This window comes from Glandiceps talaboti, chromosome 7 (assembly GCF_964340395.1).
Source record: "Glandiceps talaboti chromosome 7, keGlaTala1.1, whole genome shotgun sequence".
In the NCBI taxonomy this organism is placed as follows: Eukaryota; Metazoa; Hemichordata; class Enteropneusta; family Spengelidae; genus Glandiceps; species Glandiceps talaboti.
In genome coordinates, this window is record NC_135555.1 from 6863850 (window position 1) to 6981430 (window position 117581).

The 117581-nt window shown below is 35.8% G+C and overlaps 7 protein-coding genes and 1 long non-coding RNA gene across 8 annotated transcripts; 3 read left to right on the forward strand and 5 right to left on the reverse strand.

Moving 5' to 3' along the window:
* Positions 1–2026: 2026 nt before the first annotated feature.
* Positions 2027–4180, reverse strand: LOC144437457 (acid-sensing ion channel 1A-like). Its single transcript, XM_078126400.1, has 6 exons — positions 4105–4180; positions 3754–3826; positions 3252–3309; positions 2851–2921; positions 2434–2509; positions 2027–2149 (listed from the first exon to the last, which is right to left on the reverse strand). Exons 1-6 carry the CDS (start codon positions 4178–4180, stop codon positions 2027–2029), a joined length of 477 nt encoding a protein of 158 aa, XP_077982526.1.
* A 3423-nt stretch (positions 4181–7603) lies between these two features.
* On the reverse strand, positions 7604–22044 carry LOC144437458 (uncharacterized). The gene is made up of 11 exons (XM_078126401.1): positions 21921–22044; positions 16840–17188; positions 16468–16609; positions 15682–15801; positions 15279–15401; positions 14773–14886; positions 13800–13925; positions 12037–12186; positions 10487–10603; positions 8697–8816; positions 7604–8013 (listed from the first exon to the last, which is right to left on the reverse strand). Exons 1-11 carry the CDS (start codon positions 22025–22027, stop codon positions 7604–7606), a joined length of 1878 nt encoding a protein of 625 aa, XP_077982527.1. The 5' UTR covers positions 22028–22044.
* A 10065-nt stretch (positions 22045–32109) lies between these two features.
* Positions 32110–45571, reverse strand: LOC144437843 (cilia- and flagella-associated protein 418-like). Its single transcript, XM_078126871.1, has 4 exons — positions 45388–45571; positions 35401–35598; positions 33010–33158; positions 32110–32238 (listed from the first exon to the last, which is right to left on the reverse strand). The coding sequence occupies exons 1-4, from the start codon at positions 45507–45509 to the stop codon at positions 32129–32131; spliced, it is 579 nt and encodes a 192-aa protein (XP_077982997.1). The 5' UTR covers positions 45510–45571; the 3' UTR covers positions 32110–32128.
* Positions 45572–46886: 1315 nt separating this feature from the next.
* LOC144437845 (uncharacterized) lies at positions 46887–51206 on the reverse strand. Its single transcript, XR_013481020.1, has 3 exons — positions 51114–51206; positions 48618–48725; positions 46887–47262 (listed from the first exon to the last, which is right to left on the reverse strand). It is a non-coding gene; the product is annotated as an uncharacterized LOC144437845 (long non-coding RNA).
* On the forward strand, positions 50801–64881 carry LOC144437841 (ras-related protein Rab-22A-like). The gene is made up of 6 exons (XM_078126870.1): positions 50801–50952; positions 52465–52544; positions 54709–54790; positions 55747–55818; positions 56484–56700; positions 58126–64881. Exons 1-6 carry the CDS (start codon positions 50917–50919, stop codon positions 58218–58220), a joined length of 582 nt encoding a protein of 193 aa, XP_077982996.1. The 5' UTR covers positions 50801–50916; the 3' UTR covers positions 58221–64881.
* An 8960-nt stretch (positions 64882–73841) lies between these two features.
* LOC144437840 (putative aldolase class 2 protein CC_1201) lies at positions 73842–80389 on the reverse strand. The gene is made up of 4 exons (XM_078126869.1): positions 80039–80389; positions 77629–77794; positions 75370–75614; positions 73842–75104 (listed from the first exon to the last, which is right to left on the reverse strand). Exons 1-4 carry the CDS (start codon positions 80357–80359, stop codon positions 74943–74945), a joined length of 894 nt encoding a protein of 297 aa, XP_077982995.1. The 5' UTR covers positions 80360–80389; the 3' UTR covers positions 73842–74942.
* A 3544-nt stretch (positions 80390–83933) lies between these two features.
* On the forward strand, positions 83934–105361 carry LOC144437839 (nose resistant to fluoxetine protein 6-like). Its single transcript, XM_078126868.1, has 16 exons — positions 83934–84192; positions 86060–86208; positions 86839–86908; positions 88914–88988; positions 93703–93766; positions 94493–94710; positions 95253–95423; positions 96319–96415; positions 96947–97039; positions 97821–97989; positions 98712–98791; positions 99733–99861; positions 100591–100738; positions 101849–102035; positions 102689–102831; positions 103519–105361. Exons 1-16 carry the CDS (start codon positions 83988–83990, stop codon positions 103696–103698), a joined length of 2178 nt encoding a protein of 725 aa, XP_077982994.1. The 5' UTR covers positions 83934–83987; the 3' UTR covers positions 103699–105361.
* A 1379-nt stretch (positions 105362–106740) lies between these two features.
* Positions 106741–110585, forward strand: LOC144437844 (uncharacterized). The gene is made up of 5 exons (XM_078126872.1): positions 106741–107203; positions 107497–107589; positions 108160–108288; positions 109001–109053; positions 109826–110585. The coding sequence occupies exons 1-5, from the start codon at positions 107008–107010 to the stop codon at positions 109907–109909; spliced, it is 555 nt and encodes a 184-aa protein (XP_077982998.1). The 5' UTR covers positions 106741–107007; the 3' UTR covers positions 109910–110585.
* Positions 110586–117581: the final 6996 nt, after the last annotated feature.

Consider the following 117581-nt stretch of genomic DNA (forward strand, 5'->3'; position numbering starts at 1 on the left):
TTGGAACACTTGGTGAGTAAGCACTCCACCAAACGTAAGACAATACATACAAGTTAACTCGGATATTAGGGTCGGGTGTGTCAAAGGAATTTAGGGTCCTCCAAAACACACAAGGGGGTCAATGGAAAATAAGGAAAGGAAGGGACAGCCATGCAAAAATATATTGACTAAATTTGTTGTTTCTGTTACTGTACAATAGCTTCTCTACGAGAGATTAATATATTGGCAAGTATATTGGTAAATGTGACAGTTCTGGAGGAGGGGGATTACTCAAATCTTGTGAGCGGTAGAGGTCTTATTCCTCCAACCTCCTAGGCCACAAATAATGACGACTACCTCATGTAGCGTTAACCACGCCACGTGATCTATTGTATCATACACAAGAAATGGATTAATGGAATGATGATTATTATTTTCAGAAACATGCCAAATACGCATTTGGACATTAAAATCCTCCAATAATGTGTACATTTGTATCTAAAAAAAGAAACGTCTTTTCCATGATTGTAATGATGTTCGCCATGCTCTGTAAACAGCAAAGTGTGTTAATATGTACAAGTGCTGTGGGAAATAAAAGAAAAAGTTATGTTGGGTTTTCACGAAACAATAACTCCTGGCAAATCAGAACAGAATAGACTGAAACATGTGCTTTGCACAATTCACGGTCTAAGAATATGTGAAAATCAAGAACAAATTGTAAGTTAATCAATCCAATAACTACGAATGTACATAAAGATGGATTGTCATGACTACATGATTATCATTCCAAACTACAGGCACTTATGACATTTTTGAATTGCTACAGACACCCTCGCCTTCCTTTTTATAGCGTTATCGTCAGCGCCAACAGCACCGCCTGATTGAAGGGGTGAGGACGGGATCTAGGAATTGGTTGTACATGCCCGTCCATACGTACGTGCATGCGTGTGTGCGTGCACAAATGCGAACCTTAGTCGGTATTCAACTCCTTTCTCAGTTGTTCACTAATCGATTGCCTTCAATCCTTGTACGAGGCAGAGATTAGTATATTTAATTGGCATAAACTAATAACTTTGCCTCGCTTTTCAAGCACAGCCAAGTGCCGATGTTCTTTTGTCATCTTTCGAAACGTTTCAACTAAGTGATGATGATATGGCGTAAGCAAATGCTATACTCAGTAGCTTTAACAGTAAATCTAGAAGCAGACGTTGAAATATTTATTCTTTTATGGATTTTACCCTTTTGAGTTTACGAAATTCTCGAAATATTTTCTTGGAAAAAAAACGATCATACTAAATTTTTGTCTTGGAATACCACAAGTTCGTATCAAAACTGTCAATAATGAAATAAAAAAGAAAACAAAAAATGTTGATATACCCATTGTCAGATTAATATGATTTTGAAATGAAAAAGCAGCCTTGCCTCCTTGAGCATGCACTTTTAATGAGATTAGAATATCAAGTTATGTCAGACTAGCCGCATGGTTTCATATTAAGACCATAAACATAGTAGAGATTAAGCTCTTACTGTGATAGTGTTCATTTGTTGGGTCTATGTGGTCAACGTATGGCTGCATATTTAAAAATGTTTAAACATGTACGATCGTAAAAGTTTGCCATGGGTCTATTGTAGCAGTGTACATGCTCTAACTGCTCATTTCAAGACTACAATCATGTAAGTACTGAGCAGACACCTCGGAAGCAATGGTTGTGTGTTATCAGCATTGCGTTTATCCGATCATACAACCTTGTGGTCAGTCTCCCATAACTTGATACCCCATCTATTAGCAAAGTGTTTGCTGATGGTGATGAACGTCTAAACTGAAACTTATTGTAAATATCGAATTCCTATGAAAATACGACTGTTAACGATACAGTTAATCAATAACCGTTACTGTAACATCTGTAAGCAACGTCATCTTCAAGAAAACCTTATGCTTTAGGTGTATTTCCAACCGTCAAGGTGTTTGTCCACTTAATCTGACTATTACATTACTCGTCTGGTTTTCTTTACAACGAAGATGAATCACCGTCTTCTAGTTTGATCTTCATTTCTTGAATGCTGCTTTGGCTAGCTGGTATAAAAACTCTATACCCTCACATATTGTTATCATAGATAGACCAACATACAATCCTAAGGTACCACCAATATCACTCACCAATTTCAATATCTACAATTAAAAACATATTCAAGAAAACAATCTATATGCGTATGCGGAGCAATGTCTTCAAAGGTTGTTACTTTATCAACATAATTTCTATACAGCTAAGGGTACAGACATAAGTTCGTTTTCAAATATTTTGTTAGGTAATAATTTTATTTGAACAGCAATTCAAGTACTACCGGCATAGTATTATAATTACCTTGTTATCTATTACTCTGAACCAGCTCCTGCTTCAAGAAGATGTAACAATATGTATATTATTAGAGAGAAAATTCAAGAACAATCCTAACCTCATAAGCGGGATATTCTTCGATCTTTCCATAATTGATTTCTTCATAGAAAACCTCCAGGCTAAGTAGATTCTCACTGAAAGTAATTTGGGACGTTAGGTGCATGTGTTTTCTAGATATTTTTCATGGGGAGGGGGGGGGGTGTACTTTCTCTAACTTCGAACTACTTTTGACCGACATCTTAATAGGTAAAGTCGTTTAAACTTTCCGTCAATTATTAGTTTTGTTTACTATTCGTGTGAATGCATTTGAAAACATGTTTCAACTCCATGTTAATAATAAAAGCAATAAAAGCGATAGGTTTTAAAATAGCAGGACGATATAGAACATGAATATTTGGTTGACATGTATCAGAATAATATACAATATATAGACAATCGTTATGTATCTTTCATGTGTTTATAATGTAATACATACCTTATAGTTACTTTGTCATTGATGTCTATCGTTTTTGGATTTATAGCTCTGATAGCCCTCAGTAGCTTGGTCTGTGAAGAATTAGATATTTGTAATCAGATGACTTGTGGAATGCACTACAAAGAAACTGTGGAATGTAGAATGTATCCTGCACTCAAAATCATTGTCATCCATTTCTGCCACGTTTCCTTTACCTTCGCCTGACACAAACTCTGTAAGTACAAATGGGTGGAGGGGGGGGGTCGAAGCTCTAAATACAGTGGGCATTTTAACTTGTCTGACAGCCTTTGACAGTGACGTATGACCATTATTGAAATCGTTGACAAACACATGGGGATTACTTAAAAACTGTCAAGTCGATTCACTGTGGTAATTACTAAGTAACCTTAAGTAACACTCACCATGTATCTGTCTGATGGCCATAGTGCTGTAGATAATCTTTCTGTGTATTGCGTGTCTCTATGAAGCAAATGAATATGAAAAATGAGAGTAATAGAAAAAAAGAAATTTGTGATAATACAACCAAATATTTTGCATAATCATTATCATTGGATTTAAATCATTTTTAAATAGTATACAAGAGTAATAATTATATATACAATTAAAAAGTCATGTTCGACTTGGGTAAAACGGCAACACGTACCTATATACAGGTTCAGAAATACGTAGGTCAAATCGGCATTTGTTTACAAGGTCTTTATGTTTCTCCCAAAATATAGCATTTAAATTTATCAACAAAATTAAATTTTTGTTTGTGAACTGTTACTATCTAATGATATCCTTTCGTATATTCAATTTATTTTACTAATTTGTAATTAAGGGGTCAGATGCAATTTACATATTTGCACCATATTGGTAAATTTCATTTAATATGACAGTGATCTGAGTCATAAACTAACTTACGTGCAAGGTTGTGGGCAATTGCAGGGTAGTAAGTCTTCCCGGTGTAAATAGTACACAAGCTGTTTGCACATATCTGTAGAATAAAAGTTTAAAAAAAATTCAAAACTCATGATATGAGAATCCTTACTCAGTTGCTGGTAATGCTCTCAGACAATCCAAAACGATAACAATGTAACAATGGTAATCATTATGGTCATATTCGAATCATGACAAAAAGGGTTAATTTTTTTGCGAGATTGAGTAAACGTGGCCAGGGCTTCAAAAAGGCACATACTGTTCTCCTTATGTTCTCCTTCCAAAAGTTATGTTGGATTACTGAATAATGTACTTCACTTAATTTATTTACCATACCTTCAGTTTTGTTTAACAGTCGACAGCGTGGACTATCCATTTCAAAGGTATCCACACAGCCACAGTATTCAAGCATATGACGCTGGACACAGGCTGTTTGACACCCCTTTGAATTAAAAGTACATGTGTTTAATGTACTGAAACGATTTAATTAAAAAATGGGAGAAAAAGAAACAATAACCATCTCGTGACACAAGGTGTCGACTTTTATCCTTAACCTTCGCAATGTGTTTTACTTGGTTATTGACTGGACAAAACGATATGTATATGTCTCCAGATAATTGCAGGCAATTCAGTGACCAGTTTTGTATTCATGGAAAGTATATAAGTAAGAAGGTACATTCGTGCGAGGAATATATAAAGCCATTTTTACCACATTGCTTTGCTTCATCTTCCTAAATTTACATGTTACCCTTTGAAATACACACACACACACACACACACACACACACACACACATATATATATATATATATATATATATATATATATATATATATATATATATGTGTGTGTGTGTTACATCCAATCCGTGAAACTGCCCAATTCATGAAATGTGCATGTAACTTTGCCCATTTCTTGGAATGGTTAACCTTATGCAAATGAGGGTATACATTACGATTTAAAGGGCCAAATCAAATTTTTGGGGCAAGAGTTTTGAACTGGGGTGTTGATTATCGACCTCTATTAAAAACACAAGCTACACTGATATAATAAAATAAGAATTGTGAAGTGATGAGTTTGTAAATACATAATAATAAAGTTGTTTGATTCGTATTCTTTTTTGTGTGTGTCCTATAAAAGATGCCCATTTCATGTACTGGGCATATCTTACAATACCCACTTCATAACCTGGGCAACTCGACTACCTATTACATGAACTGGGCAAAGTTACCTACCCATTTCATGAATTGGGCAATTTCACAGATTGGTTGTAACATATATATATATATATATATATATATATATATATATATATATATATATATATATATATATATATATATATATATATATATATATATATATATATATATATATATATATATATATATATATATATATTACTCACCAAAACGGTATACTTATGTCCACCTAAAATTTTGTCATGGTCTGATTTGGATGTTCCTTTAGTGCAATTACCATAAGGGAATGACTTTCTAACCACCATAGACTGTAATGTAAACACAGTTGCAATTTAACTTGGTTAAGTGTATGTACTACATGATTAGTAAATCAGGTTCGACCATTGCTACGCACGAAGACGTCCAAGCTTAAACACATATGAAATCGTATGAAATGGGAATGTTATTCACAATATAGTCCATATTTTGATTGTACTAATACTAGTAGCTAACGTGGAGAGTTTCCCTATGAAATAATTGTTTTACTTTGAAGAATTGAATTTGACAATATTGTTAAAGAAATAACTAAAACAACAAACAACGTCTACCTCCTGCAAGCCAATTGATGTAGCTGATCCCGGTCGGATTGTTATACCTTCCTCCATGGGATGAATGATGTTAGATGAGTCGGGAGGTGTTATGGTTACACGTACACCTGCTTGGTGGCCATATATACTAATGTATTCATTTTGTTCAACAAAGAGAGTCAACTTCAAACCATACTTGGCTCCAATGCGACTGATATCCAGTTGTTTGTCCTTTGGAAACGTGTAGCAATTACCATAACGGTCATCTTGAAATACTTCAAAATCACTGGAATTGGGGAAGAAAATGGAAGTCCTTACTATCAAATTATGAAACCCCATTTAAATTTACATTTGAAAATCTAGGTTATTACAACATTAACTGACCTGGTGGTACATTCACGTTCATCAAAAGAGCATTGGAGTATGAGATCCTCGGCTTGATGTCCCAAGTACGCAATCTCGTCCTTTTGGAGTTTCAATACCTCATCTAAATCACTGTTATCTGGTTGGCTGCTGTACGCCACAAAACCATACCAATCAGGCGGATCTTCACCTTTGACCCTATCAAATCCTCTACCCTTGTAGATATACTCTTTGAATTCATTATATTTACTCTCATTTTTCGTGATTTCAAGGAAAGGTTCAAACCAATTCCCAACAAATATGTCTTCTGGGGATTTCACTGTTGTAAAGGAAACACCATCCAAAAATTAATCCCATTTTCAAAATATCAATAATTTTACAGATGACATGATTATATCATGCAATCTAAATTATTGTTTAAGGAAAAGACTGATGCACATCTAAACTTTACATAGTCGAAATTAATATCTAATGAAGAGCAATCACATGAGATCATTTAGTTTGAATGATGAATCACAATTTTGTAATCTCAAGGAAACGTTGAACATTGAAAGAAAGTTGAATATAAACTGCAAAGATGACATACCCTTAGACTGGCAGTTAAATTCGTCACTACCATCCAAGCAATCACGCTTAGTATTACACTCCGAGTACAAATCAACACATTGATTATTATCACATTGGAACCCTTCACAGCTGGGCGCTGGTGTTACACTGCCATTACCAGTATGACCTTAAAGAAGAAAGCAGCGATATAAATCATATATCTAGACCATCTATTTTGACAGTACAACGCGGATAAAATACGAAACACTTTATTGGTCCATCTTGATGATCTTATATATCTGAAACTTCTTAATGCAAAATAATTAATATAGATATACTGATGTTATAACCTACATTTTAAGGAAAATATAAGGTAGCTTATACCAGTCACAAGCAGAAATTCTCAACTCAAAACCCAAATCATCTAATACATGGTATAATATAGATTGTTATTTGTTTTCAGTATAGCAATCAAGACTACAGTTTTAAAGTTACCGTCAGTGCTCTGTTTGATACAACCACACAGAAACCAGAAAGGGCCTGCAAATGCTACACTTCAAGATAGCATGATTGAATGAATAATTTTGTCTAAATGAAATAAACTAAAGTGCCACCATGGAGACATCAAATACAGTCGTCAAAACATCGGCACACGTGTGTCTGCCTATAGTTTTGGGACGTTAAAATGTTGTTGTTTTTTCATTTAGAGAAAATGTAGCAAGACATTGCGATCTTGCTATCTAAAAGTGAAGAACTTGTAGTTTCGTATTGATTTTGCATGGTTATATCAAACAGAGCCGCGACCGAAGGATAACTTGAAACGTACTGTTACAGTAACAATCCATATACATGTGCCTTCATATAAGGGACATTTACTATTAGTATGCAATTGTCATTTAATGTGGTGTCAAGTTTAGTTAAACTGGCTGCAAAGTTTTATGCTTACATAAATAAAATAAAGGTAACACACAGCTATCGCTTACACAGTGTGTACCCTTCTTTTGGTTAATTTGATGGTGTAAACAGTAGCGGCCTTCATACTACAGTTATTACAACACACGCATAATTGTCTCAGTAGATTGTACATTTTTTAAACATTCAGACAGTGAAATATACTTTTATTCTAACAGTGAGTGCTATCTTATTTAAATGCTGTGTTCAGTCTCGCTGAACTAGGTGTCTTGACTGTTTATTTCCACTACATGCTCTTAGTATATGCCCCGTATGGTTGTCAAAAGCAACAAAAGAAGTATTCAGACGTGTTGATTCGTTCTGGAGAAGTTTAAGATATGGTGATGATTTATTACCAGTCTGTAGCTGTGACTCTTTCCACGATGCACACCTTCCTTCGTCTTCGTCATCACCATCTGGACAGTCACTAACAGAATTACATAAGTCTGTCCCATTAATGCACATATCACCATTTAAACAGCAATATATGGCAGTATTGTCTGGATCAAAATTACAAATATATGGGTCTTCATCTTCACCTCCTTCGCAGTCATTTATATTATTGCACATGGCACTTTCATTCAGACACGTCATACCATCCATACAGCAAAATATTACTGTAAGAGTTAAAAGAGATTAAACGTTGACAACTTTAGAATATATTAATTTGTTTCTTATATTTAATACAACCATTCACTTAAAAGGAAAAGTGTGCCAATAACGCCCATGCACCCTAAATTAGTACAATATGTTGGCATGAAAAGAAAAGAAATCACAAAAAGGGGAGAAGCATGTCTAGTATAGTTTGAAATCAATTTAGGGGGTTATATTCCTTGAACCCACGCAAGCTGTAATTGAAGTATTACTGTCTCGATCAAATAACCAACAATTTAATCACTGAAAATTGTTAAAATGCTCATTCCTTAGGCATTGTGATTGCTAATTAGAAGAGTGTATCCGTAATAGTTCTGAAGTACAAGGTTGAAATCATGATCGCGTTGGGGCCGCTGATTTTATGGTACAGGCCCAAACCCAATTTGATTACATGTGTTATACCACACTATGCATGCATACAGCTACCAACATATATGTTTGCCCACAAGTGATTCAATGTTTTTAGGGTGTATGAAATTACAAGTATGTCAATTATGTATAACAATACAGTTTCAAGAATTGTTCAAGTTGCAGCTACAAAGAATCCTCATTTGAAGAATTACTTTATTCATGATTAATATCCTGCACATTAAACCTATAAGATGTAAGATAATGTCTTCATAAAACGACACAAAATAATACATACTCTCATTTGGTATACATCCATCGAGTTCATCCGTTTCGTCAGCACAGTCCGTGACGTTATCACATATCCACAATTTTGGAAGACAAATCGTTCCATTATCACACGAGAATTGATCACACACTGACAAGAGTTTAAAAAAAATACCAATATATTATTCCCAAATATTTTTCTTCATTCTGCTATGGAAAACACAAAAGACCTATTAACGGTGGCGCGCCCTCACTGTACACTAATTATATACAGGTCAATGTATAGGTCACCAGTATGTATGTATACATACATTGTTGCGAACGCACACAATTGATTGCTGAATAGAAATATTGATGTTTACGTAGGTAGTGAACCAACAGTGTTGAAGACAATTTTCTTCGTAGGCTTATGCCATGTTTTGAATTGACCACATACATTTCGGTATAAATGATAGATTATTTCACTTGATAAATATGTGAGAGTGTATTTATTTCCTGAGATACCGAGCTAGGTAAACGATTAAAGACTTCCAACAAACAGCTGTAGTTTGTTATCGGGAGAAATCGGAAAAGAATATGGTAAAAAGGAGACGGTTCGAGGTCAATATAATACTTCCTAAACTTCTATAAATCAAACATTAAAATTATACGATTGCTCTTTATTCATGTGTACATTAGTGTGTGAAATGTCAAAACAATATGTCCATATTTGACGAAATTGAAACGATGATAAATATTTCACCTGCTGTGAACTCAACGTCCATTGTATACCTATTTTAAGGCCAAAAAAAAAGAATTGTTCTGGTGAGTTTGCATTACTTAAATACCCTGCCTCGATCTTTCGTTTTTGTCCAGCCAATGCAGACTACAGATCCAAGGGAAAACACAAAATAACTCTCCCTACATTAAATGCTACTTTAGGGAAGACAACTGAAGAACTAATTAATCATTTTTAACAATTAACAAAAAATGCGCGTCATTACACCACTTTTGGCAACGTTTCCTGCCCAGAAACAACAACTTTCTTTTGTGTGGCCATGGCGTCTTATTACCGAAAATATGCCAAAAACGTATTAAAACTAAATTGATAATATTTGCATTGGACAGATGCGCTTTGGTATCACAAATGTATGAACCAAGTTATAATGAAGGGTGCATTCTTGAGATATAGCCTAATTATCAAAAACCATTAATTACGTAAATTGCTCATCAATATTCCTGAGATGTTTACCAAAACCTCAGCAGTTCTTGCCATTAAAGTACAGAACACGTGTGCCGAATTTTGAATTGAACCGGCCGTTTTGGACAAAACGATGACACAGACAGACACACAGACACACAGACACACAGACCTTTCTCCCCCTAAATTATCTCCTTCCTTACGGAAGGCGGAAGGAAAAAAAACGAAAAATGAAGCAGTATATATGAATGAATATTGTGATTTTGTAAAAGTTTATGAAATCTTTTGTAATTTGGCAAATATAGGTAGATGAATTAAATGCGATTTACAAATACAAAACTGATTCATAGAATGAAAATATTTAAAAAATTGAATTTTGACCACCGATATATAACCAAGCGAGGAATAAATCTTCATATAAATAGAAATAAATTCATGGATACAAACATTGATTTGCACCATGCAAGGCTGAAGTGTAATTATTAAAATCTAAAATGTATCAATGAAGTGTATTGAAGGAAACAAGATTAAGCACATACCAAAGTTGTGTCATTATTATTAAGATATTACAGTATAGCCTGCCATAATCTCAATCGTGTAATAATAGTTTTTTTTTAATTTTCTATATGAATTTCACATACCACATCCTACTTCATCGGAACCATCAACACAATCTGGAAAGAAGTCACATTTGTAAAAGCCAGGAAAACAGTTGACACCATTATCGCACGAAAACATATCGTCGGAATTACAGAGATCTGATCACAAACAAAAAGGGAAATTCTTGTTTGAGTTTAAAGTTTCCTGTTATTATATATATATATATATATATATATATATATATATAATATATATATATATATATATATATATATATATATATATATTATATATACCGCATATATATACATATATATAATGACACACACACTATATATATATATATATATATATATATATATATATATATATATATATATATATATATATATATATATATATATATATATATATATATATGACAACTGTCTGATGATCGCGCAATGCGTGAAACTCCGAGTTACAACCAAGAAAGAGTTCCAGTACTACCAAAACTATTGCACTCTGCCACTGCGGTATAGAGCACTGTCTTAGCAGATTGATACTCACCGAGGTGTATATATATATATATATATATTACCCAATCTGTGAAATTGCCCAATTCATGAAAAGGGTAATCGTATTTCCCAGGTTATGAAGTGGGTATGGTAAGATATGCCCAGTACATGAAATGGGCATCTTTTATGGGACACACACAAAAAAAGAATAAAAATCAAACAACTTTATTATCATGTATTCACAAACTCATCACTTCACAATTCTTATTTTATCATAATTCAGTGTAGCTCGTGTTTTTAATAAAGTTCGATAATCAACACCTCAGTTCAAAACTCTTGCCCCAAAAGTTTAATTTCGCCCCTTTTAGATCGTAATATATAATCTCAATTGCATAAGGTTGACCATTCCATGAACTGGGCAAAGTTACCTACCTATTTCATGAATTGGGCAATTTCACAGATTGGGTGTAACATATATATATATATATATATATATATATCAGATTGATACTCACCGAGTTTTATATATATATATATATATATATATATATATATATATATATATATATATATATATATATATATATATATATATATATATTCAGTATTGGTAAAATATCTATGCTTGAGTAAACTGCTCAATACATTTTTGTGTAGAGCGATATAAATAACACAGTATCAAGCAAGATACTGATATACTCAGTTCCTTGCTTTATATATATATATATATATATATATATATATATATATATATATATATATATATATATATATATATATTTATATTTATATTTTTATTGTTGAAATAAAGAAATACATATTAATATATTTTAAACACTGTATTAAGAAGGATGTAATGGATTGAATAATATTGAACAAGGAGATTCAAGTTGTTGTCGGTTTTCTTATTGTTCAGATTGCTTAACTATATTGATTGTATACATCTTTAAATACAAGTCATAGTACACCCCCCTCCCCACACACACACAGCCAATACAGCAAATGAATATTGTTGTAGGAAACCCCTAGAAGTACCTGGTCAAATTCAAGTGTGCTAGCCCTTAAAGCAGTGAACAAATGCTACAGTTCTTTACCTGTTCCTCCAGTCGTGTCTGCTGGATTGTGTGTTCCACAGTTTTGTTGTTCATCGTATCCATTGAAACAGTCTTGGTAACCATCACATACCTTAACGGAGGGGACACACCCTGTCTGACCGCATGAAAATTCGTCTTGTCCACATATCTCTGCATAAATAAAGTCCAGTCTTTCAAGATCAATATATCTGTTGCGCCATACTAAACAATACTTGCTGTGGTTTTCGGAGAATATTATCAATTACTCAAGAAAGGTGTCCGATCATGATATAAAACTTATCGAAAATGCATAGGTGGAGACAATTGCTATATAACTAGCTTAAATATGTACGAAGAGTGCAGGTTAAAGGTAACCATTTACTGGTTAACATATATTTGCGTAAGTGTAAATTTCCTTGGCAATTGTAGCTAATCCGACAGTTTTCCGGGATGCTAAGTCTTTTAAAGTCTCTACCTAATATGTACATTCGTACGCACACGTTTGTCTGCAAGATTGTGAGTACCTAAAATCGAAATCGTTTTACATTGTTCTCTTCAAAATTGTTATTTTTATATAGTTTATATTTAGGATTTAAAGTTTCTGGGGAAATGTTCAACTCTTTCTAAAACAGGATTTTTTCTTTTATAGTTATTCGTTTGGAAAGTGTATAAAATAAGGCGCTTGACCTTCTTAAATAACAACAGCATCTCTTGGCATTCATATCACATTTTGTGGTACAGGGTCAGGAGACTTTCTGTGAGTTGTTTCTTGTTTGTCTCATGTGTTCCGTTCTCTTGTAATAATAATAATAATAATAATAATGTTGGTTTCTTATATAGCGCTTTCCCACTCCGTGCTCAAAGCGCTTTACAATTATTACCCCTGGCTCGGAATGGCACAACGGCCCTTTAGTCTTCCTCAACTCCCCGGGGAGCATACAATCCATTGCAGGTCCCCAGTTATACAGCTGGGTTGACTGAGGCACAGTCGTGGTTCAAATCTTGCCCAAGGACTTTAGCCATTCAGAAACAAACAGCAGGCAGCGACGGGACTCGAACCTGCAACCTGTAGATTCCAAGCCGGTCACGCTAACCATTCACCCATCATGACTCCACAATAATAATAATGTTGGTTTCTTATATAGCGCTTTCCCACTCTGTGCTCAAAGCGCTTTACAATTATTACCCCTGGCTCGGATCAGAACAGCACAACGGCCCTTTAGTCTTCCTCAACTCCCCGGGGAGCATACAATCCATTGCAGCCATTTAAGCGCATAGGATTAAAGCCTTCACATTGCAACCTACATCCTACCAGGTCCCCAGTTATACAGCTGGGTTGTAGGGGTTGTATTATCTGTTGAAGGCGGAACATGCATGGTTAACATAAACGAAGAAGAATTCCCAGCCCGTCAACGCTTTGGCACAATGGAGAGTGTTGTATAATCGCGACGGCGACATCGTTACCTTTGTATTTTAAGCGAGTATATCGATCATAATTTGAAGAATTCGTGTGGTTAAAAAAAATGTTTATTTAAACATTATGTCTACAATGTTGACGACATTTGTCGAGAATGATGACGAGAAACTATATAAAATAAATTATTTTTCGTCATATTTGGAATTGGCAGGGTCTAAAACCTTCAGAGAATAAAACGAATAAGCATTTGCCTAATGATGCAATTTCAATAAAAAGAAATGCAAAGAAAAGGTTACATAGCAGTCAAATTATTTTCTCTCATATTTTTCTGCTGTAGAACAACATTGCTTGTAAGTTACTAGCTTACCTATGGTACAGTCGTTTTCATCCGATTGGTCAACACAGTCAGGAATCCCGTCGCATTGAAAACTCGCTCGAATACATGATCTTCCTGAGTCACAAGAAAATCCATTGCATGGTTGACCAGGTATATCTAGGATTAAAACACAACAAATTTATCACTGTTATCCTTTCCTAATATAAAATAATATACAATAAATGTATTATTATCTTTCAAAAGGAAATTAAAATGAACTCTTATAAGAGGGAACTGGGAACTCTTATCCAAGTATGTCTGATAAATGCACAGTTTGGGTGATTTGTATATTTTCTTCTTATTAAAATAAAGGGAAGTAAATGCTCTGTAAATTTGACAAGAATTAATTTTGCATATCTTGCCCAGTTTAACTTCATTAGAATATATTTTTGTTTATACTTTGTTAGATCTTGATATAAACACAATGCACTGAATGTTGTCTGTTGAAATTCAAATGAAAAACCGTGCTAGGCATGAAAGCAAAAGCAACGTTTTAAGCAAGTTTAACTGTAATGTATGTATAAGCCTTCAAAAAAACCTTTTAATTGTTTTATTGAGTTGGTTGTATACAAACACGACTTCCTGCATAATTTACAACAATAGGATAGTGATACATACATACATACATACATACATACATACATACATACATACATACATACATACATATACACACACACACACACATACATACATATAACATATATTGATTCGAAACGCCAGGATTGAGTTTATTTATCGGGCCTGTTGTACTCATTACTTTTGCACTTGATTTAAATGGTTCCCATAAGTTATTTACTCAAACAAAACCAGTATGCAATGTACGTGCAGTTAACTATATTTGTTCCCAGATCATTGTAGTGGTCTTGGTGTTTTCATCATATTTTATATATCATATTGCCTTGGGAAAAACTCCTTGTATAGTACGCGATAGTCATAATAATAGTATAGACGCGATACTCACAAACACAATATAATTCATCACTTTCATCGGTACACTGACTCAAACCATCACAGTTCATCTTTTTATCAATACATCTGCCGTCGCTTTCACATTTGAATTCACGCGATGTACATTCTGGATAAGGGACATAGAAACCAACAATTAATTTCAATCATTTGATTTTCCTCATTCCAATCATAGCATTCTTCTTACTAAAAACAATATCATGTGTTCTAACTAAATCTTAGATAATATAATTACACAATCATTGAAGTTGGTACCGGGTACATTGGAACTGGTGATGTTAGAATTTCATATTGTGAACTTGATACAAATGGTAACAGTTTACTAAGCAACGAACTACTCCCTGGAATGGTATACTCCGAGTTGTTGACCAGTTAAGACACAGAGGAAGAGAGTGAGTTGTTTTTTTTCTGTATACATTCTCAAAATATGTTTACTTTATATGATCAAATTAAGTTGTATGTACAGAGAGAGAGATCTTTAGGACATATAGTTAAACTTACGGCATTCGTGTTCATCAGCATTATCATAACAGTGTAAAACACGATCACAGCGATACTTGGCATTTATGCAATACCCCAAATCACTACCATTGATGCATTTAAACTGATTGTCACCACAGTCACCTGTTTAAAAAAATATATATAATATGTGTGTATAGTATCATATACATGGCATAAACCGTTACTTGTATGGCTTATATTACAACAAAACAAATTCCAAAACTCACTTACCTATTCAGAACTAGAAGTATATAATAAATATCAACACGTTTTATTGGATGAATCAATGCATGGAAACATGGGTGCATGGACACACACACACGCACACACGCACGCACGCACGCGCGCGCACACACACACACACACATACACACACACACACACATATTATATTATCACATACCATATACGCAGTCTTCCTCGTCGCTGAGGTCTTGACAATGATTGATCCCATCACAACGTAAAAACTGCTTGATACACAAGAAGCCATTGGAACATGCAAAATCACCATCGAGGCATGGAGCTACACAGAGAGAAAACAGGTGGAATTTAGTCATGCACGATCGTAATCGATTTCAATTTCAGTTTTCCATCTTTATTCATATCCAATTCATTTGTGATATTAACAAATTTAAATTTTGACTACAGGTGAGCTCCATTTTATTAAATGAGTGTTTTCCAAAATGTATTGTCTAGGACAATAAGGTATTGATTTTACCATATAGAGAAAAGATATGTGTAGGAGAATATCAAAAGCAAATATGTGACAAAATGAAATCCCTTTGATGGGAGCAGGCTTTGTTGACTTCTTGAGACAAATGTACATGTATTCATATTATGTGGATTATGGGTCGCTTTTGAAACTCAATTGGCATTTGTAGAGACGGCTCTCTTTCTAATTATCTATTGGAAGTCGTGGATCATTTCTTGGGATTAATTCCTTTGGACATCACCTAGGATAATTTCTATTTGTAGGGATGGGCTTCGCTTCGGACATCATCTGTTCATTCTTGGGTTCTTTGTAGGCAGAGGACAGGGTCACTTTGGGAGTCGTCTTTTGAAGCCAGTTGGTTATTTGTGCCAAGTATGATCATGTTTTCTTCCTATACACCGGTAGCTATTCTTGATTCTAGACGCAAGCCTACAAATAAAACTATACATATCCGTATACATCATGGCATAAACTTACCGTAATATGGTAGGACTATTTGGTCATCAACCGCTAGTAAATCACTATGCTTAGACTCAGCAATAGCACTTCGGCGTAGTTTATTGACATTACATACCGTCACCTTAGGGAAGATAAGTCTTTTTGCCGTTACTACTTCGATCTGAAAAATAACATGTAACATATTCTTGTTGTACTTAGCGTGATACAACTACCAAGACTGGGTATTTGAAAGCAATTTGCCATATTATAGTAACAGCAGAGTGTGTATGCTGCCCAGGGAGTTGGGAAAGCACAGCAATGTTAGAGACCTGTTGTGTTATTATTGGTATAATGGAAAGCATATAGATATATTTTGGCAGTCATGGAAGAATACAAATTCTTCGTCATTACCTTCGTCATCACTGGATAATCCAAAAAATCCGAGACTAAAGTAGAAGCTTGCCATAAAAATGCTCCAAATGCAGCCATAGTCACAATCAACCAACAAAACCGAATGATCCTATTGGTTGCCGAAAATATCCGCGGGATACCATGAGACGTTGTGTTGAGTCCACAGTCTTTGAAAACTTTCCACATTGCCATCGTTGTTGTTCCTCTCTTGTTCCATTTGCCGCCATTGTTGAGATGTGTACCTTCATCCTGTAATATCTTATCATTAAATTTTACAACCTTTGAAGGTTGGTCTCGAACAGGATGAGTTGTGAGTTGAATTCCGTCTTGACTAGTTATATCTTGTTCCCTGTCAGAGTACACGAGTGACAACAATTAATCATAGACTAATAAATCATTTTTATAACAGATAGATCTAGAGGCACCATGCCCATCGCATCTGTGGTTACTAGTCACGAGAATGCAACACGCATTCGGCGTTTCAAGCTAAAAAACCAGATCTGTATTTTTCGGCAGGCGCGCGCTCTCGGCCCTCTTGACCTTTAGATCTTTACTTGGGTGGTGCCGTAAAACAAGTTGGGATTTACGATGATGGCAGCGTTGAAACTGGCATCGTCTATACCTAGATTTTAATTTAACTTAGTTATTTTATCCCGTTCAATGGGCCATGCTTATATCAAGCGACGCTCAGAATTCCACTCAGTATTTACACAACATACTAGTAAAAGGAAGTTCGGTTATAAATTCCGGACAATGTTTGCAATATGAATCTGACTGTTAGGGATATGTTAGGGGAATAGCCTGAGAAAATTATCTAATTAAAAGAGGGTTGTGCTAGGCTGTTGACTTTAATTGAACAACCCCGCCCCATCTGTCAAAACAGTTAAATATAATATCAATAGATTAATATTTGTATGAGTATTGTAATAGTTAATATTTATTGTGAATAAATTACATAATTCGGTTTTAACTAGTCAGTTCAGATTATTATTGGTATTATGTCAATAGTTAATTAGGATTTGATGAAAATTCTATAATTATTGTTTCAGGATGGGGCAAAAAATAATTCTTGAATCAAAGGGGAACATTATCCTGAATAGGACGGCTAGGTGATTTAACATAATTTCCAAATACGTATACATGCATGTAATTTTACTGTTTTTTCAGGGTCCAGAATGAGGTGGGGTACTTGAAATTTCTTACGATCAATGGGTTGGGTATTTAATAAAGTATGAGTGTTTTGACGAATTATTTCAAAAAACGAAAGAGTCACAACAACAAAAAACACGACACCCCCCCCCCCCCCATCCTCAGTCGGTGTCTTTAAATGCAATACCTTGCAAAAATCACCCTTTACAACATCGGGAATATGATATTATGTATGTTGTTCAGGTGATAAATGTAGATGTTAGGTCAGTGTAAAGAACAGCTAGATGGAATATAGCTTGTACATGTAACACTTGGGCACATCCATTCATATCTAACAACATTTACTGGGTTCAGTATCAAAAATAGACCCACAGTTAAAGATGTTACATTCTTTTCAATATGCATCAATAACATAACGTATGCGGCTTTGTTTGACAATACGACTTTCAATTATATGTTCATATTTTTTCCCAGTTTACTTAATACGTTGTGTGTGCCAGGTGTTTTATCAGCAGCACATGAATGGCTGTTATTTTTGTTCAAAATCTATATTTTGACCCTCTCGTTGTGACCTATCATTTGTTTTATTTGGTTGGATTATTTAGTCTAATTTCTTTGTTCTCTCCACATTTATTCATCTACTAACCAAATCTATTCATCTATTAACCAATATATTTAAAGGATTATCGTATATGGTCCTATAGATATTGTGAATATGCATTAGAAGGTTTCCCGAATAGTTCGCATTATTTGATAAATATGTGATTGTACGTTCACCATCGTATATATGGGTAACAAGCGATAATGATCGCATGACCGTCGACACTACTTGTCGATGGGCAGTGACAAAAACCTTGGTCACGACCATTTCCTGGATGGCTATATTTAAATATGTTTGGGGATAATATAACTATATCTCCTATTGCATAAGTTATCAATGAAAAATATACAAAACAGTAGCGGTTTAGAACTTTTACCCATATTTCAAGCACCGCAGAACCAGTGACGTAGACACTGTCATTGTCGTGATGTAGAACAACGTTAACCAGGGTAGATAACCTACAGGTATTAATAACAGTGTTGGTTTTATTTTGGTATTGTTAACACAATGCTGGCTTGTGTGTTGTAGAATGGACTCGTCCCCATGAGTTCAAGGTTATCCTCTTTACGATATCTGTCCTACCATAACCTTGCATGAATTCATTTCACACACACACACACACACACACACACACACACACACACACACACACACACACACACACACCCTTAATAATTCAAGTTTCAAATTCGCACCTCTGCATGTAAGCTGATAAAACATCAAGAGATTACAAATTGTTAATTTGTAAATCACCTTTTTTGTCGAGTTATTTTCACTTACAAAGTCCTTTTTTAGCCCATATATATCACAAGTAAACAAGAGTCCCGTTAATTGTGATATCTTATCGGACCATAAAAATGTACTGACGACGACAAAAATAATCTTAGACTTGTATGTACATGCATGTATGTATGTATGTATGTATGTATGTATGTATGTATGTATGTAATTATGTATTTATGTATGTATGTATGTATGTATGTATGTATGTATGTATGTATGGGGGGGAATGGGTGGATGGGTGGGTGGGTGAGTGAATGGATGAAAGCATGGGTGGATGGATGGATTATGTATGAATTACGTACACGTACGTACGTACGAATGTTTCAGCGGTGTGTCTGTCTCTATAGTACGTATTTTTGTGACTGTCGATGTACCAGTACGATATACTAAAATGTAGTTGTTTTTCATTGAAAGTATATAGAACGAAAGAACATGTTTACGAAGTACGCTGGTTATTATTTGGTCTATTATCCTCATTCGTTTGAATGGCGTCTGTATATTTAGTAATTATTGTTACTGGTATAAAAGGAGTTCTAAATAATGATGTCTGGCACCCCTCGCGATTCAATTCATACACCAACTACTTTCTGCTTCATGACTTCTCTCGACGAGTTCGAATACTGCAACCGATAACGAATGACATATGATGCTATTTATCATTACAATATGTGTATCGATCGCTATTTGGCCTTGTCAATTTTGAGGACAAGAGTTGCCATGTGAAGGATTTTAAACTACGCTCGAACATAACGCCCCCGCCCCCAGCAGGTAGAATGTCAAAGATACCATTGTGCAATATTTGGTCTGTGTCAAAGTGCAAAAAAGTGAGTACAACACGGGAAAGCGCTTTGTACCAATTTGTTTTCTTGTTATTGCATAACAATCACGCTAATACTTATCTAGGAATACATTGTAGTCGGCACAGCGTAAAAGTTGCAGTTGGGTTTGTGGTAAAAAAAAAGAAAAAAAAGAGAAGATGTTTGATAACCGAGATTGCGTGATGCACACATCTTTCGAATTATTGATAACCTGTACATTATGCCATCGAATCGTATCTATCACACCTTTCATTGAGAGTGAAAACTCTCCCACTATCACGCAATAACATGCATTGTTTTATTGGGTGAAGTAAAAATAAATACCATTAAATTGCACATATTTAAGTGCACATCAATTCGTTGCTGGTTAAAACCTCTACAACAACATACAAGTGTTTGATGGCTTGTGTATCAAAACAGAGTCAATGGTCAGGGGATCCACACGGACATTGGCTAGACAAATTTGTTTTCACGGAAGCAGGTTACCTGCTTGTGTGTTTGTCTGTCCGACATCGTCGTCTATTTCAGATAGTGTGATCCTGTGTAAATTGATTGATAACTAACTCAATGTTGTCATTATCTTTAACTTTATGGATGAATGCAATGGGGGGTAGTTAGATAGGAATTCGCAGCATTCAAGGTTAATGAGAAAAGAAAATTGTTGCGATTTATGAATAATTATAAGGACATTATTTTGACATGTTGGTATTTCCTGAATGCATATGAGTGGTTATATAAATTGTTATTTGATGTCGGTATTAATTTCTAAAATTGTTTAAACGATTTTTCAGCCAGATACGTGACAAAAATAATATGACATTCAGAAAATGATTAATGTAAGCCTAATGACGTTTGTAATTTGTGAATACAATTAAAACTTATCAGAGTCCCATGTATATGAGATGTCAAAAATCCTACTATCAGCTTAAAGCTCTCCGGGACCTTAAGTAGATGCTGTCAGATCTAGAGTTCTATATCAGGTCCCTAGGAAAAAAGTACAATACGCCTTTAGAGACTACAACACTATACACACTGTTCGGGAGAAACACGGTCTGTATTGATGCATTTAATTCATTATGTAATGTGATATAGAAGAATGTACATTATCATGATTTGCTATTCTAGCATTTAAGGTGACTCGAGATTGTTCTAAGTCATAGGCGGTAAGATAATAACTGTAATCCAAATATATGAATAGAATATCCTCGCCCTAGAATTCATCCAACATTTTGCAGCTCGAAACAATACAATATCTAGCTAATTATACGTAGCTCATTGTTTTTAATGTTAATTTGTTGTGATGACGAATTTCTAACATGTCTCACCCCACCATATCCTTTAGTATAGTCGTTAATGTTTGTCATGTATATGTATCTAGATTTAATTTCTTCTGATGTAAAGAATACCTAGGGCACTTTATGATCAATCAAAATAAGATTAATATTTGCTTTTTTTCATGCCAACGAAATTCAATGCGACGCTAACTGTTTTTCATTAACCCTTATATTTCACGATTGTAATTTTATATCATTAATGGAATTAAATGATAAAATGTTATGATTTGGAATGCACCATCCGTTAACCTCTACCCCCCCCCCCACTTCAAACACAAGTCATGTCTGTATCCCCTGCTACTCCATCGATGCAATACGTGTGCTGTGAAAATCCTGACACTGACAAGTGAGAGTTTGTATCGTAGTTCACATTTGTTGCTGCGTCAACGTACTTACCTTTCGTCCACAACTGTGTCACCCCGTAACCACTGAGACTGAAACGGCGCGTGTGTGTTCAAGTAGGGGTATTCCTGTGCCATATAGCTGGACCCACTGTTTGCCATTACGCACCCTGTTGTTTCTTGAACTGGTCGGTTAGACTATACGGTCATCCCATCACTTGTTTAAAATGAACTGTGATGTACCAGTGTATTTGATGATCACGTAAATAATTATTCCATTCAGTCCGTCCTATATGTAAATACACATGGTGAATATATGAATACATTAATGTATCATAAATATTGTCGCTTGTATAGCTCAAGAATTGGTGACAGCTGAATAATAAGCAAAGTGTATAATTTATATTTTTATTTCTGGTGTCTTATTTCTCAATAGATAAATACCAGCAGTTCTAAAATATCTCGTTTTGTCTTCATGAGGCGCTAGGCTAGTCCGTTGTCACAATTGTGGGCTGACTGTGTTGACAATCTATTTACTATAAACTCTTGTTTTGATGGATTTTAGATGTATTCATATTTTGTTACTATTTATACTCTATTAAATGGGTTGTCAACTAACCAAAGTTGTAACAAATTGTTTGATTGATCGATGAATGTCAGTAAATTATATTTGTCCTCAACGCGAGAACGAACGTTCACTATCATATAGCAGTCAGTGTTCATTGAAAAGAGTTAAAAACTTTTATTTTTTGACTTTTCATATTTCATATCAAACGTCACACAAAACTCTTCCTCATCCAAATCAGGGATCTTCTCCATTCGGGGCTGTCGACTGCCCATCGAACCAGCCACTTGAAGTCGTAAGTTGTATAAGTTGGACTGCTTGTTTTCGAAGACTCTCTGTTATATCTTGAGACGACTCGATTTGCTCAGGAGATCTTTAAACATTGACCCACTCACTTGCTACACCGATAAACAAAAAGACTTTCGGCTAACTTTAGGTTATGTTAGTGACTTGCCACAATACAAACACTCAAATTCAAATACTATGTCTGTAAATATTTCCCCAGACTTGTCCTATTGAGACAAACTATGACGCAATTTCTAACCTCTGACCCTTTAATTGGTAAATCAACATGACGATCAAAATACTTGGACGAACAAAAGTAAAATTGATATTTTGATAAAGAATTGCTTGACTTATTTATGAGATTACATCTTCAGAGGAATTTAGAAATTGTCAGGACAGTATTACCTTCACTGTATCAGGGAAGTAGAAAGTTTAAAAATATCTCCCATATTTTAATGTAATCAAATCAAAACGCACATGACTTAACGTCGAAATGTTCTAACTTATCTTATCCCAGAATGTAAAACATTAGCACAACCATATACACCTGTCTTGAGTTTTCCTTCATACCACAGTTTGGTCGTACGATGTAACCTTTGGCGCCTTTACCCTTATCAAGAAATGATTAATGGAAAATACCTTGGGAAGATGAAACAATATACAATATGTAACAGTTTACTCTCTTCAAATCTGCTTGCCTGTGCCGTACAACCCAGAATGATATGGCGTACCTATGCACATACGTGTAACTGGATAACCTGATCTAAAGTGCGCCACCCACGACTGTGATTTTACAGTCTACAAATTACATACATTCCACATTTACACAGTTCAGTGTCACACCCACAACGTTTTAGTTGTTTTAGTGACTAAATAAAGAACAGGAGCCATCTAAAACACTCATTTATACATTTTGTCGAAAATGTCTACTCGAGTATGTGCTATACTCATTGTATGGAAATGCATAAGCTTACAATGACACAACTAACCTTTGATGAAGCATTGAATGTAAATGTAATACAGACTAGAGTTTGGCTAGATACTATGTAGACCTATTTACCCCAAAAATAAGAAAGTTTTCTAGTACATGTATATCTATTCGATAATACATGTTTTTTCTCGATTCCAGACAAAAATGGGGGTTAACTGATAATGCATGTGAAAATGTCATAAGTATGAAATGTCCGGACCCCCTATCAATTGTGTGCTACACAAGGATGATAAAATGGTGACATTTGATGATTACATAGATAGATCTAGAATTATCATAACTACTAACTTATAACATTTTGATTTTCAATCGTTTAATTTCTTTCATAGATGTACACCCCTTGATTTAATTTTTACCGTTTTGGGGAATTTCCATGATTTTGATATATAAATTGTGAATAGGTTGTTATATTCCTTCATCTTGTTTTGTATTTCCCTGGATAAACCATCACCACTACGATGATCGATATGATTGAAAGATTATATTCTAACACGCTTGCACACCTTGCCAAGATTACAAAGAATCAAAGGGTGTATGCTACCTTGAACTGTCTTTTGTCGATGTTATCTTCCCGGGTGAAATCATTAAGTCACTAAATAAAGAAATTAAATATTGATTCTGTAAGACCAAACTAATAAAATCCTCAATGTGGCCCGGTCAAATATCTTTTCTTTAATGTTGTCATGTTTTATTTTTTTTAAATGTAGTTTTCAAGATGAACTTGGTTTAATATACATTTCACATTGAAGATGTCCTTCTGTGAAGTTTTTTTTAAATGTAAATCAGTGGCATGTAAAGCAAAATGGGGATAAATGTATAATTTTATACTGATACGAGCAAGTTAAGCTCGACGCACACAGATGATTATTGTCGGAAAACATTGTTGCTAACATTGTTTTCAGCCGTGTGCAATCCTCAGTTAGACGATTGCACCTATTTTGGAAAGCGCCCTCATTGGCAAATGTTGAGAGTGTGTTATTTTAATAATGATTTTATCGTTTTTGTCAAAATTATGACCATTGATTGTTTATTCTGTAGCTTAAGCCTCAGACCATTCAGGCCGCTTACCTAAGACAACCATATGGTATGCCACGTTGTATTTTTGAGCGAAATGTATGTTTATCAACTAATTAGCATTTACTATAATTTTGCAGCCTTCGTCTTAAACTAACCTTCGGGTGCACTTTCAGTTCATACCTAAGTGTGTAGGTGATTTCAATGTACAAGTGAGTATTAACACATGTATAATTCAACGTTTTCTTTCCATGCATATATTTAAATTCATCATTCTTTCAAATAACACACGAAATCGTTGCTAACACAGTATACACGATATCATTTCTTAGTCCCTTTTGCGACAGAGTCACTATCAGTATCACGGTCAAATGGTTATGTAAGACTTTGGAATCCCAGAGATCAAAGAAGCATGGGAGATCGTGATATATCTTGGTTGGCACGAAAAGTCCCTATAGTTAACGTCAGCTTATCGTAAAGATATGTATGTATACTCCAGGTGTTACTAAAACCGAAGGCAAGATAGTAGGCCTACCGTACTAATTAATTAAATAACCTGATGGGAAGAATAAATTGCATACAACAGTTCATAAATTCTATGAGCTGTGGGGGCCATTAGTGCTACTGGCCAGGTTCCCGAACTGCTAAATTGGATCGAGAGTCTAGAGTGCTTTTCATAGTCCATCCAACACAGAAGGATCGCGTTTCACAAAATGTTGATAAAATGGCAATGTAATTCTGAGCCTCAAACCCTCTACTATGTGTATAAGAAAATATTATAATATCATAAAGGGACTGGTTCGTTGCACAATTGTGCAATTTCAGATACTTGTTTGCGACTTTTTTAACCGATACATGTAGATCTTCTCTTAGCCATGCATAATTTCAAAACTCCTATTTCGTTATTCTTATAATCAATGTACATTCGATTTTCATTTCGGAAGAATCACATATATTTCTGGTCGTTACTGAAATTGCTAGATTTGGCGCGTGTTCTAGCTAGAATAGGGTAATCGTTACTATACATAATTTATAGTGGTCTGAAATTCAGTACCGTAGCCTGTGGGGGGGGGGCAAGGGGGGCAGCTGCCCCCCCCCCCCGAGATTTTGGAAAAAAGAAAGAAAAAAAGCCACTTTTTGAATACATAGCGATGCTATTAAAATCGTTATTTACGTGACGATTCCTAGCATGCGCGATTTCAATGGATAGTTCACTAAAGTGACTGTACACTGACTCCTCGCTAATATGTATCTTATATCGCTATTGTACGCTGGCTTAACTTTGAATTAAAATGTATCCAGTTAAAAATTGTAACATTTTGCAGCAAATTAATTTTATTTTGCGCGGGAAAGTACAAAAGAAGTGCGCACATGCACTGTGCATTTTCTGCGAGTAACAGTAGTCTTGAAAGTCTCCTTCATTTGAAGATAGCAAGTCGCAATTATAACGTCAGCGAGTGAAACTCAAAAAAAGACGGAAAAAGTCGTTCAACGTGAGGTTGCCTGCTATGCTGCATGCAGTGACTCGTGACTCCGAAACTGCGCTCGATCTCATTTACATCTTGTTCCTTATATTAAAACATTTCATGCTGATAAAACGGCAGATCTCTTTTTGGAATATTTGGTGGCCCTGAAAAACTATTAAACTAGATACGCAGTTTAAGATCCACTATTTGAAGATATTTCTTTCAATAATTGTGTTCGACGTTGTCTTTTGTTAAAATGTCGTTTGATATAATTATCTCACTGCACACTGACACTAGCGTTATTCCGCAATTCATTTTGAAGCGACAATTTGCTATGGAAAGAATGGCCCTGAATTTGTAAACAGAGCTGTACCTTCGACATCAAAATCCAAACTTCAATTTCCATTATAATGATAATGACAAGGAGAATTCACTGAGTTCACCTTGGGTTCCAACATAAAAGAGGCCATAACAGTTTTGGGAGTTGGGTAAAGAAAATGATTATTTTGTTGTGTTACTTATTTGAGAAAGCACCATCCATTTTTTTTACTTTGAATGTGATCTTTTCGGCAACTACTTTGAAAGATACGACATTATGCCAGAAAAAATGAAAAAGCTGTTCAACCTACCCATATATTTTTTTTCTGGTGATTGGCAATATATCCTCATGCGGGCTTCACATTTTTTTCAAAATTAAGGATTTTTCTTTATATTTTCTGAATAGTACATGTAACAATATACATTTGAGTCTATTCCAAATTATATAATATCTTATACAGTGGTTTTCTTGGCTCTGATGTTGCATACAAGCATGAATTGAGATTAAATATCCAATGTGCACTGAAAAGAATTGAACAAAAGTTTACGACTAATGGGCCATCAAAAGTCTGAAAGTCTTGAAATGTTTTGCTCTTTATTCGGGATTTTTTGGAACGAAATTAAACTTCAAGAGAAGTCATTTACCATGTGCACATCCGCATAATATCTTTCAGCTTTGCCACAACAAAATACACTTCCAGATAACATGTAATACATAGCATAATTGTTTCAATTCTGGTATTTTATTATGTCTATGGTTTGATATTTTATGCCTCTAAATGGCCTCCTACACTGTCTTATTTTCAATTGTTTTCACCTTTGGAGTTGTCTCCTTCCAACGCATCATTGTATCATATGATTTTATATTTTCACTGTAGTGTAGGTGACAGAAGCCTGAGAAGGGGTGGCTGAAATAATGCTTGAGTTTCAATTGGCTGGGCTTAACATTTTTTGAGAAGAGAGGGTGCGAGGAACTACACCATTTGTTTAACCGTAAATTGTGTACATTTCCTAACTGTAGCTATGCAGACAAATTACATGAGATAGTATCAAGATGATATGTTGGAACCCAAGGTGAACTCAGTGAATTCTCCTTGTCATTATCATTATAATGGAAATTGAAGTTTGGATTTTGATGTCGAAGGTACAGCTCTGTTTACAAATTCAGGGCCATTCTTTCCATAGCAAATTGTCGCTTCAAAATGAATTGTGGAATAACGTTAGTGTCAGTGTTCAATGAGATAATTATATCAAACGACATTTTAACAAAAGACATCATCGAACACAATTATTGAAAGAAATATCTTCAAATAATGGATCTTAAACTACGTACCTAGTTTAATAGTTTTTCAGGGCCACCAAATATTCCAAAAAGAGATCTGCGGGTTTATCAGCATGAAATGTTTTAATATAAGGAACAAGATGTAAATGAGATCGAGCGCATCTTCGGAGTCACGAGTCACTGCATGCAGCATAGCAGGCAACCTCACGTTGAACGACTTTTTCCGTCTTTTTTTTTTTTGAGTTTCACTCGCTGACATTATAATTGCGACTTGCTATCTTCAAATGAAGGAGACTTTCAAGACTACTGTTACTCGCAGAAAATGCACAGTGCATGTGCGCACTTCTTTTGTACGTTCCCGCGCAAAAAAAATTAATTTGCTGCAAAATGTTACAACTTTTAATTGGACACATTTTAATTCAAAGTTAAGCCAGCGTACAATAGCGATATAGGATACATATTAATAGCCATGAGTCAGTGTACAGTCACTAAATAGTGAACTAGCCATTGAAATCGCGCATGCTAGGAATCGTCACGTAAATAACGATTTCAATAGCATCGCTATGTATTCAAAAAGTACCTTTTTCCCCCAAAAAAATCTCAGGGGGGCAGCTAGCTGCCCCTCTTGCCCCCCCCCCCCCCACAGGCTACGGTACTGCATACATACATACATACATACATACATACATACACACACACACACACATACATACATACATACATACATACATACATACATACATAAATACACACACACACACACACACACACACACACACACCAGACAAATAGACAATACAGATTGCTAAATAACTGTGTTCCAACAGCTTAATTTATTTCTGAACTATCGGTACTTCAGAGAATTCTAATTTATACAAGGCACAAGACATTAGGTTGTTTCTGTAATACAAGTCCCCAAAATAACTTCAATCCTTACTGGTATATATTTGTACACAGGTTAGAAGTTTTAATTTGATATAAATCTAATAGCTATCAATTGTATATCACATAGCAAAGCCTCACTCTAAATTGATTGACAAGAGCCCTAGTGCTTAAGTACAAGTGTAGATATTGGGCGGATCATTGACACTAAATGCGATGACTGATACCTCAGTTAGTGGTCGGAGCTGATACTGAGCAAATTAACATGTGTCTTGTCATTACCGGGATTGATCAAATGAAAATCGGAAGGTTTTCCTTAATCTTAACTTTGTAATAAAATGGTGAAATTTACTAGACAACAATACATATCGTTTGAAACCTTCAAAAACATATTTTGATGTACATATTGATGCCATTGAAATTGTCCGTGAGGTATAGTGTGTCGTGCCAACCTATCAAATACCACTTCTTGTGAAAGGGGAACCTCATTAGAACTGAATGATGCGACCTATCTTATGGTCTACTTATTTACGTAACTGGGCAAGCGGAATTACTACCAAAAGTAACAACACTACTCTTTAGTACACTCATAATTATGCAACTTTTTACCTTGGATACATTTGTAGGTGAACATCATTTGGTCAACTTCAATAATGAAAAATTGGCATACAGTTTATTGTGACTGTGACTGAAAAAAGAGACAACCATTTTCATTTTCAAATCACTGAATAACACTAGTAAACTAATTATATGTACAAGGATATTTATCTGGTGACAAATGTATAGTGTAGGGTAAAATTTGCATATTGTACGACTAACTGAAAACATAAGTGTTTTTTTTCCAATTGACATAAACCATAGACACTCCACTTACGTGGATGGTCTATGAATAAACGTAAACAGTTGAATTAACTGGGTCCTGACAACAATATCCGAGAGACAATATATATCATGCTTCAATTTGAATAGTGGTATGGCATGGAATGGCGTTCCAATTGTACAGTACTAGCTCTGGGGATTTGCATATTAGATACCCTGTTCTGTGAGAAGATATATGTAACCAGAAGTTGCTGTGATTTATTGTACACATTCTTGGAAATTCATTGTTAATGGAGATGCATGCATAGCAGATGAAACACAGTGCAGTCTGCTGGCAACTCAGTAAAATCAATATTTTGATATGTATTAAATCACGGGAAGGAATTTCAAATGATATTATTATGGCAGTGATAAAATGATTCATCAGATCTGAAACACCCTCCTACTCATTGCAACAATTGCAGAAGAAACAGGATCAGGGCTGGAAATGAAAATATGATGAAGATATCAATGTTGATGATGAAGGGGAAAGGGGGTGGGGGACATTTTTAATGACATTTCTACTAAAATGTAAGTATACCTAATATTCAACTTCTCTCTACATTGATGGATTTGGATGACCGTCAGTGTGTACATGTGATGGTTTACTACTGGCATGTGCTGTTCACCCATTCCCAGCAGAAGATTTCGCTTGATTTTCAGTAGAATTTGTTCATCTGACTATAAGTGGAGAAAGCAATTGTGAAAAACAATGAAATGTATCGTTACTAGACTAAATCCTACTCAATTAGCTGCTAAAGGCAGGCATGACAAAAATATATAGATCTAACACTTTGGGGCAAAACAATACAAGCATGTGGAAGTCGATGTTTACAAGTATAATACAGCAAATAACATGACACTTATCTTGATTAAAAAGGTTATTGTGTCTGACAGGTTTCTATCATTGGTAGGGATGATCAATTGGCTGGATGAATTAACCAGAGTGATTCATTTCAATACAGGTAAGTACTGGCATTTATGCGAAATAAAAATAACTCAATTTAAACTCTATAAAAGCGCAAATTAGTAGAAATAATCTGTTATTAATTATATACTATCACATTTACAAATACCTTGAATATTATGATTATTATTATAACTTGCTAAAATGTATTGAGGGATGTAAATATTCTTGAATCTGATAAATGTGAATTTACACTGTAGGTGTGTGTTTAATAATTCATTGGTTGCTTCTTAAGACCTGGAGGGAATGAAATATGGGAATGAAATATATTTCATATTGATAAATTGCAACAATCAGGCTTATGACGTCCAGTGCTATGTTTGAGAGGCTTAAATTTGGTTGAACATTGCATAAAGTGTAAGTCTGTAACTAATATGTCCCAAGCAGATACTTATTGCAGATACCATGATAGTGAGAAGTTTTCAACCTCCACAAAGACATACATTTCAAATGAAGTTCAATGGTGATAAACAATCTTTGAAGATTCTATGAAATGTAGAGACCAAATCAAAGGTTTCTATCAATACAGTTAGCGATTTAAAAAGAAAGGACAATGCTTTGTACATAACTCTAGTGTAGAACTTTCAAGGTGACAGAGTGGTATATATTGTAGAGCTACCCATGTCATACAGAAATGTTATGATATATAACTTCCCATACGAGGACAGTCTTATAATATACATTTTTTCTCAAGTGACAAGATTAACAAATGAAGTATCACAGTATGTTATGCACTCTCCTTAAACATCTTGATGTATCAAGGGTGCCAAACGTCTCCATTATTGGCAAAGCAGTTAGAAGTTATCAGTCACAAAACTCCAGATGCTCCCTTTCTAGACCCTAACAGAAACTACAGAAGGCATTACTGCATTTTGAGCCCTCTCATGATAAAAAATCTGAGGAAGAAAATGGTTCTATAGACCTCCCCCTGGGTGACAAGATATCCGAAATAAGTTATGAATGTTAACTTCTCAGGAGAGAGAGAATCTAGATTAACATGAATTTGCTTGGTAATGGAGGTAAGAATGGAACATGATAAAATTGCAATACCACTCCAAACATGGATAGAAGGGATTCTTAAGGACGAAGAATTAATATATGAGTCAGGGTATCAGCTATGGTATCAAAATTCTACCAGAAGCAATGGTAAGAGAAACACTTTGTTCCAGATATGGGTCCATTGATTGGTGGTGAGCGAGATAATCTATGCTACAGGTGTCATTGTAGTGTACTGTGTATCATTGTTGTAAACCACTAGACTCTTTACAGCAGTTAACAGACACCACATTTTTCATAGCTTCAGTAGAAAAATGTGTTCTGGTTTGCAAGAATGAGTGTGTATCAAAACACATTTTACAATCCATAAAGAAACAAGGGCATGAAAAAGAAACAGCTTGATGTATCAATAGATAAAAAAAAATAAAGCACAGACTAGGGGATTTCTACAATTATTAAATCTGCTAACAACAGCCTCTCATCGGAACACAGATTAACAACATGTAAAAACAATAACTTTTGTGACCATATTTCATTTCTAAATCAAAAGACATATGCAACAAATTGTTCAATTTGACAAGAAGATTGCGATTTGAAAGCATTTTAAAGGTAAGTTTATGTGAAGTGAGGCATTGATTATCATCGGGTGGTGTGTTTACCACATACCCACTTTAACTCCGCATCTTTTTGTAAATCTATCCAATCTCGAATTGAACGCCATTTACATTGACATGCATACGCACGGCAACCTGTGGAAGAAATCAAACAAATATAGCACATCAGGAAATATTTTACTTCTGGAAGTAATTTCTCAATACGCTTAATTTTTTTACAATGAAGAATTCTATCTGCCATCATTTTACTTGGATTTGTATGCAGATCTTAGCAGGGAAGTACCCTTTGTAGTTATTAATAAACAGAAGAAAATGTAGACCACTTGACTATACATGTACCTATAAGAGATCAAATGCAAAAGCCCTTGGAAGGGCCCCAGTGAATGGCAGACTCCACAACTACTGTACTCTCTTATAATCAAAAGAAAACAGGTGACAGATGTCATCATTTCCCTTGTTTTTCAGTTTGACCCTTATAAATGGATTCACACTATACTCTTCCAGGATTTCCGCAGATCAGGATAATTATCTCAATCTGGATACATTGTTGAATCCCACACTGGTTCAATATTGAACACTCTAGCACAAGTAACTATGACATGGGGCAGATGGAAATGGATATGTATGCTTTTTCCTCTTAAAGACCTACAAGAAACCTAGGCATTTGACACAGGTTGTCAAAGGCAATTTTTTTCAATATATGTTTTGAAGAATATTTTATTTGAAATGACTTTATCCATTTATCCTGATTGGGATGATTATAAAACAATCTTATCTATCCTAATAGGGATACATAAAGAAAGCACAGTATGTTTTTTTGGATAACCTGCCAGGATAATAAATGCTATTGATTCCTGAGTAATTATGGACGGCAATAGATTTGTAATACATGTAGATCAGACTTACCTTTCTTTTTGTTTAGCTTGGCACTCAATTTATTAAAGTCTGGAACATTATTTCTAAAGAAAAGATAATCACAACTTGACTGCCATTCATAATTATCATACATAACAACTCTAAAATCACAGTCTGTACATCTTAGTCTGTCACAGGCCCTGCAACCAAGCAAAAGCATAGATGTATCAATTTCATGTTCAATCAAAAGCAGAGTTTCCTTGATCTGAAATCCTATTTAGCAGGATTTTTGAATCTCACCATAGATAACTTACCAAATCTATTTCAGCTAAATCACCCAGATAGCCAATTAAACTTTAACGTGTATATGGTACAATGATGTAGATTTGTCATGTGACCATGTGCTCACAGAGAGAGAGAGAGAGAGAGAGAGAGAGAGAGAGAGAGAGAGAGAGAGAGAGAGAGAGAGAGAGAGAGAGAGAGAGAGAGAGAGAGAGAGGGGGGGGGGGGGGGTTATACAGTTTTTCATGTTCTCATCCCTGTTCAAAGTGATGAGCTTTGGGGCTTCATCACTTCATCTCAATAAATTGATCTGCAGTCATACAACAAGTCTACATCACTGAACCATATACAATAACCACTGAAGACAGCTGAGAGATTCAGCCAAAAGATACCTTTAATGTATATGTAGGTACATTATCTATATTCTTCAGTTTGACTCTACTACTAAATTTTTCAAGTTTTAATATGGTTTGTACATTCTCTATATTGAAATGAGAAAGGGTTAATATAGTTTTCAGTTATCTTTCTGATTTTCAACTCTTAATATATTAAAGTAATTGTAAATGACAAAATTAAATTTCTGTATAATTTATAGTGGGTGATCTTCCCTAGCAAGAGCACATCATCTACGATGTTTCATTCCTTATCTATACTGAGATAGTCCATTTTATTTCATGTTATCGACATATTTGTTCAATACATTGACAATGCTTTCCCCTCCTCTCTGAAAATAAAGTGGTCTTGTTGGTGGATTTTTGAGCTGATTGGGTTACCTTGGAGACAATTATGTACAAGTATTTCATTGGATTGCCAAGTAATGAGACGCTATGTGTGCTGTGTCCAAAGATCAAACTTTTTAATATGTATCAGGATATGAATGCGAGTCATTTCTTTATAATTCTAAATGAGGGGTGAGAAGTTTGGCAGTATGTGCTGATAATTGATCTTGTTTCTGCTATTACTATTATTAGCTATGCTGATGAACATTTAAACAACTACATGTGCAAGAAAGAAGAGAATATTCTGGACTCCATGTATGGCTCCGTCAATGATATTAATGAAAAGCCAACATCATTTTTTTTATTTTGTAATGTTAAACCACTGATGTAGTCATAAACATGTCTGGCTTCAGGCACCGGTGGCTTTTAACTCAGCTTACATATCCACCAAGGCATGATGTCTTCACTCCCTGGTTTATGCAACCCTGGGTCTCTGTTCAAATTGTAACTTTGGTTTCAATTGTACACACACGAAGCTTGATCAAGGCATTGAAAGAAGTAATCATAGAAGACAGTCCCCTCAAAAACTTTACTGCTGTGTCACTAATGATTAAAATAAATACATCTGTGTATTTCCTTTGTTTTCTATTTAATGTGCCCCAGATTTAAATAAAAATGGCCACATTTACATGTGTAAATACCTGTGTCTGTAATATGCAAGAAATAGCTGATTTTGAAAATTGATCCTGAAGGTCAAGATCAAATTCAACTGTCAAGGTCTTCAAAGAAAGCTTGCACCTGACAATATGGAGTAGACATCTGAATCGGAGTCTCTATGCATTAAAGATTTTGAGTTACATGTACATGTATAATGTAAATATTGAATTTTAACTAAAAAGATGGCTGCCATTTGCTCAAGTTTACATATGTTGTGAAACAAAGTGACATGCATACGGTATGTCGCATATGATGTCACCTTTATGCAAGCTTTGAATGAAATTGCATGTCAGGAAATGACATATTACAGACAGATGCAAAGAGCCCATCATAGTAGCCTTTTCCTTTGGGGGAGGGGGGGGGGAGACCTAAAAATATGCATTCACAGCCACACAGTTGCAGACTATGGTTTCAATCACAGGTTCTCACATTAATGTTGATGTCTATCAGTATAAGTGGAGTCATAAGGATTGCATAGGGTTATTGTTTTCATTTATGTACAGCTCTGAGACAACTGTGTTTCACTACTGAATTTTAATCCTAATCTAATGATTTGAGAGGGTATCTGAAGATGTAGGTGCCATGTAGCAAAATTACTTCAGGAAGGGTTACAGACATGTTTATAAATTATACATGTATCTGCATCTAAATTAACTGTCCTTAGTTCTTAACCAAGGCAGGAGATTGAAAATGCCATATGTCTGATTTCTGTTATGATACCTACCTCTGTGACATTGTAGTGGCTGGTCCTAATGAAGAATTTGAGCCTCCTAAATAAACTGGATAACATTTCTTGTCCTGATTTGAATTAAAGGATGCAGACCGTTTTTTCTCTACTTCTATCTTTTCAGGTGGTTCTGGTACATCACAGATGTCATCTATTATTGCATCTAAATCATCTTCCCCACTGGTCTTCTTAGATCTGGAAGATTAAATTGATGATTGGGAAAGTTTATGAGACAGAATTGTACACACTCTATCTCAATTTGGCAACAAATTCCTTGGGATTGATTTGTCCCTCTTCCCTTTTGTGGTGATTCCTAAGAATTACCAGTTTGATCATTTTGCTCAACAGTTTGTATTTAAAAATCTTGTCTTTCATTAGATTTCACACATACATGTACACTGCTTATGGATTAGAGAAGAAGTTGCGAACATTAAGTGCCTATGTCCAAAAACATATGTCTAACACATGCACATTTCCATAACTTTTGTTGTTCTTTTATATTAGCTTCTGAGTGTATATCATTGCTGGTAATGGACATTTCCTGCAGCTCTGTACATTTTATGTACATACAGTTAACAACATCATCACCCTGGATTTTGTTTTGCTTGTCTCCTACATGCGTGTAGTACGTGTACTTGAATTGTACAATGGTTACCCTGTGTTCCATTGTACATGAATTTTACATGTCCTGGAAATTGTCCTTGAAAGAGGCTTACAAAGTAGCCTATTACATACATGCCAATTTCTCAGTCCCCTCTGATGAAAATGTGAGTGAACACAGCTAAAGGTACATATACATGTACATATACCTATTCACCAAAACCTTTCACCAATATACATTTTGTGTATGAAAAATCTGAACCCATCAAAAATAATTTCATCTAAAATTTAGCATGTGTTCCTGACAAACAAGCATTACATTGCACAAGTATCGTAATGTCAATACTGATGCATGAAATGAAAAATTGATTGAGTTTGGAATCATTCATATTGCCATCAGATCATTTACCTCCATGATTATTATATTGTTGCTGTCTCTCTTGATTTATCAGTTTATTGAAAGATAATACAGATGGGACTGTCATATAGTATATACATGTATTTTTCATTTTATGTATGTGATTGTGAATGAGTTCTTCTAAATTCAGTTGCCTAAAGTATGTGGATATCACTAACTTATAAGAATTATTTAATGGCAACCCGTATAGCACAATACAGCATTTATACTTTATGTACATGTCAGAAACACCTGTGATTTCTCATACTTTGTGTCCTCTCTACTAAATTTGCATTTGAGTCAATTTTAGAGCATTCTGAATTGCTCCCTACATTCTAACTTGTATGTACAAAGTACGTACGTATGTATGTATGTATGTATGTATGTATGTACATGTATATGCATGTGTATGTATGTATGTATGTATGTATGTATGTATGTATGTATGTATGTATTTATGTATGTATGTGTGTGTGTATGTATGTATGTGTGTATGTATGTATGTATGTATGCATGCATGTATGTATGTATATGCATGTGTATGTATGTATGTATGTATGTATGTATGTATGTATGTATGTGTGTGTGTATGTATGCATGTATGTATGTATGTATGTATGTATGTATGTATGCATGCATGCATGCACCTCGGCAGGCAGGCAGGCAGGTATGTATGTATGTATGTATGTATGTATGTGTGTGTGTGTGTGTGTGTGTGTGTGTGTGTGTGTGTGTGTGTGTGTGTGTGTTACATAAAAAATACCTAAAATGTAATTTACTTAATGTTGTAATTTGTACATAATTCATTTTTGAAAACAACAATTTTAGGACACAATTCTAATCTAAGTCATACAATATGTCAAGAGAATCTAAAATATCATGAAAAGTTCATTTTTGACTGACCTGTGCATGGTTTATATCACTACATACAGGTAAGTATACATGTAGCATGCATTGTTACTGTAAAGATATATGCACACATCTCAAAATGTACTGAGTTGAGTCTTGAAAGTTGTATTAAGCAAAGACATGACAAATTACATTGACTGTCTGCTCTTGCCTTCACTTCTGTCTGAATGCTTCATCTTCAAGTAATTACTTTATCCTTTAAGAACATTCAATTGTTTCATTCCATCTAAATGGGCATACTACCTACATGTGAAATTGAATGTTCTGCTAATAGAAAGTAATATAGTTGTCTGAAATTATAATTAGTACATGGTTTATTTTTTAAATCTGATTTGCTAATGGACCTTGTCAGAACAGAGAATTAATCTGTCTTGCCACTAGCCCATGGCCTAAGAATATGATACCTTCCTTGCACAATAATGAAAAGGTCATGATTCGCAGGCCATGAGTGTGTTGCTATATTTTTTCCATGTCAATTTCAGTGAAAACACAAAATGGATGAAAGACATTTGCCAGCTCGGTAATGTGTATAGTTTTTTGCATGTCAGTTTTATAAAATTCATGAGAAAACGGCTTCCTACATCATGTATGTGGTGGGTGGCCAAGCTTGAAGTGTGTTAATGATGTAATAGAAACCATTCACAAAGCAATCAGTTTTCCACGATGTTCTATTCAAATACAATTCTTATTCTAATAACTTTGATAACTACTATATGCCAGAACATGACAATTTTTTTCTCTTTTTTGATTGACTGTCACAGACCTGCAAAAGGAAAATATCAAAATACAATTGCTAAATGTCTGTCCAATTAGAGTGTATTGTGGATTCACTGGTTGAGCAAATCACTGTGCTTCAACTAAATGCCACAAACCAATTTGCAGCAAAAACAGACAAAAAATTGGTTATTTATATTTTTCTTCAAAATGACAAATTTGTCAACCAATAATGCATTTTGCCAACAAATACACCTTCCTGGATAAGTTTTGATGCCAGCAGGGTCTGCAATTTTCTTTTTAGTAAGCGTCCATGAGGACCATTGGATGTAGATGTGTGGCCCACAGAGAGATTGTAGGATTTATAGTTTACTGGCTTATCAATGTTACATTCATTTAATCTTGTTTTATCATTTGTGTTGCCATTTGTATATGTAGTATTACAAAAATTCATAAAAAAATTATTCTAAAGAGTACAAAATGTAAACTGCAAAAATAGTCAAATTTTAAACATTTCAGATGAGGTTACAAATGTAAGTCTGTTTTATATAACATTTTTATTTCACCAGAAATTCAGCCAAGGGTGACTACATTACATGTAGTTCTTTGACAATTGACAGACTTGTTACATCTCTTGAAAATCCCTGACGTGTGAGAATCAACCATGAAAATTGCATTTCTAGTCCTGGAGGTTGGTTTGAAGTTTAGTAATATCTAAATAACCTCTGATACAAATGAAAATTTCCTGGTGCAAAAATATCATATCATGAAATCATTCATTTAGTGATATCTCCTGGTGCTAATAATGATGACAACATTTAATGTTTCAGTAGCATTATTGAGATTAATGCATACTGAAACATACATGTACATCATGTAAATATCAATAATTCTGCATATGAACAAAAAATAATTCAGAAAAATTTCAGACATGTCATGTCAAATTTACTGAATTTGCATGAATATGTAATAAGAATACATTGATAAAATGCCTTCTATGATGGATGTCATGATCATAGTGCTATGCAATTATTACTCCAGGCACAGGTCTATATTGGACACAATGGCCTATATAACTTCAACTCCCTGGGGGAGCATGCAATCCACTGCAGCCTCTGTGGAAAGAGTAAGCACACATCATTGACCATACGCATAGCAACCGCTGTCCTACCAGGTCTCAATTACACAGCTCAGTAAACTGAAGCACAATCATGGTTCAATTAAATCTGGCTGAGGGATTTTAGCCATTCAGAAACAAACATCAACGACAAGACTCCAACCTGCAACATTCAGATTCAGCACACCACCCCAACCATTCCAACATTACAACTCCGTTCATTTGGAATAATATGATAATATTCATCTTCAGGTAACATCTATGAAAGATTATGCACCATAGCAATGGACATACACCTTGTCAATATTCATTACGCACTATCTTAAGTCCATTAGCTTTGTCATGTTAATTTTTACTCATATCACTTCTCATGAAGACTCTTTAACACAACGACATGTAGGTAACTGCAAATTATGAAGGCACAATCTCAAGTTATATAACAATAAAATATAGGCAAAAAAATCAGTACATGTACAGTACATATAAGAAGATACTTGTGTACAGTCTCTTGATATGTTTAGCCTGGATGAAAACTGTCCAATTCTACCTCTGATAAGCCAAGAATTCAATAACGAAAGAGAATCACTATGTAATATTAATATCAATTATGATAATAAATGACATATCAATAATATCACAAAGTATACAAAATGTATGTGAATGGTAAGATTAGATGATAACAAATTCTACAAAGATTGATGATATTTTGTCTGTTTCCAATATTGTATATTGATAACAGTGCATCTATTTTAACTACAATACTTCAATACTGTCTATTTCAAATGCCTGACTACATTTTGACTGCAATTTCAAAAGGCTAGCCTACGCGGTGACCACTCATTTTTTTTCCTTCGATTTTTAGTTTTACTGAGAAGGGCCTGGAGTTTTCTCAAACAAAGCAACAATAAAAGTTTAAACAAATTATTTCACAAAGCATATATTTTAACAAGATTGTGTTTACTTTTATAATAATTTCATATGTATTTATTTCAAAATATTTATAATTGTGTGTGTGTGTGTGTGTGTGTGTGTGTGTGTGTGTGTGTGTATTTCAAATAATAACGGCACAACAAACTTGTATATTAAATCCACGAGACTAAATAAGAAAACACCATCAAAGAAGAAAACTGTAAATAAAATGATATGAATAAACTACATGTAGACAAGCATATGTTAAAATAAGCTGGAATATGAACTCTAGTCTTTCCTTTATTGAAATCAATCAACAATCTACCTAATAAAATTTCTATATAATTAATGTGATAAAATTGAAATAAGTGATTCGATGTAAGTGCACCCAAGGTAATTCTTGATTTCATTACTGAAATCGTATTTCGAGAGATTAATACTAGTATTAGTCATAAGTTCAATATATATACAGCTGAAGGTCAGGGTTGGTGGTTTTCTTTACTTTGTTTGCCTATTACTGAGAATTTTGCTTTTAATTTGAAGATTTCAGAAACTAATTAAAACTGGCGGCTAATATACGTAATAGATTGTGATATAATTCCATATGTACATTGTGAGAAAACCTCAGGCAGTCTGTTTGTGAGAATATTTAAAGCAAGATTTTTTATGAGCTATTTTCAATATCCATTTCATTTCAATTGTAAGATACATGTACAATTGATTCTAAAACCTCAGCTATGAGATACATTTGTATGTATGATTTTTGGAGGCTATACACAATGTATATGCATATGGTCATATTCCACGTATAGTGTGTGTACATTGTCAGAAAACCTCCGCTTGTTTGTGTCGATATTCAAACCATGGATTTTTGCAAGCTAATGTCTGTTTCATTTCAATTTTAAGATACAAATTGATTCCAAGACCTCAGCTGTGAGATGTTTAAAAGTTTGATGTTTGTGAGTCAATCTCTATTTTGTCTCAATAACATTCATGCCAAAATCACACTCCAAAGAATTGAGGGCACCATCCATAAAGTTGTATTTTCATGTGTACCACACCTCATTTCAGTTCGATGCACCCCACCCTTTGATGTGTGACAGTTGGATTGTTCACAGCACTACAGTTATATTGTTTGAGTAGTCCTTATAAACACACATCAACAGAGTTCAATGAAAGCTTCATATTTACTTGCTGTACACACGCAGTATTCCATACACTTTAATAGTCTACAAACATGTAGTACTGATGAATAACTAGTCACATTTTCACTCAGTCTGTTGCAAGGACCATGTACCACTCATTTCAGGTAATTTTTGTGGGTGAATTTGTTCTCCCTACTGACTTAATGTGTTCGTAAGCTGTGACCTCTGTTTGGAAACCAAGTAGGGAGTTACCCTACTTATAGTGGCACCAACTTGCGACCCATTTCCTTGAGGAAACATTCAATATTTACATAAAACTCAGCTAGTTAGTATCATATTTGTGTTAATGTGTTGTATCTTGCAATTACAATTATATAATTATTAAATCATTATAATCATATTTGTTGTATCTTGAAATTAGTGTAATGTCTCCATATATGACATTGTGTAGGTTTGTGGGTGTATTTCTCTACAACCTTGATGTCAGCACAAATTTCTGGGTAACATGTAAAAATTATGTCAGTAAATCATTTGCCTTTAAAGTATGGTTACAAGTATCAATTAAACATACAATATTCTTTAAAAAACAATACAGACACATGTTCAGATCTTGCCTATGTTCCCAATGTCTATAGTCTGATAACGGTTTTAAAAACCATTCAAACATTAGAATAAGTGGTTTGAAATATTATTTCTTGTTCTACAAAGAGGGATCAGACACTTTCCCGATTAGGTCACCAGTGCCCCTTTGTACCTTATTGAACGAGTCCAATGAAGCATATGACAAACTTAAAATTTAAAAGTAGCAAGCATATTTCTGTTTCCTTTCTGGTATACTTCCTAATATTGATAAACTAGAGTAAGAATGCAGTGTGAAATAGTCAGAACTTTTGGAAAGCCTTTGAGTTAAGTTTTGATTAGACCAAAAGGCATTTGTGATTTGTGAATATACTAAAAAGTGTGTGTGTTTGTGTGTGTGTGTGTGTGTGTAATATATTATACTACACACACCTGGCAATATCAGGTGGATTCTACCTAGTTACAATACACCCATGGCACTACAAAAACAAATGACAATAGAATGAATGAACATGTGTGGACATATGGATAGCTAGCAAACATAAAGTCACCTTGAAATTCACTCCCAGACCAGGCTGCCACGATGATTTTTCTGATGTCAATATTTGTATTCACGTTTAATAGGACTAAAATGATATTTAAAGAAAATTGAACATTTATAAAATGTACATGTAGTATACCAGTTCTCACATTACTGATATACATACGGACTATGTCGGATCACTTTTTTTGAGAATTAAATTTTGTATAGCTCTGACAGTCAGGAAACTGTTTTTCTCACCAAATGCTAATCCAACATGGGCCTTTAAATCCTGTAGACACAAGACATGACTCCCTAGGTGAATGACAATTTGAATCAACAGAATTAATTCATAAGGAGTATGGCCAAGTTCAAATAATCTGCAGTCTGTAGTAAAATGATCAAATTATGGAAAGTCTAAAATAGCCACATTTGACAATATAGAATAGTAAACTAAAACTATGTACTCCCTCACACTGATTAAAACAGCTGGAGGTAGAAAACGAATTATGTCTAATAATGTACAGCTTGCACTAGACTGTCAACAATCGATCGAGCTTGGGCCTTCGCAATACTAGTGTTGCGCCGGACCGGAGTTTAGATAAAACGTAGGAAAAAAGGCGCGAGTGACTGTCGACAGTCTAAGCTTGCACCTGATTCATCAAATGAAAGGAAAAGTACATTTATTCTATAGCCTAGCTGGATTGTGTTTCTACTGTACAATGTACTAGTATTCCTGGTGATAATCAGAGTGGCATATACTGAAATACATTTTTGTATTGTATTTCACATATTTCACATATTTTACAGAGAGAGAGAGAGAGAGAGAGAGAGAGAGAGAGAGAGAGAGAGAGAGAGAGAGAGAGAGAGAGAGACAGAGAGACAGAGAGACAGAGACAGAGAGAGAGAGAGAGACAGACAGACAGACAGACAGACAGAGATGAAAGACTGGCTGACAGCAACAAAGACATGGCTAGAGAGGTAGACACACACACACACACACACACACACACACACACACACACACACACACACACAATGTTATATGTACCTGAATTGGATTGTACATGGAATGGTGAAATAAAACAATGCCTCTCTATCACACATGCAGCCCCAACACCTACAACCTAGTGTTTTTGTATAATTACACAATGTCAATTAAAATCTACCAAGTTCTATTGGTAAATTTACCTAGATTCCTAACCAAAGTTGTGATAAAGGTATAGAACTGAAAATCTATGCAGAATCCCCCCCCCCTCCCCCAATCTGACCAAACCCCATACAACTGTCACTTCTCAGGATTTGCTCAAAGCCCTTACATACAAATGTACAAGTACATACCCTTACAATTACTAACTGCACAGTAAGATTCTATAGGAATAAAGGGAAAAGAGAAAGGTATTTCACATCAGACAAACAATTGATTGTGTATGCATGTGTAATGTATGTTCAATTTAACCATGGATCTATTATTGAGAACTTTGTTTAGCTGGAAGGCTTAATGATTATGGTAATAATAACAATCTAAACCATAATTAGGAGAATTTATGCTTTTTAAACTTCGCTAAATCTATTTTTAATCACTTTTCAATGTAACCTGTCAATCACAAGACAATAGTAATCACAGTGTCCATTTCATGAAATATACTTAAACTGACTCAACAAAATTAAAAAATTCAATTACTTCGTCATAAATTCACATTTTATCAGAGTAATTGAAAATTCTTCCACTTGTATCCCTTGCAACAGCATTTGACAAAAGACCTTTACAAATTGTGGAGGCCCACCTGTAAACCCAATTCATAGTTTCCCAAATTAATTTGACTGAATACAGCACTGAAAGCAGATCAATAATAAATCATAATCATATTGCAGAATAAAATTTTGACCTTCCTTAGACTTCAAATTAGAAGTACATGCACATATATAATAGTGTTGATACAACATAACATATACATATATTGAATTGCTACTGTATTAATATCGAAAAATTCAGAAAAGTCAGTGGTTGCTGCTATGACTTGTGGACATATAACGCCAACTTTAACTTCCTATACTAGTATTGTTTGCATTATTATGCACTTGAATTGTTGTAGAATTCTACTCATACCAGTATATAGGCACTGTAACTTACAGAAATAACTAGCTTAATGCAGTACTTTCCTTGTGCCGTGTTGTCAGTATTACTTTCAGACCCACTAACCCATTATCTAAACACTTGGTTTGTAATGTCAAACACAAGTGGTCCACAGTTCTAAATGTCCCCCACTCCCAACCAAAAAAAATAAATAAATAAAATGACTCCAATAAAATAGTGTGAAGTCACCAGATATGAGATGTAGCATTTGATCTAGTCCTGATTTCAGATGGAGAGAGACATTAGTCAATCCTGAGTGATAACTCTCTCTTCTCAGGATCGAGTCTCAACTTACACTGTCCAGGACTACATTACATCTTTCTGGACACAATTGTTTCTTGCTGTTATTCTTGTATTGACAAGTGGTGTTAATACTTTATTAGGGTAGCATACACGTAAAAATAACCAAGACAATGTTATGGTTGACTGAAGATAAACACACAATGAAACGTGGTCGTGAATTGACTTTTCTTTTGAAAGACGATTACTGACATTGCGGTCGATATATTTTCATCGGGGCAGGGAAATATTTACATTCATGCTGAACTACGTTACTGCGTGTCAAATAGTACCGCGAGGGGAAAAATCACAAAATAATACGACCATCATGGTCAAATGCAACAGTAGCAGATGTTTGAATCGTTGAGACGGCACGGTAAATAAATAATTGAAGGCTTAGTAACTGTTACCACAATAATAATAGTTGGCTACGTCATTAATTACCATGCGGTACACTGTCAATATAACGTTACATTGTCAAATGATTGATGTACGAAATTAGTGTTGTGGAAACAAGTAGATGGGTAATTTGGTAGTTCCGAATCTGTAATGGCCTGACCCTGTCGAATAAAAGGTTGAACTTTACGTTTGTATAGCCCATGAGCCCACTGACAACGATTGCATTGATCAAACGTCCACAACGTAAACATGAATATGCGCTAGTGCTCTGTCACTTACCCGCTCTTCGATTTTCTTGAACTCGCATTTTTGGCCTCTTTGCTTTTGCTCTTCCGCGGCGAGTTAGTACAGAATTTACTTTCAACTTCGTCTAGTAAATCATCAATATCATCATCCATCATTCAAAGTACAATATTCACGGATAAACCAGCAGATAATAACGTTGTTTCATCTCTTTGCGCCACTGCCGTGTATCGGTTTTGATCAGTTGACCTATGACATGAAGTCAATCGTACGTAGAGGGCGCTAACTTATTTCTCCACAGCTAATTCGGCCAGGGCCTGGGACATATAAACAAATATTATGTTTATACAATTTACAAGTACATATGCATGTACATGATTGTACTCTAGACCTGTACGTGAACAAACGTTTAATAACCACCATATCTCTAGGACATACATACATACATACATACATACATACATACATACATACATACATACATACATACATACATACATGCATACGTTACCCCCCCCACACACACACACACACATATATATATATATATATATATATATATATATATATATATATATATATATATATATATATATATATATATATATATATATATATATATGTATATATAATGCACATACGACTGTATAAAACTCATTCAAAGAGATATCAATGTGAAGATGAAGAAAATGTAAGTTTAATTTCTCTTTTCTATACACTAAACTTATTTTACGTCTGTTTTCACATTTCACATTAGATTTTCTCATTATTTTATGACTTGACACCTAAATTCAAAGTTTTCATTTCAATATTGAGCATTGTATGTTCGTTGATCTCTATCCTATATGTTAAAATAGATTTTAAAACTTTAACACATTAATGAGGCATTGCAATCATTGTCAGTAAGGTAGCCTTACCATACTAGGTTGAAAATATCACAAAATTGTCATGTTTATCCCATCAAAACTGGGTTCTAGAGAGTTCTATGTAGATTTCCTGCAAGATGTCCTCCTAGATATCATTCAATAGGATGACTGGGTCCATAGATGATGCAATAATATATATAAACTTTAACAGCCTGCTGTATCAGGTAAAACCCTGTGGTCCACTAGGTATTACATACCTTTTTTTTTTCATTTTGTATGAATTGTCATGTGTATTTTCAGATTACTCATATGAGTAAAACTTTGACCACACTCCTTACATACAAATGGTCTTTCATTTGTGTGGATTCTCATGTGTACTTTCAAAGTACCACTATGAGCAAAACTTTTGTCACACTCCTTGCATACAAATGGTCTTTCTTTTGTATGGATTCTCATGTGTACTTTCAAATTACCACTGTGAGTAAAACTTTTATCACACTCCTTACATACAAATGGTCTTTCATTTGCGTGTATTCTCATGTGCCTATTCAGATTACTCAATTGAATAAAACTTTTACTACACTCCTTACATACAAATAGTCTTTTATTTGTATGGATTCTCATGTGCCTATTCAGATTTCTCATATGAATTAACCTTTTACCACACTCCTTACATACAAATGGGTTTTCATTTGTATGGATTCTCATGTGTACTTTCAAAGCACTACTAAGAGTAAATCTTTTCCCACACTCCTCACATAGAAATGGCCTTTCATTTGTACGTCTTTCATTGTCCTTACTTATAGCAGTATACTCTACACAATGTTTATCAAAGGCTGGCAGAGTCTGTTCATTACTAATATTATCACTATTTTCACATGTAATTGTAGTTTGTGGAGAGTTCTGGTTCTCATTGGTCACTAACACATCACAGTCACTTCTTGTACTATAGTCTATACAATGCTCCTCAGTGTATGTTTCAACGTGACTTCATCCAATGTAACAAGTCCATGTTGACAAAGACAATCTATCACCATGAATTTATCTGTTGGCACAAAAATTAACGATGTTAGTGAACTGATTAATCATAAAATGCAAATCAACATTTTATGAATATTATGAATTGTGAAAAGGCAGTGATCATCTGAAGACTATATGTCACTAACCAATCTCGTCCATAAATGTGATTTATATGAATGCAAAAATGTAACAAACAACCAAGATTAGTAAAGCTCTGAACAGATGTAAACAATATCTAGGCAGACACACACATGGCATTGCTTGGATAGGAGAAACTAAATGTTATTTGTGCTGTGTAAGTCTTACCGAGAGATTGACTAAAGAACACCATAGTGCACTGCATTTTTGCTATCTGCATATAATTGTCGCTAAGGACATAGTTATGGTTGCTGGGAGCCGGTTGTCTTGAACATAGTCTAGAATTCTAAACTGGTACAGTATTATGTTTTAAAAACTTCATTACGGATACCAGTCTAGCTCAGTTCCCAAAGATTGCACAGAGTTTTGTGCTACCTCCTGCAGTGTTCATATAAACATCATGATCATGTCCTGTCATCTCCACGTGATTGTAGTTTAAACAGACTGGGGGAGGGGTCACTCTACAAATAGGTCGAAGAAGTTTGGTGACGACAGCCTGTCCATTTGTGATGGATTACTTGACTTATGCCATTTATTCTTCACTAACCATGGGGGTTTATAACACACTTGACACCTTTCATTGGGAACTGAGCTAGACTGGTATTAGTAATGAAGTTTTTAAAATGTAATACTGTACCAGTTTAGAACTCTAGACTATCTTGAATACTGCAGAACAACTCCTCTAGAAACATCCTCACCACTTCACATAGTAATTTTCGCGATTTAAATTTTTCATAAAAATTCCTTTAAAAACAATGCATGTTTCTGACCCAAAACTCACATCTTTGATGCAATCCATTTTATTTGAAAATGTCTACCTCTACACCCTTATAAATGTCCTCACCAAATATCAAGGCAATTCATCTGGCAAGTTTTGGCATCAAATTGTTTACATGCACACACAATATCTACTCACTCACACACACACACACACACACACACACACACACACACACACACACACACACACACACACACACACACACACACACATACACATGCACTCACACATGCACACACACACACACACACACACACACACACACACACATGCATGCACGCACACACGCATGCACGCACATTTCACCATGCAATACTGAAACAGTTATGTACGGCTAACAAGTACAGTTTCGTTGTCTAATTAAAATACTACTGGCTTACAAATTTCTGCAAATAACAAACTTGTTATCAAGTCAATATTCTACAATGAAATGTGTGGTGTTATGTATTAATACAACATACCTTTATCAGAGAGTGTATTATTCTCAAGTCGGTAAAGTAACACTTGATATGCTTCATTCAACTTCCGTTCATATATGCTGAAGAATACCAACTCTTCATTGTCCATTTCTGAAATCGAAAGAAAATGTAATAGTGACAGATTAGCAAAAAGACAAAAGATTATACATTTTCGCCACTAGGGGCGCTGTCTGAAGAACTACTCGCAAACAATGGAAGTGGGTTATAATTATACTTCCATGATGTCGTATAACAAAAAAAAATTCCTGTCTGTATCTTTATATGGTAACAGAATGGGTTGATGAACAGAGCTCTGTGCTCGTGGGATGAGGTGCTGACGTAGTTACGCTTAAAAAGTTACCACATTAAATTGTAACGGTTCACAGTCACTTGTAAGCTAGTATTCTATTCCAGGATGCGAGTAATATTCTAGTCTAGGATGGTAATATTCTAGTCTAGGATGGTAATATTCTATTCTAGGGTGGTAATATTCTAGTCTAGGATGATCATAATACAAAATAAGTACGTTATTAGGCATATAAGATAATTATCCACAAATAATACCGTTGCCAATGATTGCTCCGGAGAAAGGTGCGGGTTAAACACTAAAACTTAAAAAGTCATCAAAACAGACGAAAAAAACCTCAAAACCGCAGCAAGACGCTACAATTATTACTAGCTCCGGAGTACATATCCATTATGATCATCCTTAAGGCTTAATTAACTAGATCGAATATTACTTAATTTACCATCCTGCCTGGAATAGAATATTAGCTCACAAGTGAACGTGTCGTAGTTTGCTCTTTATCCCAAATTACCGGATGGGTCATGAGTGTTCACTTTCGTCAGTTTTGTCAAATTACCTACCTAGAGTTTATCTTATTGAGAGTCCGATGATCGTCACTGCAGATTGCATTGAGATGTCAGGTTTTATGCAGTCAAGTGTCATCGCACATGATGCACACTTCGGTTCTTGCCTCATATTCAGACCACTGCACGTCTTTTTCAAACTTAACTGACTGAAATTGATATTTTTTAGACTCCACGACAACCTATTGGTAAACATATTTTCACTAACAGTACACATACATAGTACAATATATCCAATCAAATTGATTTGTGTGTCCGCACCCAAAAATCGTATAAAATTACTCTTTTTTTAAAATTGTAAATGTGTATGGTTTGAAATTTTATGCTATTAAAAATGATGGCCTCCTACATGTCCTTATTTTTTTTTTTAAATGTGCTTGCTGTGGGAGGGGGGTGTCATACCCCCCCCCCCCCTCACCATTTTACAATCATAAACTCACTACACTGCTAATGGTGCTACAAACATTATACAAATTGAGGTTGAGTGTTCCATTGAAACACCACATGCACACATACTCACACATATGTATACATATGCATACATACACAATTACTCATTACAATGCGCCTATCCAAAGACGGATTCTTACTGATCATTGCATTGGTAGCCCTGGATCAGTCACATCTCTTTTTGGGTATGTACAATTGTGACCATTTCGCATACAGGAAAACAGAGAGTAATTCTTTTGATTGATAATGATTCATAATTCTCTCTTGATGATGCTTGCCAGTACTATTTATTTATTTATTTATTTATTTATTTATTTATTTATTTATTTATTTATTTATTTATTTATTTATTTATTTATTGTGTACCGGTTTATTTATTTACTATTTTGTTTGTTTGTTTTCATAATCATAACTAACTAAGCCTTAGTGTCCTGTGAGTAAAACCGACACTCCTACAAATTTCCAGAAAGGTAATTTATCAATTAAAGAAAAACGAAGCAATGAACATTTTTTAGACAATTAGACTACCACAGTATATTCTGACTTTTATAAAAACAAAAACAAAAACAAAAACAAAAACAAAATCAAAACAACACAACAACACCATGATCATCCAATGATTGACTCGGAATCTTTTTTGTAAAACTCTGGCAGATTGCCGGTTTGGATGTAATTCAACGAATTAAACAAGTATTTATCATGTATAGTTTGAACGGACTATTGGCACCTTATAGAAAATGAGATAGGTGCTACAACATGTATATTAAAATGCAATCAATGGATTGCATTAATTTGGAACTTTTGAAGTACCATAACCTTTGACCCGGAAGTTACAAGAAGGCTAGTTTAAACATGGCGGCTCGAAAAGAAACGTGAACCCCCGGCTTTGTAATTCTTCCGCCTTTTTACCGAATGTGTAGCGTGAATACCCGATGCTAATGAGGTCTATATTAGAAGGAATCAGTGGAGAGTCATATGAAATATGTCGATGCGTGAGATAAAACTCTGCCTTCTTGGGGTATGTAATAAGTTTTTGATACTCTCTGTTCGTTCCAACACTCGCACTCCGACCTGTCAATGTCATCCACTCGTGCAACGTTACCCATTCACCGGCCGGTCGCCGTTGTCAAGCTGTGCCGGAAATTTTGATATTGTTCTGTAATACGTATCGAAACGTACCTTATTGTGTCATCACCGAGCCATGTTTGTATGGTTTATATATAGCTTGATACGATGTAAATTGTAGAGATACTTCTCGCGTTTCCGTACATATTGAACGCTTTGACTTGAAACAAACGGCGTAGTCTTTGTTGCTACAAACTATACACACCAGAACGTATGTATTAAAACACTTTCATGCGTGCTATTCATGTATATACTCCACTGTCAAGGTCATTCCATGGCGCGGAAGAAAATATATTTACAAAGTTTACTGATCACACAGGAAATGAGAAGAGCTATTTCCAATATAGTCACATGACGGTTATTGAAAAAAAAAATCATATGTAGATGTATTGCCCAAACTAACTAAATTAAATAAATAAGTCATATGGCATTTTATTCACCGGGTAAGCTTGCAGTAATAAACTTATTGTACATATATTGATTGAAGTCCAATATGTAGACACAATACACTGCTCTTACTGTAGTGTTAGTCACACACATTCCTTGACCATGACGTCATCCTAAGTTTGATGAAAGGGAATTTGAATTCACCTTACTCATCCCCATACATTTTGTGAAATGGTTTCTCCAAATAATTAACGAGAATGAAATACACTGTATGGGGGTATTTTACGAGTGTGTTAGTGTACATGTACTTTGATTTCCAACCATGTGACTACATTTCTATGAGATTAGTGGACTCTCTGACTCTTAATGTACTATGCAGTAGAATAATATCTACTCAACAAATCTCTCAGAAAAAATAAGTCTTATCACACAGACAACATGACAGAGATATAAGACTTCACTTGTATAACTTTACTGAATGAATGAACCTCCTGTTTACATTGTGATATGTGATTTTGCTTCGCTGTCTCACTCAAACTCACTAAACAAAATGAAGAATTCACACACACACACACACACACACACACACACATATATATTCAAACTTTGGCAAGAAAGTTAGCCCTTCAGCAAATTTGATGTGCCTCTGGTGCCCAGCAATTTCTTGTGACGCACCAAAATTTGATGTTCTCCAATCCGTTACTATGATATGACTCATACAAAAATCCATTTCTATGTCAAAACTGTTTGTCTTGTATTTGAGGGTTTACTGCATCGGACTGACTAGACAATGAACATATTTGTATTCAAGTGAGGGAGTTAATGTTAGAGAGAGGAATAGGCTTAGACCCTCAAACGTGAAGGTGATTTGTACCACCCACTACAAATGGCAGCTGCCGTTTTACTCTTGCCCCTTCAGTATTCAAGTATGATAGTTTTCAACCATTGAATAGTGACAACAACAAAACAATGAAAGCTGTGTTTTTTTTCTAATAATTTTGTCCTCATTTATTTCCAGGATTCTGGAGTTGGCAAGTCAAGTCTGGTACAGAGATTTGTCTCCGATACATTTAATACACACTCTCAACCAACAATAGGGTAAGGAAAAAATTATTGTCTCTAACGCATTCAGAAATCTAAATAGAGAAATGCTCAAGTAATGCTTTTAATTTATTCTTTATTTCTGTAAAAGCACATATATTTCTTTTTATATTATGTCACATACATGGTATTTATTTTGGATTCTTCATTAAAAAACATCTGTATGTTTACTAAACAATAATGTGAAACAACAATATAGTCCAAGTCTATGTTTGTAGCTCAATAATTTTTATTAAAGCTGAAAAAGTGAAGTGTAGAAGGTTTGTTATTGTGCATACAGAAAGTGATTTTTAAAGTAAACATGAATAATCACTTGTAATCACAAATAAACCCAAATAATCATTATCAATTAGAAAGTTATGCATGATGATGTGGAGATGCAAGTACAAACTGGATATCATCACATCACAATGGCAAATTATTTAGTTTGAAAGATGGTCTTGTTCTATGTTTTCCATCTTGTTTTTTTTTTCTAGTATAAAAAACATAGTAAAAGTTGTTTATCATTAAAATCCAAAGTAAATACCCATATGGCCACTCTTTGAAAAAATTACTTTGAACATAAAGTATACTATATTTAGGTACAAAGATTACTGGGAATATATTTACCAGTTTTCATTTTGTGTTAGTGTGCTGAGGTGAAACTAAAAGTACTTGATTTCTAGTTTTACATTACATGTATTAGGAAAAGAAGGCCTTGTGGCAAATGGTAATGTGATAAATCAGATCAATTTCAAGCTTATACCCCTGTATGTCATACTCTGTAATTCACTTTTGGTTCATAGCAGACCACAACTATACCAGGAAATTACAGTCAACACACCACTGTGTTTGACCAAAGGAAATCCCAATCACATTTATTGCTGTCTTTAGTGCACGTTTATTGATTACTAATTTACTGCTACTGCTATTTCACCCTGCACACAATATGTTTGAATTACTGCCTTCAGGGTCACGGTATAGAACAATTACATCATGGACGAATCGTTACTTTAGCAGTTTTTACCCCACGGCCATACACACACGAAACAGAGCATAATGCTTTAATTCTTTATTTTACCATGTATTTATAGGAGATCATATTATGTCACTAATTTTATTCATGTTGACCATTGTATTTTATCTCAGTTTATATTCTTACCAGTTTTATGTGGTTTTCTTTTAACTTGTCTTTTATCTGCGAAACTGCAACATTTTCCATTGTAAGCGTTTGTGTTTATATGTGGCAATAAAGTTATTATTCTTTTTATCAATGCTATCAACTTAAATTAAAAGTCTAATCAGACGTATTTCTGCCTTTGGTACACTTGTATTGATTACTGCTATCAACTTACATATGATTTTGGTGATAAAATATCACCTTGGTAACTTAAAGTTAAATGTACATAACTTTGAAATCTTGTAAAGAAGCATGTGTAAGTTGTTCGAATAAAATAAGTTTAAACATGTATTTCAATATAAAATAAAGTAACCATTATGGTATAAATTGTACATAACCATAGCGGTACATTTTTCACAAACTGTGTCCTTCTAATCAAAATCAATACAGTTGCTGTAATACAAACTGTAATATGGATCCATGCTATCAAATGTAACACTATAAGGACACCATATATTGAAACCTGTTCCAACTACATAACTGTACATGAAGTGAAGTTAGACTCGTTTCATGTACTCAGCTAAATTTAGACAGGCAAGAGGGGGCAGGAACCTTTGCTACTGATAAACATACACATTTTTTTTTCTCAAGTTTTCTGAATGTCTACACCATTTTGTAGTGTTTGGTACATGTAAGGTCAAAAGTAGAGTAGATATTAAATATGTAAACTGTCATTATAAGTGACATTTTGAACATGTTATGTGAACACTGCAATTGCGATATCAGCTGTTTGGTTGATATTGGCTACCAATACAAACTGATAATGAATATTGGTGTAGTCACAGATCTAGCAATGTAGACATGTTATTGTCAAATGTCAAATTCTAAAACTGAACATTGCGATGTGGAGAGTATTGTAAAAATCTACCTACATATATATTGGTATATTGTTCAGTTCAGGAGTACTGTACTGTAGTTTTCCTGACTATAAATTCAAATGTAAAGATTTTATCAATATGGAGTTTACATGTATGAAGTGATGTCTTTCTCTTTAACTTGCAGGGCATCTTTTATGTCCAAAACACTTGTTGTAGATGACCAATCTTATAAATTTCAAATATGGGACACAGCTGGCCAGGAAAAAGTAAGTGTGATATCTCTGCAACGATTATCATTGACAACTGATTTGAAACATAAAAGACATTATGTTACCATGATTTTTGTGGCATTCCTAACAAATTATTTTATTAAACATGTGGTTTTCATACTCAAAATATTTTGTGTTTATGAATTTGTGATGTAAAAATGGGTGAAACATAACAAACAACAATGTCTGTCATTTAATTATTGATCAACAGTATAATGATATCACAATCAAAGACAGATCAACTATCAGGACGCTGCCTTAGACACAAACTAAAACTATTGTTTTGACATGTTGATATTAAGCTATCAACAGATATTGATGTAATTACACTGAGGAGGGTGGTGTTCCTGTCAGCAAATCTTTCTCAAGTGGCAACATATTCAACCTCATTCAGAGTTAACATTATTTTGATTATAGGGTGATTGTATCATCGTAAGGCCTAATAAAAAATGTTGTTTGGTTCCAGTTACCCGACCCCCACCTAGTTTTTCACACCAACCCTAAACTTTTTTTTACGTATTTGAGAAAAAAATAATGAAATCACGAAAATAGTGAAGTCTCGCAAGAAATAGTGGATGTGGAAACTGACATCAACTTAAAAAGACAATATAAAACTGTTCTTCCAATCTGTAATGGCTGTACATCTGATGAGAAGAAATAAACAACACAGAGACCATATGGAAAACAATGGAAAACATAACTACCTGAACTAGACACTCACATATGAAAAATTTTTTTTTTAAATAAAATAAAAAAGCTACCTACCCCACCTATTCTAAAATTGAATGTAATTGGAACCACAACATTTTTTTTTACACCTACATTTGTAATAAAGGCACACCTACATGTACATGTATCATGCCGTTTGTGTAATCATACACTGTGTCTATCTTAGTTTACCAATAGTATGTTTTCTGCTGTACTAAATATTTCATTCTTTGTTTTTATTGCAGTATAAAGGTTTAGCTCCAATGTATTACAGAGGTGCAGCTGCAGCTGTTATCGTATATGATATCACAAGAGAGGTAAGCTGATATTGATTTGTATACCACATGCAAGCTATGTTGTACGTGTTCAAACAGAAACTATATTGAATTTACCTTGGTACCTTACCTTATATTGAATTTACCTTTACCTTGGTTATTCTATGTCATGACAACCTGTGGTTACATATTGTTTCTGGAGTGTTCAACATAGGAGTCAAAATGTTCCAAATTGCTATTATTTTCCCCGATTTTTCATAAACTATGTTCGGGGAGGGATTATTACATTTTTCCACAATATTTTTCTTCACAGCTAGAAAATACTTGTGACCTAAGATGTTTGTCACTTTTTGTATATTGACATGTAATGACAAGTTCTCCAAAAGTCTCTTGAATTTTCTTGGCTAAAACAAAATAACATATTGTGTAAAAATATATAATCCTACAAACAAATATTTCTCACTTCAACTACAGTAGAGCTACATTTTATTTCATGATTCTCATGTTTTTTCAAAATATTTGTAGGACTTTACGATATTCTAAATAATATGAGTATTTATTGATGGAATATACAAATTATTTACGCTACAAGAATGTTCACATGTAATCCCAGTGAATACATACAACTGAAATGAAATTTAAATTTAAAAAAATTATTTATTTCAGTATGTGTTTTATAGTCTGCATGTTCCCTTTGTCTTTTACAGACTTCTTTCAAGGCTGTAAAAATGTGGGTGAGGGAGCTGGAACAGTTCGGCCCACAAGATGTAGTCCTTGCTATAGCAGGAAATAAGTTTGACTTGGAAGACCAAAGAGAGGTCAGTTGTGATGAAGCACGAAAGTATGCTGACCAGATTGGTGCTACATTTGTTGAAACAAGTGCCAAAACAGCCGCAAATGTTACACAGATATTTACAGCCATCAGTAAGTTCCTTTATTTGTCTTGATTGTAATGCTAGCTGAATGTGATATAATATTTACAATGTATGTATGGTAAAGTATTATTGGAGATTACCAGTTTGGAATTAATGCATGTGCATGTTGTTGATAAATACACTGTGTTGAGACACACCAAATAATCATCATTAATACTGGTATGCAAATGAGTGCACAATCATTCAATGTACATAAAATAATGTATATACCTAGTTGTATTTTTTTCATAAATTAGCTCCTTTGGATAAGCATATAATATTGTTTGTAAAAATAACATAACCCCATGACAAGTAACTGCAGGTGTGACGTGTAAGAGTATTCATGGTACTACATGTACACTTGGGCTTTCAATGTTTTGTGCTGCACTTTCACTCATTATAATCACAGTGAACACTGCAGGCACCCATGCATATATCTCAAGGGTATCACTGGCAGTCACATATCATGGGGTTCTGTCATAATATGTGAATTCATTGATATTTAAGGGAGAAAATGATGGGAGTGAAAACCTGAATGTAAGACTACATATGTATGTCGTAACTAACTGTATCCACTAGCAAATGACACTTCTCATCATAACGTGTAGCATGTCATAGTTTGCCAGAAACTGATTTATCTAGTGCAACTCATGATATTTTACTGCAATATATAGACTATATGTTAAAGGATGTATCAATCGGTGTCGACAAAACGCAGTCTTCAACTGTACATGTACATGTAGGTGACAAATAAATAGTTCATGTATAATGTAGTGTGGTATTACATATCATCATATGTACCAGAGATTACTGAGTACAGTGTACTTTCACCAGTGCGCACGCATCCTAATTATATTTGCATTGCAGTGCAATACCAAAAACATTATTGCATACTTGTATGCAAATGAGATGCAAATGAATGTTGAGTTGATGAACGAGTCGACTGTACATAAATCTTTGTATGATTGCACGGTATGATTTTTATGGAAATTTGATGTTGCGGATAAACATACTTGCATGGAATAATAACAGAATCCTGTGATGTATGAGTGGCAGTGTTGGTACTCAGGGGTATTTGCACTCATGCTTGCAGTGTTTCCTGCTACACTTTCACTTGCTACGCTCGTGAAAGTAAGGCCACAGAGAACACTTGCACTCACGTGTCATGAGGTTCTGTCAGATACTTTCTTAGGCCAATTGTATCAAGAATATTTGTCTATTTTGTTGATACTGATTGCCACATCCTTTTGGTGTTGTCTTTATTGCGGTAAAATACTGGATAGTTTATTTGTTGAGCTCAGAGATCTGTGTCAAATTTTGAATGGCTAAGCTTTTATGATGAGGTGTGTAGAATACATTTGCAGATATTTCATGCATACAACAAGTCATAGGTATACATCTAACTTTTTAATCGTTCTCATTTTCATTCTCACAGCACGAAAACTTCCAGCTGAAATCATAGTACAAAGTTCAGTAGTGAGGCCCACACCACCACCCCCACGTCAAAGCAAGCGGTCCTGTTGTCGATAATAAACTGCATGTACATAGATACTCATGGCATCAACACATCAAAGTAACAACTTTTTTCTTCGGAAGTATTTCAGAGGAATTTCCTACCTTTTGTGTTATTATCTACATTGAATCATTGTGCATGGCCGACATTCCTAACATCTTGACTTTGAACTCCTATGATTTTCCTCCTCACAGTTAGGAATCTTCCAGAAGTCTTGCATCCAGTCAAACCCCCTAGAATTCTCCCAGAACCAAACGATCCACCAAAGCGCTCTTGCTGTCGGCACTAAGGCATGTATGAAGTAATTAACTTGTACTAGGGCAGCTGTCATTCATAGATCCAACTAATGTAGGGGTCTATCATTGAATGCATGTCTGAGTGCTGGCTGGACATTACCTAAAAAGTACCATCATGCCCTCATCTTAAAACAGACATTTGTGTATGTTGTTAATGAGGTGAACATGATGTTTTCTTGAAATGTCTTTGTAGAGTAGGTGCCTTATGTTGTAATTTTTGTAGGAAAATACTCACGTTATTTAATACATGAAGCAAAGATTAATGATCATGTTTTTGTTACAAAAGTTGTACTTATAATTCAAAACCACCATAAATCATACCTTTCCCAGCTTTACTTTGAGCCTCACATTAATCTTTTAAAAAAGCAACTTCTGCAAAACTGTAGCTGTCTATACAAATGTATATTGGTACATATGTAGCTAGAACCAATTCATTCTGTATGCATGATTCCATTAAACCTTGCTATATGTTGTTGTTTTGGTCTTGCACTTTTGAAATTCCATAGCATGGTTTGATTTTTACATACTGGTATAGTGAGGATTCCAAAACTGTTGTACGATTAAAATGTTGGATTGTCTGTGTGGGTTTAATTTTTGCGATGATGCAGTGCAGGGGCTCTTTCGGAAATACGGTTCTAGTAAAAATATGTTTTCATTTGATATTCCTATATATCCGTGTCATTTAAAATCATCCAAATTATAATAGAAATAGACCTGATTACCCACCCGTCAAATGTAAACTGCTTCATGCCATTCAATCAAATCTGGTCTCTGAACGCCTTGAGGGTACATGTAATACAGTACCGATCTGATCTACAATTTTCTCTCAGATAGAAACCTTTAATCATGTACATGCAACCTAGATGATTAGATAATAATGGAGAATATATCATTTATGGTTCAAAGAATCAATAGGACAGTACAATATAGTTACTTTGGAACGGTAAATTGGAAATTAATGGGACATTCTGATCCATCTACATGTACTACGGTCTGTGATCATGCAATGATTTAATTATTCATAATATGTAATTAACTCATTCTGTGATCAAAGTCTGTAGTAGAAGGATTTAAATGTTGCATTCAATTTACCGTTCAAAAGTAACTATACTGTCCTGTTAGAGAATAAGTATTTCAAAATTTAAAAAATGTGATATTTACTGATAAATAATTTAGTTTTATATATTGTAATTACATACATGTAGAATTCATCTTCAGATTCACCTTGCAAACAACATGATCGAATATTTACACACACAAAAATTCAAAAGCAAGACTTTCAAATCAAGAAGACATATTTTGGTTGAAAAGGTGACAAAATTAGATTTTGAATCCATTATGTAAATAATAGTGTATTTGTTTCCCCAGGCTTAAAATTATGAAACCCCTCTCTATTTGCTGTTGCATCAAAGGTGTCAAAAATGTTATCGGATGAAATGTAAAAATACTAACAGGTGGTAACTTACCATTCAAAAATCTTTTACAAAGTTGAATACCATAATCTAGATACTAGGGTTAATTAAGCAAGCAATAATTATAGAGTTGTGAAGACCTTTGGGCTTTGAAATGGTTAATTTTGCACTTGAACTGAAATCTTGGATGCTTCACAATGTCGAACCATTCAGTCTAGTTTGTAATTGTAGGACCTTCTATAAACTAGGTTGGTTTGTATTTTGAGTAATGCTTCAAGTTTGTGGTTACGTTTCTAGTCTCATAACATAGTAAGAATATGGAGCATTTGTTCTGTGACATGCATGGTAGTTTTGCAAAGCAGAAAAAGTCTTTCACCATTTCTTAGCTTAACCTAGACTGTGCCTCGGGATCGGTTTTCCTGAAAATCAGCGTTACTCAAAATTGTCCAAACTTTGCAATATGAAAGCTTGCTGGTCCTTTTGAAATAAGGCAAGAAATGTTTGGGTTCACCATCTTGTTTTCAAGAGAATCGACAATCATTCATTTTTTTCAAAGATGTAAGACAGTACCCAGTGGCTATTTTGAATTCTAAAATATCTTAATTTGATATCATTTTGACCTTATTTCAAAAATTTGTATGGTGACCCCAGATTTCTTTTCTTGATTTTAACTGAGAATGGGTTGATGTTTTTTGACTATAGTAACCACAAAAGTTACGATTTTCATTTCTATGGCACATACTACATTTACTAAGAGATGAATCTGGTGCTTATCAATATTGAGCAATATTGGAATATGAAAGTTGGGTCTATGAAATCTTCTTATGAGTAAAACTTATTTTCAAATAAAAAAAGCAGAATTCACTTATTTCATTGATTTCTTTAAACTGGAATTTTAACTTGCATGATTACTTTTTCATGTAGACTATGCAGGCAGGGGTATAAATCAAGGCTAAAACCTTTAGCATGTGACCAATTTATATCAAAATCACTTGAACAAAATGGTTATTTTTCTATAATTATTGGCTCATCTAAATGTAATCTAGATTCAAATCATATGAATAAATCTTATAAATGGATATTTGTCAAAATTTTGGTGTAGAAAGTGATCATGATGATGGATATTTTTATAGAAATTGAGCTGCTTATGTACATGAACACATATCTGATATAATCATGATTTAAAGGGATATAGAAAGAATCAATCACAGCTTGTCACTACACAGTGTGTAATTATACATATGCTTGTTGACCTCAAACTATGGATAGATTCAATCTCAGGAATATTGAAAATTACTATATTCTTGTATAAGCTGTTTTATCTATGATCATTATTGTGGTAGGGTCGGTACACATTGGCCTGGATAGTGTGGTTATTAGTGCATTCGTCTAGTAATTGGGAGGTCTTTGGTTCCCGAACTCAAGCCCAGCCCAGTCCAGCCATCCATCTAGTAATCAGGAGGTCTTCAGTTCCTACCCGAGGCCAGCCCAACTCGTCTAACTTTTCTCCTTCTCAACCATAGTGTCTTATTCATTACTATTTATAAGATGTATTTTTGTTCCCCAATTCAGAACCCAAGCATAACCTAAACAAAAAGGAACAAGTTTGTTAATTATCTAGAAGCAGGCAATGTTTGTCTTGAAGATATATCTGCATACTACTGTAGTTTATAGAGGTATCAAGTGCTTGTGCACTGAAATGTTCTGGTATGTGCAACCTTTTGAAATTAGTACTTACCCAGTGAAAATTATGACCACATAACAGGAGATTTAAGGAGAAATAAGATACATAATCCATGGCGACTTAGTTATACAAGTAGTAATCTTCTTTCCAAAGCTCCAGGCCACTTGATAATGTTGAAATTTAGTTCATAAATTAATGCCAGTATACTTCTGTTTTATATTTCCTCCATAAATGGTCATTGGGTCATTATTCTCTTCGGTTTCTTAATTTATACAACTTTAAAAGCATAAAGAGAACTTGGTATAGTGTTGGTAGCCAAGGTGTAATCTATTCATTATCGGATTTGATAACATCATTGGCTGTACGATATACATCATGTCGTTCTACCCCAACTAGACCTCTCTTTCATGTTTGTACTACTTCATACATCTGTGTCACAAAGATGAAAAGACGTGGGCCCCACTTTAACTTTGTGATTAGAAGTTCAAACAGCAGACAGTATGTACATGTAGCTGATACATCATATATACACAGTAGTTTGTGCGTCTGGTGATAAACGCAACTGTTATTCTGATAGTAATGCTTATCAATTATTTGTACTTGTTGATAGAATACCAGACTGTAACCAGAAACTTGTAGTCAGTAACAATAATCCTGACGTGGTCACTGTCTTTTACATGTACTCAACCTGAAGAGGGTTTTCATGTAATGTGAAGGTGGGTGGTCAGGGGAATTAACATGAATCTGCCTTGACATGGTCATGGTCATATTGACATCTCTTAACTCGTAACTATATTTGATTGGCTGCAACCAGAACTGGTTGCAATGTGCTTGAAATTGCCCCATCAGTACAGACATGAAGTGTTACCTTACAGCCTGGCATGACATGCTATATCTCACTGACTTATAACATCAGAGGATTATATTTTAAGACATTTCATGATGCTACAAGAATAATTATAGAAAATTTACATGTAATGGTTAGGAAAGTAACAAAAACAGCCAATCAGATCATTCTATGTGTATTGAAATGATATAACAGGTGATAATAGGTCTCACTATTGGGTGGAATATTTATTTGGCTTGACAATGTTTCAAATTCACTTGGAAAGTACTATTATAATTCAATAAATACAGAATATATAGGACCAATTAATTGACCTTTTGTTGCATTTTTTGTTGAAAATTGTGAATTAATTTAATAGACATATAGGATACTTTGCATTAATTCTACATTAATTCTCCATAATAGGATATTAATTTTCATTATTTGTGAAAATAGTGCATTTTGTTGTCATATTTAGACCGATTTTCAAGTGTTGAATGATTTGTTTATCACTCTTTATTTAATGTTACAGAGGGAAAGAAAACTAATCTGTTCAGAATGAAATGTAAATTTTCTTTGAAATTAAGTCATATCTTTAGTTTTGAAATGTTATTAGGTTGTAGATATGATTTGTTTCATTTGTGAGGAGGTAATGGCAACCTAATTATATGTATGTTTCTCGTCTAGTAATAGATGGCATTACTTTGTAATTTAAGATATAAAAGGTTGGTCAGGTCATGAGAAACATAAAAATGAAAGGGCTGCCCTAAATGACATATCAATGTTCTCCCAAGCATCTCCTGCTTGACTGTACATGTAGCCAAATTTGCATAATATATGTAAATTTATGTATATTTCATCCAATTCATTGCCCATAATGATCTGCTCTAAATAAATACAAAAGCAGCTTGAGTCTTTGACCAGTTTCGAACCTAAGTGCTTAACTTTTTCGAGAAATTCATAATGATTGAACTTAAAAAATGTTCCAGAAAGACCCAGTAACATAAGGCATTCTTCTTAATCTCAGCTTACTTTTTTGATGCACATTCTTAAGCATAATAGCTTGGAACCCATTCCCAGTCTAAGGTATATCAGATCTCTATATAATATACTTATGCTTATTACATTTGAAGTATGTCAAAAATCAGGTGAAATTTTGTCCTTGGGAGAATCTTGATATTCATGTATGCACACTAGCTTTTATCTTCTTCGATATGATAGAGTACATGTGTGATCTTGTCTGACAGTTCGCTATATAGTCAGGAATTTGTATAACCAGTGTTGGACCTCTTACAAAAAGAAGTGGCAGTTTTTTTTTTTAAATACATAGAGATTTCACTTAGATCTCTGTGTCTTGCATAACAAGAATACCATTAACATTAAACATGTAATTTGAAAGACCGAATGTATTGTGAATATATGTATTTGGCATTGTGCACTTAGTGTATTTAGCTGAAATATTGTTTGTGCCAAAATAAATCACCATGAGAATAGAATCACTGGTATAGCCTGAGTAACCACAACTTATAAAGATGGATTTATCTGCTTATTTGGAAATCTAAATTATTTGGGTATAAGTCAAAATGCTTTACAGCCAAGTAAAGTGTGAATTGTCTATCTCCTGAAGTTGTTGAGTGCTAAAATAAATATGTTCACAGTACTAGAAATGCATTTTTGTCGAAATTGGGTTTTGAGACTAAACAAGATAATTTGCAACAATGTATGACTTGTATTTAATTAATAAGTTTATCATCTACCCAGTACTGTAAAGTTTACCAGCTTTTCAAATAATTTTGACACTGGCGATTGTTAACTTTCAACAACATTATGTATTTAATCCATACACACAACGCAATATGGTACATCATGTTATTTCATGTTAACGTTTTCAAATTCTTGGTTGCATAGAGGTATATCTCCTACAATATATGTATTTGAGGAATTTTATTTTGTAATTACTTGAGTTATTTTATTTTCAACTGTTCCGTAAACAGGGTGAGTACAGTGTGTTATGTGATGGAGTTTTAAGTGTAACTTTATGAACTTCTAAACTGATTTATCATTTTTTTTTTTTTGCGATTAGTTGTTTAGACAGCTGAAAATTAGATTAAAATTTTGAGATTGAAAATTTGTTGTTTTTACTTCGTTTTGAACATCCTTTACATTTACCTTTTAGAAAGCCAGGCTTTTCTAATATCTTTTTTATTTTGATGATATATATCAATCTTATGTTGATTTGATTATCTTTACTTGTTTCTTTGAAATAAGATTCTAGTGTCATCTCTTCTAATAGTTTCAATATCTCAAGAAGTGATCATGGTAGTTCTTTGGCTAAAGTATGATAGTTGATACTGAAATTCATCCCTTAAATAAACAATTTACCTGAATCTCAGTCTGCTGTCCTCAGTTGCCATATTAAACCTCACTTCAGTGCACACCTTTTTCCAGATAACACACATACACACACATGTATATATATATATATTATACAGTGTATATATATATACATACACACACATATAGCTATGTATATGTATATATATATGTACACACACATACTAGTATATCTATGTATATGCATATAAATGTACACACACATATAGCTATGTATATGATTGTATATATATATGACATTCAGGATATATGTTATACTTAGATTATGACATTTGTTTTTAATATAGGATTGATTTGTGTCCCCTAAAAAAGCATGGATTTAAGCATGGAAATATATGTTATACTTCCATGAGTTAAGTAATTAGTGAAAATAACATAACATTAACGTTTGTGAATGTTATTCCAAAATTTAGGCTGCAGCCAAAGTGTTAGTGTTACCTCAGACCACTACGTTAGTGGTCTGAGGTGTTACTGAGAGACCTTACCATTATAGATTATGTGTCTCTAAAAAAGCAGGTATCTAGGTAATCAGTGCTAAAAATATGTTTGTCAATTTTGGAGCGAGCTGCTTTGAAAGTTTTACCCTAAGAAAATTTTACCATTTATATTGTGTGCAGTATTCCCAAATCTTGGAATTAGTCTATACAATCGAATTGACAATTTCTAAATCTTCAGTATTTATGTTGTAACATAGAAGAGATGGCACAAGAAATAGCAAGCTCCTACGCATCGCATCAATACGCATACTTATCGCTGTCATCAGTTGTAGCCATAATTAAATTGGCTTCTGATAGCAGTGGTACTTGAAATATTCAACCGGAAGCGGAAGTGGTAGTCTGAAAGGTCCAGTCATTGGTCAGTTGATGTAACCACTGACTACCCATCGATGGTGGGCTACTAAGCGGAAACAAGGACTGGAACTTTCAGGTTATGGACGCGGATGAAGGGAGAGTTTCTGGTAGGAGCTTGCATAGAAGAGATGACACTAGGAATAAATCAACAGGTGTAAATTTTCTTTCTATAAGTATATTATTCTTCTGGAGTGCAATGTCTTATTTTTACACTTATACTTTGAACTTACCAACAGTGTTGTCATCAATATCGTAACTAGCTAATAAATGGAATGAATCAAGTAGTTTATAGAGTAACATAGATGGTAGTTAACATACTCAGTGTTGGTCAAATCGTATATTCACGTGAAACAGGTTTTCTACACCAACCAAATTGTTTTGTGATTCTCAAAGTCTTCAGTTCTTATTAAGGTGATGATTCATGTAGTGTCTTTGGGGTTTGAAGTCATTACTTCAAATAATTATCAAAAATTCAGGGTAATAATTGAGGTCATCAGAAACAATAAAGATATATTATTACACCCAGCAAAACTGTTTTAATCTCAATATTTTCGTCGGAGATTATTTATAATAAGCAATATCTAAAAAGTTTCAAGCGGCACATGCTTGGTCATGAAACTAGCATTTGAAATAATCTATTTTTACAATGTTAAGTTATGCACTATGCAAATCAAAAGAGGTTAGACGAAGAATATAACAATGCAAGTTGACGTTTCGGATGGAATCAGTGAACGGAGATCTTGATCTGAGCTCATATTGCTACGAGGGGGCGTAAAAATAACAGTGGGTGGGTGAGAATCTTTGCAGAAACAACCAACTTCAGTGTAACGGTGATTAAAATATTCCTTTGTCTTGTAGGGCAAAGTCATAATGCATGATTAACGAGACAACGGGGGTAATCGGCGTGAGTCCCATCATCGTAAACCACAGCCTCTTTTACGGCACCGTCCAGAGGTGCAGTGTCGCGGTAGAAATAACGTCTGGTTTGCGAGAATGCATGAGTCCTCGAAGTTTTATAATGACTACGTCACCCACGAAAATTACTTCCGACTTTTTAACCCAGGCCTGTACTTAAGGAAATTGTCTAAACAAGAATATTATGGTTGTTACTTTTTGCCGTGTTAATCCAATCATGGAAGTATAATACTTCCATGATCTAATAGTAATCAACAAATTAACATAACCCTGTCTGAAAACAATGAGTGTATAAGTTGGTATTCACCTCATCAGAAGAAGAGTATAGTGGTCCGAGTATTCACTCAACATATGAGTGAACTATTAACGTTACCTTCGTGATATCAGTCACAGCGTGACGTAAATCTGACATAGTGTATAAATCAAATTTCGTCGATGATTGAACCCAAGAAACAGACGTAAACACCACAGGCTTGTCCTTTGGTTGCAGATCATTTAGTACTGTCTCCATTTTGCGTTCTACATTGTACAGGTTAGCAAAACATTTCGATGTTTCGAAGTGTTGCACTAGCAACTGTTTCTATTATTTGAGAGGAGCACTGCTTAGCTATTCATTTATTGAAGGATATCGATACACCGCCAATCGTGCGTGGTATATATACGTGGTGTGTATATATATATATGTGTGTGTGTGTGTGTGTGTGTGTGTGTGTACGACTTCTCTCTTCGTCATGCTTGTCGCATCGAGCAATAGCAGAGCGCCCTCATGGTTGTGAACATCGCTTGCCGTTGAACATGCGGTTGGTCAAGTGCATGAAGTGCGTAACTATGTTTGTGACGTCACAATAATTCGGTCGTTCTTGAACTGGAAAATTAGCGAACACGCGTTCGTAGAACATGTCACCGTAAAATTATGCGAATCCTCTGCCAGTAACCACCACCTTCCAGGATCAAATTATGACACTTGATTTCTTTCTGGTCTGACGTGTATACGATAATGGTGGATGTGGAGAACGACCTATCGCCATTTGCTACAAGTACAGCAAAGTCAGTCAATGTTAACAATAAGAAGGAACATATGCATCTTCGAGATTTAGAAAGGTTTGTGAAAATTAATTGTTCGATAAAAATACAACAACAATTAATACGCAGAAATTGTTTATGGTTCGTTCACACTCCCCTCCCCCCCCCCCCCCAAGTCACTGTGTCATGATCGTTGTACTCATTTTGGATTTTTAAAAAGGAGGGCTAAATATTTTCTCTATAGATGTCCAAAACAGGTAAACAAACAGGAGAAAGCAAGCGATATTTTCAGTACGCCACTGGCGGGTAATCAGAAAGACGAAAGATTGCACAGTTTGGTCACTAGGAGCGCTGTTCAGAGAAAGTTTTGAAGTAGACCTTGTGAGCTCGAGTTTCCCCATAGTTGAGTACTAGTACTTTAGCCCCCTTTGCAAAAAAAAACACACACACACAAAATACACATCATTTCGCAGTGTTTCAAGACAAAAGTTGGTTGTATTCTCGACCAGTAAATGATACTTCGTTTCAGATGATGTAATTTTGGGAGCTTACGTCACAGTTGCTCAGTTAGCCATATTTTTGGACTACCTACCTACTTAATTTACTTACATAGTCATGTTCTCTCTAGATCGTTAGCAAGTGCTTACAATGTTCAGAAGCATATATACAGGCAAGAAGAGAGAGATATAATGCGACAACTGGAAAGACTTCAGCGTGATAAAGAGAAGCGACACTCGCAATATCTCCTTGACGTACCTGGTGATAGCGCACTACCTCATATAGATCAACAGAAACAGGTATTGACCGATAATGAATTAACTATCACATTGTACAAACTATAGTTGGTCATCTCTAATATTCAAATTATTTTTTTCTGAATAACACGTACCCGTTGGGTACAACTGATATAATGATGTCCGTACTTACTCTGTGTCTCATGGTAGCACACCATTGAAAAGATTGTCGGTAAAAAAAAAGTAAGCAATTTTGACTACATGTCGTAATACCTTCAATTCATAATTACATGTAATTGTGTTTTAATAGTCTTGGTTACATAGAAAGACAGAAGAAGGAAATTCTGTACTAAGAAAGTGTGTGATTACATGTGACTTTACAACTTTTACCTTTTATCAGACCAACCAAATGATTCCATTACGCTATTAAATGTATTTTACAGATTCGAGGCCATGGCGGTCGCAGTCCTAATCTAAGCCCAAGGCCAAGGTAATAAAGTTTATTTGGAATTTCAAATTTCTTTAATTCATAACATTGAATTTCTGAATGTAAAACGCATGTTGGTCGCTAACTTGCAATTGGTTTGATGCTATTTGTGTGTATTTGTACCTGCAGTGCCCACCGTTCTCAACTACGTATCCCTCGTGATAGCCATCACCAGCCATCCCATGATGAGCATCATCACCACCATCACCACTACCACCATCATCATCATCAGGATGACCAACATCACACTCATCTCGCCCACAAAGCCCATTCCAAACACTCCTATGACTACAACAAACGCTCTCACCATCGCATGCCGTCTGTTCACGATAGGGCAAATCACCATAGTGATCAAGCGAATGATCGCACAGATGGGCGGGGAAGAGTGGCTCCTGATCGCCATGGTCACCAAAGATCAAGACATGACGTTAGCCATGGAAAGGAGGGACATCGCCCTTCGTTGGCTTGGCAACCAGATGAGAAGTCAACAAAATCTTTACTACCTCGTCCGCCATCTTCCAAGAAAGCTGAAAAACCTTCAGCTCCAAGTAGTCCAAGGCATGCTATACGATCTGGCAAAGAGAAAACGCCCTCTAAACATAAAGAAAGTAAAGGGGAGAAGGGGGATGAACATGACGGGGTACGAGAAGATAAGGCGCCGGCCAAGAAAGAAGATGGCGGATCTCAGAGTCCAAAAAACGGAACACGTTTACTTGTTCGTAGAGACAAAATTGACAGAGGCAGTCATCACATGATAAAATCGCCTACCGATCAACAGAGATCAACTCTGCGGCATTCAACTATTTCTAAGAAATCAGGTTCGTATATTGTCATCTCGCCCTGAAAAGTCGTTCACAGAAAAATTGAAGAACCAGTTGTTACACTCAAGCTAGTTCTTAATATTACGAGACCTTCGCTTGTGATTACTCAACACAACCTTTATCGAAATAAACCAGTCTTAGAGGATGTTATTTTACCATGTAATATTACCTACTTCAAGTGTGATTACGGAGAGAAGTATTAGACAAGACTATGGCCTTTTTGTATTTACAGAAGAAGATCGAAGAAGGCTGAAAAATTACCGTTGTCATCTGGGCGTCACCTTTTGATTGACATCCCATAACGCGTGATGTTTCATCATTACTGACACAAAAGCCAGTTTTCAACTTCAGTCAAATGCACACATTGTCCAATGATGATGTAAACTGACGTCATATTTTTCAGGTCTAGTTTTAATGTAGCTTCAGCATAAGACTATAAAGCATGCTTCATTTACAAGATAATCATATTTCAATTAACCCTTTGGCCCAAGACAACAGAAACGTACTGAAGCCTGGAAGTTTATTTACTGTAACAGAGAAAAAGATTGCTGCACACCTTGGACAGTATATGTTGTTTACATTTACGATTACGAGAAAGTAAACCACTGAAATTGGACAGTTAATTTACCAAATCATATACAATTCGCTCTTATTATACGGTATATTGCATGACTGTCTTGTATAAAACAAAACAAATTGAGTTCAAAATGCACAAAATGGGTCCAATCTGAACTATTTTTACTTATTCTTATTTTCCTGATTTGTGTTTCTACTAGGCGAGATGCCCAACACGCCGGAATCGCAAACACGATCACGTGAAGATGACAAGAGCAAAAGTTTTCACATTATGAGTAAAAAGGGACACCATCCAAACGGAGACAAAGCTAAGTATAAAAGCAGTCCACTAGTACATGACGTTATGCTAGGCAGTGAACTCCATCACCGCCATCCTCATCATCTTGAGAACGACACGAGTCACCATGACAAGCTTCACGAACACAAGAAAGTTGCAGGAAGCAGTACTCTGTTCAAAACAACTGTTAAGAAAGCAATGGGATACGATGAAAGTTCAACTTCACTCCATCGTCATCACCATCATCATCCTCATCATCATCATAAACAAACAGGTAAAACGCACCTCGACATGTTCGTGATTTTCAGACATGTTCCAGAAGTTCTTCGCTATAACTGTACGCACATCTATGCTCCTCAGGACTTGTAATGAATCAATGTTTACGAAGTTCCAATACAAGTACGCAATCATATGACACAACTATGGAGGTTGATGGTATTTGTTTTGTTCCCTAATTATCATCATCTGATCTATTTGGTGTTGTTTTTATTTTCTTGCACTTTTTTTTTTTATAATTTGCTGATAAAATTGCAACATTTCAAAAACCTTGGATGGCAATTACTTTTTGTAGTATTTTCACAGATAACCACAGCTTGATTAAAATGGTCACATTTGCAAAGAAAATAAAAAACCAAAATAGATCAGATGTTATTCTATATACAAGAGGTTGATTCTTATGTGCTGATCATGAGTTTTGTAGTTTACCAACGACAACTCTATCTTCAGCTGTTATAAATTACAAGATTTTTTTCTATCAAATGATGAGAATCTGGATCATTCAATATTGCGTGTACTATTAAGTAGCTATTGAAGGAGGCGTGCTATGTTCCATTCAACTATTGATAGATTTGTACTCGTAAAAGTAGCCGTAACACATCATCATCTTGAACAGTAGCTGGAAAACAGGAAAGTCCATATTTTCAATTGACAATGTGTGTTCAATGACGATTTAATATGGTAATTTTTTTCTGTTCTGTAGAATCGCCAGGAATTGACGCATTTAAAGCCATCAATCCATCATTCTATAAGTATTTAGCTGAAAAACACCACATCAGTCTCAATCCTGAATTACTCTCACAGCTCCACCATGTCTTAAAGTCAAGCCCCGATGTCCTCCACGGCAGTCACCCAGAAAGAATTCTACCACAAATCTTCGGTCCTTTGTGTAGCACAAGCACAGCGATGCGTAAAAAGATCCTTGCGCTGGAATTCCTCGCCAAGAATCTTCCCGAGACATTGAACAAGGCCGACTCGAATGATTTCGACCCAAGTCAAGTTTTGCAATGTCGATATCTTCGCTTGACTTGTTCCAATGTCGAAACTCTGGAAGAAATGTGCCGGAAAGATGGCATACCCGCGGATGTCCATCCCCACATGACGCACGACTTGGATAATATTGTCAATTTTGTATTTGACAAAACAGACAACACTCATGAAGCGGAGGGTCAAGATCATGCTGTGACCAGTACACGGGAGCATTGAATGTTTATTTGAAGAAGTTTGGGCCATGCATGCACTGCTGAATACGAGTCAAACATTAAGCTCTGTCGGGGCGTCTGTTACTTTTGCATTTTAGGATGTGCCTAGTATTTTTGTGTACCTCGTATCCTCGTATCTGTAAAACCATGGCAATAAATTGTAGATAAATCGGATAATGTCTCGAGCTCATTAGCAATAAATATAGTGACGTCACACACACACAAACAAACAAACAAACAAACAAACAAACAAACAAACGAAAGCAACATGTTTTCCCATCTGTTTTGTGTTTTAGTTTCATATAGCTTTGAAAGTACGTTTCTGTTATGTGGCATTTTTACCAAGAGTAGCATAAAAAAGTAAACCTGTGCTGGTTTGATATTGATCATCAGTATTAACTGAAAATGTCAAGAAACAAAATGTGTGTGTGTTAAATTACAAGTTGTGTTATTTCTATTAGTTTCAGAGGGTCAGAATGGAGAGTGTACGCCATATGTTAAAATGTACATATTCTTTGGAGCTTGTATCTGATAAATTTATCATTGCAGCTTTTAGTACCGACATATGGTTGTGTTATCCATAGAGTTTTAGCTCTCTTTTGTGCAAATGAGGGCAATATAGTGTTTCTGTACTCCACAAGTTTAGCCAACAGAACTATTCACTACAGATACCCAAGCACATTTCATTTGCTCTAATAATTGCACGTGATGTAGGACGCTATTGAAATAGACACCTGTCTGACATGTATAGCTCAATCACAAAGCAGAATATCAAACTGAAAATAAATAATATAAAACGTGTTTGTGCCTGTGTGAGTCAGTTACTGACCTCATTTTGTTGACATACCCAGAACTTTGTTTCCATTTCAGTCATATACAAGGTTTATTTTCATTATTTGTTGCTTGCCCTTTGAACTTTTAATCTGTGACCTGTTGTACATTGTAATTATGCTCTTGTCAGGGTATGTTGCTCATTTTATATTGACTTACATGCTGTAAGGATTGTTCATCCACACATTGACTAAATTCTCTTAAAGTCTTGAAAATTATATTGCATACTATGTTCTTGTGTCAAAATAACTACATTTGTTTATAATTGTTGTAAAAATGTGAGGTGTTCTGTGAAAGTGTGCATCTCAGTAACATCAACACAAACCATTTTCTTTTGATAGAAAGATGAGCTCATGAAATGTAAGGTGCACTTGTCCATACAATAATTGTGGTGCAATTTTGGGCTGAAGTATCCACAAAATTCACAAATACCACCCCCAACACCACAAACCCCCCCCCCCAAACCGTAAATCACAATTGTTGACCCTTATTCGACTCAGTGGAGCATGGAAGACGTCTTTCTAGTGACAGCTAGTATCCTTGACCCCTTTGGCATTGGCCATATGAAGGACGCCCTCTAGAGGAAGGAGACGTCCACAATACTTCCATGTCCTTTGATCACAGGGGTCCAAAGCTCAGACCTAATTTTTTATTTATTGAAAACAAATTAATATAGAAATACAGAAACAAACAAAACAAAATCATGGCAATCTTGACAAACATGATAGATATAAACGACATGTACTTGTCTATGCAACAAACATTACAATTATTGTCACTACACAAATGCAACCTGAATGCAACCCCCCCCCCCCAACGATATATCACAATTTCTTACCTTGTTTGACTGGTTGGAGCATGGAAGACGTCTTTCTAGTGACAGCTAGCATCCTTGACCCCTTTGGCCTTGACCATATGAAGGACGCCCTCTAGAGGAATGAGATGTCTATAATACTTCCATGTTCTTTGATCACAGGGGTCCAAAGCTCAGACTTAATTGGTTATGTTTATTGAAAACATATATCTGGTTCAACGAATGCCAAGCTAACCACTTGGTTGATTTTATTACATGACCAATCTCCGTCTCCATCCTTTCTTTTAGATGGGCTAAAAATTCAACTTAATTACATTTTGAATCTTACATCACTCCCTATTCTTAGAGTATGACATATTCTTAAGTCTTATGAAAGACATCAACTGAGATTCAATATCCAATCACCTTGTCTAGATTAGTATCTCAAAGACCATAACATAATTGTGCAATGTCATATTCATATTTTTGCAGGACAATGAAATCATACGATGAAGTTCTAAAATTAACACATCACGTCATATTAAAACTTGCTGACGCTTCAATCATACCTGGCACCAAAAATTTCGAAATACGAGATGTTAAAGACCTATGTTGTTTAAATGTATTTTGACTTCATGTCAAAGTTCATAATGAAAATTATCAAAATATCCTGAATAGATATACTTTAGCTCTGAGACTTGTAACAATACCATGTACATTAAAGATAGTGTGATTGGATAGAATACATAAACATTTCAAAAACATATTCCTTTTGGATAAACATATTATGTAGTAATAACAGAAAACACTGATGCATGAGTGCCTGCATAGATTAACTAAGGGGTGGGTTGGCGGATGTTTGTACTCATGTTTGTGGTATTTCTAGCTGCACTAGCTAATATGCTTGTTAAGTTAGTAACAGCTGCAGAGAACACAGACTGCAAGCACTCATGCTAACACTTCAAGTATACTTACTCTACCCTTGCATCCAACGTAATGGGTTCTGTTATAAAAATCTACTTTAGTTTATAAAGGTTTCCACATCAGAATTGTAGTATGTATGTATGAAAAGCTAACTGCTAGCAAAGTTTTACTAAATCTCCCCCTCCTCCGTTATCAACATTTCAATTCTTAGCTGAAACACTGCTGACCAACTGATTAATTCAAATGAAATAGTGTTAAATGTTCACATGCAACAATATACATAATGAAAGAGTTAATTGTCTAGGTGTGCAGGGTGTTGGTTGCACTTATGATGAGCTGATTAAGTATCGTGTACACTCAAAAAATCTATTATAGATTCCAGACGATTTTATTCCACATCCTCATCGCTGTTGGTCTTCAGGTTCTGTAGTCCGGTTCTTCTTTGAGTAATATATGCTTCATGCTGTTGAAATGGGCGAGCTGATACATCATTTGTATGTTATCGAGATCTTGTTTCATCCTCTCTATTAAATCCTTTGAAAGAATTTTTATCTCCTTGCCTGTTGACATAGCTAACACCTAATATGGAAAAAAAATAAATAGAAGTATTAAGTTTGCATTGCACTGATCTGATAATTGCATCTCTCTGATTACCCGTAACATTGAAAGTAATATTCCGATCAAACACACACATACACACACATGCAATGTCACACAAACGCACACACCTGCACATGCACGCAAACACACAGTGATGCACAGAAATACACTTCATCTATGGCAATTGTAGCACAACAAGCTTAGTTGTACTTACAAGTAGTATATACAACATTGTAAATCATACCTGGAACATGGCACAGCGTTCAAGATAATACACCCTATCAAATGCTTTGGCAATATGGTCAGCAACACACAACACTCCATGGTTGCCCATCATGAGAACACTCTTGTTACCAAGTACACTAGCTAGACGGTTTCCTTCCTCCTCCGACGTACCATACCCATCAAATCCTGTATCATATGCTATTTCATTGTAAAACTGAACCACATTTTGGTGGGACATTAACACTTCTGGATCTTTCAGAATGCCTGAAACAGTAAACAGAGTACAACATCTGTGTTTACTACTTTCAAATACAATAGACCTTGCCTTGGTCACACATATCAGTAAATCACCTACGTTTATTGAATTGAATTGAACTTCATCTGCAACCACACAGCCCGGAATAAACTTCTGACTTTGCAATATATGCGATCCTTTGGCTGTTGCTATGAGCATCTTCTGTTACTAGGCACATTTGCATACACTTTTTGAATGTTTGTTCACTTGTTTAAAAATTCCTGTTATCTTTGTGAAATGCACCACCGTTTGGCTATTGCTATGGCAATGGTCATTGTTGCTAGAGATATTACATACATTTTTTAATGTTTAGTCACTTGCCTACCAGAAAATTTGCTAACATTTCAAAATTTTACCCAGATATCTTATCCAACCAGCTAATAATATGAAGTGTTGTGATTGTGGCACACACTGCAGTGTTTGACTGGGACAAGGTGACCTGGAAGTGTGTCAAGAGTGCGAAGCAAGACTTTTTCCGCCATGACTGAAAGGCTCAACAAAATCCAACATGGCCACCAGACTAGTGGTGATTCAAGAACAGTAGTGAATTTTAAACATGTTATTTCTTAATGTCTTGTTCCCTACAGACACTGATTTAGAAACTGTCTATAAATTTAAATGTAATTAGCATCGCAGAGGTTTTGGGGCAACATGGGGTCGGTCAAACTTAAGGTGTTCAGTGTTTGGTCTTAATGTGTAATGCGATCAGTTTGCTTTGAACAATTTCCCAACTAGACACCAAAAGTAATACCAAGGCAATCATTCTGGCATTCAGACAGACAGACAGACAGACGGACATACATCGTAGCATGCCTACAGAACTACTGACCTTATCAGTTCAGTTTTGCTTAAAATGGGACATTTGGGCATTCAGATCCCACAGGAGTTGAAAAATAATTTCCTTTTTTCTTTTGTGCAGATGATATTATGCAATTTGGGCATACTGTAATTGGTCCACGGAGACTTTTAAATGCCCTTAGCTCATTTACAGACAAAATGAAAAATGACAGTAAATCTAACCAGAACAAAAATTAATTGTATTTAGAGATGGCGGTACAGTTGAGCGATATAAACAGTGGTTTTTCAAAGGGCAAAAGATTGAGGTTGCGTCATATAATAAGTACCTAGTTATCGCACTCTCTAGTCATAATGTTTGGTTTAAAGCCATGCAAACTCTAGCTGAACAGGCAAAGAAATCTATTTTTCTTGTAAATCGTTTTACCAGAAAATTTGGAGAACTCCCTGTTCATCTTTATTTTAAAGTTTTTGATGTTATGATCCACCACATTTTAACATTTGGTTCTGAACTATGGGGGTTTCAAATGTACCCTACTATAATTATTGTAAATGTTATTTGGGTGTGAAAGGCAATACCCTGAACGCATCTGTCTTGGGAGAACTTGGAAGAATTAATACCTACATGTATCTTTGTTATTACATTGATGAAAGTGGTGGCTGAAAGTTTTATTAATGCCAGAGGATAGTATTGCTAAACATTCCTCCTTTCTTTTGGTAAGGAAGAATGAACATGGTAAGAAAAACTGGGCAACACACATTCGATGTATTTTGAAAAGATAATGGCTTTGGTCATGCCAAGGCATTGGAAATGAAAATAACTTTATTCTTACCCTCTCTTACAAAGGGTTAAAGATTCCTGGCAACATGAATGATGTTCAACTTCAAGTACAAGTTTTTTACATTTATTTTGTCAAGTCAAAAGATATCCCACACTAGAAAACTATCTTCAACATCGAAATCCATAATCCAAGTTGTGCTGTTCAAGTCACCAGTTGGCAATAGGAATAGGTTGGTATGAAGGATTTGATCATCCAGAAAGGATTTGTGAACTGTACGAGTCTTGTTCTATAGAGGGCGAGTTTCATTTTCGTTTTGAATGCTCACTTTGTCAAAGTCATTGGGAAAAATTACTACCGCAGTTTCGATATCCAAGTCAGTTTTGTCAAAACATTTGCATATACTTACCTAGTGCTGTTGTATATGGAGCATGCACATGGAAAGATGCTTTGATGTCAGGACGTGCCCGATGCATAGCACGATGGATTTCTACAGCTGATACCTCAGGCTGTCCATCTCCTTCAACAGCCTCACCTGTTTCCATGTCTACTCCTACTAAAGTACTGGCTGTTACCTACAATAATCACAGAATTGGGTGTCAGATGGAATGTCAGAATGAAGAATACAATACAAGCCTTCCAATATCATATAGATATTGGCAAAAAAAAATGCTGTCTATTTGCTCTCGATTCACTGTCATGGTAATTTTTTTTTAAAAATAGCACCAATGACGTTGTAGCATAACTACAGTTTTTAGAAAAATGTTTACCCACATGCTGATCCATGCTAGGTATAGGTGTTCAATTCATTTGCTACATGACTATCCAGTTGCCTATCCAACCCTGTTGTTATCTTTGTAATATATGCGATCATTTGGCTTTTGCTATGGGCATGGTCATGTTGCTAGACATATTTTGTATACACTTTTTGAATGTTTGTTCACTTGTCTATGAATCCCTGATGTTATCTTTGCAATATATATGATCATTTGGCTGTTGCTATGAGCTAGGTATATTTGCATACATTTTTTGAATGATTATTCATTTGTCTATTAATCCTGTTATCTTTGCAATATATGTGATCATTTGGCATTTGGCTGTTGCCATGGGTGTGGTCTTGTTGCTAGGCATATTTGCATACACTTTATGAATATTTGTTCACTTGTCTAAGAATCTGGGTTACCTGTTATCTTTGTGAAATATACCACAAATATTTGCATATATATACATGTCGGTTTCCTTGCAACGCACCTTGCAACGTCGCAAGACCCTGCGACGAGGCGAGTATACGATGCAATTCGTCGCATGCGACGAATTGCATGGTGCATTGCTAGTCGAGTTGCATCGTGTAACCGGGCCTTAATGATCTACGATGTGCTCGTCTTCCCGCGTCGTAGGAGGCTTGTCTTGCTACATTGTTTGGTTCGCGCCTTTTTGCGACGATGTCGGATGGTTGAACTAGGACTGTCCCCTTCGTAGTCGAATAAACTTGAGTCAGAGTCCGTTGAATTGGCATTATAATCACTTGATAAAGTTGAGGGAGATCCATTTCCGGCAGTCAGTAACTTTGCCACTGACTGTTGCAATGCTTTCTCTGTGCGAAGCGCTTGAATATTACAGTTACTCACTGTGTTTCTGTGTGAATGTCCTCTGGATCCGTTTTTCCCTGCCACGCGAACAGTAAGCCGTTGTAGTTTATCTGAAAGAGCGTCTATCTGTTGTTGGTACAGGTACTGCGTTGCCTTGGCTTGCCTTTGCTGTGTGTTGGATTAGTAGATTTCCGTTCTGTTTTTATGTTCTTGCCCTTGTGATTATCTTGCTCAGTGCTTACAACGTCCTGGTCTGTCGACTCAACATACTCGGAACTGTCTGGGCCAGTAGACTCGTGTTGTGTAGTCTTGCTGCTAGACATTCGGGCTTTCTTTCGATGCTATAACTATAAGCGAACAAAGTTCGCATGTGAGGGCTTGCCCGAACAGTCTAGCGAATGTCATTTTCAGACCAGACATTCCATTGAGATTACGATAAGCGGTTGGGCCATATATGCATATATATACTTTAATATATTCAATCTCTGCATGCAGGTGTTGACAAACACATTTATGTCATTACTATGTCTTATCAGTTTATGGTAATTGTGTTTGATGAGTGTGTAGACGTTGTCATTCACACATTTTAGTTAACTGCATTGGTGGTTATTTTTACAAGCCCCTCCTTAAGATGAATATGCATACACATTTAGCTGTTGTCCTCTGTTTGTGCTTGTCGCTAATACGGTTCTCTGATTGGCAGTTATTTATATATCCTGATGACATTCGCTAGACCTCGGATGTTCCATCCTCGATAGCGTTGTTCAGCTGTGTGTCGTATTTTATCGGAAGAACATCCGAGGGCTAGCTGATAGACTACGTGTTGTGGTGATTTCAACATTTTCGACGAACAAAAACGTCCGCTAACTCCTGTATGACCTTTCAAAGGATTTCCGCGGGAGGAACAGAGTCGGAGTGACATGAAATTGTTATTTTTAGGCCGTCTGAGTTACAGAACTGTTGAAGCTGCAGTACCAAAGATACGAATGACTGCACATGAGCGGATTTACAAGTTGTATTACAGCAGACACATGAATGCTGCGCGTGAATGAACCCGATACAATTAGTATAAAAACAAAATTACTTCACGCTTAGTTTACTGAAGCTGGCATGAAACAACAATACAGAGTGTAATTAAACTAAATGACACATTTAACACCAATGACCTACGTACATACGTCAGAAAAACGGTTCTTCCCAAATCCCAATAATTCATATCATTAAGCTTACCTCTTTCCAGTGAAGGCCATAAGGGATGACAAGCATCACCTGCTGACCACTACCATCCCTACTCGGTGCCTTGGCCGTCAGATGGTTGCACACTCCTTCATGAAGATTATAATTGTGGAAGGATCGATACACGGCAGCAAGATCAACCCGGACATCATAGTTTTGCTGGGCTGCTTCCTGTTCACTTTGCCGCTCTGATGTGCTCGTCGATTTCGACTTGACCCACATTCCACCAACTATGCTGGGTTTATTATGATGCGGGGAAACACGAGAGGCGCGAACGCCCAATCCGCCGAGGACTTGTCCAATTCGTGTCGCCATATTCTTGCAAAGGCTACACGTATATGTAATAAAAGGGGGTCGTGACGAACGACAGAGACGGTGGATAAACAAAAGGAGTTACGTATACGGGAGGGACCATTAACACCTGGGGAGGCGTTGGGTCCGGTATTAGTTGTACCACAGACAGGTAAGAACTTACTTGTCTGCCGAGCGGTCGATGTACTGACAGAATAAATGTTGTTTCAGTGAAAATTGAAATGCTTTTGTCTAATTTGTTTTGTAATTACCCTTACATTCTTCTCTTCTTCTAAACACTACATCATATAGCCTATACTTATAAAACGTGGTAAGTTATCTTCTATCTCATCACCTTGCATCCTGGTTACTTGTCACTTCGCCTTCTACAAATCTAACTATTGAACACCCCCCCCAACACATAGTCAGCTTACCCGGAAAATGATTACACATGTACAGCCCCATGTCTGACACCCCGGTCTGACATGACAAAATCATATCGATGATGGGCACTGCACTGTCCTTGACCCGACCGTACCCTCAAAAATGAGTAATCTCATTGGACGAAAGCGCTTCGAGACAGGCTCTGTGGTCGAGTCTCGCCACATATCATGAAAGGTTCCCGAACTTAGGGAGCCTTCAGTATTTACAGGCTAGGGGGCGCGCGGAGGAAATCACACATGGTCTTAGATGTACCAAAACATGGATCTCCCCCATTCCCCATTTGTAAAAAAGTTACCCTCCCCTTTGCCCCATTTTGTAAAACATGACCCTCCCCATGACAATTGCATATACTGAACGTTAATCAATATTCCCATTATATGTACACATAGAGATTAAATGATTTTGATTCTGTATTAGAAAACAATATTTGTACATATAAAGTGACATACAGTAAACGACTGGCTAGTTACCTTTCCCTTATAATCATACACAATCTAGTTAGTATCTAAAACGTGCTTTCCATGTTGTGCATACTCTGCCTGGTCTGGTCACTTGTAAAAGTTCATCATCATCATCATCATCATCATCATCATCATCATCATCATCATCATCATCATCATCAACATCATCATCATCATCATCATCATCATCATCATCATCATCATCATCATCATCATCATCACCACCACCACCACCACCACCACCACCACCACCACCACCACCACCACCACCACCACCACCACCACCACCACCACCACCACCACCACCATCATCACTGCTACCATCACCATCATATTTTAACGAACATTCACGGACAGTGTGAATGATAAGATGAGATGGTACACTCAACAAAATGCATCGTTTTATTAAACATTATTAAACATTTTATTATCGTTTTCTTACGATATATGTATTTTAATTTTTGTATTTTTGCATGTAAAGTACTCGTAAAATGTTGAGTGCTAATCTCATATTTACATCTCAAAACAAATTGACAATAATTGAACCTTCAATTTGGTCACAAAACAACGGATTGTAAAATGTGACCCTCCCCCAAACATTGTAATGCAAAATATGACACCCCCCCCCCAAGAACAGGTTTGTAAAATGTGGCCCCTTGTAAATACTGAAGGCTCCCTTACCGTTCCCCTATGATTTATGTTTACAAAGTATGTAAGTAGATAAATAAATAGGTAAATAAATAAATATAAATAAATATTTCACATGTTAAAAAGCCTGATATACTATGGACCATGTATTGAGAGTCTATTTCATCATTTGATCGCATTTCGTTATTTATATACATATATATATATATATATATATATATATATATATATATATATATATATATATATATATATATATATATATATATATATATTTATGCGTGCGTGTGTGTGTGTGTGTGTGTGTGTGTGTGTGTGTGTGTGTGTGTAGACTTAATTCAAAATAATAAGGATCTAATAAGTTGTTACTCAGAGTTTTACGCTGCGTCGCCGTCGCTCAAACATTATTTTTCGAAGTGCCACTTTGTTTAGAAAGCACTTGAAAGCACTGATGAAAAGTGAAAAATAGAATTGCAGTGGCCCATTAAGAGTCATAAGACAACTAAATTGGGATTGTCGAGGTTGTATGTACATATATTGCGTAACAAGATGGTCGGACTAAACTATTCCATACGGGGGTTTACTTCTATAGTTGGCGAGCGAGTATTTGCCTTCATGGCGACATTTCGAGATGAGTTCGGATTTTTTGTTCAGTAACATACACTTTTCAGCATTGATTATACAAAGTTTCTCCGTTAAACAGAGGTTACAAAGTTTCGTCTTACTTGTATAAGCAGCCGCTTAGAGCCCAAGGATTTTCACTATTGCAGGATTCAAGTTGCTTTATGTACCCGCTAAGGGGTAGACCATTCGATATCCTGGGGGGGGGGCTTGAAAGATTGGTGGAGAGTCATTATTTTTTCCCACCTGCTTGCCTGAGAATTATTTTTTTTCTCCTTCGCCTATACTGGCAACTTTTTTTTTCTTTGCTTCTTTGAGATATCCAGATTTGTTTTACGTCAATGTTGAACACCTACATTTGTTGCCACAATTTTCTGTTTGGTTTTCGCACAGGGTAATACAGAGAGTAAAAAGATGCTGTTCTATCACACACATATTTTATTTAGAAAACTACATATTGCATACATGTTTGATTTTCAATTAAATAAACATCATTGACAGTTTTTATGCCATGGTATGATGACACACTGAAAATACAAATCGGAAACTTGATTGGTGAGCTCAGACATTCAGATAGACCAGTCAGTTTCTCCAGATGGGGGGGGGGGGTGTCAGTGTTTTTTTCCATTGGGCCAACAAAAAGTCACTGACCACGGCCCCGTGAATAAAGTTTCATAGCATCTGACAGTAAGCTGTAGAGGGAAGAGCTTTGAGACTGGGAAATGACTACCTCTTGTGTGAGTGTGTGTGAATGCGGGGGGGGGGGGGTTCTAGGGGGTCTCTCCTGGAAGATTTTTACTTCAGTAAAGGCAATGTTTAAGCTATTCACAGACACTTTCAGACTATAATTTACAAACTTTACAAGACAGCTCTAACATGTAAAAAGCAACTACGTGAGGTTGAAACATTTTTGAAATAAAGTTTCATAGCATCTTGACAGTAAGAGGTGGAGGAAAGAACTTTGATTTGAGACTGGAACATGTCTACCTCTTATGGGGGAGGGGGGTTCTAGGGGGTGTCCCCCTAGAAGCCCTGGAGGTTTTTACTTCTAAAGGCAATGTTTAGGCTATTCACAGACACTTTCAGACAATAATTTGCAAGCTTTACAAGACAGCTCTAACATGTAGAAAGCAGCTACATAAGGTTGAAACATTTTTGAAATAAAGTTTTCGTAGCATCTTGACAGTAAGAGGTGGAGGAAAGAACTTTGATTTAAAACTGGAACATGTCTACCTCTTATGGGGGAGGGGGGTTCTAGGGGTGTCCCCCTAGAAGCCCTGGAGGATTTTTATTCTTAAAGCCAATTTTCAGGCACCGGGGGGGGGGGGGGGGGGACATCCTGTGTATAGTGACTCTTGTCTGAGACGTATACACGAGGTCACCACAAGAGGGCGATCACGAGTTGCCAGAATCCATCCTCCAGAATCAGATGCCACAGTGCAGTGCCCGCTCGTAATTTATAACAGTACACCAGGAAAATGTCGAAGTTTTCTTGTGTTTTGTTATTGTCGATTCTCGTTATATGTGTGTTGCCATGCGAAGGTGTGATACCACTGTCTTCCTTACAGGAATTTCATCGACAGCGTTCTGAGCTCGCGCTCTCACGATCAAACCACACAACACCTGTGTCGCAACAGTGTAGGGATGCCTACGACAATTTGCAAATAGACAAACTTGTTACAGGTAAGTTGGAATCCCAGTGATATGGAGATATTAGTGAATACTTGACTCATTTCAATAAGTGCTACCACACATTGCACCCCGTCCCCACCCCCGGCCCTCACACCTTAAACTTAGAGGCGGGACTGCACACCGTGCCTTGAGAGTATGTATTATTGTACAGCTTATAACATTGTACAGCCACATTTCACGCCCTGTCAGGTGTTTCATGTTTTGTCAGCTGTATTGATATAAATTGAGCCGTACCGATCCATTTCGTGACTACAGTGCTTTCATTTTATATTGTGTTGCGATGGAACATTTGACAGTTCAAAAAATGGTCAACACCCATGCTCTGATTAAAGTACTAAGGGGTGGTGAACTCTCCAAGTTGTCCTGTGTGTTGATCACCTGATAACAGTGTCACGAGTTATGTGTACTGTCATGTCACAATAATCCCTTGCCCAAACATTTAGATATACATGATACTAGTATAAAGTTTGGGTCCAATGTTTCATATAAGGTTTCTGACATACACATGATGTAGGTGATTGGCAGTTGTTTAGTTTACTTTTTAAACACCAAGTTCACTGTCACAGTCTACTACCACAATGACTTGATTTAATCAGAAATAAGCACCAATCGGGATAAACCATTAAAATTAAATTGTCAAAAAATGACATTGGTTTTATAATGTGTATCCTGATTAAGGTAATTTTCCCCATCAGGTTATTCTTAACTGGGAAATACTAACCACAGAAGATTTCAGAACTTTTCAAATCCTTGTACTGAAAAATTGCCCTGGACAACCTACGTCCGACCCCTCAGCTGGCTTTTTTGTTGATCTTTGACAGTAGAAAGCATACATAAACTTTAGTTTTCACATGCACAATGTTGTAGTTACATGTGCAAAAATGTTCAAAGGTCATTTTATCCCAATCAGGACACAAACAGTTATCCTGCTTGGGGTAAGCGTTTATCCTAGTCAGGGGGGGGTTATTCCTGAATGTAATTGTTATTGCATGTCTACGGGCATGTGAATCTGCAAGAAGAATGTCATATGTTTAATAGTCTCTCAATCACACCTCTGTACACATAGACCTGTGTACACTGTTGTCTTTGTGGCTGAATATTATTTACATTTGCAACAAAAAGACTTGACTGAGAATAATGATAGATGCATTAAGATGTTTTCTAATTATTTAAATAATTTGTACAAAAAAGTGATGATATAAATCTCGTGAAAAGAGGTTGACTTTTCATGTAGGGACCTATAACTACCAATATATGACTTTGTTATTAATCCAATTCTGTTGTTTACTTTACATGATTTATTTGTAATAGGTGCCATTCATCCATGGTGTGATGTCTGTATTTAGAAATACCACATGCATTCAATATTTTGTAATTTTCATGGAAATTGGAACATATTCATATTTTATGATGCATGGGGAACTGTGAAGGAACTGGTTTTTTTTGCAACAAAGTTAATGTCATAACTACATGTGCCAGTACACTTTTCAAGTGGCCATAATGAGAAATGAGATTTTATTTTGTATATTTTATGAACCCTTTACAATTATTTTCTACTGGAACAGACTTCGTAGACCAAGTCCATTTTATAACTCCTTAAAGTTTATTTTACATACATACATACATACATACATACATACATACATACATACATACATACATACATACATACATACATACATACATACATACATACATACATACATACATACATACATACATACATACAGGAAGTGGTTTGTACAAAAATGGTAAATTTGTGTCACTTATTAAGAATCAAAAATAAAGATCAATTTCTCAACCTTATGGATATATTCTTTCATTTACATTTTTCACAATTTATATTTCTCTTTTGTAGTTGTGGATGCAGCTGGCAAACCTGGTGCTGGGTTTACTGATGGCAATGTAGCGTGGTTAGGAGCCTTTGACTTGTGCCGTAATGTGTCAGGTTTACAATATTGTTATACTGTGATAGATGTTAACCTAACGTTACCTGGTGCTGCTAATGTAAGTATTCTCATCAGTTCATGCTGAACAGATTCACAGGTATTCAAAGCTAACTCCTATTGGTCATCGAGCCAGTTTTGTATTGTAACAACCAATCAAGGTACTGTCTTGTAATAGCCAATCAGAATAGAGTATCCTAACATCCAATCAGAGCACTTTATACACAACACTAAAGTCTATACTCTGATAGCCAATCAGATCAGATCGTAAATATGGATATGCCATTTACAAAGAAGCCCAGATGAAGCATACATGCATGTACATACTTAATGAATCCATAGATTTAGTATTGAATGGGATCTTTTATTCTGTATTTCATAATGAATAAGAATCCTGTGTTCTCCTAGAATATTATTACAAGAGGGCTACATGTATGAGACCACATCCTTAGAACTGCAGACAGCAGCTGTAACTGTTGGTTAGCAACCAGGGGATCAGAACATTTTGGTTTTAGTAGCTATTTTCATACAGTTTTCACAATAGAAGGAAGCAATTTCCAGTACACCAGTGCTGAGAAATAACATGGGGGTTTTGCTACCAATTGTCATTCTGTTTTACAGTTTAGTGAGAACACTATTCTGTATTCAAATTTAAATGCAACTATTAAAAATCTATCTATTCTGATTTCAGGCTACAACAATACCAATACAATGGGGTCTCTGCACTGTAGCTGAATGTAGTGATCTAGATGTAGCTAACAGTATGCAGAAAATAATCAACCGTAGGTATATTTTTGTAATCAAACAAATTTTCATGTTTTTATTGTTTTGCTGACTGTTTGATCACCAGTGTTACTATATTGTTTCAGGTTTTATAATATCATATATTCAAATTTACTTCAATTACTGAAAATGTGGGATTTATTTCTGTTCTTTTGACTCTCTGAGTAAAATTTTGTATTAATTTATTTGTATTAAAACAGTATTTATTTTAGTAGAATTGAAATTTATACTCATATTAGCAGAGATAAAGTTACCTTTTTGGAGTCTGGTTAGACTTAATAGCTTTCTGTCTAAATCACTAGGACAGCATCAGTGTAATGTTGTTAAGTCATCTTGTCAAGTGATTACCGAGCTACATAGTTACTTACAATTGTTGATGGCTGAGTGGTTAAACCAGTTCCCTCTTACTAGTACTACTGTACATGTAGCTAGGGTTGTCTTGTTTGATTAAAATTTACCACACTGTAAATAAGAAGACTCATTCAATTTGATAATAGTGTACCGGACAATGTAGGTTTTCCCTGGGCTCTCTGGTTTCCTCCTGTGGTTATACTGAACTCGTTAGGGATAGTCCTCACTGAACTTCATGGGAGATAAACACTTTTATATTTACAGAACTATCCAACATAAATAAAGACTTATTAAATTCTTAAAAAGTGAATTTATCTCAATTCAAGTATTTTATTTGCTAATGGTATTATGTCATATATCAAATTGTATTAAGGATGGGGGTGGGGTGGAGGGGAGGGGGGAGGAGGAGGAGCTTCAACTATTAGGTAATGTCATATGATTATTTGACAATGTGAGATTTAGGAACAAAGGTGTATAGACTACCATATTCTATTTATTATCACATGACAATCACATGAACATCACATGATTATGTTCCATTATGCAATATAGTATACAGGTGCATAGTCCATACATTATTTTAGCAAGGCTGACCTGAGACTGAATACCACGGAATCATTAACCCGACAGAAGTGCAAAGATCAACTCTTTGATAAAACATGTGATTTCTTATCTAGTAACTTAGTGAGTAGGAAAATTTCAAAAGTAACATTACAGTTCAGTCAATTCTTGGTCATGATGACTTCACCATTGGTAGCTATAAAGTTTATGCCATATTTGAGCAGCTTTACTGTTAGTTTAAACCATATAGATCCCCTGGAATGACTGTGGCTAAAGTGACACGTACACTCAGTATGGGTGATCTGATTTATTTACACTTTGTCTCAACATAACAACCTAAAAATGATGGGTCAGTGAGACAGCTATAATAATAAATTCAATTGTCCATGTATGTGTTTATGATACTTTCAATTCTTTTTAATTGACTTTTAACAGCCACCAACCCCCAACCCCTAAATCCCACCCCACCACTCTCAGTTATATGTGATTCAACAGTAAATGGAAATGGGTTTGTGTGGTAGTCTATAGTCCCATCACATATGTAGCACCATTTAGTGTTTACATTCAAACTTGTCCAAGATCCAGCACAATAGAGCTATTTGTACTCTGCTCTAGGGTCAGTCACAGACAATGATATGGTTGAACTATGTATATGTCATTGTCCATGTCGTATGTCCGAGGGCAACATTATTGATTTGTTTGCTACTCATGACTCAACTACTATGCAAACAAGTCAGTCAAAGAGTTATGGAGTAATGGGGTGCACTAGTCTCTGGGTGTGATTATACTACTTCAAGAGTGAATTTACTCCCAAGCATGAACTGTTTTTTCTCCCTTCTTTTCCATTCTTAGTAAATCAAACAAACTAATGATTGATTTTAAATAGAACACTATAATATGTCTGGTTTGTTAGCATTATAATTTAAATGAATTTCCAAGGTGTAAAATAAAATAGAATAATGACCAATCTAGAAACAGAAAACAAATTACCAACAAATCGCATACAGCAAACAGACCAGATTTCAATTGTTTGTGGTCAAAATGCAATGTTTTATTTTGTCAGTAGTATAGCATTGAGTTGCATATATATGATAAAACATATGCTAACTGTGGCAGCTATAGCTATAAAGCCATCCTCTATCAGAAGTTTCATTCTCATTCTCCCTAGGGGGTATTTGTTCATGTACACAACTAAGTACAAGTTGGTCCTCATTTTCCCTAGGGGTATTGTTTGTACACAACTAAGTACAAGTTGGTCCTCATTTTCCCTAGGGGGTTCATGTACACAACTAAGTACAAGTTGGTCCTCATTTTCCCTAGGGGGTATTTGTTCATGTACACAACTAAGTACAAGTTGGTCCTCATTTTCTCTAGGGGGTATTTGTTCAGATTGCGATTCACTTCGTCCCATTTTCAACTCGTCCCATTTCAACTCGCCCCAATTTCAACTCGCCCCATTTTCAACTCGCCCCATTTTTAACTCGTCCCATTTTCAACTCGCCCCAACAACACTAGTAAACGTTTATAAATCTAAACGATACATGGACTCGAAGTACGGGGACCGAAACATTTACATGAGTTTACCTACGTAGCCTGTCGAAGCGTAACATTTCGTAGCAGAAAGTGGTGTGGGTTTTGGCTAAAGTGTTTGGTAGATCTAGAACTTATACTAGCACAACAACTTTAAATTTCCTCAGTCATGGAATATCACTTTTCACATTAGGACTTAATGTTTACAACCCAAATAAGAAATAATAATGATAATAACCAAGGAGAATATTAGTGACTGACACGCTTACGACTTCCGCGCGTACGGGTTTTGGAGACGTGTCTCCTCTCCCTAGTTAACGCAACTAAGTATTGTAGTATGTGTTTACAGCGCAAGTGGTACTTCATTAGTGGAATACGAGATACCACAGACCCTCCAAACTGAGTACTACTAGCTTCGATTTCATATATGCACAGGTAAATTATATTGCAAAGAGTTGGGGCGAGTTGAAAATGGGGCGAGTTGAAATTGGGGCGAGTTGAAAATTGGACGAGTTGAGTGGGACGAGTTGAAATGGGACGAGTTGAAATTGGGACGAGTTGATCCGTCACCATTTGTTCATGTACACAACTAAGTACAAGTTGGTCCTCATTCTCCCTAGGGGGTATTTGTTCATGTACACAACTAAGTACAAGTTGGTCCTCATTTTCCCTAGGGGGTATTTGTTCATGTACACAACTAAGTACAAGTTGGTCCTCATTTTCTCTAGGGGGTATTTGTTCATGTACACAACTAAGTACAAGTTGGTCCTCATTCTCCCTAGGGGGTATTTGTTCATGTACACAACTAAGTACAAGTTGGTCCTCATTTTCCCTAGGGGGTATTTGTTCATGTACACAACTAAGTACAAGTTGGTCCTCATTTTCCCTAGGGGGTATTTGTTCATGTACACAACTAAGTACAAGTTGGTCCTCATTCTCCCTAGGGGGTATTTGTTCATGTACACAACTAAGTACAAGTTGGTCCTCATTCTCCCTAGGGGGTATTTGTTCATGTACACAACTAAGTACAAGTTGGTCCTCATTTTCCCTAGGGGGTATTTGTTCATGTACACAACTAAGTACAAGTTGGTCCTCATTTTCCCTTGGGGGTATTTGTTCATGTACACAACTAAGTACAAGTTGGTCCTCTTTCTCTCTGGGGGTATTTGTTTGTACACAACTAAGTACAAGTTGGTCCTCATTCTCCCTAGGGGGTATTTGTTCATGTACACAACTAAGTACAAGTTGGTCCTCATTTTCCCTAGGGGGTATTTGTTCATGTACACAACTAAGTACAAGTTGGTCCTCATTTTCCCTAGGGGGTTCATGTACACAACTAAGTACAAGTTGGTCCTCTTTCTCTCTGGGGGTATTTGTTTGTACACAACTAAGTACAAGTTGGTCCTCATTCTCCCTAGGGGGTATTTGTTCATGTACACAACTAAGTACAAGTTGGTCCTCATTTTCCCTAGGGGGTATTTGTTCATGTACACAACTAAGTACAAGTTGGTCCTCATTTTCCCTAGGGGGTTCATGTACACAACTAAGTACAAGTTGGTCCTCATTCTCCCTAGGGGGTATTTGTTCATGTACACAACTAAGTACAAGTTGGTCCTCATTTTCCCTAGGGGGTATTTGTTCATGTACACAACTAAGTACAAGTTGGTCCGCCTTCTCCCTAGGGGGTATTTGTTCATGTACACAACTAAGTACAAGTTGGTCCTCATTCTCTCTAGAGGGTATTTGTTCATGTACACAACTAAGTACAAGTTGGTCCGCCTTCTCCCTAGGGGGTATTTGTTCATGTACACAACTAAGTACAAGTTGGTCCGCCTTCTCCCTAGGGGGTATTTGTTCATGTACACAACTAAGTACAAGTTGGTCCTCATTCTCTCTAGAGGGTATTTGTTCATGTACACAACTAAGTACAAGTTGGTCCTCATTCTCCCTAGGGGGTATTTGTTCATGTACACAACTAAGTACAAGTTGGTCCTCATTCTCCCTAGGGGGTATTTGTTCATGTACACAACTAAGTACAAGTTGGTCCTCTTTCTCCCTAGGGGGTATTTGTTCATGTACACAACTAAGTACAAGTTGGTCCTCATTTTCCCTAGGGGGTATTGTTTGTACACAACTAAGTACAAGTTGGTCGTCATTCTCCCTAGGGGGTATTGTTTGTACACAACTAAGTACAAGTTGGTCCTCATTCTCCCTGGGGGTATTGTTTGTACACAACTATGTACAAGTTGGTCCTCTTTCTCTCTGGGGGTATTTGTTTGTACACAACTAAGTACAAGTTGGTCCTCATTCTCCCCAGGGGTATTTGTTCATGTACACAACTAAGTACAAGTTTGTCCTCATTTTCCCTAGGGGTATTGTTTGTACACAACTAAGTACAAGTTGGTCCTCATTCTCCCTGGGGGTATTGTTTGTACACAACTATGTACAAGTTGGTCCTCTTTCTCTCTGGGGGTATTTGTTCATGTACACAACTAAGTACAAGTTGGTCCTCATTCTCCCTAGGGGGTATTTGTTCATGTACACAACTAAGTACAAGTTGGTCCTCTTTCTCCCTAGGGGGTATTTGTTCATGTACACAACTAAGTACAAGTTGGTCCTCATTCTCCCTAGGGGGTATTTGTTCATGTACACAACTAAGTACAAGTTTGTCCTCATTTTCCCTAGGGGTATTGTTTGTACACAACTAAGTACAAGTTGGTCCTCATTCTCCCTGGGGGTATTGTTTGTACACAACTATGTACAAGTTGGTCCTCTTTCTCTCTGGGGGTATTTGTTTGTACACAACTAAGTACAAGTTGGTCCTCATTCTCCCCAGGGGTATTTGTTCATGTACACAACGAAGTACAAGTTGGTCCTCATTTTCCCTAGGGGTATTTGTTTGTAGACAACTAAGTATGTACAAGTTGGTCCTCATTTTCCCTAGAGGGTGTTTGTTCGTACACAACTGAGTACAAGTTGGTCCTCATTTTCCCTAGGGGGTATTTGTTCATGTACACAACTAAGTACAAGTTGGTCCTCATTTTCCCTTGGGGGTATTTGTTCATGTACACAACTAAGTACAAGTTGGTCCTCTTTCTCTCTGGGGGTATTTGTTTGTACACAACTAAGTACAAGTTGGTCCTCATTCTCCCTAGGGGGTATTTGTTCATGTACACAACTAAGTACAAGTTGGTCCTCATTTTCCCTAGGGGGTATTTGTTCATGTACACAACTAAGTACAAGTTGGTCCTCATTTTCCCTAGGGGGTTCATGTACACAACTAAGTACAAGTTGGTCCTCATTCTCCCTAGGGGGTATTTGTTCATGTACACAACTAAGTACAAGTTGGTCCTCATTTTCCCTAGGGGGTATTTGTTCATGTACACAACTAAGTACAAGTTGGTCCTCATTTTCCCTAGGGGGTATTTGTTCATGTACACAACTAAGTACAAGTTGGTCCTCATTTTCCCTAGGGGGTATTTGTTCATGTACACAACTAAGTACAAGTTGGTCCGCCTTCTCCCTAGGGGGTATTTGTTCATGTACACAACTAAGTACAAGTTGGTCCTCATTCTCTCTAGAGGGTATTTGTTCATGTACACAACTAAGTACAAGTTGGTCCTCATTCTCCCTAGGGGGTATTTGTTCATGTACACAACTAAGTACAAGTTGGTCCTCATTCTCCCTAGGGGGTATTTGTTCATGTACACAACTAAGTACAAGTTGGTCCTCTTTCTCCCTAGGGGGTATTTGTTCATGTACACAACTAAGTACAAGTTGGTCCTCATTCTCCCTAGGGGGTATTTGTTCATGTACACAACTAAGTACAAGTTTGTCCTCATTTTCCCTAGGGGTATTGTTTGTACACAACTAAGTACAAGTTGGTCCTCATTCTCCCTGGGGGTATTGTTTGTACACAACTATGTACAAGTTGGTCCTCTTTCTCTCTGGGGGTATTTGTTTGTACACAACTAAGTACAAGTTGGTCCTCATTCTCCCCAGGGGTATTTGTTCATGTACACAACGAAGTACAAGTTGGTCCTCATTTTCCCTAGGGGTATTTGTTTGTAGACAACTAAGTATGTACAAGTTGGTCCTCATTTTCCCTAGAGGGTGTTTGTTCGTACACAACTGAGTACAAGTTGGGAGAAAAAGTTTAATTTTCTTCTGTTTTAACTTTTGATGTTCTTTTCATTATATACATTTTGGTAATTATACAAGTGTTCTTTGTGGTTTCACATTCCGTTACATTGTAAGTGTACTGTAATGTTTCTCTCTCTGTTTTTCTTAACTAAAGAGACTGTTGGTTACAACACCATGCAGGTAATAGATTCTGCTGTACACTGTGCTAAGGATCCACCTAAACCTCACAGTGTTGGATTCTATTTCACGGTGTAAGTAAAATAAAAAAATCACTTTTTCTCTGTGGTGTTTTGATTGGCTAGTAGAGCAAATAAAATTCATGTTAGCTACCTTAATCCTGTGCTTTGATTGGCATAAGGTTCATGTTAGGTCTAGCCCTACTCTGTGATTTGCAAGTAGATGTAAGGTTCATGTTACATATAGGTCTTACCCTATGCATAGACTAGTGTCAAATTCATCACCGGGGTCATCTTTATCATCCCTTCCCTTTGTAGCAAGGGATGAGAAGAGCACCCTCAATTGCTGATCTCTCGGTTTCCTCCTATGCAGTGATTACGATTTCACTGATGTCACCTGGCACAGTGGGTACATTGAAAATCCTGCCACAATTTGTGCCTGTTTTTAGGTCCTCAGTAGTAATGTTATAAAGTGTTGTTGAGGAAAACAACACTGTCAAGTCATCAAACAACAGTGAATGGTTACTTTAATGTATATAAGGTAATAATGACTTTGCCTGTATTGAAAATGTTAACATAGGGCAAGTATTGAGTTTGTACTAAGGGATCTAATTTGAATGTACTTTGTAGCTGCTCCAGTAGTACAGACCCATCCATATTTCAAACCCACTCCCTAGCTTACATGAAAAAAGTATAACTACTATGCATTGGTTACTGTTCAGTCAATCCATTGTATACTGTTCTTGCCATCACTTTTGACAACTATATATAATTATCCATTCTTTCCCTTCATCTACACAGTACATTATGTTTTGTGTTCGCATTCCTTATGTTGGCTGGATGGCTTATGGATTTCTACCTGAGATTTGCTGCCAAACGTAAAGCTGGTCTCCCTTTGACTGACAAAGGTGATTACATTCACAATGATAGCACAGCTGACAATGCCAAGCTGATAACAGGCAACAGTAATGCAAGTAATGGATCAGCCGTACACTTTGCCAGTATATCACATGAAACCAGTAAGTGAAGATTTAAGGCATATTTGATATAGAATTATGTCACTATAGGAGTGTTCTCCCCTGGACATATTGGCAATTTGCATAACAAGGAAATGCATAATATGTAGAAACACTTTCTTGGACTATTGCATCATGGTCCTCAAAAATTTGAGTGAGTCACACAGCTGATTGCTACTAGCCTTCCAATCCAAAACATTCATATGTGTTTTTTTGAGGCATGGATGAGTGGTACAGCCTACCCATTGAGTCTGTGGAACACTCACTGTATGTTTGCGAGTGAGATATTGCTGACTAATACTGCCAACCCTTTGAGTCTTTAAAACACTCACCCTGAGTTTGTGTGTGAGACATGATGGCTGAGTGGTACATCATATATACCCATTTAATCTGTAGACCGCTCACCCTGGTTCAGTACATGATACAACCTACCAATTGAATCAGCTGTCATAGAAAATAGACTTAGGCCAACCATAGCTATTGACATATAGTTACCGACATAGTCACAGTAAATATAATCTTGTCCTCTTTGTGCTTTATTTCAGATTTCATTCAAGAATTCTTCCTCTGTTTTGCGTTGAATCGAAACCTAGCAATGATACTGAACACAACTCAACCGGATAAAGCTATCCGATCTCTTCATGGTATTCGCTTTATCAGCATGACCTGGGTTATACTAGGACATACCTTTTTATGGCAGACTTTGTTTCCTTTAGGTAAGGATACCAGTAAAATATATCAAAAACAGTTTAAGAAGCAATGCTTAAAAGGGACACAAGCTGATTTTCTATGTTGTTGTTGTTGTTGTTGATTGTTTGTTTTTGTTTTGTTTTGTTTTTGGTTTGTTTGTTCAGTTTTTTGTTGTTCTTTTTTGTGTGAGTGGGGGGGGGGGGGGTTACATGTAATTTTTGCAGCATGTTAAAAGGTACCCTTAGTATTCTACATGTACTTACAATCTGTGTTTATATGTCTGGCTTATTGTCTGCATATGAAATGATACATGAATGATGTTACAGTAGTATTCTCTACTTACTGCACAGCATACCATCACTTGCTAGCAACAGAACTCAAACATGGTATACATGTATTCAAGTAATCATGATGCCATCTATCGTTTCTCTCTATTCATCTATGTACTGTGATGGGTGACTATATTGGGAAACGAGAGATATACATAAACTGGACATGACGTAGCAATAACTTGTATTTAAGCAGTTTATTTACAAATCCCATTTTGTTTTTTGGCAATTAATTGAGTTACGAATACTGCGTTGGTCTATGTTGTTTCAATTTATTTTGTTTTCATTGACCAAGTTGACTTTTAACTCCAGTACTGTTTTGTTATTGTGTAGATTTAACTTGAAAAGAAGCCAAACACATTGACCAAATGTTCAAGTAAAAATAGGAGTAAAGTTGTTTTAATGATCATAAATCCAAAATAAATACCTATTTCTCATCATATGACCACTTTAATTTCATATTCATCCTGTTTTAGTTCATATTTAAATATTCTAATTTCATATTTTATCATATTTTGATGTTGTTTTAATATCATAATTGTCATTTTTTATGATATTTCTGATTTTTGATATTTTGATTTTTATATTGTAGTGAATGGATTAACTGGTGGTGGTACAATTATGAAAGAGTTCAGCTTTCAAGTTGTTAACAATGCATTCTTCTCTGTGGACACCTTCTTCTTTTTAAGGTAGGTTTTATCATTAATAATGTTACCAGGTATGTACCAGCTCAGACCACTTGTTTGGTGGTCTGAGGTACCAAGCACTGATTACTTGTGTCAGTGAGCTCACAAACTGTTGGTATTTGCAATAGTGCTATAGTAAAAACATTAATGCAGAATACACCACAAGCACTTGACAATGTGCAAATACCCAGTATGCCAAACTTGCACTCATGCCTAATGGGAGTCTGTCATAGTCCTGTGTATACAAAAGTATTACCCCCAGTACCAGGATTTAGCATAGGGAACTTTTAGTTTTGCCTCTACATTTCAAGGCAGTTAACTTTAGAATTTACAAATTTGAAATCAACAGCACAATTTTCTCGTGAGTTCATTCATTGAGTTTCTGGCAGAGAGAAGAAAAACATGATTGGCATGATTATACAATTTATACTTGCATAAGCAGAATGATAAACCATTTTGAAATACATCACACATAATGAAATTATTGCTGAATCAGACATATTGTTTTTTACTTTTCATCAAATTGACTAACAGTGGGCTATTGGTAGCATATCTTTCAATGGACACCCTGGAGAAGAGCAATGGTAAACTGCCGTGGTTTAAGTTTTATTTTCATAGATATTGGAGGTGAGTTTTTTCAATACTACTCAAAACTACTACATGTATATATTGTTTATGATAATAACTAAAGGTGGTATTGGAGCAGAAATCCTTGTACAAGGCTAAGATAATATGTTCATCAACAGAGGCTGTCTTATGGCATGTTACAGAACTTTAATGTTGTGCAGCAATTTTTAAGAAAAATTTCATATCGCAAAATTGTTTGTTGTCAACTATACATAAATTTGCCCTTTACCTCCAACCACTGTGTTGTGTCATTGTGTAGATGTAGTCACAAAAGAAGTCAAACACATTGACCAAATTTTCAAAGATGGACTCATTCCACACAGAGTTGCCTATTTAAAGGGGCAGGTTTGACATTGTTAATGTGAGATGTGATGAATACTTGGCTAAAAGAGTTATTCAACTTGCATACAAGAATACTTCTCTACATTCCCCATGTTGCCACAAATTTCAACTTTATGGCCATTGTGTATTGAATACATGTACATCTGTGAACATTGCAAGAGACAATACCATAGTTGTTGAATTTTTTGTGGTATTTGTATACTTATACATGCAATAATTTGTCTATTTGTTATTTAGTATTTTTCATAAGTTACTACTGTACCACTCCATGCAACGATATTCCATATTTGACTAATGATTTGGCTAATGATTTCATCTACATGTTAATTCTGAGACTTTCACAAGATAAAACCTGGTGGTGGGTTTGCAGCAAAAGTTTAATGTCAATTTCAGTGCAATCAGGACATTGATTTGTAAACATTATTCTCATCTTTCACAGACTTACGCCAACAGTTGCCATGACGATTCTTATTTGGATGTTTATCCAGCCATGGATGGGACAAGGCCCTCTATGGCATAACATGTTACCCAAACCAAATTGTGAAAAGTATTGGTGGAGTACTCTTCTATATATCAATAACTTTGTACCTAATACACTCACTGGTGAGGTAAGGGGTGTTTGTTATAGGGTATATATCAATGCTGACTTGAGGCAAAATAGTGGCTTCTCAATCGTGTGAAAGCTGTTTATCTGATTTGGCCTAAAGCATGTTCGTCACCCAAAATGCCTCTGGGATTCAAGTTTGAATGTCGCTTGTACAGTCTACCAGTCTTGCTTAGTCAGTGCAAGCACAAAGTTCTGTGAGTAATGTTGTAAGAAAATATTGCCAACAGATATTGTAAATTAACAGGAGTTTAATCACAGTTTGATATATTTCCACAGCAGCCAAGGCGATGGCCCTATACAAAGCTTTAACAGAAATAGAACTAGTATAAAAGTGAATGTGAAGTCACTCAGTAGTCAAAATTAACAGAAGAGCTAGTAACTAACAACAAATACAAGTTTAAGGAAAGCTGACATTTGGGTCTAAAACTTTCTTTATTTTAAGCTAATTTGATTGCATTCATATAGAGTGCAATTTCACATTTGCTTGGTTGCCATGGCAATCTGTTTCCCAATTTCTCCCAAATGCCAATATATGTCCATACCCAAAATTATCAAATTTCAACTGTGTTGGTTCATATTATTCACACTATGCTTATGCACATTACATATACAGTTGAACATGTTTCTATTTATTTGGAGTTGTCTGCAAGCACAGTCCAATTCAGTAAAAAGAAATTTAGACATGAGAAAGATAAACTTTACTTATGTATTCTCTATTTGCAGTGTATAGGATGGACATGGTATTTGGCTAATGATTGGCAATTCTATGTCATTTCACCTCTTATATTGATTCCATTGTTTTGGTAAGTACTGTATTCCTGAACTTTTTGTCTGCGATAACTTTATGTTTATTTCAGCCAAGGCAAAAACACATATTGATTATTCAGGTCATGATTTCCATGGCATGTTTGTCACCATCCATGTGTTTTCAGAAATGCATGTAAGTATGGTTAGAAATTATGCTAAAAATTAATGTCTTTGTTATGCCCATTCCTTATTGATAGACGACAAAGCTGACTTAAATTTTTGGATATGTGGTTGAAGCTAAGAGAGGATTTCCTTGCTTGGATATTTTTGTCAACTAGTATATCATTCTTCCCCTCCATGGTGTATAATTTCAGTGATTGAAAACAATGAAAAATGTGCTACCTTCACCCTATAAGACTGTGATTTTTAGAATATCAACTTAATAGAAAATTGGATATTATAAGGCTTTATAGGATTAATTGATTTTATTTTCATATTTTGTTAAATTTTCAAAAAGTGAAAAATTATTTCTTATGAAAATTAAAAATGAACAAATTATAAAAAAATATAGTCTGATGAATTTGATGAATATGGTTATGCATGATACTGAGTACAAAATTTGTCACAGAAACAAAACTTGTAAGAGAGGAATAAATTTGATAATTTTCATGAACAATTTGAATGTTGACAGAATGTGATTGGAAATATATGTCAATTGAATGTTTAGTTGAAACAATTCTTTTTAAAAAGCTTACATATATTAATGCATATGACTTTAAAGATTTAAGCTTTTAGCTTCCGATTTGTCCTGGTCAACGATCCTCATCTGCTGATGACTGTTGACCAGACAGATCAAAAGCTCAAAGCTAAAAACTTTGAATAATGTGTGTTATAACCTGTGTAAGTCATTTGAGCTACTGAGCTGATGTACATATTTAGTCAATTTATTATAAGTATACTTCACAAAGGCCTTACTAGTGATGCAATTTTCTTTCAGGTCTAAGATTGTTGGTTTTGTGATAACATCTATACTTCTGTGTGCATCATTTATAACAACTGGTGTTCTTATGGGAGTCTATGATTTCAAGGTGGACTTCCTACAGCAGGCAAATGATGGTGCAAATGCGTAGGTTCTCATTATTCACAATTGTAATAGAAACCAATTGATGTACTGTGTTAATGTCTATAAGCCAATCAGATCAACCGGACACTTTCAGAGACGAATCAGTGTATAGTGAAATGGTTATAAGTCAGCCAATCAGTGCATCTTTATATCTTTATTGACCAATCCGTGCAAAGCATTATGCCCATTAGCCAATCAGTGCAATTGGAGATCGTCATAGACGAATCAGTGCACAGTTAAATTTCCATGAGCAAATCTGTACATCTGAAATCTTTCTAGATCAATCGGTGTATAATGAAATGTCCATGAGCCAGTCAGCAGAAGTGGACATCTTCACAGACCAATTAGTATACAGAACAATATCCATAAGCCAATCCGTCTAAATGGATATCTTCATACACCAATCAATAGGCAGTACAGTTTCCATGCGCCACTATCAGGGAATCCCTGCATCTTCATAGACCAATCAGTGTACATTAAATGTTAAGAAGCCAATCAGTACAACATAGCCTAGACTTATAATGTCACATGATCATAATAGGATTTATAGTTATTCATCAGCCAATCACACGAGATAGAAGAATGGTTCAACCAATCTTAATTTAACATATTAGTAGATACATATAATCCATGAAGCCATTGATAAACACTATGGATATGCAAACATCTACTGTAAACATAAGAACCATAGTAGGAATTTGAAGGAAGTCTGATCATTATGTATATTTCCAGACTGCACCCAGGAGAAACGGCACCAACTTATTCCGACTACATATATATCAAACCATATTGTCGTATTGCACCATATTTGGTTGGAATTGTCATGGGTTATGCACTTCAACAGATCAGAAGTAAGAAAATTCAAGTGGTTATCTCACCGGTAAGTATAACTCGACAACATCAAGGTTACACCAGATTAAGTACAGTATTTTTGTATTATTTTTTAACGTTCTTGTTTAGCCAAGGAAATATCATGTCTCGTGTAACATCTGTCATGCATTATTTCTCTTGTGTCATTTCTCATGTGTCATGTATCATTTCTCATGTGTCGTGTCATGCATCATGTATCATGTGTCATGTATCATTTCTCACGTCTCATGTGTCATGTGTCATGTATCATTTCTCACGTCTCGTGTCATGTGTCATATATCATTTCTTGTGTCATGTGTCATATATCATTTCTCATGTGTCGTGTCATGTGTCATATATCATTTCTCACATCTCATGTGTCATATATCATTTCTCACATCTCATGTGTCATGTGTCATATATCATTTCTCATGTGTCATGTGTCATATATCATTTCTCATGTGTTAAGTGTCATGTATCATTTCTCACATCTCGTGTGTCATGTGTCATATCATTTCTCATGTGTTATGTGTCATGTATCATTTCTCACATCTTGTGTCATTTCTCATGTGTCATTTCCCATGTGTGATGTGTCATTTCTCATGTGTCATGTGTCATTTCTCATGTCATGTATCATATGAAATTTAACAAAATTGCATCATTCACTTGAGGTAATGTAAACTCATGTATTTCTGGTCTTTTCTTATATTAGCTTATTTGTCTGAAACATTATTCAGGCCAGCATGAGAATAGATTCACTTTCACGATTAAATTCTAAATAACCATAGGGTAACAAAGGCTAAGATGTTTCAAATTAATACATTTACTATATGGCTATAAGTACACTGTGGTCAAACATTGTTTATCTGCCACAGTAAAGTGACACTCAAAATATTCAAATTATCTGTGAGAATTTTTGTGTGCCAAAATAGATACTTAATTTCCCAGTATGTATATTCATGAGTTCAAAGTGTGTACTTTTAAGTCACCCAACTGTCACCAGTGGTGTAATTATGTGGTAGAGTGCCACCAGTGGTCAGAGTGTGATCATGATGATAATGAAATACTAGTGTAGGTTCATAGAACTACAGCATAGATTGTATCAAGTTGTCTTTAACCATATTTTGGATATTTCCTACAGATATATGGAGCCTTGGGTTGGGCTGTGGCAACTGTTATTGGAATGTCTGTAGTGTATGGTTTGTATGGTACGGCCCATGGACATGAATTGACTGCTGCTGGTAACATTACATATGCAGTATTCAGCAGATTTGCCTGGGGTTTGGCCCTAGCCTGGGTTGTATTCGCATGTCAGTTTGGTCTTGGAGGTGAGTGTCTATCTTTATAGTATTGTTACAACAGTTATATCACCTACAAAACCATAATATTTACATCAGTGTTTGCAGCAAACATGATAGCAGATACAAATAAAGTAAAACTTTGTACTGCATTAAATACTTGAATGTATTAATCCTAGCTTTCAAGCTGAGTCTTCAGGTCTTCTTAAGGGATGGTAGGAGATCAACTGAAAAATTCATCCTTGCATTAACACTTTTTTTACTTCAAGAAAAGTCACAAGATACACATTGTTATCTGTACTAAGTAAGATGGTCAGTAAGCTAAGCTTTGTCATTAATACTTTGGGTGCTCCTTCAACAATTTACAACTGGTACTTACTCATACTCATTGACTTTACAATGACTTTTACAAACGCATGCACTGACTTTGTTCACTTTTTACCTAGGTTCTACCCACACAGACACATTAACTGACTGTTGACTTGTCACATAGGTGCTATCAATGACATCAATCATATGCACATAAACTCACTAACTGACTGTTGACATTTTGCCTAGGTGCTATCAATGACTTCATATGTGCACATAAACTCACTAATGACTTGACTTTTTACCTAGGTGTTATCAATGACATCAATCATATGCACATAAACTCACTAACCGACTGTTTATTTTTTACCTAGGTGCTATCAATGACTTCCTGTCCTGGAGTGCCTTTGTACCACTGAGTAGACTGACATTTACTGCCTATCTACTGCATCCCATTATCCTGGACATCTTCATCTTCCAGAATGCAACCCCAACACATTTCTCAACAATACTTTGTGTAAGTATTTATTTATGTGATGCTATAATTGCATTTAAGTTTGAAATGTTTTTAGTTATCTAATGGAAAAGCCTTTATACTAGAAGCATTATGTGATCATAAATATAAGGGTCGAGTTTCATGTAACTGGTAGTGTTTAATCTTTTCATGTCTGGTGATACATATAATGGCTCTGTCATTGCATGTTTTAAATTTATTGAGACAAGCTCAAGTGTTGCCAAGTCCTGTTCAATTACCATTTTACCCAGGATGTTCAACAGGAGAAACTCAAGGCTTGACTTTGACCTGACCTGACCTGACCCAATATGGGGAAAACATGGGATAGTGTTATCAATTATGATAAACTTGATTTCTTTTAAAGTGATTGGTTAATACTTAAGGATTTAAAAAAAAAAAACATTTTCCACTTGAAACTAGTCCGAAATATTTTATAACAACAGACACATTGATTTCTCACAATTGGCAAATTTGATACATGGAGCTCTTGAGTTCCACTGGCCTCCCTATATATGTGGTCAGTTTTCAAATGACCTGATGCTCCACTAGTGAATGTATTTGAATACCATAAGGCGCCATAGTAAGGATGATCAAACACATCCAATAATTATTGCAACAAGTTCTGTAGCCTGTGTTGCAGTATTTGAGATGACTGAAAACATTTAAATCTATGATTAATTTTTATTACAGGCTTTCAATTTTGTTGGTGTGGCAGCCATATCATACGGCGCTGGTTTAGCATTGTCTATGGCTGTAGAATACCCTACTGCTAACCTGGAAAAACTGTTCTTGAAAAGACTGAGTTGTCATTGCTGTACCCGGCCAAAAGACTATGATGATGTACATATAGTTGGATCAGTACAAAAATAAGGAAGTCTTACAACTATTTAAACAATACACACAGATATGAGTGAAATAGCAGTACTTTGAATATTAAATATGCTGCTTTTTGGAAAATTTTATATGAGGTAATTGAGGAATTCTGTCCAAGCAACTGTAACTGGAGCAAATTTTTACATAATTTTTTGTTATTTTCAACATATTTATATTATACTTACTGGATCGTGTATGACTTATTAATAATCAAACACTATCAACAGCCCAGAAATGTATAATTTGTTGACAAATGCTATCTGGTCCTTACCTGATTCATGACTGTTTACATATGGACATCAAGGCAGTGTACACTGTACTATCAAAGATTACTAAATAGGTGAGTCAGCTAATCAATAGAATTGAATTATTGCCAGTAAAAGTTTTCATTTTCCAGTGGACAAACTTAACTATTAATGATAAGCTACAGTTCCTGGTCTTTCAATTATATTTATCTAAGAACAGTTCGAGAACAATTTGTAATGTTATGTCATAGCAAGTGCATTTAATGCTTTCAAGGAAATATGTATTCAAGGTGATCATACTGTACAGACAGCAAAGAAAAGTTACAAGTGAAAGTGGACATACTCAAGGAAAATTTCAAAACTCAATCATTCAGGGCAAAAAAACTCAGGCCTGTCAAATTAAATTATTCAAATATGCATTTCAGATATGTAATACATATATATGCATTTTATAAACAAAGCATTTACTATTTTTGTAATTGAGGACAAAAAATGTTGCTTGTGAACATTTTTAGTCAATTTTTTATCTTCTTGAAATAAGTTTGAAATTTATATCTTGTGCAATACTCCCCATCATTACAATCAAAACACTCAATGTATACATTTGTATCATTCTTTACCAAATAAGGCAATTGTAATAAGTACCACCATATATGGAAGTGAATATGCTAATGCTGTTTCACCATTTGCAAAATATGGCTTTGTTTATTATGCAAAGGAACATGCATGTTCACTTTTTTTTTTTACCAAATATAGTACTGTATACACAGGCTTATGTGTTCATACCAAATATGGGAATTAAAAGTTGTAATTCATCACCTAGCTATGTCTGTCGGGTCCTCCCCAGATAGGTACGGTTACAGACACCTGACGGGTCCTCCCCAGGTGATCTTTTCGGTTTACTTTAATTATGTTTTGCATTCAGGAGCACACATAGGACCTATCTGCTGGGACCTCCCCAGGTAGCCTATACTCCTTACACCTGCTGGCGATCTTCCCAGCTGCAAGTGGTGCTGAGTAGCCCCCAAGATAGCCTAAGGGGAGTTAAACATTCACCTAATAAGGATGTGTGCATGTTAATTACCAAATGGTGAAACTATGAGTATCTGTAGCAGGTATAATATCTTAACTTTCTGAAAATATTTTATTATGAGAAATCTCTTCTTCTTTTTATGCCAATTATGAACCAGGCAATGTAATGATACGATAGTATGTGTAGAATGTAATTGGACAAAGTCTGTTTTTATACAAATGATATCCTAAAAGGAATGTATAGAGAAATAACTGATTTTATGGTTATATGGTATTACCATATTGTGTGAATTATATGAATATATAATGTATGTGTTGCGCTAAATATCCACAAATGTACTACAAATTCTATAAATGAATGTAAAATCATATTGTAATAAATTCTGTCTCAATATAGCATTTTGTCTCGGTGACAGAGTTACATGTTGTGGGTGTAAATGCTTGTTTGATTTGTTAGTATGATTGAACACAGGTTTAATGGTGGTATAGACAAGGTGTGTCTGTCTGGCTGGCTGTCTGTCTGTCTGTCTGACTGTCAGTCTGCACTTGTGCAGTTTGAATAGAAACTAGTAAGGTTTTGGTCAAAACAGTTGTGATATTGATAATGGGTAAACTCCAGTTTCTGAAATATTTTCACTGTCATTTGCCCCTCTTTGCAAATGTGACTTCTTGAAGACTCATACCAATACTGCAAATTAATCTTAGGCTATGGGTACCCTACATCCATATTTTGTTTCGATTTACTAGAAATAATCACTTTTAACTATGAGTGTACATGTAATTATATTTCATACTCAAATAACTAAAAATCCAAACAAAGATATTAAGGAGTCTACTTATTTGTCTTAGAATAAGTCGGACGTATTACCGGTAATTCATATCAAATTACTTAACAATTTAGTTTAGGAGAAAATTTCTTAAATTGCCCTTGTAATGTCCAGTGTTGGTGAAAAGATGTGATATAAATTCAATAGATGATTTTCAAGAGTTACATTTTATTCATCCTTATTTGTGACGGGAAGCCTACAATAACACAGCCAAATTAGGAAGTACCACAGTCTGTGGACAGTTCCTCATCATATAGTTTGTATAGATAACTATGATTATATTTTGACCAGGTTTCGTCCAAACAGATTAGAGCTGAGTAGAGTGATATCGTGCCATCGTTACCACATGTATACTTAGTACTATAAGTGTATGCATACTTCCTCATCTGATGACACCCGGTTTCTCCCAATACAGTGATAGATCACCGCATCCATCAGTGTGTTATTATATACTATAGTTAATAATACACAAATTGTTCACGACAGTATTATTAGAAACTAGAGATAAGCTTGAATGTATTAATACATAATCTATGTCATCAGAGTTCTGCATCCCTATGCTTGGTCTATATTTCGCTGTATTGTGAGATTTCTGATGTACGACTTAGCCATGGGAGAAATCGCAAAATTTTCTAGGCTTAGTGGTGGTGAAAATATCTACGTTTACAGCATTCCAGTACAGTTGTGTTTATTTTGTACAGAGAAATCCTTTGAGCGAAATCGTAGATTTCTTTTTTATGTATGCAATAAAGACAGTCTTTTTCTATAAAATCTATATAGATTGGAAATATTGATAAGGGACATAATGATGTAGTAGGTCCGACAAATGTATCCGAGGTGGTGTGACACATTTAAATGTTTAAATATTTGAATATTCATGAGATGAGCTACGCGGAAGTTAGAATTATTTTAATACTTTGTTATAAAACGGGAAGTTTTGGTGACATCATTTACCACGCCAACCTTCCAGATAACGTTGCGTTGTATTGGGCCTGTCAGTATATATATATATACCACAGCCCATTCGTGCCGTGCCATATACGACCGGACCCCGACCGGACCCGTGCCGATCACTCTCCTTACATCATAGTACCGGTATAACCCACACGAGTCACAGAATCGTCCGAGTCTGTTGTGTTAGGTGAACAAAAGTTGACGATAGCTAGCTGTACTACTGTGGGCAAACAACTCACGCGGAAAATATGGTTGTGCACATTTCAAGCTTCGTGTTGGTCATCGCATGTGTGACTTTAGTCACTGCCGACGAAATCAATGTATTTCTAGATACGAAAGTGATACATCAACCCACAGGGCTAGAATTTGGGCCATTCTACATCCGTAAGCAATCGGCTGAATACAAGGATGTGAACGCGCCAAAGCAGGAATTCAAGAATTGTGGTAATTTTTTTAAGTTTTAAGTTATTTCCGTGAAGGATTTTTATCCTTTCATTTTAGCCTTCCTGAGAAGAGTGTTAAATTACGTACGTAAAAAGTGAGCGACCCGCCGATGACCTTATCTGTTATGTATACATTTATTTATGCAGTGTAGCTTTGCTATCCAAGACTTCGAACGTTTCTTTTCAATCATGAATAGAGAAAGGTTAAAATGACAATTGGGTAAAAAAAAAACCATGCACGTGCAAATGTACGATTATGACGTCACGCTGTTTTTCTCTCCCATGTATAAACAGGAACTAAAGCTATGGATTTCACTCTGGATTGGACACCTAAGGGTCCTTTGAAGATCGGACACAAATACAACCTGACCTTTGACACGACTGCAGGTAAAACACTTACAGAATAAACTGCGGCACATATTTTTGTCGTCATTTATAGCGATTACATAGATGTACACAACATACAAATTGGCGGAATCACATAACTTTGCAGCCTGGATTTCATTACATGTTGTTTGTCAAATCATACAGAAGTTCGCATCCTCTAATATCACCGGTATCTGCATGACAATGGTAGGGCATATTCTCCAAAAGGGGAGCTTGTGGAAAAATATAAGCCTATGACTAACAGTAATGGTCCGTGCCTGGAAGTAAAATTTACAGCGGAAACGAACGTCAAGTTCCGGGAAAGGGGGGGGGGGGGGTATTAAAAGTGGGAGCATATTTTGACGCACTCTGTTTAGGGGACAACGTTTTTGACCCAAACAAACAAACAAACAAACAAACAACATCTCTGGAAGAACTGACGGTTAGTTAAGACATAGACCCTCCAAGATGTGTTTGGATCATCTCTTGTAGATGGTAATCCTTCGTAGTTACATATACAGCTTTTCCAGTACGAATAATCCGGTTCAAGTGTAACTAATAAATTGGATGTACTTTTTCATTATTTGACAGTTCATGATATGAGGGATGGGACGGCTGATCCTATCGTCTACTTCAACGACTATTTACTTTTCAACAGCAAAGTACGCTTCTGTAAATTGATCCCAGAGAAGTACCATGTGTGCCCCCTAAAGAAAGGAGGTAGGTAACAAGGAAACCGGTATGACAAACAGTAAAAACGAACAACTTGCACAATGTGTCAAGACAACATCTTACAGTGACTGAAAAGAAAAGTTACACTATACGACGCTTATCTGTACATGTCTCAGCATACATTTGGCTAGCCTCATACTTTTTTGTCCTTCTCAAGTGACTTTATTGTACATGTTTTACTGTCGTATCTTTTCCATTTCTTACGTACATTTCGTGGGCGAGTACAAAGAATACGAATTAGGGGCATCTTGTTTAAAAGATAGCTTTCCGCCAGTCAAATATTGAACATCTTTACAATTGTCAATGCATGATATACGTTCCACTACTCCTTTGAATATCTATCGAAGAGAATGTAATCGAAGCCCGCCCCATTGCGGTGGCGAGATGCTATTGAACAGTCGGGCGCCAATCGTCGACCAAGATTTATCAAAAAGTCAATAACAAAACATTAACTTCACGGAGACCCAACTATTATTTCAGTGTATTTAAAATCAGACATGTTTACATACAATCAATAAGGACTTGTAATAAAATTTGATCTACTGTTCTATTTCTACATTGTATTTTCTTGACAATGATAACTCTAATATATACCTAAAAAATAATAACTGAGTAGGTAAATGTGTGCTACTACCATTGTTAATTCGTATATTGAACTTTTTGTCAGATAAATTATAAGTTCATATGTTTTGTTTTATAGATAAACTTCACTTTGAGACTGAAGTTACACTTCAGGGTGATTACGTCGAAGCTGTAAGTATGATAACTACTTAAATTGTCAGTTGTTTATGGAGGTAATCCAACCACGTAGCGTACTCCGGCTTTCACTTTAATTTTCTGGATTCATTATTCATGAATACTTTTATAAAACTATGTACTTTTTTGTAGACGATCATGTACTGAGAAAAAGAGCTATAATATTTACCAGTTCTACAAAATATCCTAAAATAAAACGGCTTGTAAAGACAAAGTCTGCATACTGACATAATTATGTTATTAAATATTTTAACAAACCGTTGTATCGAAACTGTATTGAACTCACATTTCCGTTTTCAAAAATCACCACCCCATGTATAGTCAAAAATCACCACCCCATGGCATGTATATATAGTCAAAAATCACCACCCCGTGTATAGTCAAAAAATCACCACCCCATGTATAATAAAAAAATCACCACCCCATGTATAGTCAAACCCCCATCGGGGCCTTTAGTGTAAAATGGTCTAGATTTTTTTTTCACAGAGTTACTTCACAGCAAACTACTTTATAAATACAAAGGATAGTTTATTTTAGAGATGAACTAGCGATTCAAGTAGTCTAGACCACGTTGGCATCCAGACTAAGTAACAAGTACACTTGTATGTAACTAACACATGACTTATCACTGTAGAGCAACCTTGTAACGAATGCTTCTTGTCTGAAACTTGTTCAACTCTCAGAATATTTAATTTATCAACATTTTAATTTTTGTATCAAATTGCTTTGTGAAAATATTTACATGATAATATTTCTCCTTCCCTTCCAGGGACGTTACCATGGCAACGCAACTCTGACTAACGAAAAGGGTGAAGATATGATGTGTATTCTTGGTGACGTCACGTTGACCTGAAAACTGAGTGTTCACAATAGACGCGTTACGTTTTGATAATAAAGTCATTTTAAAGGGACATACGTGTTTATCCAGACCTTATCATTTAAGAATGATCACAATTGCCAAATGTTATGATTTATTGTGATCAGATCACGGTTTGTTTCACAGACACGAAAAAAATAACTTGTGTGTGTTTTAATGAGATTAATAGATGCAAACGCTTCATCGTTTAGTGGCAATGTTCAAGTTGAAGTACTGCCTATTTCATATTAGTGTTCACTGACTCTGTTTGATCACACAGCCACGAAGAAATTAAACCTATAAGAACATTCACTTGCCACAGGAGTGGCCATGGGTGAATACAGTTTCTTTGAATATTGACCCGCCACCATACAGGTATCAAATACAGACATCAAAACATTGGCACACGCGTGCATGTTTGCGTCCAGTTGCAGTACAGTTATTTCATTTACACAAAATATAGCAAGATAATTCTAAAAACAACAATATTGTAGAATGTACAGTTTGTTATTGGTTTGTGCCTAGTTGTATCAAACGGAGCTAGTGAACACTAACATGAAACGGGCAGTGCAATGTAGTTAAAATTGATAATGCTTGTGAAAACTTTGCCCATACTATATACACATTCTGTAAACTACGTATATAAGTTTATGAAAATAATAAAATAAATACACAGAACTAAAATTAACAAGCATATGTTGGTGGTTCGTTTCCCGGGGAGAGAGAGAGAGAGAGAGAGAGAGAGAGAGAGAGAGAGAGAGAGAGAGAGAGAGAGAGAGAGAGAGAGAGAGAGAGAGAGAGAGAGAGAGGGGAGGGAGGGAGGGAGGGAGAGAGAGAGAGAGAGAGAGAGAGAGAGAGAGAGAGAGAGAGAGAGAGAGAGAGAGAGAGGGAGAGAGAGAGAGAGAGAAGAGAGAGAGAGAGAGAGAGAGAGAGAGAGAGAGAAGAGAGAGAGAGAGAGAGAGAGAGAGAGAGAGAGAGAGAGGAGAGAGAGAGAGAGAGAGAGAGAGAGAGAGGTCATACCCCGGTAGTTAGCATCATGAAGCACAAGTGTGGTTGATATCAGGAAGAGAAGAGAATGATCGGGGTTTTTTTCTTTTCTTTTCTTACTTCTCTATCATGATCGCGATCACCATCTAGCAGTAAGCGTATCATGTATACTGCCCTCAATGATGCACTGCTTCAGTACTTTGATCACCACATTGTACATATAAACTTATGGACTTACTTGAATTTTGATAAATTGCATGCAATTTTACAGGAATAGATCTTGAGCCTCGAAACAGATAAAATGATTGCAAAATAGGTGATCAGTAGGGGTGACCCTAAAACGAATGACAACCTGAATGACGGAAAACGAATGACAGCATTTCTAGGTGGTAAACAGTGGAATGACACCCTTTTCTACATCCAGTTAGTTGAATGACACCCTCTGCACTGTAAAACCAGTGGAATGACAGCCGCCACTCTATAAAATAAGTGGAATGACAGCACTTTCAATGCTTTAGAACTGGAATGACAGCATTTCTAGGTGGTAAACAGTGGAATGACACCCTTTTCTACATTCAGTTAGTTGAATGACACCCTCTGCACTGTAGAACCACTGGAATGACAGCCGACACTCTATAAAATAAGTGGAATGACAGCATTTTCAATGCTTTAGAACTGGAATGACAGCATTTCTAGGTGGTAAACAGTGGAATGACACCCTTTTCTACATTCAGTTAGTTGAATGACACACTCTGCACTGTAGAACCACTGGAATGACAGCCGCCACTCTATAAAATAAGTGGAATGACAGCATTTTCAATGCTTTAGAACTGGAATGACAGCATTTCTAGGTGGTAAACAGTGGAATGACACCCTTTTCTACGATCAGTTAGTAGAATGACACACTCTGCAGTTTAGAACCACTAGAATGACAGCCGCCACTCTATAAAATAAGTGGAATGACAGCATTTTCAATGCTTTAGAACTGGAATGACAGCATTTCTAGGTGGTAAACAGTGGAATGACACCCTTTTCTACAATCAGTTAGTTGAATGACACCCTCTGCACTGTAGAACCACTGGAATGACAGCCGCCACTCTATAAAATAAGTGGAATGACAGCATTTTCAATGCTTTAGAACTGGAATGACAGCATTTCTAGGTGGTAAACAGTGGAATGACACCCTTTTCAAGATTCAGTTAGTTGAATGACACCCTCTGCACTGTAGAACCACTGGAATGACAGCCGCCACTCTATAAAATAAGTGGAATGACAGCACTTTCAATGCTTTAGAACTGGAATGACAGCATTTCTAGGTGGTAAACAGTGGAATGACACCCTTTTCTACATTCAGTTAGTTGAATGACACCCTCTGCACTGTAGAACCACTGGAATGACAGCCGCCACTCTATAAAATAAGTGGAATGACAGCACTTTCAATGCTTTAGAACTGGAATGACAGCATTTCTAGGTGGTAAACAGTGGAATGACACCCTTTTCTACATTCAGTTAGTTGAATGACACCCTCTGCACTGTAGAACCACTGGAATGACAGCCGCCACTCTATAAAATAAGTGGAATGACAGCATTTTCAATGCTTTAGAACTGGAATGACAGCATTTCTAGGTGGTAAACAGTGGAATGACACCCTTTTCTACATTCAGTTAGTTGAATGACACCCTCTGCACTGTAGAACCACTGGAATGACAGCCGCCACTCTATAAAATAAATGGAATGACAGCATTTTCAATGCTTTAGAACTGGAATGACAGCATTTCTAGGTGGTAAACAGTGGAATGACACCCTTTTCTACGATCAGTTAGTAGAATGACACACTCTGCAGTTTAGAACCACTAGAATGACAGCCGCCACTCTATAAAATAAGTGGAATGACAGCATTTTCAATGCTTTAGAACTGGAATGACAGCATTTCTAGGTGGTAAACAGTGGAATGACACCCTTTTCTACAATCAGTTAGTTGAATGACACCCTCTGCACTGTAGAACCACTGGAATGACAGCCGCCACTCTATAAAATAAGTGGAATGACAGCATTTTCAATGCTTTAGAACTGGAATGACAGCATTTCTAGGTGGTAAACAGTGGAATGACACCCTTTTCAACATTCAGTTAGTTGAATGACACCCTCTGCACTGTAGAACCACTGGAATGACAGCCGCCACTCTATAAAATAAGTGGAATGACAGCACTTTCAATGCTTTAGAACTGGAATGACAGCATTTCTAGGTGGTAAACAGTGGAATGACACCCTTTTCTACATTCAGTTAGTTGAATGACACCCTCTGCACTGTAGAACCACTGGAATGACAGCCGCCACTCTATAAAATAAGTGGAATGACAGCACTTTCAATGCTTTAGAACTGGAATGACAGCATTTCTAGGTGGTAAACAGTGGAATGACACCCTTTTCTACATTCAGTTAGTTGAATGACACCCTCTGCACTGTAGAACCACTGGAATGACAGCCGCCACTCTATAAAATAAGTGGAATGACAGCATTTTCAATGCTTTAGAACTGGAATGACAGCATTTCTAGGTGGTAAACAGTGGAATGACACCCTTTTCTACATTCAGTTAGTTGAATGACACACTCTGCACTGTAGAACCACTGGAATGACAGCCGCCACTCTATAAAATAAGTGGAATGACAGCATTTTCAATGCTTTAGAACTGGAATGACAGCATTTCTAGGTGGTAAACAGTGGAATGACACCCTTTTCTACGATCAGTTAGTAGAATGACACACTCTGCAGTTTAGAACCACTGGAATGACAGCCGCCACTCTATAAAATAAGTGGAATGACAGCATTTTCAATGCTTTAGAACTGGAATGACAGCATTTCTAGGTGGTAAACAGTGGAATGACACCCTTTTCTACAATCAGTTAGTTGAATGACACCCTCTGCACTGTAGAACCACTGGAATGACAGCCGCCACTCTATAAAATAAGTGGAATGACAGCATTTTCAATGCTTTAGAACTGGAATGACAGCATTTCTAGGTGGTAAACAGTGGAATGACACCCTTTTCAACATTCAGTTAGTTGAATGACACCCTCTGCACTGTAGAACCACTGGAATGACAGCCGCCACTCTATAAAATAAGTGGAATGACAGCACTTTCAATGCTTTAGAACTGGAATGACAGCATTTCTAGGTGGTAAACAGTGGAATGACACCCTTTTCTACATTCAGTTAGTTGAATGACACCCTCTGCACTGTAGAACCACTGGAATGACAGCCGCCACTCTATAAAATAAGTGGAATGACAGCACTTTCAATGCTTTAGAACTGGAATGACAGCATTTCTAGGTGGTAAACAGTGGAATGACACCCTTTTCTACATTCAGTTAGTTGAATGACACACTCTGCACTGTAGAACCAGTGGAATGACAGCCGCCACTCTATAAAATAAGTGGAATGACAGCATTTTCAATGCTTTAGAACTGGAATGACAGCATTTCTAGGTGGTAAACAGTGGAATGACACCCTTTTCTACATTCAGTTAGTTGAATGACACCCTTTGCACTGTAGAACCACTGGAATGACAGCCGCCACTCTATAAAATAAGTGGAATGACAGCATTTTCAATGCTTTCGAACTGGAATGACAGCATTTCTAGGTGGTAAACAGTGGAATGACACCCTTTTCTACATTCAGTTAGTTGAATGACACCCTCTACACTGTAGAACCAGTGGAATGACAGCCGCCACTCTATAAAATAAGTAGAATGACAGCATTTTTAATGCTTTGGAACTGGAATGACAGCATTTATAGGTGGTAAACAGTGGAATGACACCCTTTTCTACATTCCGTTAGTTGAATGACACCCTCTACAGTGTAGAGGGTGTCATTCAACTAACGGAATGTAGAAAAGGGTGTCATTCCACTGTTTACCACCTAGCAATGCGGTCATTCCAGTTCTAAAGCATTAAAAATGCTGTCATTCCACTTATTTTATAGAGTGGCGGCTGTCATTCCACTGGTTTTACAGTGCAGAGTGTGTCATTCAACTAACTGAATGTAGAAAAGGGTGTCATTCCACTGTTTACCACCTAGAAATGCTGTCATTCCAGTTCCAAAGCATTAAAAATGCTGTCATTCCACTTATTTTATAGAGTGGCGGCTGTCATTCCAGTGGTTCTACAGTGCAGAGTGTGTCATTCAACTAACTGAATGTAGAAAAGGGTGTCATTCCACTGTTTACCACCTAGAAATGCTGTCATTCCAGTTCTAAAGCATTGAAAATGCTGTCATTCCACTTATTTTATAGAGTGGCGGCTGTCATTCCAGTGGTTCTACAGTGTAGAGGGTGTCATTCAACTAATTGAATGTAGAAAAGGGTGTCATTCCACTGTTTACCACCTAGAAATGCTGTCATTCCAGTTCTAAAGCATTGAAAATGCTGTCATTCCACTTATTTTATAGAGTGGCGGCTGTCATTCCACTGGTTCTACAGTGTAGAGGGTGTCATTCAACTAACTGAATGTAGAAAAGGGTGTCATTCCACTGTTTACCACCTAGAAATGCTGTCATTCCAGTTCCAAAGCATTAAAAATGCTGTCATTCCACTTATTTTATAGAGTGGCGGCTGTCATTCCAGTGGTTCTACAGTGCAGAGTGTGTCATTCAACTAACTGAATGTAGAAAAGGGTGTCATTCCACTGTTTACCACCTAGAAATGCTGTCATTCCAGTTCCAAAGCATTAAAAATGCTGTCATTCCACTTATTTTATAGAGTGGCGGCTGTCATTCCAGTGGTTCTACAGTGCAGAGTGTGTCATTCAACTAACTGAATGTAGAAAAGGGTGTCATTCCACTGTTTACCACCTAGAAATGCTGTCATTCCAGTTCTAAAGCATTGAAAATGCTGTCATTCCACTTATTTTATAGAGTGGCGGCTGTCATTCCAGTGGTTCTACAGTGCAGAGGGTGTCATTCAACTAACTGAATGTAGAAAAGGGTGTCATTCCACTGTTTACCACCTAGAAATGCTGTCATTCCAGTTCTAAAGCATTGAAAATGCTGTTATTCCACTTATTTTATAGAGTGGCGGCTGTCATTCCAGTTGTTCTACAGTGTAGAGGGTGTCATTCAACTAACTGAATGTAGAAAAGGGTGTCATTCCACTGTTTACCACCTAGAAATGCTGTCATTCCAGTTCCAAAGCATTAAAAATGCTGTCATTCCACTTATTTTATAGAGTGGCGGCTGTCATTCCAGTGGTTCTACAGTGCAGAGTGTGTCATTCAACTAACTGAATGTAGAAAAGGGTGTCATTCCACTGTTTACCACCTAGAAATGCTGTCATTCCAGTTCTAAAGCATTGAAAATGCTGTCATTCCACTTATTTTATAGAGTGGCGGCTGTCATTCCAGTGGTTCTACAGTGTAGAGGGTGTCATTCAACTAATTGAATGTAGAAAAGGGTGTCATTCCACTGTTTACCACCTAGAAATGCTGTCATTCCAGTTCTAAAGCATTGAAAATGCTGTCATTCCACTTATTTTATAGAGTGGTGGCTGTCATTCCACTGGTTCTACAGTGTAGAGGGTGTCATTCAACTAACTGAATGTAGAAAAGGGTGTCATTCCACTGTTTACCACCTAGAAATGCTGTCATTCCAGTTCCAAAGCATTAAAAATGCTGTCATTCCACTTATTTTATAGAGTGGCGGCTGTCATTCCAGTGGTTCTACAGTGCAGAGTGTGTCATTCAACTAACGGAATGTAGAAAAGGGTGTCATTCCACTGTTTACCACCTAGAAATGCTGTCATTCCAGTTCTAAAGCATTGAAAATGCTGTCATTCCACTTATTTTATAGAGTGGCGGCTGTCATTCCAGTGGTTCTACAGTGCAGAGGGTGTCATTCAACTAACTGAATGTAGAAAAGGGTGTCATTCCACTGTTTACCACCTAGAAATGCTGTCATTCCAGTTCTAAAGCGTTGAAAGTGCTGTCATTCCACTTATTTTATAGAGTGGCTGCTGTCATTCCAGTGGTTCTACAGTGCAGAGGGTGTCATTCAACTAACTGAATGTAGAAAAGGGTGTCATTCCACTGTTTACCACCTAGAAATGCTGTCATTCCAGTTCTAAAGCATTGAAAATGCTGTCATTCCACTTATTTTATAGAGTGGCGGCTGTCATTCCAGTGGTTCTACAGTGTAGAGGGTGTCATTCAACTAACTGAATGTAGAAAAGGGTGTCATTCCACTGTTTACCACCTAGAAATGCTGTCATTCCAGTTCTAAAGCATTGAAAATGCTGTCATTCCACTTATTTTATAGAGTGGCGGCTGTCATTCCACTGGTTCTACAGTGTAGAGGGTGTCATTCAACTAACTGAATGTAGAAAAGGGTGTCATTCCACTGTTTACCACCTAGAAATGCTGTCATTCGTTTTCCGTCATTCAGGTTGTCATTCGTTTTAGGGTCACCCGATCAGTAGTACACGAAAGTGGACGAGGAAGTGACAACGAGAGAGGTAACAGCATGAAAGGCCTCGAAACAGATAATTTATTAAAATAAATGCAAAATAGGTGCTCATTAGTACACGGAAGTAGGGTGATCGAGTGAAAGTATAATAGTACATTGTCATGCGTAAACAATATGCACGTCAGACTACAGACTAAATAAACCCTGAGGTTATTTTAAGTGTTCGTG

Excerpts from the sequence above, each read along its gene's own strand:
- LOC144437457 (XM_078126400.1), bottom strand. The coding sequence starts at position 4,180 with ATGCTTGAATACTGTGGCTGTGTGGATACCTTTGAAATGGATAGTCCA. Across the intron at positions 3,310-3,753 it reads AATTGCCCACAACCTTGCAC|AGACACGCAATACACAGAAA; the intron begins GTAAGTTAGTTT and ends TTTGCTTCATAG. Across the intron at positions 2,150-2,433 it reads AAGAATATCCCGCTTATGAG|ATATTGAAATTGGTGAGTGA; the intron begins GTTAGGATTGTT and ends TTTTAATTGTAG.
- LOC144437458 (XM_078126401.1), bottom strand. The coding sequence starts at position 22,027 with ATGGCAAACAGTGGGTCCAGCTATATGGCACAGGAATACCCCTACTTG. Across the intron at positions 17,189-21,920 it reads GACACAGTTGTGGACGAAAG|GGAACAAGATATAACTAGTC; the intron begins GTAAGTACGTTG and ends GTACTCTGACAG. Across the intron at positions 8,014-8,696 it reads TGGATGTATACCAAATGAGA|TAATATTTTGCTGTATGGAT; the intron begins GTATGTATTATT and ends TAACTCTTACAG.
- LOC144437843 (XM_078126871.1), bottom strand. The coding sequence starts at position 45,509 with ATGATGGATGATGATATTGATGATTTACTAGACGAAGTTGAAAGTAAA. Across the intron at positions 35,599-45,387 it reads TCAAGAAAATCGAAGAGCGG|ATCTAAGAAGACCAGTGGGG; the intron begins GTAAGTGACAGA and ends TTAATCTTCCAG. Across the intron at positions 33,159-35,400 it reads GCCACTACAATGTCACAGAG|GGCCTGTGACAGACTAAGAT; the intron begins GTAGGTATCATA and ends GCTTGGTTGCAG.
- LOC144437841 (XM_078126870.1), top strand. The coding sequence starts at position 50,917 with ATGTCGATGCGTGAGATAAAACTCTGCCTTCTTGGG. Across the intron at positions 50,953-52,464 it reads TAAAACTCTGCCTTCTTGGG|GATTCTGGAGTTGGCAAGTC; the intron begins GTATGTAATAAG and ends ATTTATTTCCAG. Across the intron at positions 54,791-55,746 it reads ACACAGCTGGCCAGGAAAAA|TATAAAGGTTTAGCTCCAAT; the intron begins GTAAGTGTGATA and ends TTTTTATTGCAG.
- LOC144437840 (XM_078126869.1), bottom strand. The coding sequence starts at position 80,359 with ATGGCGACACGAATTGGACAAGTCCTCGGCGGATTGGGCGTTCGCGCC. Across the intron at positions 77,795-80,038 it reads ATGGCCTTCACTGGAAAGAG|GTAACAGCCAGTACTTTAGT; the intron begins GTAAGCTTAATG and ends TGATTATTGTAG. Across the intron at positions 75,615-77,628 it reads TCCATATACAACAGCACTAG|GCATTCTGAAAGATCCAGAA; the intron begins GTAAGTATATGC and ends TTACTGTTTCAG.
- LOC144437839 (XM_078126868.1), top strand. The coding sequence starts at position 83,988 with ATGTCGAAGTTTTCTTGTGTTTTGTTATTGTCGATTCTCGTTATATGT. Across the intron at positions 84,193-86,059 it reads AATAGACAAACTTGTTACAG|TTGTGGATGCAGCTGGCAAA; the intron begins GTAAGTTGGAAT and ends TCTCTTTTGTAG. Across the intron at positions 100,739-101,848 it reads TTCAAGTGGTTATCTCACCG|ATATATGGAGCCTTGGGTTG; the intron begins GTAAGTATAACT and ends TATTTCCTACAG.
- LOC144437844 (XM_078126872.1), top strand. The coding sequence starts at position 107,008 with ATGGTTGTGCACATTTCAAGCTTCGTGTTGGTCATCGCATGTGTGACT. Across the intron at positions 107,204-107,496 it reads GCAGGAATTCAAGAATTGTG|GAACTAAAGCTATGGATTTC; the intron begins GTAATTTTTTTA and ends ATGTATAAACAG. Across the intron at positions 108,289-109,000 it reads GTGCCCCCTAAAGAAAGGAG|ATAAACTTCACTTTGAGACT; the intron begins GTAGGTAACAAG and ends TTTGTTTTATAG.